The sequence below is a fragment of the Macaca mulatta genome, chromosome 4 (genome assembly GCF_049350105.2).
Source record: "Macaca mulatta isolate MMU2019108-1 chromosome 4, T2T-MMU8v2.0, whole genome shotgun sequence".
NCBI lineage: Eukaryota > Metazoa > Chordata > Mammalia > Primates > Cercopithecidae > Macaca > Macaca mulatta.
In genome coordinates, this window is record NC_133409.1 from 171309902 (window position 1) to 171454080 (window position 144179).

Consider the following 144179-nt stretch of genomic DNA (forward strand, 5'->3'; position numbering starts at 1 on the left):
CTTACTGCGGAACATTCATTATAGATATCATATGAGCTCATGTGCTGTCTTCTTATATTTCAAGTCATTTCTGGTAGATTTAAAACTTCTCGAGGACAGGGGGCCTATCGTATACTTTTTTAGTCATCTCTGTGGGGCCCAGCCCAAAGCAGAGTATGTAAATGGTGCTCAATGAGTAATCTGATTGATACAGTCACAAGCACAAGGAGTGAAAAGAATGTGTGAGACATGAATCACATTACATCAATTTCCTTTTAGGCAACTTCATAAAAAGCCATTACCAGTTTATAATTGAGCATTATATTATTATTTTTATTTGTAACCTAGATAACAAGCAATGCTCCAAGGTCCATGATGTGAACATCTTCCTGGCAACCTGAAGCTGGTCCCTTTGCTTGGGGTTTTTGACAACAGGGTGGAAATATCATCACCTTCTTGAACATAACGAAGGTACAACTACGCAAGAACTTCTATGTACCATTCTGTTATCATACCTTAAAATGATAACTGAGAGCTTTAGAGACCTGCCAGGAAGCATTTCAAAGAGTAAAGTGATTGGACGAATTATTTTGGGCCAATTAGTTGATATATTAAAATTCCCTACTTACACTACTGAAAGGCTGATAAGAGATTTAAAAATTATAAAATCATGAAGATAAAAATACAGTGACACAGAATTACCAAACAAGTACTATAATTCTACCACCTAAAGACACTCAGCGGCCAGGTACAGTTGCTCATGCCTGTATTCTCAGCACTTTGGGAGGCTGAGGCAGGTGGATCACCTGAGGTCGGAAGTTTGAGATCAGCCTGACCAACATGGAGAAGCCCCGTCTTTACTAAAAATACAAAAAAATTAACTGGGCATGGTGGTGCATGCCTGCAATCCCAGATACTCAGGAGGCTGAGGCAGGAGAATCGCTTGAACCCAGGAGGCAGAGGTTATGGTGAGCAGAGGTCACGCCATTGCACTCCAGCCTAGGCAACAAGAGTGAAACTCCATCTCAAAAAAAAAAAAAAAAAAAAAAGACACTCGGCAAACAACAGGCTTGGAGACCCCCTTATTAATTGATCAAATGACTAAAGGTATAAACAGATATTGAAAGGATTGGAATCAATTAATGGTGCATAGAGCCATAATATATTATTAAGGAAATCAGGAATATTTGGAGTGCTTGTATGAAGGGCGAATTACCATACTTCTCAGACACGTCATACTGAGGGAATAAGGGTATTGGACTTCTTTATTATTACATGTCTTCAATTCTTATCCTCAGTCTGAAATTATTTTCTCTTTTTTCTGAATTCTTACAGAATTTTATCTGTGCCAACAATATAATCTGTATATTTTCTTCATTTTATTACAAATACATGTCATGTATTCTACTAGATTTAGAGGTCTTTGATGACAGAAATAATGATAAGTGTGATGATGATAACAATAAGAATCAATATTTATTATGCTCTTACTGCGTGCCATACTTTTTGGAATTTATTGATTGAGACTCATTTAATCACATTGCATTGATCTTTGCATATCTTTTAGGTCTACTCGCACTTGGAATAAAATTATCTGTGAAATCAACAAATGGTAAGCAAGTTCGATGGCTTGTTTTACCATTGGGTAACCTGGAAACACGGGCAGATCTGATTGGAATGCAGATTCCTCACTGATTTTCCCTCCCTTTATAATTTTTCAGAAGCCTGTTTTACCAGGCAGGGAGGGGCAAATCTTCTGATGGCATATTTCCCTCCCAGTCCCTAATGCATTGGTATCTACCTAGTAGGTTCGCAGCAAATGCCCCTTGACTTATATACTCCACAGCACTAATTGTGAAAAGGACGTAGCATTGTCATTAGCATAAATGATAATGACTTGGGGACATAGTTGCAGGTTATATACAGTGAGATGCTACCATTGCAGATTTACAAGGAAATAAACATACAGTGTCCCATGAAGATAATGAGGTAGAGAATGCATATATAATTCACATGTTCCAAATAAGCTCTGTAATGAGTTTGAGAGGTCCCTGCGTATTTCTAATTTGTCTACATCTGTTGAAGGTGGGTGGGTTCTAAAATGTGGGCTTGAAATCTCTGAACACCATGAAAATAGTAAAAGAGAAACTGTGAGTGTTATTCCAAAGCTCTAAAAGGCTTAAAAATAAATCCTAAACATCCTCAAGAAACTCCCACTCTTAGGGAAATTATTAACTTGTGAGTAATGTGAAGACATTCTTAGCAGATTCCCAGTCACATATCCTGCCATCTACATTGTTTACTCTTTAGAGTGAGCCCTTCTTAAATTTCTCATGGACTCCCAAATACCTAGAATGGCCCAAATAAAAAGAACTGCTCTTCCTGCTCCTTTTTTTGTACCAGCCCTCATCCCTCGCAGCCCCAGCTTGGCATTTTCCTGGGAGTCTTCTGAGGGAACTTGCTTTGGGCCAATGGAGGCTGGGAGGAAAGAGACGAGAAGGATTGAGGTGAGAGAACCATGCCAACAGGTCTTTGAGCTCCTCATTACCCTGAGAAATTCTAAAATGGCCTGGCTTTGTAGCCGTCTACAGAATTTCCTCTAAAGAGAAAGCTGGACCTGGTAGAGTTTTATCCTTTTCTGATTAGGAGGAGACTCTTAGATCCTGGCTCTGAGAGTTTGCCTAAGTTTCTTTTCAGCGGTGGGCGGTAAGTCAAGATGGCTGAATTCCCGAGCTCTCTGGTTATATGTGAAAGTTCTCAGCCTCTACCCAAGCCTTTTTCTCTGCCAAGTGGTGCGATAAAACTTGTGAGAACAGGTTTTCCTTGTGAGGTAGCTGATGCATCTGCATCCATTTCTGGCAGAAAACCAAAGCAAAAAGGGATTTAGAGAAACATTACAGAACATCATGGGGGCTTCATATGCATTTGCCTCAGAAGTTTAATGATTATTCAAGGGAATGGCGTTTTTGTTTGACCTTTACCCTAGCCATTTCTCATAGCTCTCACACTGACTCTTAACTCCGCATAACCAGCCAAGACCCAGGGAAGCCACTTTTATTTGGATGAATTATAAGCTTTTTGCCAATTCAGCATGATCAGCGTGTGGCCCAGTTGGTCTTTTTCAACAATAAGCCTCCACAATAATAGGGCCTTCGGTCTCAAAGGCCTTTTCCTTGAGTTATCACTCTTAATTTTAGGAGAGAATCGCTCCATCTGTCTCTAAAATTCATTCATTCTAACATCTCAATTAAAGCAACTTTTTCTATATACCGTCCTTTGTCTTTAATAAGAAACAGAATTGAAAGAGAAATAGGTATCCTTGGCTTTTCTTCAGAAATGAAGAGGGAACACAGCTAGGTGTTGGATTCTCTGGGGGTCTCTCAACCAGCCCCTGATGGCAGCACCATAATCAGTTTAACTTTTGTTCACCCTTCCACTCCCCAAGATAGCAGCCAAGGGGACTGTCAGTCACAGAGAAGCTGGGTTCCCCCACCTTCCTCTTCTCAGTTCTGCTGGGAAAAGCCCATAGGATACCAGCTGCCCAATACATGCTTGTTGGATAATTCAAGCAAGCATTTATTTCCCCTTAGAAAGCTTCAAGATCACTAACCAATGTAGAGTTATAAAGTGCTTTACTGATTATCTCATTGAACTCTTAATACTGTGAGGCAAATGTCTTTACTTGTCATTTTGTAGAGAAAAAAAAATCAGAATTTTAGTGAGATTAAGTAACTTGCGCAAAGTCAAGTTACTTGGATTGAACCCATATCTTTTGGATCATTTACAATGGAGTACATTTACAACATCCTTGCTATTCAAAGTGTGCTCAATGGATCGTCAGCATTACCTGTGATCCTTGAGTGCTCCTCAGACCTACTGAATCTGCATTTTAATAAGATCCCAAGTGATTTGTGTACACACTAAAGTGTGAGAAATACTGCTCTACAGTGTAACTATCTCCAGCCAAATGGAAGTTCAGTTGAGGCCCCAAATGCAGAGTGACCTCATGTGATGGATGTGTCCCTGGTGGGAACATCAAGGCAAGCTCTAATTTTATATTATTCATCTGCAGTTAGTTTCAAGATTTAAATCCCCCAATTCTTCCAAGTTGAGTGAAACAAAATCTCAATCTCTATGGCAGACAGATATCTGGATATCTGTCCAGTATCTCTTGAGGGGGGAAAGGGGCATTGTTTTCATGTTAATCTTTTCGAAGCTCCCTAATAAACACAGGCTCATCATTTCTATTAACTCTGGAGTCCTGGCTGATGTGTCTTTTGAGAAAGCCCATTTAGCTTGAATACTCTTGGAGATATTCATAGATAAAACATATTGATTTTTTGCTTGAACAAAAGCTGCTTTTGATTTTCAAGATAATTGGTAGTTGCAGGGGATAGGGAAGGGCTGGAGAGGAGACAGCTGTAAAGGCCCCAAGGGGAACAGGAAAGAAAGCTGCCTCCGACTTCATTCTGCTGTTCTTTGCACATCCTCTACCAGTGAGGGCTGCATAGGCCATTCAGTGTCTGTCTTTAAGATGTCGTTATTTAGATAACAATATGTCTGGATTCTTTTCACCTTCTGTCGTTCCCAACTTTCCATAGCAGTTGTCAGGAAACCAAATGGCGCAATTTCAAACATTGGGAAAGTCCAGTTATCCAGAATGCACCCACACACTGCCACTCCATGCCAAGAATTCCATTAAGGTCATGTTTCTGCTAGAGGAATACTCACCGATACTCTGGCAACCTCAGGTGGTTGATTAAGAGCCACAGGTCCTATTGCACATAGGTGACACCTTTGTGAAAAAATTTTGGCCCCCCCCAAGCTTAAGCTGTTTAATTTGGGCATTGGAACTCTGAAATCCAGACGCTTCATGACAAAATGACTCTGGGGGGAACTGTCTCTACCTCCTATTGGGAGTGCCCTGGACCTAAGTGAAATGTGGCCCAGTGCACAGGTGTGATTCTTCTCTTCTGTGCTGGGTACCACATGTGGGGCTCACAAGCATGATTCAGTCCACTTGGATAACTCTATTAATAGAAGTATGTGATTGTTTTTCACATCATCTTTCTTACATGGTAGATGTTTAATTTGATCCGTTGTACACAAGTATGTATTATTTCACCTTTTTCTGTTCTTGAACAAAAATAGTACCTCTAACCACAGTCTTTCTAGAATCTAGTCCAACTTGACCTCTTTAAGAATCTAAATCTAATGAATCCTATTCCACTATTCATAACTCATTCTACCACTTGGATTCTCCATTCTAAATCCCTGGGTCTTCCATTGACACCTTCTAGTCCAAATCTATGTTGGAAAAAAGATGGGTTCTCTCCAAATGTCTACTATGTGCTTGCTACTCCTGGGCAATTTGGGATCATCAAGGCTGACCATTCAATCCAAGTAGAAAGCTTGTATTAGAGACTCCATTCAAGGAACCAAATCTCAAGATTGTCACAAATCTATGCAACATGTAAGCCGAAATCCGGAGACATTTAGCATTTCCCTCTATTGGAAGAAATGCTTACCATAAGATACAAATGTAAGTACATTTTTTTGTATTTTAAAAAATGAATATAATTTGTATTATGCCAAAAGACAAATAATATGATTGTCCCTTAATTCGGTAAAATTTCTAGGTTGTTACAGAATGCCCAGCTCTGTTTTTGCAAGAATTCATTGTAATAAGAGTTCTCCTCGGGTCGAATGGTCACGCTTGGTGGTCCCAATTCACCCAAGTGCAGCAAGCACATATTAGGCATTCAGCAATTATTTGTTGAATGAATAATGACATGATTGGAAAAGAAGTGATAGATAGATTAACTGGATTTCCCAAGGCCCCTTATCTGCCCCCACTCCCACCTTAAACACAAATACCTACCATTTGAGTTGTTTTCACTTACCCAAGAGACTATCAGCTGTTCCAGATTTTGGGGAGTTTCAGACCAAAAGCTCTGTAAATATTTCCTAAATCAAAACCACACAGGCAGAGTTCATTCAGTCTACTAATTGAGAACTATTGCTTTCCATAGTGAGACACGCAGCAGTTTTAAGAAAGAAATAGGCCTTGAGAGGAAAATATTTGTAAAGGGAACAAAAGCAAATGCTGTTGTGTTTGCCAATGACATCTTGGAGAACCAGTGGGTATTAAAAGAGGGAAAACAAAGAGGCCTGATATTATTATATGCCTTTCTTTTAAGTACACACATACACACACCAAAGTCAGCCCAGCCCTTTTTAGGGGGAATGTTTCTGGCAGAAATAATTACTCTATACTTATTGCTGCTGGAGTTGTGGCCCCATGGGGGGACAGGAGGTACAAGGGAATGAGGTGGAGCTGCTGGGGAAAATACATGGGCAGTGAGCAATTTACAAAGGGCTCGGTTTGGTCTACTTGGAGAGAGGAGTGTATATTTTAAAATATCACATGTAATTAACACTGGAAGAGGGGAATGAAATGGCTGACACCAGTGATTCCAGGGAGTTTTTGTATAAAACAGACAAAGGGGAAAAAACCTGATTAGGCACCGGCCTTAAGTACAGTTTCCTTGTATTTCCTTTTTCCTCTTTACCATATGATAACGTAGCTTAAAATTAGTTCTGACGGCTAATCAGAATGAGTGGTTCTTTCTTTTCCTGGAGTGGTTAAGAAGTACTGTGCATTGTGCCAACACCGCACACTGCTCAATGGATGTAAGAAGAAAAGAACGGATTAGTTACTTGGTGGCATGCAGCTCTGTATCTCTCTTCTGTTGAATCAGAGAGATCCTGTGGTACCAGGGTCTGTGATGTGTCTGAGGGCAGTGTGGGAATGTTGTCATCCAGCTCTGCTGCATGGGCGACTCCTCCTCCCTGCTGGCCCGAATGCTTACCTCCCAGCCGGCTCCAATGCCTCCCACTCACAGTTCCTTCGGCTTCTGATGGTGCACTGGAAATCTGTACTGTAAAGATGGAGCGTTGAACTAAATTTAGGCTGTTGAATGATAAAGCAGGAAGTAGCTCAAGACAGAAATACAAAATCAAATCAAACTCTCTCTTCAAGAGAAGAAGCTGGGACCCGGAAGGATGTGTCAGAACAGGACAAGTATTTGCATGTGATTGGCAGATGTGAGGCATGGTCATCCAGGTGAGCAGACAGGGGCTATCCTCCCCAAGGAGTCTCCTTTACTTGGTTGAAGGGTATTTGTTAGCCTTACTGAGTTGCTTTTGTAGTTTGTAATGCAAAAGGATGATCATTGCTAAACAAGGATGTGATAGGATGGAGTGGAGTTAAAGAACTCTAAGGTTTCCCAAATGAAAACCATACAAAGGCACACAATGATTGCCCCACCAACTAAAAATAATAGTAGCAGCAAAAGTGGCCCAAAGGTGGGGTGTGGGCCAAGCACAACCCACAGAATTCCAAAGTCTACCCTACAGTTGCATCATATTTAAAATCCCAAGTATCTCTGAGACTATGACTCCGGACATGTGCCCTCTGAGGAAAGGACCCAGGGGAAGGGTTCTGGGTTTAACAGGAAAACATGGCAAGCCGAGGCCTGAAGTGTGAGTGGGCAGAGCCTCCTAAACGGAGAGGAGCCATGTCCAAGCCAACAAGTTGGGTAGCCTGGTTATGCCCCAGTAGGCTCTTGGCTGGCCTCCTGGAAGTTCTCCCTTTTACGTCAGCTGTTGAGGGAGGAGTAGGCACTCCCATTCTCAAGGCCAGTTCCAGAGGCAAGTGAGCCCTTGAAATCGGAATGAGACTTCTTTAGTACAGACAGATGTTCTGGCATTTCAGAACTGTGTTTTATTGCATCCATGCAAGATGGTCAAAGAGGAAACCAAACCTTTAAAACTGCTTTAAAAAGGCACAGGCTATATTTTGGCTAGATGGACACTTGTTCTGCCTTTTATTTGTTGCAATAAAATACACACAACACAAAACATATTTTAATCATTCTAGGGTGTGCAGTTCAGTGGCAACAAGTAAACCCATAATATTGTATACGAATCGCCGTCATCCAATTCCAGGACACTTGCATTAACTTAAAAAAGAACTTGTTATCCATTAGCAGCCACTTTCCATTCCCACAGCCCCCTAGCCCCCGGTAACCACGAATCTACTTTCTGTCTCTATGGATTTGCCTGTTTTGGATATTTCATTTAAGTGGAATCATACAGTATGTAGCCCTTTGTGTCTGACTTCTTTCATTTAGCATGTTTCTAAGAGTCACAGAAAATGCAGCATGTATCAGTACTTCATTCCTTTAATGGTTGAATAATATTTCTTTTTATGTAGATAGCTCATTTGGTTTACCCGGTCATCAGTAAATGGACATTTGAGTTGTTTATGCCTTTTGGAAATTGTGAATAGTGTTGTTGTAAACATTCATGTGAAGATTTTTGTTTGATTGTCTGTTTTCAGTTATTTTAAGTATATACCTAGGAGTAGAATTGCTGGGTTGTATGATAATTTGGTGTTCAACTTATTAATGAACTCCCAAACTGTTTTCCATAGAGGCTGTACTATTGTACACACTCACCAGCAGTACATGAGGATTCCAATTTCCCCAGATCCTTGCCAACACTTGGTGTTTTCTGCATTCTTAATTATTATTGTCATCCCGGTGAATATGAAGTGGTGTCCATTGTGGGTTTGATTTGCATTTCTCTAATGACTAAGGATGCTGAGCATCTTTTCACGTGCTTGTTGGCCACTTGTATATCTTCTTTGGAGAAATGACTTTTCAAGTCCTTTGCCCATTCTTAAATTGGATTTGTTGTTGTAGTTGTTGTTGTCAGAGATTTTTTTGTTTGTTTGTTTGTTTTTTAGACGGAGTCTCGCTCTGTTGCCAGGCTGGAGTGCAATGGCACGATCTGGGCTCACTGCAACCTCCACCTCCTGGGTTCAGGCGATTCTTCTGCCTCAGCCTCCCAAGGAGATGGGACTACAGGCGTGCACCACCATGCCCAGTTAATTCTTGTATTTTTAGTAGAGATGGGGTTTCACCATTTTGGCCAGGATGGTCTTGATGTCTTGATCTCATGATCCGCCCACCTTGGACTCCCAAAGTGCTGGGATTACAGGCGTGAGCCACCTCACCTGGCTGAGTTCTTTTTGTATATTCTGGATACTGGAACCTTACCAGACATGAGATTTATAAATATTCTGTCTCATTCTGTAGGTTATGTATTTACTGTCTTGATTGTCCTGTTTTTAAAGAAAAGATACTGAACAAAGCACTTAGGTGCCATTAGGAAAAGAATACCAAATAGGGTAGTAACAGGCACAAAAGTTTTGAGTTAAGGGAAGTCTCCTCACTGTCATTTGTTTTCTCTCCTGGCTATCAATAGATGGCTCATATCCAAAGTTTCCTTGAACTGACCACAGTGTATTAGGTCATTCTTGCACTGCTATAAATAAATACCGGAGGCTGGGCAATTTATAAAGAAACAAAGTTTAATTGGCTTATGGTTCTGCAGGCTGTACAAGAATGGCGCTGATGTCACCTGGCTTCGGGGAGCCCTCTGGAAGCTTACAATCATGGTGGAAGGAGAAGAAGGAGCAAGAGCAAGAGCAGGAAGGTGCCACACATGTTTAAATGATCAGACCTCACAATAACTCAGTTACACTTGCAAGGCAGTACCAAGGGGATGGTGCTAAACCATTCTTGAGACATCCACCCCCATGATCCAGTCACCTCCCTGGCCAGGCCCCACAGCCAATATTGCGGATCACATTTCAACATGAGATTTAGGCAGGGACACACATCCAAACTACGTCATATGGCAGCAATACATTGTGTAAAGATTCTATGTGCCAGCCACGGCACATAGGTATGGGGATTTAGTAACACATGCCTTACATGTATTTCTCTCCTGTTCTTGTAGATACCTTGCAATATAAGGGTTATTATTTCTATTGCATAGATGAGGAAACTGAGAAGCAGATATGTTAATGAGTGGACAAAGACCTCACTGCTCACAAGTGGCAGAGTCAGGACCCAAAGTCAGGTCTGTCTGATTTGAAAGCTAGAACTTATCCTACTCACTCACCAGTTTGGTACATTTTGCTCTGGGGCACTTAGGGCCTCCATGAGTTCATTTGGGGCCTTTCTGGCCATAGAGAGGAGGACCAGCAGAGGTTTTGGGTCTCTGGGGCCAGCGTACACTTTAATCAGGGCAACTCTGCTTTGATCTCTTTTCTAATCTGTGACTTTTGTATATGATTGTGTTTGGGGAGGAAAAAAAAGAGATAGAGAGAGGTTTCTGGTGCCTTAAAACGTGTTTGAAATCCACTGCGAAATCATGTTACTTCATGGAAGAAAATCCCAAAGCTCTTGTAGCCTCTTGTAAAATAGAGGTTTCATTAAAGGAAGGCTTTTTCTAAACCTTACAGATAGAAATGCGGTATTGCATTTGTACACACCTGCAGTCACACATGTGCACGTGCACACACACACACACAACCTCCCTCCACTCCCCAATTCCTGCGCATTCCTATTCCCTACTCCAGACAGAGGATGCCAGCTCTAGGGGAAATTGCCTCTGAACGCCCACTCACAAAAAAAAAAAAAAAAGAAAGAAAAAAGGTGGCTCTTGCCAGCAATTGCACCCACACTTCCCAGCAGCCCTGGCTGTTGCCATTCATTGGTCAGGTATGATGCTGCCTGCTCACCTTTGACAGCCTTCCCATCTGCCAGCCAGCCCAGAGAGTCTCCAAACTGAGCCACCTTTCTTGCAAAGTGAGTTCCCACCCACCCAAGAAGGAGATCCTTAGCTCCTCCTCATCGCCAGTCATGATGATGATGATACTCAGGAAGAGATCCATTGTGTGGAAGCCCCACAAGGTGAGGCCACATCTAACTAGCTAACAGGTGAGTGTCCTTCCTCCCTGCCTGTACCACTGGCTTGGATGGAGAGGCGGCTGCGTGACCAGGTGAGGGGGCCACGGGGCTGCGCGCTCCCACATGACATGTCTGATTTTCCAGACAGCATGTCTCAGCAGGGTGCTGATCTGGGCCTGGAAATCCCCGTCCAGAGTGTTGATCTCTGTCTCGAGCTCTCTGCATTTCCCTTGTTAGGAGATTAGGGCTGTCCGACGAGTTTGTCGGAGGTTATCGCAGGCGTCTGAGGTGCCGGCGTGGGAGGGTGAACAGTTGCCGAGAGAGTGAGGGGCTTTGAAGTGGGTGGGCAGGAAGGTGAATTTGTGAAGTTTCTCAGAACTGCAACTTGGTTTTCTGAACATTTATCCTGTGCGCCAGTAAATTGTTGCCAGATGTCTGCTCCAATACAGTTCTAGCGTGAGATCACATGAAGATATTTAATGCCATTAACTGCTTTAGTCAGAAATGAGGAAGGGGTGCTGGGGAGGCTTCCTGCTCACTAGGTAAATTGGGATCCAAGGGCAGAAAGCCTTTTTATCTTCCATTCCTAGTTTTCTACAACTTAAACACATATAGGATATTTTATTTTCTTTTGCTCTCAAACATTACCCAACCCACCATGGCGATGTATTAACAAACTCCTAGTGTAGACAGTGCTTCCTGGATCCTTAGGCACTGACGATGACAAAAGGGGCTTGCAACCTGCAGGAAGAAACTGCTGAGCAGGCAGGTGCCAGCAAGTTGTGTTTTCCAAAGCACCGGCAGGTGCTTCTCACCTCTTAACCCCCTAGTGGCTTGCCTATGAACCACTCCTTCTCTAATTTCCTAAACTTTCCCAAGTTTCCAACCACTGAAGTCACTAGTAGATTCACCACCCAATATGGGGCTCCTGCTACCACAGGCCACTGGTAAGATACGGATAGCATTGCAGGCTCAGAGGCTGAGAGATCTCCCCTCTGAAGACCTAGATAATGCAAATCCAATGAGACACAGATGAGAGCAAGCCGGGCTTTGTCCTGCCCTGTGCTGGCTTGGTGCGCACACCCACGCCTGGCTACACCTGACTCACCTATCCAGATGAGCAGCGGCAGCCCCGGGCACAGGCCACTTGCAATGTTCCACAGTTGTGGAACACTGGATGCCATGAAGTTGAGGAAACGCCCCTTTCCCTCTCTCACCTATTTTCCTTTAGAAGCCTAGGGGTCCAATTGTAATTGAGTTTTTCTTTACAATCAGGAAAAGTTTTCCCTATCCCCTGATACAGAATAAAGCGAAGGAGCGAAGGGTTTTAGCTCAGCCCAGCCTGCATGGTTTCCCAGCATCTCAGATATTCATACATGTGGTGGCGTCTAGTCTTTTGGTGGCCTGATCCAGCAGGGAGTGGTGGAGGAGGGGAGAGGAGGACATCTCTCCCGCCCCCACATCCCCACACTATTGGCTGCTCCCCCTGCCACTCAGCAAAGCCTGACATCCCTCTGCTACCCTTGCCACAGCTCCTCTTCACTCACTAGGGATGAAATCAGCCCATAGGCGCCTGGTGTGAACCCATACGTATCTGAGACAGATCTCAATCAATTTAGAAAGTTTATTTTGCCAAGTTTAAGGATGCACCCGTGACACAGCCTCAGAAGGTCCTGACAACGTGTGCCCAAGGTAGTCAGGGCACCCACGCCTGGTTTTATACATTTTGGGGAGACATGAGACATCAATCAATATGTGTAAGTTGTACATTGGTTTGGTCCAGAATGGCAGGACAAGTTGAAGCAGGGGAGGGGGCTTCCAGGGCACAGGTAGCTAAAAGACAAACGGTTGCATTATTTTGAGTCTCTGATTAGCCTTTCACTGAATACACAATTTACCTGTGAGAGGAGAAGAGAGGAATAATCACTATGCCTTAGTCTGGAAACAACAGGACAAAGGAAGCCATCAGATATGCATTTGTCTCACGTGGGCAGAGGGATGACTTTGAGGTCTGTCTGTCCTTTGTCCACAAGGAATTTTCTTGTTAGCTAATCATGAAGCAGCTATCTCATTGTAGCAGCTTGACTTCCCTTTGGCTTAGTGATTGTGGGGTCCCGAGATTTATTTTCCTTTCACACTGACAAACACCGAAAACCATCCCCAGACACAAGAAAGGGGGAAAATGAGTTTTCCTGGGGGTACATGGAAGTCCCAGAAGGTAGAGACAGCAGGGCGAAGTGGCAGAGCGGTCCATGACAGTAGGTCAAAGCACTGAAAGTAAACCATCTATATCATGATTTTTGGGAATGTCCTAGCTGTTAGGCCTTCCTATTGAACCAAACTGACAAATCTCAGGGATGCTGGGCTAGAAATCCCATGGATTTGATTTAGAATGATCTCCAGAAAACGGTTCCCTGAGGACTAACAAGATTTCAACCGGCAGCAAATAATAGATTTACGCTTGAGGGTATGCCCTACAAGAAACCAAGAAGCTAGAACCGCCCTCCACTCACATCGTGCGAGTCTCCTTAAAGCTTTGCTGCAGCTCTGAACTTCTGTAACATGGGCCACAGGCAGCATTTCACAATGATCACAGCGCACAGTTGTATACCTTGTGTTAGACATGCAAAATATGGTTAGTGCAAACATGCTCACTAAATTAACTATGGCTTGCCAAATTAATTCCTGGAAGCAAAGAGAAAGAAATTCAATTTTCTAACCAATTATGCTTATTGATTTTTCAAGGTCAGGCCTCAAAGAAAAATGCAGAAAGAGTGAAAATCGCCATAGGACTTTATGAAGAAATTGTATTTGAAATATGGTTTTATATCTACTTCAGCAATAACTGTCACTCACTTTATCTATGAGTAGATCCAGAGTCTCACTTTTAGGTAGAAGGTGTGTTGTGTGTTCACACTGGGATACGGACAGATCTGGGTATGTTTAGGATCTGAGGAATAGGCTTACTGATTTGGGGTCTATTTGCTGGGGCTTAAGAGCTTTTTAGTAAATAAATTATCCAACCTCGCCCCGCAACCCAAATTAAGAAACTCATCTGTAGCAAGTAGCAAAACGTACACGTGGAAGTCTGTCATGTGATCCCTGCATTCTTTCGGTGCCACAGTAATATGTTTACCTTTTGATCGTAATTCACACTTGACCTAAATCTCATTGTGAACCAGGAACCAAGACGTGCAATTTAAAACATTCTCTTTTGAGGGGGCACAAATGGCACATTTGTTAATAAGACATGAATTTAGAAATAATTCTTTGGAGGCGTAAGATAGAAAAGGTGTAATTTATAAAGTGTCATTTAGTTTATTAACATATGTACATTCAAAACAAGCTTCCACTTTGAGAGAGAGAAAAGGAAAACCAATTCTGTTTGGCACCTTTGATAGAAACCGGACCTCATGTTTGCACACACCCACTCCCACACCCACACACCCTCCTTCCATTGCCCTATCCATACCAATTCTGTGACAAAGGTCAAGCTTTTGAGCATGGTCACCATGTGATAAAGTCTGGACTATTTCACCCAATGCAAGGTTTGCTTTGCCACCATTCTCACTCCTCCAATATTTCCTGGGGTATAAGCACAGCCTGACCCCGGACTGCCTGTGTGGGTAGCACTGGGGGACAGGGGGTCTTATTACAAATGGTGATTATTAATAGGTCCTCAGACCTATTAAATCAGAATCTCTTGGGGAGGGATCAGAAATCTCATTTTGTGTTTTTTGTTGTTGTTATTACTGTTGAGACAGAGTCTTGCTCTGTCACCCAGGCTGGAGTACAGTGGTGTCATCACAGCTCACTACAGTTTCAAGTTCCTGGGCTCAAGTGATCTTCTTACCTGAGCCTCCTGAGTAGCTGGGACTCCAGGTGTGTACCACCATGCTCGGCTAATTTTAAAAATTAATTTTTCTTTTTTTTTTTTTTTTTGCAAAGATGGGATCTCACTATATTGCTCAGGCTGGTCTTGAACTCCCGTCCTCAAGTGATCCTCCTGCCTAGGCCTCCAAAGTGCTGGGATTATAGTTGTGAGCCACTGCACCTGGCTAGGAATCTTGTTTTTTTTTGTTGTTGTTGTTGTTTTTGTTTTTTTGAGACAGAGTCTCACTCTGTTGCCCAGGCTGGAGTGCAGTGGCACGATCTCTGCTCACTGCAAGCTCTGCCACCTCCTGGGTTCATGCCATTCTCCTGCCTCAGCCTCCTGCGTAGCTGGGACTATAGGAGCCTGCCACCACGCCCAGCTAATTTTTTTGTATTTTTAGTATAGACGGGTTTTCACTGTGTTGGCCAGGATGGTCTAGATCTCCTGACCTCATGATCCGCCTGCCTCGGCCTCCCAAAGTGCTGGGATTACAGGCGTGAACCACCGCGCCCAGCCAGAATCCTGTTTTTTTAACAAGATCCCCAAGTAATTCTTCTGCACAATAATGTTTGGTAACTACTTCCAGAAGATTGCAAAAAAATTGGTTTGTAAAGGAACTGGACCCAAGGCCTTGACTTCAGGCTGGTATATGTCTCAGCAACTGGGCTGTAGTCTCTACCACCGTCCTCCAACAGCCCAATGACAAGAAAAGAAATGCACAAAAACGTGATTAAATGGGAAGCAACAGAATAGGCGAGAGAAAAATCCAATTAACAAATGCTAGACTGCTGAAAGTAGAATGGTTTTTAACTGTCCTCAGTGACTCAAAGACATCCAAGCCATCATTACTTGCAGAGCAATTGTGGTTCGGGTAGCCAGTAGTATTGACATACATATATAATCTAATGTGGATGCTGACTTAAATCAGATGAACCATGAGAACAGCAAAATGAAACAAAATAAAAAGTAACAGTGGGATTCTTCTTCAAATAAATATGCTATATTAATGTATGGATTCACAATAATTACCATTAAATATACATATATTGGGGACACACCTCAAAATTTGTTACTAATAAGGATGCATAGTCAAAAGTGTTCAGGACCTTGATAGTGGAGATCGATTTGAAAGATAAAAAAATTAATTACAATATGGTGCTAATATATGGTCATATATGACCAATCTTAGAAGATATCTGTGTGTTAATAGAAGATGAGGCTTAGTCCAAAGGACTCCCTCTTTGATGGTGAATTTTGGGCTCTCTGGTTGGCAGGTAGATGAGTTATGAGGCAGTGGAGCTTTTACCAGGATAATTACATTAAATAAGAAACTTCTAGTGGTTCTTAACCAGACCCTTGGCTGGGATCAGGAATTCAAGGCAGTCATGATTTTTCCATGGTCACCCAATCACCTTTCCCTCTCCAGTGGAATTCAAAATGCAGTCAAGTCAGTTACTGGCGGGTTCTGCGGGTAGTTTGAGGACAAGTTTATTATAGAATGCATTATTGTAGAATGAATCCAGTTCATTATAGAATGCAAATTTTCATGTACACTGTAAAACTATTACATTTAGGTTAACTTCCTTCGCCAAAAACTTTCAGACAGGTTTATTCCTCTTTATATTTTGTGTAACTTTATAAATTACATAAGGAATACAGCACATGACTTGTATTAATCTAAACATACATATACACACAGGATAAAGTGCAACCCAGCAGAACGTATCTGCGACATTCACTTTCTTAACCCCCCTGAGAAGAATTTTCTGAGTTAATGGAAATGATGTTGTTCTCTAACAAAGTCAGGTTATTTTTCCACACTGTTATGTGTGGTTTTTGGCATTCATATATATGAATATATATATTTTTATATACATATTTTATATGTATAAAATATATGTATATATATTTTGGAGACAGAGTTTCTCTCGTTGCCCAACCTGGAGTGCAGTGGTGTGATCTGAGCTCACTGCAGCCTCCACCTCCCAGGTTCAAGCAATTCTCCTGCCTCAGACTCCTGAGTAGCTGGGATTACAGGTGCCCACCACCACACCCAGCTAACTTTTTGTAGTCTTTTAGTAGAGATGGGGTTTCACCATGTCAGCCAGGCTTGTCTTGAACTCCTGGTCTCAAGTGATCCACCCACCTCGGCCTCCCAAAGTGTTGGGATTTCAGGCGTGAGGCACCGCGCCTGGCCCAGCTCAGCTTTTTACTGAGATTTTATATAGACTGCTTCACTTGTAAGGGTCAACCCTGTGGTCTCACCAATTCAATAATTTTCAGAAAACATTTATTTGTTCTTTGCTTGGGAAGGAAAGCTCAGTTGTTTACCTATCTCCTCATTTCTTTTTGAATCTGCACTGTAGCTGGTACATGTCTATTTCATACTTCCCAAAACGCCAAACGTATTTTGAAAAGGGATCCAGTTTAGGGTGATCAAATGTCTTAGTTTGCCCAGAACAGTTCTGGTTTTAGTACTAAAACTCTCACATTCCAAAGAAACCCTCTGTCCTGGGTAAACCAGGATGGCTGAGGTAGCCACTAGCCCCATGGGACTGTTTAAGTCTCCAAAATTTAAAATAGAATAAAATTAAAAATTTGGTTTCTCTGTTGCATTAGCCACATTTCAAGGGCTCTATGACTACCCATGAGAACCTCACGGGACAACGCAGAGATAGAAATTTCCATCATTGCAGACAGTTCTGTCGGATAGTGCTGAGCTAGAGGGTATTTCCCGCAATCGCCTAGAACCAACAGCCTTTAAAACAGTGCCCCAGTCAAGTGTTAAGCAATCTCATGTGACACGGCTGGCACCTCAGTGAATGCGCCGAGTGTACTGGGTCAGCAAAGCTGCAGTGAAAACTTTTGTTTTTTAGAGTTTGCATATCCTGATGCATCAGGCGTCTCGGACTATGCCCTTATCTTCTTAGAGCCCAGGAATTTATAAACAGTTGTTGGCATTTAGTGGAAATCGGGGACATGGCAGGAGAAACATTTAACATGACAGCAAGAAAAGATAATTTGGCTCTTTTAAATTGGGCATGAGGCATGAGGGTCACGCTAATTTTGTTCCCATTTATAGATTTTTTTCCTTGACATGCAGCACAGCAGAGAGGATAGCTGGGTCAAATTGAGTTAGAGCTAAAGGAGCTCAGGCACAAGGAAAACCGCCTTTGGAATGAAGAGCTTTTAAGTCCATTTCATCCCTAACCCAAGCAATGGGCTATAAAGTTGGATGGGAGCTACAAAGTGGTCAGAGTCATGGGGAGATGTTTGGCAACATCTGTCCTCCCCCAGGGCAAAGGCGAATTAGAAACAGAGACAGAGACAAACTGCTTGTCTGTTTAAAGATTCAGTGCTGAAGAATCTAGTTGTGAGCACAGGGGTTATCTGTTTCATAACATTTTATTGAAGACCTGCAGAAGTCTGTCCTTGCTCTTCAGTCATTCATAGTCTAGTGGGGACTCTAAAGTATTTCCTAATTTTAAAACTATAAGATTTAATGTAACAAAGGACGATTTATGAAGATGGCAATGATAGTGATGATGATGATAGTGATGGTGATGATGATAATGAGTAACATTTATTGGGAGCTTTCCAGGTGTCAAGCTCTATTCTAAGTGCTTTACATGAAGGAGTACAAGACAATACTCTGGGAATATAGTTGCTAGAAGGATCCTCAGGTAAAAATATAGCATTCTGTTTTTCAAGATTTCTCCGAAATGTAGTATATAAACAAAGCAAAATCCTTTTATAAGTCATTTAGAGAAATAGCGTAGTAGAGCCATTTCGGCAATACGTTTTATTTTTTTAAATGACCTTTTTATTTTGGAATAATTTTAGATTTACAGAACTGTTGCAAAGATAGTACAGAGAGTCGCCATATGATGATGGATTTTTGAGTCAGACAGCCATGGCCTAAAGTCCCAGTTCTGCTGTTTATGCACTGTGTGTCCTTGGACCAGTTATTTAAACACTCATATCCTCAGATGTGGCTTCCTTGATTGTAATATAGCACAATAACACTTGCTTTAGAGGGTTGTAGGAAACAAAAAATGAGAGAATGTGTGTGAAGTGTGTGCACGTGCTTAAGCCATTGACGTGCCTAATAAACATTAGCACTTATTTTTATTTATATAGAAAGTATATTCGTTATTAAAAAATAAAGAAAATATTATGTTACAATAATTTTAAATGGGCCGATGTCTACTAATTACATACAAACATTCCTTCTCTCTTCACCACCCTGCCTCAAAAAGAGAGGTAATGATAATTCACCAACTTGCCACTTCAGGTCAATTGCAGTTGCTCTTTTCAATTCCTAAGAAACTGCAGGGGCCAGTGGGAAATTCTGAGTTGTTACAGTCTTCATGGAAAGCCCCAGGTCAAAAGTGAAGACTCTTCTTCAGTTTAAAAGCTAATGTTGGCCTTAAGACAACTGTGAAATATGTTTGGAAATTGTTCCCACCAAATGTTTTCTGGAAAGAATTCCGGCTGCTAGCAACTGAAAGCCCAGTGATAGATTTAGCACCTCGGCCATGCTGAAGAAACACTGCAAAAGTTGTTCCGGCAAACACATTTTCTAGCAATGGGGTACTTGTTGTGGGCCACATGGTATTCTGGCCAGGTTTTGGCTGTCAGGACACATTCTCCAAGGGCTTCCAATCCTAAAAGCTAATGCTTACTGAGAGCTTATGACCTCAGAGGCTCTGTCCTTAGTACTCCACAAGCACTGTCTCCTCCAATCCACACAGCAATGCTGTAAGTTGGGTATTATTATCATCATCCCCATTTCATAGTTGAGGAAACTGAGACACAGAGAGTTTCATGAACATGCCCATGGCCACAGGGTTGGGAACAAATGAAGCCACGGTTTTTGTTTGTTCGTTTTTGTAGAGACGGAGTCTTGCTCTGTTGCCCAGGCTAGAGTGCAGTGGCATGATCTCGGCTCACCACAACCTCTGCCTCCCGGGTTCAAGCAATTCTCCTGCCTCAGCCTCCCAAACAGCTGGGACTACAGGTGCACACCGCCATGCCCAGCTAATTTATTTTGTATTTTGATAGAGAGGGGGTTTCACCGTGTTGCCCAGGCTGGTCTCGAACTCCTGAGCTCAGGCAATCCACCCACCTTGGCCTCCCAAAGTGCTAAGATTACAGGCATGAGCCACCACGCCCAGCCGAAGCCAGGATCTGAGGTAGGTAACTTAGCATTTAGGACTCACACTCTCAGCCACTATGTGAAAATCTTTTGCCTCGATTAGCTTTGGAATTCACACTTCTCCAGAAGCCAGCCTTTTACTGCAGGATAGCAGCCTCATGACAATAACAGAAAGCGATTTGAGAGCCCCTCAAGTCAACTGGTAGCTGTCAGACATTTCCTCAGGCATCCTCTCATTCGTGGCATCCTAAGGATGACTCTAGTGGTAGACAACAGATCCTTGAACAGCAACAGCCCAGGCTGCAGGTTAGACTTTCCTACTTGGCCACGTAGCCTGATGGCTTCTGGACTCTGTGTTCTCTTTTTGCTCCTGATCCAGTGCTCCTTTTGAAAGTTACAGCCAGATTGATGAAAACAGGGATTGTCACACTTGCCCCATTAAAGGGCTAAGGACTACATAAAAACATAAAAACTGTTCTATGTTACCACAGCGGTGGGTAGGGTATTGTCATGCAATGAATCCCTGAAATGAGGTTACTAGATGAAGTGCAGTAATTATTGCTTTCCAGAACAGAAAAAGAAAACAAAAAAAAAAACAAAAAAAAACTACCTCCCCAGCACTTCAAGCAAGTTCATTGAGAAAGCAGCCTCATGGTTTGAGGATAGCCTTGAAGATAAATGGCTGTACTCCATCTACGACCTATGTAGGCCTTTTCCAAATCATTTTGACATCACTCCCTCTGAATCTTAGAAGGCAAACACAGGAAGGGAAAGGGCAAAACATGGCGGAAAGAGATTTCGACATCGTTCAAGTGAAAGTATACAAGGGAACAGTTACTGGAGTCTACGGTCAGGAGACGGTTGCTCTACCCAGCCGATAATCAGCTGTACTTCTGTCCACGGAGCTCACGTCTATAAAACATTCTTATCCTCAGCAGACCAGGGTTCAAATAAATCTTTCTCTGAAAGTAAAAGGGAGAAGCTAATTTTATTTTACACTGGCATGTCATTTATTTTGGGCTCCCACAAAACAAATTGGACTCATGCTGAGTAGCCTAAAACACCATGAACATTCTAGAGGAGATTGGTGGAAAATGGTTAGTGTCCATGAGCCTCAACCAACTAGATAATGTGAAGCGATCCCAGATGATTTATTAATATGCAATAATGCAGGCTTGTTTGGCAAGGAGAAAATACCACGGAAGCCAATGGGTGTGACCTTCAACTTCAGCCGTTTTGTAAACAAGTGTTCTATGAGGTTTCATTTTATTTTCACACAGTTTGAGGATGGCTTTCTATCCACAGGGCAGTAAACGATTAACCAAAAGAGCTCCTTTTAACCAAATGAGTGTGAGGAACTCTGTGGTGAGCAATCTGGCAGCTTTTTTTTTTTTTTTTTTTCCCCAAGATAAGGAGATTTTAAAAAGCACAGCAACCTTTTTCTTGCTTTTATGAAACTCTGTCCTATGTTTCCAGGCAGAAAAGCAAAAACTTTCAAAAGGTCATGTGATGTCATTTCAGCAATGTAGAAAAAAAAAAAAAAATCAACTAACAACCAAAAAAAATAATGAACTTTGACAGCATGTTTTGTGTGTGTGTGTGTGTGTGTGTGTGTGTGTGTGTTTCTTTTTAGATAGAATGCTCGCTCTGTTGCCTAGGCTGGAGTGCAGTGGTGCAATCTTGGCTCACTGCCACCTCTGCTTCCCGAGTTCAAGTGATTCTTCTGCCTCAGCCTCCTGAGTAGCTAGGACTACAGGCGCTCGCCACCATGCCCAGCTAATTTTTGTATTTTTAGTAGAGATGGGGGTTTCACCATATTGGCCAGCCTGGTCTCCAACTCCTGACCTCATGACCCACCTTCCTCAGCCTCCCAAAGTGCTGGGATTACAGGCGTCAGCCACCGTGCCCAGCCTGACAGCATGTTTTAAAGCAGAATAGAAGTATGTACACATACATGTGTAATTCTGAAAGGATTTCACTTTGAAATTTGATCACTGTAATGCCTTGATAAAGGCCACTTGTTCATCAAGGGCTAGATTAGTCTTTGAGCTGTGTTATACAGGAAATCAAATCCTGGTCTATTATAGGAGCCATCATTGACATCTTCCATGAGTGCAAACATGGGCAGATATAGAAAGAAGCAAATAAAGCCTTTTCCTCTTGCCAGGGAAAGGAGTTGGTTCATAAAAACACTGGATAAGGTCCTAATGTGTTTCTATAAGGCTTTAGAAGAGTTTCTATCTGCCTCTCCTCACAGGATCATGCCATGCCCCACACTGGGGACACTGAGTTTTTCTGGTTTTGAGAGCAGTGGTCCTCCACTGGAGGTGATTTTCTCCCCAAGGCAACTTTTAGTAATGTCTAGAGACATTTTTGGTTGTCACACTGGAAGCCCCCATGGTACTAGATAAACCAAACAGATGAATCTAGCATCACAAAGGTCCAGAAAATTAAATTGTCATCAGAATCATAGTGTACAAAAGTCAGGCCAGGACCCATGTGCCAAACTGAAGCAGGGTGTCTGACTACTAAAATAAAATATTTAAATATGACTTAGAGTCTCCTAATAATCAAAATACAAAATGTCCAGGTTAAAAGCAGAATAAATAATGAAGTTGGCGATTACTCATTGCAGTGTTGCTCACACTCATTTGGTTAAAAGGAATTATTCTGGATACAACTGAAAAGTAATAGTTACACCAAGAATCAGGGATATCACAACTCTAATGAAAACAAGATAATCACTGACACGGAGGTGAATCAGATACTGGAATTATCTGATAAAGATTTTAAGGCAGTTATTATAAAAATGCTTTAATGAACAATTATGAATTATTGAAACAAAAATAGAAAATGTCAGCAAAGAAATTGGAGTTATTTAAAAAGAACCAATGGAAATTATAGAACTGAAAAATACAATAACAGAAATAAAAATTCACTGGATGAGCTCAATAATAGAATGGAGATGACAGAGGATAGAATCAAAGAACTTCAAAATAGATGAATAGAATTTACCCAATCTGAAAAACAGAGAGAAAATATCCTGAAAAAAAAAATGCACGGATCTTCAAGGAACTGTAGGACAGTAACAAAAGATCAAAACTTCATATCCTTAGCGTCCCAGAAGGAGAGCAGGAAATGAGTGGTATTGAAAGTGTATTTGAAAAAAAGAAAAAAAAAAAGTTGAAACCTCCCCAAATTTGGTAAAATACATAGACCTATAGATTTAAGAAGTGGAACAATCTTAAAATAGGAAAGCTGAAAGAAATCCATGCCTTGACACACCATAATTAAACTCCTGAAAACTAAAGATAAAATCTTGAAAGCAGCCAGAGCATAATGACACATTTACCACGGGGGAATCCAAATTCAAATCCTAGCACATTCCTCCTCTGAAACCACAGAGGCTACAATAAGTGGCACAGCATTTCTTAAGTGCTGAAAGAAGGACTGTCAACAGTGAATTCTATCTCTTACAAAACGATTCTTCAGGAATACAGGGGAAATAAAGACATTCTCTGATGAAGGTAAATTTAAAGGATTTGTTGCAAGCAGACCTACCTAAAGGAAGTGGAAAAGAAGCGACTCAAACTGAATGACAATGATCAAAGAAGGAAACCTGAAGCATTGGGAAAGACGAAAGAACAATGTAAAAGTCAGGAATACAGATAGGCAATAGACTAGCTCTTCTCAGGAATTTTAAAAATCATGTTTAATGATTAGAACAAAAAATTATAACAGCATCTGAGAGTCAAGACTATGATGTTTAACAGTGGGAAAAGATAAAGGGATTAAAACAGAAGTAAAGATTCCATACTTAATTTGAAGTGGTAAAATATCAATGCCAGTAGACTGTAATAAGTTACATTTGTATATTGTCACACCCAGAGCAACTGCTAAGAAAATTACACAAAAAGGTACATTCAAAAATACTATAAGTAAATCAAGATGGAATCCTAAAAAGTGTTCATGTAACACACAGGAAGAAGAAAGGACCAGAGGCATAAGAAACAGAGGAAACAAAGAGAAAACCAATAATTAAACGGAAGACTTGAGCCCTAATAACAACTACTTTAAATGTAAATGGTTTAAATACACCAATTATAAGGCAAATATTAGCACAGTGGATAAAAAACAAAACAAACCCAAACAAACCATAATTCAACTATATGCTATATACAAGTAACTCATTTTAATTTCAGTGAAATAAATAGGTTAATCAAAGGACTAAAAATACTGTGTAAGCATTAATTATTTTTTAAAAAAGAAGGAATAGCCATATTAATATCAGATAAAGTAGATTTTATCCAAGCAAAGAAACTTCTAGAAACAAAGAGCAATGTTACATAATAATAAAAGAATCAACCCACTCTAAGGGATCATTAGAAGGACAGCCGAGAAAGGAATGAGGCCCATAGACCCAAGTTCAGGCAAGCTGATTTGTTGTCAGTCCTGCCAGGCTATCTCCTGACAAAAGCAGAGGAGGCAGCTCTGCTTACAGAGTACCGCAGGGCTTTATAGGGCGAGGAACTGGGTCAGGGTGGGGGAGCTGAGCTGGGTGTGTAGGAGGGCTAAGTCAGGGTGGGGGAGCTGAGCTGGGTGTGCAGGAGGGCTGAGTCAGGGTGGGGGAGTTGAGCTGGGTGTGCAGGAGGGCTGAGTCAGGGTGAGGGGGCTGAGTCGGGGGTGCAGGTGTCTTGACCGCATCCTGGAGATGTTTTTTGACAGTTTTGCATAAAACTGAAGGTGAACAGACATGTTAACTGCATCCCGTAACTGCCTGGACAGTTACTGGAGGGGCCAGTGAAGTGGGGGATTGTCTTTAGCCCAGGGAGAGCTGTGCGGAGGTCACAAAGGACTACATTGTAAGACCCATGGGAAGGGAGGGGAAACAGTCTGGTCGGGGTGACCCTAACATTCCAGCCTTTTAATAGATGATAGGAAAGGGGGCGCTTCGGGCACCCTGGCTGCCTCAGGCTGAGAGGGGGCGGTAACTAGGGGAAAGGCTGAAAGGTGGTGTTGGTTTTGGTTTTGAAATTGTTGATACTCCTGGAGTAACATCATGTCGTATATGGTTCCATGGGTAAAGGCTTGGATATGATTCTGCAAAAACTGGGTGAAGAGGCGTATTAAGCAAGGCATGAAGATTAGGAGGAGAAAAAGGATTATAGTGGGTACAAGGAGAGGGAGTAGCCAGGGGGCCCAGGTGCTAAGAGACCAAGAGGGCCAAGAAGGCCGGGTAGAGGAGCTGCTTTCTCTGATCTTTTGGGCTCGATCTTTGAGTTTTTTTTTACTGCATCCTGAGCTAAGCCTGACTGGTTAAAATAAAAGCAGCATTCTTCGTCTAGGAAAATGCAGAGTCCTCCTTTGTCAGCGGTCAGTAGGTTGAGACCTCTGTGGTTTTGTAAGACGACTGCCGCTAGGGAGTCTAGCTGAGCTTGTAAGGTGGATATGGAAGTTGCAAGGTCATCTATACCATCTGAAAGGCCTTTTGATAAGGTTTTATGGTGATAAGAGGAGGTTGTGATTCCTGCTACTCCTGTGCCTGCAGCCACTGTGATGCCTAGGCCTACGAGTAGTGGGATAAGCTATATGACCCGGCACCTGTGGTGTCAGAGTTGAGTATTTAGGGTTTGGAGGGGCAGGTTTCCTTCTGGAGCTATTCCTGTTTTAGGGCTGAGGAAGACCAGTGTACAGGTGCCTGTCCAGTTGGTCGGGAGACAGAGGTAGGTGGAGGTGCTGCATAGAAAGAATACACCTTGGCTAGGGAGGCTGAATTGGAAATGTGTGGAAAAAAGGGAGTGTAAAAGGTTGTTCTCTGAGCGGCAGGTGTGGAGGGAGGAGGCTAGAGCCACTTGGTTAGGGGTTGAAGAGGGTGTGTTGAGGTGAGCTGGCTGGCTCCTACTGCTGAGTTTTCTAAGTGTAGAAAGAAGAGTTTTGTGTTAATAAGTAGTTCGTTTGAGGGTGTGTTAGGCAGTGGGATTTCCATGCATTCGGAAGTGGGGACGGGGTCTAGACAAGCGCTCCACCCTGCGATTTCTGAGCAGGGCCTGTGTCGGTTATTGCAGAATCCTGATGTTTTTCCCGTGACTTGGGTCTGAGGGGGGTTGGAAAGTTTGAGAACTTGTGTGGAGTTTGTTACTGTTGTTCGGATGCCTGTTGGAGGAGTGAGTGTTAGGCTACAGTTGCATAAGCTAGAGGAGAGGGTGCCTAGGGGGACTCCTGAGGAAAGTTCGCGTTTTATGCATAGGGATTCGTGTTGGCTGAGTTTTAGTAAGTGCTCCTAAGATAACCTTGTGTTTTGAAGTATGTGCGGGAAGATTGAGTTTGTGACCTTTGAGTGCATTTACTCCTCTGAAACTTTGGTAGCGGGGGTGGAGGGTTATACTGGTGAGAACCCAGTGTTTGAGGGGAACTGGGAAGGCATCCTTTGATGTGGTTTCTGAGGTGTGTACACAACCAGCAGGCCTTGGCCAGGGAGGGGTTAGTTTGATTGAGTATCGTATGTGCCTGTTGAATGGTGCGCTGAAGGTGGAGTGGTAGTGAGAAGGAGGAGGGGAGAAGGAGTAGATAGACAGAGAGCAAGTGTAAAGGTAAAGAGTTCGGCTTCATCTGGAGTAAATTCCTGTAAATCCCCTTGAAATAGAAGATCGGTGATCCAATCCAGGAATGCCGTGAGGGTGGGATGTTCTGCGTAGGACAATGAGATGTTTTCTGTGATGCAGTGAAGGAAGAGGGTGAAACGGCAGGACGGGCAAAGACAGGACATTAGGGAGGGGCAACTATTTGTTGGTGGCTGTTACACCTGCTCTAAGCAGGATTATGAGGCAAAAGGTTACGGATATTGAGATTTTTTGTTTGAAACTCCACCCAGGAGGCAAGACAGTATATAGTCCTATGGCAAAGAGTAGAGTAAGTAGGGTGATTCCTGCAAGGGCAGCGTAATGGATGATTTCCATTAATAAGGGTTTAGATACTTAATGGTAAGGGGTGACAACTTATCTGTTATGGTTCATGGGGGAAGAGTGGGGTCTTCTGGGATGGGTGTTAGACGGAGTCGAGTTGGTCTGAGAAGGGTGCTGGAGTATTTGCAAGGAACAGCTGGTTGGTTAGTTGGTGGCGGGTCAGCTCCAGGGACCCTTTTTAAGCTGGAAAGATGGTACCAAAAGTTGTGTCCTGAAAGTTTGGCTGCGATGGGGGTAGTGAGAAGGAAGGGCCTTCCCCTCTTCGGTTTGAGACTCGTTGGAGTAAGAGTTTTTAGAAAGACATATTCTCCTGGAAGGAGTGTTTGGTCGGTGGGGCCTTGGTGGGGTTTTGGGAAGGCCTGCTCAGCTTGTTCATGGAGAATATGACAAATGAAGGAGAGTGTTGGGAGGTACTCTCCTAATTGAGAGTTAGGAGGGGGTCTGTTTTGTAAGAGGAAAGGGCATCCATACATTAACTCAAATGGACTGTGGAAGGAGGGAACTTTTGGACTGGCTCTGATGTGAGCCAGTGCTATAGGTAAAAGGGAGGTCCAAGGTTTTTTGACTTCAGGTGTGAGTTTGGTTAACTGAGTTTTGAGAATTCCATTTGCCCCCTCGACTTTTCCAGATGACTGGGGCTGGTATGGGATATGGAGGCACCACTGAACACCAAGGGATTGGGAGACTTGTTGGGTAATTTGGGAGATGAAGCTAGGCCCATTGTCTGAATGTATGGAGCGAGGGAGACCAAATCTAGGGATGATTTCTGTTATGAGAATTTGGGAGACTTCTGCAGCTTTTTCTGAAGGGTAGGAAATGCTTCTACTCAACCTGAAAAAGTGTCTACGAGGGTAAGAGGGTATTTAGTTTTTTTGACAGGAGGCATGTGGGTGAAGTTGACTTGCCAGTGCTCCCCTGGGAGTGTTCCTCTGAGCTGGTGTGTAGGGATGAGGAGAGGGCAGATGGCCCCTTGGGAGGAATATATGACAGTTTGAGGTTATGTCCTTTAGTGAGATGAATAGATGGGGGGAGGAGAAATAAGGGCGAAGGGGTAGGCACAGAGGGTGTGCACCAATATGGAAGGACTGGTGAAGAGATGTTAGAATTTCCTTGCTTTGCTCTTGGGGAAGAACGAGCTTTTGATGTTTGGTTATCTAGTCCCCTTGAAGGGAGGTTCCTTGCTGTAGTATCGAAGCCTTTTCGGTGGGAGGGTATTTGGGTGGGACTGCTGGGGTGACAAGGAGGATGGGCGCAGGGAGAGGAGAAAGGGAGCCCTGTTTTGCTGCCTCATCAGCCTTCCTATTTCCTTTTGAGATTTCATCTGATCCTGCTTGATGTCCTCCACAGTGTATGACTCCTGCTTCCGTGGGGAGGTGTGCGGCCTGAAGGAGTTGGTAAATAAGGGGCCGTTAGTAGTGGGGGTTCTTTTGGCGATAAGGAATCCTGTCTCTTGCCAGATGGTGGCATGGGAATGAAGAATGTGATCGGCATACTTGGAGTCTGTGTATATGTTGACCTGTTTGTCTTTGGAGAGGGTTAGGGCTCTGGTGAGAGCTATGAGTTCTGCCTTCTGGGAGGAGGTTCCTTGGGAGTAGGAATTTAGCCTCAATTACATGGTTTAAGGTAACTACTGCATACCCAGCAATTTTGGGAGAGCCAGGGGCTCCGGAAGATGAACCGTCTGCGAATAGTTGGTCATCTGGGTTAGTGAGAGGCTCAGAGGAGACGTTAGGGAAGTGTGGCTGCAGGTGATCCAGAATGTCAGTGCAAGAATGAATAAGAGGGGAAGAGGATATTGGAACTAGCGATGCCGGCTTGAGGGGGGCTCTTTTGGCAAGGCTGAATTTGGGATTTTAGATAAAGAGGGCATGGAGTGACTGAATTCGGGAAGGAGAGAGGGAGCTCAACGCCCGGGAGGAGAGAAGATCCTGTAAGTTGTGAGAGCTGTGGACGGTGGTGCTTTGGCAGAATGTTAGTTTTTTACTTTCCAGAGCTAAAACAGCTGCTGCTGCTAATGCTCTAAGACATGTTGGCCACCCTCTGACAGTGTTGTCTAACTGTTTAGGGAGATATGCCACAGCGGCAAAGGAAGAAGGACTTCGCTTCTGTTGCCCTAAGACCCCGAGAGCTATTCCTTGGTTTTCAGCAGTATAGAGAATGAAGGGTTGGGAGACATCTGGTAAGGACAGGGCAGGTGCAGTGATGAGAGCAGTTTGGAGTCTACGAAAATTGGGAAATATGTTGTGTGTGGGGCTTAGGGGTTCATTGAGAGGGCCTCTGGCTGCTTCATAGAGGGGCCGAGCCAGGAGGGCAAAGTTGGGAATCCATATCCTAAAGAAACATGCCAGTCCTAAGAAAGAGAGAATTTCATTTTTTGAGGAAGGCAGAGGCAAGCTGTTTCTTAAGGTTGCTCGTGCTGGGGTCATGGCTCGGGCCCCGGGGGAGAGTTGGACTCCTACGTATGTTACTGTTGGGGTAGACAGTTTGGCTAACAACAAATCTCTATTAGCATTTAGAATTTACCTTCTACCATGAATAGTGCTGAGGGCACAGCGATGTATCAGACACCCCTGGAGGAGCTCGTAGTGATTGGCTGCATCAGTGAGGGTTCCAACAGGAAAAGGCAGTTCCCCCAGCTGAGAGTTTAATGATGGGACTATTACCCCAAGGATGCGCAAAGGTAAGACAGTTCTGTAAGAACTTGGACATACAGATCAGCTGTAAGGGTAACGAGCCATCTCAGACGGACTCTGCAGATTATGAGGGTAGGTGGAACAAATACAAGTCCCGCCAACTTACCTTGTCTTCAAGCTTAACATTTGAGAGCTATGTTGGTTAGCTGTTTGTTTAGCAACAGCAGCTGGAGAAGCCCTCTCTTGTGTCAAAATGAAACCACACATCAGCAGGCTTGTTCACCATCATCTCAAGAACTCTGTGCCCTGTGTCCCTATTTCCTGCTCATCACTGCTCGACCTGCAGACGTCACCTAGGAGTGTCGTCCGACCCCTCCCACTGCAGCTGGCGCCATGGTATGTGTGGGTGTGTGTGAATCTGTGTGGGGTTGGGGCATTTCTTCAGAGGCCAGCCCTGGTCAGTTGCTCCCTTAGTTCAGTTGGTGTCTCAGCTTTGGAAAGTGAGATAGTCACTGTTGCAGGTTCTCTGAACCCCATTTCATACTGAAGGAAATTAACACCCCAGTGATGGCTGGTCAGCTCCAGGTCCTGAAGCATGTACAAGCTTGGACTCAAGCCTACGTGCCCTGACTCTCTGTGTTTTGTACCTCATCCCTTGGTGACTGGATAAGAAATGGGTTATATCTCTACCAGGAAAAACTGTTATTTGTGCTGGTGGCCATGACTACTTTACTGTGGGACTCCCCTCATCCCTATCTTCTCCTACATGGTGTCTGGAGCTTCCCATGACTTACTCAATGCATTAATCGTTAGCTCAATCTTCCATATATTTAGAATGACAGAATAATGTGCAGGATAATTTAAGCTCCATTAGTACTTTATGCATACCTCTATTATAGTACTTATCACATCGTGCGCTAATTTTTTGTTTACATACCTGTCTCTGCCACTTGGCAGTGAGTTCCTCCGGGGCTCAGCCTGTCTTACTTATTTCTGTATTCCACCTCCTCCCCACAACCCAGCAGCTGAACACGCTGAACACAGTAGGTTTTTAATGAATGAGCCGGCTTTAGGGTAAGACTCGGTAGACTGGTACACCTGGTATTCCACATATTCATTTATTCAGCAAATATTTTCATAACTGTTACTATTTTTTAAATTGCCAAGTAAAAATTGTATACATTTGTGGTGCACAACATGATGTTTTGAAATCTGCATGCATTGTGGAATGGCTAACTCAGGCTAATTAACACATGCATGACCTCACATACTTATCCTCTTTTTGCAGTGATAATACTTTTTTTTTTTTTCCCCCACAAGATCTGGTTCTATTGTCCTGGCTGGAGTGCAGTGGTGTGATGCCGGCTCACTGCAACCTCCACCTCCCACACTCAAGCAATCCTCCCACATCAGCCTCCCAAGTAGCTGGGACTACAGGTGCACATCACCACACCCAGCTAATTTTTGTGTTTTTAGTAGAGATGGGGGTCTCGCTATGTTGCCCAGGCTGGTCTCAAGCTCCTGCGTTCAAGTGATCTGCCCACCTAGGCCTCTCAAAGTGCTGAGATTACAGGTGTGAGCCACCATGCCTGGCCGACAATACTTATTCTACTCTGTCAGCAATTTTCAAGCATACAATACATTGTTATTAATTATAGTCACCATGTTTTACAATACATCTCTTACACTTACTCTTCCTAACTGAAATTGTATATCCTTTGACCAACTTTCCCCAACCTCCACTCCCACCTCCGCCCCAGGCCCCTGGTGACCTCCATTCTACTCTCTGCTTCTTTAAATTGCACATATAAGTGAGGTTAAGTAGTATTTATCTTTCTGTGCCTGGCCTATTTCACTTAACCTAATATCCTCCAGGTCCATCTGTGTCGTCACAAATAGAAGCTTCCTCTCTCTGAAGACTAAGTATTATTCCACTGTATATCTGTACCATACTTTCTTCATTCATTTATCCATGGATGAACACTTAACAGTGAGTCCCTGTCATGACTGTTGTAAATAAGAGTGTTGCAATGACTGTGGTAGTGCAGGTGTTTCTTTGACATACTGATTCATTTTCCTTTGGATATATACCCAGTGGTGGGATTGCTGGATGATATTATATGTCTATTTTTAATTTTCTGAGGAAGTTTCATACCATTTTCCATAATATCTGTGCTAATTTATTTCCCACCATCAGTATATCAGTTTTCTTTTCTCCACATCTTTGCCAACACTCATTTTCTTCTTTCTTTCTCTTTCTTTCTTTCTCTTTCTTTCTTTCTTTCTTTCTTTCTTTCTTTCTTTCTTTCTTTCTTTCTTTCTTTCTCTTTCTTTTTTATAACAGCGATTCTGACAGGTGTAAGGCGATATACCTCATTGTGGTTTTAATTTGCATTTCCCTGATATTTAGTGATGTCGAACATCTTTTATATATCTATTGGCCATTTGTATGTCGTCTTTTGATGTCTATTTGGGTGTTTTGCCCATTTTTAAAACTGGGTTATTTGTTTTCTTATTCAGCAGATATTTATTAAGTACTTACTGTGTGTCCGGCATTATGCTAACCTCTAGGAATTCAAACACATTATATGTGAACCCTAGGAGATAATGACATATAAAACAGACTAATTCTTAGTCATTATGCAATATGCAGGGATGCATAGCAGGTTAAAGAAGATAGGAGGGGGCTGTTTAAGGTGGCCAGGTTGCGGTGGCTGTCAATGAAGGGTTCCTGGAGAAGGAAGCTGCTGAGCTCATATTAAATGAGGGTTATGACGTAACCAGTCAAAGATATGTTGAGAGGAGGCATCATGGAGAGGAGACAGTAGGAGTAAAGGCACTGGTATGTGACATAGCCAGGTGTGGGTGAGAAGCTCTGTCAATGCAGTGTTGTTGGAGTGACATCGAATGTGGGATGCAACACGAGGCTGGAGAGACAGCGGGGAGTGGGCAGGTTATTAAAAGCTATGAAACTTGGATGTGATGCTGTGGGTGATGCTGATGTAGTAAAGGGACATGAGCTGGTGGGGGATGTGGCATTTCAGAGAGAATCACTCACTGACCTTGTGAAAAACAGAGCTAGGGCATCAAACTAGATTCAGGAAAACCAGCTAGGAGACAGTTGCTTTGGTGGTGGCAAGAGATGGCGGCCACTTGAACGAGGGCAGTTGTAGAAGAAATGGAAAGAAAGAGACTGAGTTGACCCTGATGTGGGAAATGAACTAGGCAGGATTTGGTGGTTAATTGGATTTGAGGAGTAAAAAAGAGGGAGGACATGGCAAGCTCCCAGGTCGATGATGAGGCCACGGTCACAAGACAGAGACTAGAGAAGAAAAGCCTGGCTTGGCAGAAGGCAGTGAACTCGTTTTAGACACACGGAGTTGGAGGTGTGGCTGTCTCCTTCAGGAGATTCCGACAGGTAGTCAAAGATGTGTTTGAAGCTTGGTGGGGATAGGGAGAGGGCCTGGACTAGAGGTATAAAATATGTGGTCATAAACTAGAAGGCAGTGGTAGAAATTACGATCATGGATAAAATCACTAGGGTGAGTATGTGTTGGGAAACGAACGGTGAGCCGGACCAGCTCTCTGGGGAATGCCAACACAGAAGGCGCTGGTGGAGGAACAGGAGCTCATGAAACAGAATGAGAAGGATAGTAAGAGCATATTGGGAGAATAAGCCTTGCTCACATGTGGCTTCCTCAGGGCTAGCTTCCCTGACACCCTACCCACACCAGGTCTGACACCGCAATCACCTCTAATAAGTGCTCTGTGTTTGTTCTTCACAGGAGTTGCCCTAATTATAGATTAACACCTGTTTTTGTTGTTGCTTAATGTCCGTCTTTCCTGCTAGAATATAAGCTCCACGAGGGCAGGGATTGCATCTATCTTCTTCCTCAGGGAATCCTCAGGGCCTCGCAGGTGCCTGGCAAATAGTTGTTGCTTAATAAGTATTTGTGAAATTAAAGAATCATGTTGCAGACTCCCAGTGTGTAGAGAGTTTCAAAGAAAGTCACTCTTAGTAACAAGTGGCCTGTGTCATATCCAAATCAAATTATGAAATATGCATATTTTTAAATGTTTAAAATTTCCTTTGTAAAATAGTAAAATTTTTGAACAATTCCCTGCCACTTCTCCTGGATATGATGTGAAGCCTCCAGATACTTGGAGAGAGGAAAAGGCGGACAAACAGCACATTTGGTATGTATTAGTTTGTAATGTGTAGCTAAGAGATGGCATTCATTGCTCTCCAAAGCTCCAGCCCTGGTCTCATGGTGGGGGACGGATGGTCAGGCTGCTTCATGAAAATGGATCTGGTTATTGAACCAGGAACACAAATTATGATGTGAATATGGTTGCAATGTAAATTTTTCCTTGGCCACAATTTTGTGAGAAGTTTTATAAGAAAAGGCAGATGTTGAATTAAGAAATCTTCTGATGGGAGGAGAGAATAATAAAAGGGACTCCATCGGGAGGAGAAATATCAAAGTGGGAGTCTGACAGTGTACAGAGCAACATTGTTCCTTTGTAGGCAGGTACACTGGTTGTATTAGGGTTCTCTAGAGGGACAGAACTAAGATAATCCTCAATTCATAACATAATCCTTATATACATGTATTACATGTAATGATTAAATCCTTATATACATATATTACATGTTATTTATTAAAATAATACCATTTTATTAAATTATTAGTATGTATTAAAATGACATTACATGTTATTAAATCCTGATATACATGTATTACATGTTATTCTTTATTAAAATGCTGGCCGGGCGCGGTGGCTCACGCCTGTAATCCCAGCACTTTGGGAGGCCGAGGCGGGCGGATCACAAGGTCAGGAGGTCGAGACCACGGTGAAACCCCGTCTCTACTAAAAATACAAAAAATTAGCCGGGCGCGGTGGCGGGCGCCTGTAGTCCCAGCTACTTGGGAGGCTGAGGCAGGAGAATGGCGTGAACCCGGGAGGCGGAGCTTGCAGTGAGCCGAGATCGCGCCACTGCACTCCAGCCTGGGCGACAGAGCGAGACTCCGTCTCAAAAAAATAAAATAAAATAAAAATAAAAATAAAAAATGCTAACAATTCATTGGATCCCAATGTAAAACACTAAAACTCTTACAAATAAATTTAAACAATTGTATCAGTATTTATGAGAGGCCGCATCTGTGAGCATTGAGGCTGACGCAAAGGAAAAAACCATCTAGGCGGTGAAGGACCAGTGTCCAGGTTTGGGCACACACATTTCAGAGATTCGGGTCTTTGTCTTCCCCTCCTTTCCTACTTTCACCTCAATCCTTACCCATCTGCAGACTTAGGCTTGAGATTTTTTTTTTTGTATAAAGGAATAAGACCTCTAAACAATGGTGTCTAAAATGAAAACACTCTTGGAGACATTCATTCATTCATATGTGCACCATCAAGTTTCAAAACATATGGATCCTTTTCCGAGATAATTTTCTGATGGGAGGAGAGAATAATAAAAGGGACTCCATCGGGAGGAGAAATATCAAAGTGGGAGTCTGACAGTGTACAGAGCAACATTGTTCCTTTGTAGGCAGGTACACTGGTTGTATTAGGGTTCTCTAGAGGGACAAAACTAAAAGGATGTATGTATATAAGAAAGGGAATTTATTTAGGAGAATTGACACACAATCACAACAACAGGCCGTCTACAAGTTGAGGAGCAAGAAAGCCAGTGGTGGATCAGTCCGAGTCTCAAAACCTCAAAATTAGGGAAGCCAACAGTGCAGCCTTCAGTCCGTGACCAAAGGCCCAAAAGTCCCTGGCAAACCACTGGTATATGTCTAGGAGTCCAAAAGCTGAAGAACTTGGAGTCCGATGTTCGAGGGCGGGAAGCATCCTGAGAGCACAGTAGAAAGATGAAGTCCGGAAGACTCAGCAAGTCTAGTCCTTCCATGTTCGTTCCTCTGCCTGCTTTATCCTAGCCACGCTGGCAGCTGATTAGATGGTGCCCACCCAGATTGAGGGTGGGTTTGCTTCTCCTGATCCATTGACTCAAATGTTAATCTCCTTCGGCAACACCCTCATGGACACACCCAGGGGCAATACTTTGCATCCTTCAATCCAATCAAGTCGACACTCAATATGAACCATCATACTGAGTTCAGATGGCAGCTCTGCCTCTTACAAAGTGTTGAACACATCCTTTTAGCAGACCGGACTTCAATTTCCTCATCTGAAAATGTACTTAATACATAATAGTACTGACCTCATAGTGTTATTTAGAGTGTTAATCAGCTAATATGTGTAAAACAACTGGAACAATGCTTGGCAAACAGTAAGTACTATAAAAGTATTAGCTTTTGTTATAATTTGCAATTTAGCCCAGGCTATGGAGTTTTGTACAGAGTTTTATGTACCCATTTCCCAGATCACCCTGTCCCTTGAGAATGGTTTGCTATGGTCTATGTTTGTGTTCCCTGCAAATTCCTGTGTTGAAATCCTAACGCCCAGGGTGATGGCATTAGGAGAGGGGAGCTTTGGGAGGTGATTAGGTCATGAGGGCAAAGTCTTCATGAATGGGATTAGTGGTTTATAAAACAGGCCCCAGGGAGCTTGTTTGCCCCTTCTACCACATGAGGACTTAGACAGAAGGCACTATTTATGAACCAGGAAAACGACCCACATTAAACACCAGGCACTCTGTCAGCACCTTAATGTTGGACTTCCAGCCTTCAGAACTGAGAAATAAATTTCTGTGGTTTCCAGGCTTCCCAGTTTACAGTATGTTGTTATAGCAGCCCCAACAGATGAAAAAAACATGGTTACAATGCAGACCTCCATGGCGGGCTCGGGTTTGCTCTCCTCCCATCTCCCATTCCTGATGTTGGGAGTCTGTTGACTCTTAGGAGGTGGGTTTGTTTATGTTTTGTCCCCTTGTCCAGCCTACAGTTCTTTCTGCTAGTACTTTTAAGCCCTGGTTAAGTCATTAAAAAGCACCAATTACAGACTTACATAACTGGGTCAGGAGCATTTCTCTGAGGGATTTGCTCACCCCTCGGAGTCAGTTGCCCAGGGAAACAAGCTGGCGATGTCACAAGGCATCCACTTCCTAAGTTCCCTTCTGTGGAGCCTGAGTCAGAGCCCAGTCCTGCACGCTGACTCGCCCAGCCATGTCTCATCCTAATCATGGCAGAGCAGGAACTCTTACCCTCTCCCAGCAACGTCTAAAGTCAGGTATGTTGGTGTGGTAGCCACAGTACCGATCACCTTCTAAGCTGCTTCTTCCCTCCCAGGGCACAGAAATGCCTGTCCAAATGGAGTGTCTGGGACAGCCCTGGGTTACTCTTGGTTCTCCAGAGTATAGATACAAAACAGAAAGAGAAAGAAAGAGAAAGAAAGAGAGAAAGAGAGAAAGAGAGGAAGGAAGGAAGGAAGGAAGGAAGGAAGGAAGGAAGGAAGGAAGGAAGGAAGGAAGGAAGGAAGGAAGGAAGGAAGGAAGGAAGGAAGGGGAAGGGGAAGGGGAAGGAAGGAAAGAAGGAAGGGAAAGAAAGAAAAGAAAAGAAACCGTTGGAACTGCTCCCTGGGGGATCAAAGGTTGTTGCAGACTTTCTAGAATCTCAGAGACCTCAGGAGCAAAATTACAACACACTTTTCCTTTCTACTGTTCATGCCCTAAACACACCCATGATCTGTTTTATCAACCTGCTCCTCCTTTTCTCAAGAGATAAGGTTGCAACTTCCTTGTTATATGCAAATGAAAAGAAAAGAGAATACAGCCGTGGTGGTATTTTGTTAGATTTTCCTACTATTTCATGATTACTTCATTTAACCATGCCCCTGCCCCAGGGCCCTAGTCAAACGGTACAATGTGCAGCTCTTGCATTGATTGCTACCTGCCCTTCTCAAAGCCCACATGTTGTATTTTATGCAAATCTACAGATTATCTATCATTATCTAAATGCAGGCATCTGAAAAACAGCAGTAACCCTGTCTCTGAAGTTTTTCAGGAAAGAAGCTTAAAACAGAACCAAATTCAGCCGGTGTTGGAACTCTCAGTTCCAGAGGGGTGTGGTTTATAGCTCACAGGCCTGCTGTTGGACTTCAGCTCTGACCCACAGAAGGACGCCAGAAACTACTCAAGACATTCACCGTGCGCCGGTCAGCACTAGCCATGACGAAGACTTCTACATGCATATACCACTTCCTTGTTCTGAGCTGGTATACTTTCCTCAATTATTACATCTCACAGGAAGGAAAAGACAAGGTGAAACCCAAAATCTTTGCAAATGGTGCAAGGTGGAAATACCTGACGCTGCTTAATCTGGTAAGTCCATATGGCCGTACCAGGAACCGATCCACTTCTCTAGAATATCAGGGCTGCTACACATAACATCTTTGGATTTGATTAAATACACAATTTTGTTATCTGTCTTCCTTCTTCACCATTTGTGAGTTTTGGGTTTTTCGTTTACTTAACAATTGACTCTGATAAACCCAGTTTGGAAATGATCTATACTTACATTTCTGTGCTTTCTCATTGTTAAATGCTCTCTTGAAAAAAAAAAAAAATCTCATCTTGGAGCTCTTTTCAGATGTGCTCAAAATTGGGGACCATGCTAATGGTTTCACCGTGGGATTAACCACAAATGCAGGAGGCATTTTGAACTTTGCTTGGGGAAGTCTGTGAAGAGAAGGCAGAGTGGCGTATGTTGTGTAGGAAGTGTAATTTCCAATGAAGGAATAATGCCATTTTACAGCACACACAGACTAACAGATTTATCTAAGAAAAGCAAACACATTTTGCCATGTTCAGCTCCCACCTCAATTTTTTATAGGTTCAGGCTCCATCTTAAAGGACAAATCACCCAACCGAATGGCAAATACACATTTTCAACTATTTAAAAACCAAGCTTATGACTTAATCCTTTCTTGTCTTCCTAACCCGGCTGACTGCATTCTGATGAAGTGTGAATGAATGGGAGAAAAGCGGATTACGAAAAATATTTAAGGAATAGGAAAAAAAAAATACTTTTAAAGTTAAAAACTAAGAATGGGGAATCATTTGGGGATGTGAATTAATATTTGAGGTTTTTGACTAAAACTTGGGTGCCACATAAACATCTGTTTTCAGAATCATAATCCTCATTTGACAAGCAGAGAATGTATGTGATCAGAAACTGTGACACTCTGAAATGCTAAGGAGGTGGAAGTGGAGAGAGTTAAAATCAAAGAGGCCCGAAGGGGCTGCTTCCTCCTCACTGGTTGGTTAGTGGCCTCTCGATTTTGGCCTGAAAAATTGGAACCCTGAACACAGCTCTAGTGTGTTTGAAAATTTCAAGGTGACTGCCTGTTTCAATCATGGAATTTTATGAAAAAAAAAACAAAACGAAAAACAGAAACAAAACAAAAAATGTTTTTTGTAGAACTAGGAGTACCACAGTAAACAACAACAATAACAAAAAACACACACACACACCCTTAAGTTCTGTGTCTCTATTGGCTTTCTGTGAAAAACAGTCAACTAGAAGAGACACGTGTCTGTAGTCAGGACTGACTTTCTAATCAAATCCAATTCCAGTATGAATGTCCTGCCTCACACTACGTGCGGCTAAGAATAGATTTATCACCGCACTCATTAACCAGCTCCCTTACTTCTTTGTATGCACACACACACACACATACACAACTGATACTGGCTTTTTTTTTGGTTTTGTTTTTTTAAGATGGAGTCTTGCTCTGTCACCCAGGCTGGAGTGCAGTGATGCAATCTTGGCTCACTGCAAGCTCCGCCTCCCGGGTTCACGCCATTCTCCTGCCTTAGCCTCCCAAGTAGCTGAGACTACAGGCGCCTGCCACCATGCCTAGCTAATTTTTTTTTTTTAAAGTAGAGACGGGGTTTCACCGTGTTAGCCAGCATGGTCTTGATCTCCTGACCTCATGATCCACCCTGCCTCGGCCTCCCAAAGTGATGGGATTACAGGTGTGAACCACCACGCCCGGCCTGATCCTGACTTTTTAATTCTAGCTCACCTACATTTCCGAGAGCCCTCATTTTCCAAGAGTGAGAAAAGTCTCTTATCTTGTCAATGATACTGTCATTTCCTAGTGTTAATCCCAATGTTGCTTCCCTAATTGATCCGCTACCAAATCCTATTAGTTTCTCCTTTTACTCAGTTCATCCTTTCTTCTTCAACCTTACTGTCTCTCTCATTCCAGGCTCATATTAAGCCTACCTGGATGACCATATCATCTCTTTACTGTCCTTTCACGGTCCAATCCAGCCACTCAGATTCCAAATTAATCTTCTCAAAGCACTGGTTTTGGTTTGTTTTTTATACCATGACCTGGATCGAAGCGTGTGGTCTGCTGCTCAGGAAACCACAGTGGCTCCCTCCTGCCTCGTGGACCCAATGTCAAACTCCCATTCAAGGGCTCACCTGCCCAACCAGCCTTCAGGTTCCCTCTCCCTGGGAGGCTGGTCTCTTCTGCAGTAGGGACTGCATCTTACTAGTATTGGTCCCTGGGCTTCCTGCTGTCATTTCTCTGCCCAATGTTCTCTCTATCCTTAGAAGAGAGGCCTACTTACCCCTCTTCACCACATTGCTTCTTTCATAGAACATTGGGAATCACATATACTCCCCCCAAATCTTTGCTGACCAACTCCAGCCCAAATTTCCTTTTCCTTTCTCTGATTGTCACAGCATCTCTCAGTCTCTGCTGATTCCTGTACCGTATTGTTTTCTAATTCCCTCTCTCCCTGCCATGCGAGTCTTAACATTCCAATCCAACTTTGGCTCCAAAACAGAAGTTTTTTTCTCCTAGGTCCTTGCCAACCCTGTCTGTATTTCTACCTTGAATTCAGCACAGTGACTGGCACAGGATACCCACATATTATAAAGGTGCAACTTGGTACGTTGACGTGACCTCAGCCTTTCTGCATCATCGAGCAGTCCCTCTCTTCTGGTATTTTCTGGCCCTCATAAATAAGCGGAGAGGGGCTTACCTGTGGTCATTTTCTTTCTGAGCTCCGTTAGGAGTCATCTTGAAAGTGCGACCTAATGAAATGCTTCCCAACTGGTGAAGATGGGTTGAGTGTATTTCAGAGGATCCATTTAATGTAGATTTCAAATATGTTGCTTAAGGTGAAATATTGGACCTGAAAATGTCTGGCTCTCGAGATCTCAAGGGCTGATTAATGGTTGTGTTTCCTAAGGATTAATTAGTGTTCATTCGTGACTAATTAATTGGTGGTTGTGTTTATTAAGTCATAAAGGTCTCACAACTTGCTCTCACATTCTTCTATTTATTTTACCTCAGCTTGGGGAAGTTAGTATCCAATCCTGCTTACCGGGAAATTTACACACCTCCTGGTAAACAGCTTGAATTTCTAATTGGCTGAGTATCAGTTGTGTCCCCTTCATAAGAGCAAAGCCCCCTTTGGTGCCAGCTGGCATTTTGAGCATTGCCCCAGTTCCCCTTGAAGCTATCCCAGGGGACTGGAAGGGGAGGCAGACAGGAGTTGCACTGCGCTACTCCCCTGGGGTTGGTGGTAGTAGCTAAGGTGCCATTGGGAATTGGTCAGGGTGACCCGTCTCTGACTAAGGTAGGAGAGGACAGATAGGAGTCTCTGCCTAATAAGGGAGTAACCAAACTCTGAAGGGGCCACTGATTATCTGCTGGGAGGGAGAGGTGATATTTCACAATGGTTACAATTGTGATCTCTGGGTGGTACCTCAGTCCTGCTGCTTACTGGCCCTGAGACCCTGGGCTAGGCACTTCTTTGTGTCTTTCATTTCCGCATCTGTCAAACAGAAATAAAAATAGTACCTAACCATAGGGTAGCCATGGGGAAGAAATGATCTGACAGGTGGCACTCAGAATGGCATCAGCATGGTGTTAGGCGGTGGACAGAGGGGAGAGAACATGGGGAGGTGATGGTGAACTTCTCTGGGTAGAGAAAGTGATGTAGGGGGGTGACTTAGTAGAACATCAGTCTCCTCACTGAGCACCTAGGTTGGCAGGGAGTGGAGGCCAGCAGGAGTCATCCACCCCCTTCCCCTTCATAGCTCCTGTTTCTGCCTCCCCGAGCTGCATGCCCCATCTTCCCAGCTGGAGAAGGCCACTGTCAAGCCACTGCCCTCCCTGTTGTAGCTGCCCACAGGCACCAGGCAGTCCTGGTGGTAGAGTCTGCAGGCTCCAGCAGCCAGCAGCCAGCCATGCAGAATGGGGAACCCCAGAGGCTGAGCGTGAGACCAAGGCAGTGCCATGGCTGTCCTCAAGCTGCTCAAGTTGGCTCAGATCATCCAGTGCCTGAGTCCTCCACAAATGCTGTGTCCCTTGCTCTCTGTCCACTCCAGTTCCATCCAGGGACTGTCCCTAATCCCAAGGAATATGAACTAGGGGGTTTAGGGCAAGGCTCAGCAGCCACAACTTGGCTCATAGAATTCATTCACTTTAATAGGATTTCCTCTTTTTAAAGACAAACTTCCTTCTGAAACATTGTGAGAGGTGGGGCCACATAACTGGGATCTCCAGGGGAGATTCTGAGTGGGCCCCTCCCTCCCCACGCCCCCAACACCCCCTTCAACAACAGAAGCATGACCTTTCCCTCCCTTTTCATAAGTTGCCGAAGCCCCAGGCAGCTCCATCGTCATCACCCTCAACCTCTCATGATGACAACAGTGGCAATACCACATAGGTCCTTGGGGATGCTGGCCTAGGGCTGGGGGAACAGAGGACCTGGGAGGCCTCTATGGGTCTAAACTCCAAGGCAGCCTGTGAACAGTGAGAAGATGGGGTTGAATTTACAATATGGCACCCACTTCAACACTTGGGGGACCAACCTTAAGAAATCTATGGCACTATTTATTTATTTATTTATTTATTTATTTATTTTTGAGACAGATTCTTACTCTGTTCCCCCAGGCTGGAGTGCAGTGGCGCGATCTCGGCTCACTGCAACCTCTGCCTCCCAGATTCAAGCAATTCTCTTGCCTCAGCCTCCCAAGTAGCTGGGACTACAGGCATGCGCCACCACGCCTGGCTAATTTTTTTTTTTGTATTTTAGTAGAGATAGGGTTGCACCATGTTGGCCAGGCTGGTCTCGAACTCCTGACCTTGTGATCTGCCTGCCTTGGCCTCCCAAAGTGCTGGGATTACAGGTGTGAGTCACTGCGACCAGCCCCTATGGCACTCTTCAGCTCCATAGAGTCAAATACACTTAACTATTTCTGCCTCACAAAGATGCACTTCGATAGCTGAAAGGGTAAGGACTGATCAAACTATGTGATAGTCACCACCAGCACCCAAAATAAAGCAGCTATAAGTTATTGAGCAACTGTGACAGCATTTTGGTAGGTTCTTTGGACACAGTATAGAGATGAGTGATTGAAGGCCTGGCTTCTGAAGCCAGAACACTGGCTGGGCTCACATGCTGTGTGATTTTGAGTGAGTTGCCTAACTTCTCTGTGCCTCAGTTTTCTCATGTGTAGTGGATACTCTGATAAGGCACCCAGATCCTCATACCTCCCCGGCACTGAGATACTCAGTCCCCAGCTCTCGGAAGGAGTGTTCGCTGCCGATGGTGCAAAGCTGAGATCCCCTCCCAGAATTGCCCTCAGCAGAAAGGAGCTGCCTTGACCAAGTTTTAGGCCCCTCCCTGGGGTTGCTGCCTGCGATAACTGGCATCCAATATGGGATGCAAAGGCTGCACTCCAGGACAGCTCTGAAGGAGAAACTCAGCTCAGAGCTCCTCAAGGGATCAGCTGATTCCACGCAACTGCACAGCACTTAGCCTCCCCACTTCAATCCTGCTCCCTTTTTCCCTCTCGTAGATGTCCGAGAGCATTCCCCGGTGAACATCCTGCAGGCACATCTCAGAATCTCAGATTGTTTCCCACGGAACCTGACCTGCATCATGTAAAATACCAAACATACAGAAAAGGTTTCTCTCTCCTCTTCCTCCTCCTTCTCCTTCTCGATCATCTTCTTCCACTTCTTCTTTTCCTAATTCCAGAGAGAGACATTAACACAGAGCTTTCCCAGGCCTGTATTATGTTCTGGTACCTAACCGACAATTTCTGGTACCTAACTGACATTCCGTGAATGTCGGTTGAATGAGTGAAGGACCAGAACATGGTTCTAACAGGCATGAGCCCCTTTCTAGGGAAACCATCCCATCATGAAGGTATTTTATCCCACCGCCACCCGACTGCTGTACTACGCCCGTTGTCCTCAGCTATGAAACACTGGCCAAGCATTCTGGTACTTCTTTCCAACCTGTCCCTCGATGCTCTTGGTCTCATTTTTCTCTTCATGATTCCCAACTGTGTTCTGCACATTCTTTCTCCTCCTTTGTTCTTTATTTCATTCTTTAATCTCAGTTTCTTAAGTTAAATGTGCATGAATGATGATGGAAATCGTATATTCCATACGAATACAGATATACTTGGCAAAGTACCTGCTCCAAACACAACCACCGCCATTATATAAAGGGCTCATCGCAGCCCCCAATTGCTGTTTTCTTCTGGTGTAATCTCCCACTGCAAATTCTTGCGTCATTTCAAAGGAGAGAAATAAGAAAGTCCCGCCTGGCTGAGTCAGGCACAGTCCTGAGTTCAGTGTTGGATTACTTGACTCATCCAATAAGACTTGTAATGTCTTGCTCAGGAAACTTGTGGAATCTCCCTCCCTGGAATTACTTTTTAAATTGAAGAAATTCTCGTTTCCTAAGGTAGGTTAAAGAGAGGAGGCTCTGGCTTAAAGGCAAGAGAATAAGCTTGATGACTTAGAAAGGCTAAGCTTCCACAGTTTGAAGATTTTTGTGGGTTTGTGAAGACACATGAATGTAAAAACTAAATATCCTTTAACTGCAGTTTTTTGAATTGCATTAGTTATTGAAAAGTGTCAATTCAGCTTTGTCGCAGGTGTTAGTTTGTCAGCCAGCAACAGAAACAAAAGACAGCTAACGAACTCAGAGCAGCAGCATTTCAGGAAAAGGCACGGAACACGCAGTGGGAACAGAATTAGGGAAGAACCAGGAGAAAGGATAAATCAGGGAGCAGCAGCTCTGAAATAAACTTTGACTAAGTAGATGCCGTTACGTCGGGGCTTTTCTGGGTGCCAAAATAGTTGCGAAATGTAAATGATAGTAATTTTGTTGTAAGAGTCTTAAAAGAAGGCCGGTTGTGGCGGTCATACTTTAATGCTACTGTATAGTTTCCTAGGGCTGCCATAACAAAGTACCGCGGACTGGGCTTACACAACAGAAATTGATTTTCTGATAGTTCTGGAGGCTGGAATTTGGAGATGTGGGGAAGGTCGGTTTCTCCTGAGGCCTCTGTCCTTGGCTTGCAGATGGCCACCTTCTCCCTGTGTCCTCACGTGGTCTTCCCTCTGCGTGTGTCCGCAGTCCTCACCTCCTTTTCTGATAAGGACACCAGTCATAGTGAATTAGGGTGCGCCATTATGACCTCATTTTAACTTCATCACCGCTTTAATACAGTCTTACAATATACAATACAATATTCTGAGGTCCTAGAGGTCGGGATTTCGACATATGAATTTGGTGGTGGGTGGTGAGGGACGTAACTCAGCCGGTAACGGCTAACATTGCCTCCCCTGATCGCTCCGTCTGTCATCGTGAGTCAAGCTCATCCTGAGTTTTATAAACATTGCATCGTCCTTGGAGAATGAGCAGACCATTCTGGTGGGATGGGCTGAGGCACACCTGTCCCTGCTGCCCTCCTGGAAGCCTCCCCGTGGAGCTCCTGGCCTCTCACTCTCCGTGTGCCCCAGCTGCTCCTTGAGGCCCCTTCACACCCCAGCTCTTGCAGATTTCTTTTCCTTGGCAGCTCCCTAGCGCCTCCCTCTGAGCCCCTACACGGGGGTTCCACACGCTTCTCGTGAATTCAGACAAAGATGCCTCAATGTTGAGTAAGCTCGACGGCGACAGGGCAGCATGGCACACACCGTGGGCATCCAGAGATGCCCGTGTGCCATATGCCTTCGTGAGTTGGGGTGGAGAGGGGATTGGCAAGTTGGAGGTGTGAAGCAAGTTTTTATTGATGGAGAAGGCCCAGAGGAGCTGAGTAATGCGTCTTTCCCCCAATCCGATTTCCACATCCTGTGACTGGGAGAGGCAGGAGAAAGTGAGGAGGAGCTTGACTCATGATGACTCTAGGAAGCTCCAGCCTGAGGAAAGCGGGTCACATGGACTTCACACGCCGGGCGGAGGCGGCCTCTCCCCAGAGAGGGCAGACCTGGCCCAGGCTCAGGACAGGATTAATTGCCCTGCTGATAGAACAGCGCAGGCCTCTTCCCCTGGGCCCAAGCCCATGCCTGCTCTTCCTAACTACAGCAGCGGCCTGGCCTGCTGCGACCTGAGCAGCTGGAAGTGAAACCAGGGTGAGGTGAGGCTACTGGTGGGGGAGGGAGAGAGGAGGGAGCTTCTCCCAACTCCCTGTGCAAATGACTGCACATCCAAATTCTGCAGCCCTGAGGGTGTGAATGTGAAAATCACCAGCAATAATGAGAAGTATTAGGGTGGCAACCTCTTCATGCCATTTAAAGCTGTTGCCCCACCCCTCCCTGAGACACCCTCTTCAGGTTCGAAACCTCCTCCACCCCAGGGCCCATGATTTCCTATCTTCTTGCTCTTCTACCCCCTAGTTATTCTTTAGTACCTTCGTGTCCCCTTCTTCTCCTGTCCCTTAGACAAGGACCTTGCCCTGCTGTTTGCAGCCTACTTTTCTGTTCTCCCCTCTCTCCTCTCTCCCTTTCCTGCAATCTTGTTCCACAGAAGGGCTCAACAGCCTGCATCTCCCAACCCCGCCTCTCTTGAGACTGCAGGGTCTGAATTTCCAAACGGAAGTTCCTCCAGGCAGGTGGTTCTCAGCCTCAGCCACCCGTGATTAGAATCACCTGGGAGGATTTTAAAAATCCCAACGCCTAGGCCCTAGCCCCAGACTGATTAAATTAGAATCTCTGGGGGTGGGAATCAGGCCTCGGTGTTTTGTGAAGTTGTCTTTCATTCTCCCACCTGGAGATAATTGTCTCCTTCTGACCTCCCACAATGCTTTATCTGAACTATGCTCAGAAACCTGATAATTTTTTTTTATTTTTTAAAAGTCTAGCTCAAGAGCAGGACTGCTGGGTTTGGCATCTACCAGCCAGGAAGCTTTAGGCAGGTTTGTTTCCTCATTTGTAAAATGGTGGTGGGCGGGGGGTTCTAATGATAGGACTTGGCTCATAAGGTCGTTATGAGAATTAAACACATAGCTCAGTGCCTGGCACATACCAAGTAATGAATAAAAGGCCGCTTCATGGTTTTGAGTAGTAAGATTTTTGAGTGCTAAACTTGTGTCTCATTCAATGGTTCTAGAACTTTAGCCTACGTAAAGATTAAATAATCTTTTTCCGTATTTAAAACCTGTATTTTATATTCTGTAAAGTGTATGTTAATAAGGTTGGCCAAAAATTTCTTTTTTTTTAACTTTTATTTTACATTCAAGGGTACATTTGCAGGTTTGTCATATAAGTATAGATTATTCTGTGACCCAGCTAATAAGCTTAATACCCAATAGGTAGTTTTTCAATTTTTCCCCTCATCCCACCTGGATAAACAATCTTTAACAAGCTCTGGAGAAACTTATTAAAAAACAAACTCTTGGTCCCCATTTCCAGAGATCTTGACTCTGTAGTCTGGGATGGGATGGAGGTCCTGCATTTCTAACACGCTCCAGGGTGATGGGTGCAACTGGTCTGATCCACCTCCGTATCCTCTCCTACCCACCCCCTCAGCCCAGGAACAGCACGTGGCTGACTTTGCTAGGTCTTTCCGAGAGTCCAGAGCTCAGAGATTGTTCCCCAACAGCCACCTTGATCAATCACCAGCCCAGCATCCCAGACTCTAGAACCTTCCTGACTTATACCCTAAAAGCAGAGTCCAGACTACCCCTCTTGTACCAGTCCAGGGCTTTTAAGGATTTGGATGGATTCTGTCAAAAGCCTAACTTAAACCCCTGCAAACTCTATATCTTCATGACCTACCAGTCCTTAAATGACAAACCACAGAATTGTGCAAAGCGGTAAGAATGTACAAAATTTGCCTTCCATATCATATTACTTTCTTGAAAAATACCCTCCTTCTCTTTGTCCTGGCTTTGGGGACCACACAGCGCTTAGTAACCCACCAGAGCTCATGGCTTGGATGTAAATTGGATGTAAATTGCTTTGTAAACAGCCTTGGATGTAAATTGCTGCCGCGGCCAGATTGCCTTTGTGAGGCCTACAGGTGCCCTATTTAAGGAAGAAAGTGCACCGGCTCTTCTTCGGCTAAGCAAGGCACCATTTTGTGTGTCTTTTTTGGGAGAGCGCAGAGAGAGATTCATGGTGGTGCTCTTGACCTGTTTCCAGTTTCTCTAGTGAGATTTCAGCACCAGGCATTTTTCCTAATTTTCTTTCCCAGGAAGACTCCGACTCCGTCCACCCTGTATCTGCCTCTTTGCCTTTGAGCTGTTTATTTGGTTCTTCCAACCTCTGTGCCACCAAGATATCTATCTCCTTACGTTCCCCTTTTAGGCTGACTCTTTATTTTGTTTCCATGTTAGCTCAAGTCCATTACACTAAATACTGTACACATTATTATCCCCTAAACAAATTTACTCAATCAGTCTTAGCGAGCAGGGTCAGGACCCAATGAGCTGGAAGCCCAACCTTTGAATTGGCTCTCAACAACTCAACAGCCACCCCCTCTCAAAGCCACATTACTCCCAGAGGGATGGAGTTTTCCATCAGTGAAGAAGGTATTAATTAAAGCAAATGAAAATGCCCTCATTTGTTGTAATGGATTTAGCTCTTGCAGACCATTTTCTACGGGGTCACCTGCCTGGATGATGTGCTGAAAAGAATCAAAGGGAGAAAAGACATTAAGTTCCTAACTGCCTTCAGAGACCTGCTTTTCGCCATACTGGCTTTCCCTGTATCCACAGTAAGTTACAAAGATGTGTGCATAATCTAACAGACATGTACATATGGACAAAAGCTTCTCCTGGGCAGGCAAGCTGTTTGGGAGCTCATAATAGGAAACCACACCCACTGCATTTACAACAATGTCCTGTCTAAGGACTGCACCACATTGCCCAGTGTCTTTAGGAAATAGGGCACATTAGTGATCAGATTTATCACTAGCTTTTGTACCTCTGCAAAGGCTTGGCACAATGTCCTTATTGCTGTCTAATGGGGAAGTTTGAAAGACCTTTCTTAATCAAAATACAACTGAGACAACCTTGGTTCCATCAGGGTGATGGGAATGGAGAGCCCTAGGAGGGGAGATGACTAATTTTCCCCTTTTATACATCTTGTTTCACTTGCTACAATAAGCATATGTTACTTCTGCAAGTGGAAAACCATCAAGTAATTTTTTTTTTGAAAAAAGATATGAGACCTTCAAAGGTGGCACATGGAAAAGACAACCAAGGAGAGAAAGATAGCCTAGTATGGGGTACACAGTGGGTGCCTCATTGATGTTGCTGAGTGGATGGATGTCAGGAAGAAGTGAGACATATGCCAGGGACAGTAAGCTTGTTTGCTGATGCTGTCCACATTTCTATGACATTGTTCATGTTTTCCATTCATTAGCTAGAATGGAAACAAACAGAGATCAGGCATGCCAGCTGCCCAGCAGGGCCTATAATTAGAAATGACTACCTTCTTCTACCTGTCCTGCTTCCTATAGTACGGAGACTTCAAACTTAAATGCAAAATGCAACTCTCCAAGCACTAATGAGTTCTCTGATAACACAGCACGGATACCTATTACTTTGCAGGATACCTCTACCTCTGCCCATGTAAAATCTTCTAATGACCAAGCTTTTTGGTTTTGGGGGGTTTTGTTTTGTTTTGAGGCAGTCTCACTCTGTTGACCAGACTGGAGTGCAGTGGTGTGATCTCGATTCGCTGAAGCCTCAACCTCCCAGGCTCAACCGATCCTCCTGTCTCACCTTCCCAAGTAGCTGGTACTACAGGTGTGTGCTATCATACCTGGCTACGTTTTTGTATTTTTGGTAGAGACATGGTTTTGCCATGTCGCCCAGGCTGATCTCGAACTCCTGAGTTCAAGTGATCTGCCCGCCTTGACCTCCCAAAGTGCTGGGATTACAGGCGTGAACCACCAAGTCTGGCTATAGTCAAGTTTTTAAAATCAACAATGAAGTCTGTTTATTTTGTTAAGGCTTAGAAATGGAGCCTTTGAAATGTCAGAAGATAGGAAGATCAGAAGTTTAATATTTTTTAACTTCCTTATCTTTGCGTTGACTTTGTAGCATAGAGGATCGATGCTTTGACAAGAGAGTCAAGGAGTACAAGAGGAGATCAATTCAAAGTTCTGAGCACCAGGGAGATCTAGCCCTCAGTCAACTAGCTTGTGCACTTTCCTGGGAACTTGGCACTTATGATTCTCAGCCTTCCTGCTTCCCCTAGCCATGCCTATTTAGAGGGTGGACAAGGAACATGTATGACTCAAGCCACTCCATGTGCCTACTCTCAGCATTCCTGGTGAAAGTTTAGAAAAAGAAGTTATTGGTTAAAATAAATGACTAGTGGTCTGGGAATCCTGTTTATTCATATCTTCTCTGCCTGCCACGATGACAAACAATTGATCTCTAACTCTCTGGCACATTGAGGAATCCCCAGAAAGAGCAGATATAGCAATGAAATGAAGGGAAGAATGCTTATTGTAGAATTTCTATAATGTATATGTTCTACATTCCTATAAGGTATATGTAAGATATCTTTAAAATGGTTATCTGTTTTTATTTAGCTGCGTTTCCTTGATTATCTTAGAAAGCCAAGCCTAATGATGCTATTTTTTGTGTTTTATTTTCCAGTTTGTATTTTTGGCATTCTGGATCCTCTTTCTCTACAATCGAGATCTCATTTACCCCAAGGTCCTAGATACTGTCATCCCAGCATGGCTGAATCATGCAATGGTGAGTGAGGGGAAAATTCAGTGAACATAGAACACCAATAGCCTCTGTACTGAAAACTCCAAAGTGCCTTATTTATGTTTCCAAATGTCTCAATTCTCAGCATCCAATTCACCCTCTCTCTCCACCCCATCACTATTTATTTAAAGGGCATATTGAAGGTACAAAATGAACACAAGCCAGTGCTATAATTACAGTGAGTCTACTGAGAACACAGGAGATGTCCAGGCGAGAGTCTGCCATGTTGCTTAGGAAGTCATTGAAAAGACACACAGTTCTGAGAGGGCAGGCCTGAAAGAGAAGCGATTTCTGCAAATATGTCATAAACTTCCAATGTATGGATGAAATCAAGCAAGCTTTAAAAAAAAGCCCACCCCAACATCCAAAGAATATCTCATAGCTGAGCAGCAGTTACTTAAGTAACACGCTTTGTCATGGTTCTGCATCACAAATGGGATTGGCATTTACATATTTCTAGGAATACATTTCCATTTGGTTTTTTATTCAGGCTTGTGTTTTAGAGAGGCTGAATAGTAAACAGAGCCTGTTCTCAGATTTTTAGGTCACTAGAACCTGAATATCAGTAACAGGGACCCAGACGAGCAGGGTTGGCATGAGGTTGTCCAGGTCTCGGTTGGAGGAGGATAACTGAGTCATTGGACAATGTGAACAAAGTAATTGTTCAAAGACCTAACTCAGCTTCTCAATACTTACAAATGTGTTTCCACATCAATCAGGAGATTATAAAAAGGTCTCAGATTCTGTAAAGCTAATGACATTTAAAAACCCAGGGGATAGCCGGGCGTGGTGGCGGGCGCCTGTAATCCCAGCTACTCAAGAGGCTGAGGCAGGAGAATTGCTTGAACCCGCGAGGCGAAGGTTGCAGTGAGCCAAGATCACACTATTGCACTTCAGCCTGGGCGACAAGAGCGAAACTCCACCCCCCCGCCCCCCCCCCAAAAAAAACAGAAACAAACAAAAAAACAGGGGAAAGGCACAAGGAAGTGGCATGTCAAGACTCCTCAAAGGTTCACTCACAGACTTTCTTCTACCCTCACTCTTGCCCACCTTTCCATGGTCTTAAAACTCACAAGATGACCAACTCAGAAAAACAATTCAGTCCACTAACACTGCCCCTGCCACGAGTCCTGGTCTCCAGAAAAAATCTAATTTCAGCCTAAATTTTGTGCTCAGTGAGTTATTGATGATTGACTGACTAATAGACTACAGCTCTGAACTCTTTCAGAATTTAGGACCAGAACTGCGTTAACTAAGTCTGACCTCTCAGGAACCCTCCTCCTCTCAACTTTTTCTTGTCAAACTCTTCACCTTCCCAGTTTCCCATGAATGTTAATCTGAACACTGATGTCGTGAATATTCCTGCCTTTTTTTTTTTTTTTTTTATAAGAAATGGTACTTTATATTGTACAAAGCATGTTTCTCAGCTATGGGCTCATTTAATTCACACAGCCTTCTTTAGAGAACTACTATAATCCTGATTTTTACAAATAAAAAAATAAAATAAAAGCTCGGAGAGGATAAGTGATGTGCCTGAGGCCACTGAATTCATAGGAAGCACAGCTAGGATGGAAATCTGAGGCTAATGCACCCTTTGTTGCCTTTTGCTACACTAAGTCCAGAACTTGTGATTCGATTTGGTTTTGTTTCATAATTCACCAGGCAGTCAAAAGGACCTCGCTTTGCTTGATCAATATAGCAAAGTGTGAATTCTTACTTAAAAAAAAAAAAAATCCCGAATCCTCATCTGTATGCTGCTAAGCCAAAATTCTAAGAAAATGAAGGGATTTGAAACTACTGGCTGAGCTAGCTGTTACTAAAATAATAAAAAGGCAGAATCTTGTAAGTATCTTTTCTGTGGGGCCAAATGCACCTGTCAAACACCTTCTCAAGGTTTGTGTGCTTATCTTGTAGTTTTTTTTTTCATAATGACTACCATCTCCCCCGCAACACTTTAGGGTTGATAGAAAGTTGGATTTCTTTCAAATAGTTATGATGATGGTGCCCAATATTTGTGACCTTGCTAAGTAAACAGCCATATGGATTTGTGATAATTTTGGAAGCAGAGGGCTGGATAACATACATCACATCCATGAGCTAATTAGCAAGGCAAATACTGTGCAACAGAGATCCTTAAATATTTTTGTGCCTCACAAGCTGAGGGGTGCCGTGGACCTTATCCTTTTGCCCTTTGGTCATTCAAGTAACCTGAATCCCTCAGAGAAAAGGAGCAAGGGTCAAAGGAAGTGGAACAATGGTGACAAGGAGAGAAGAGGAGGAGGAAGCTACCCTAGGTCATGTACAGACGTTTCTGTGTTTCTCTTAATTTGATTGAAGAAACTCTCAACAGATCCATCTCTAGGAAAAATGTTGGTATCAGCAAAACTGGCCTTGGGTGTCCCTAACGCAGTCATCCTCAAACTTCTTGCCTTCTTTTGACGTCTGCTCCAAATTAAGTGTCCTAATAACTATATCTCATCTCTGTCTTCTAGACTGTGTTCCTTGTTCTGGACATTTTCTGTCCTCACTATTAAATCTTCTTGGCCTATTGCCTCAAGGAATGTTCTCTGCCAAGTTCTTAAATACTAGTGTGAACTCATGGTAGAAATGGCTGCTACTATGTCAGTTTGTTAACACTTCCCACATTTTGCCAGTGCCTGTCCATGATGGTCCAAAGGAAGGAATACAATTCTGGGAAATCGCCACTATGGCAGCCAGAGTAATGATGGGCAGTCCGGCTGGACATTTGGTACTAAGTGCTTCTGCGTGGGGCTGGCCCTGTTCCCTGTATGGCTCCTTTTTCCTTTCCACAGTAGAACAATTGCCTTCCATCACCAGCGCCATGCGGTCCTGAAAGCTTCTTTCATTTCTCAACACTCCCTATGTTTGCTATTTTAGCCTTAGCTTTGGAATATTTTCCCCATTGCCGTTTATGATGCTGCCCCAGTTGTTATGAGTAGTATCTGTCAAAGTAAGAAATACCACTCTCCCCTTGGACACCGTGTGGTTGTAGGACCTTCATAAGTAATCAAGTCTTTGGACCGCTCCCAGCTCAACCCTTGTAGCTCATTGGAAACTTGTCATTGCAGCAGGACTATTCTAAGCGGATTGTGTCTCTAACAGACATTTTCCTGCCCTTGTTGTGTATTCAGACTAAATAGAAACATCAGTGAGATATTTGCATCCACCGTGGACAGGGCACCTTAATTAAAGTAGATCAATCTGACTGTTTTAGTGCTAAACAGTTCTCCAATCTTCATAAAACAAGGGAAAGAACAGCAAAGTATTCCTTCAGGTTTTGCCAGGAAAACATTAACTCCTCAGGTCTTATCTAAATGCTTACTAAAGATAGAATCAGAGCAGACAGATTTAAATAGCAGTAAGCGGACTCCCAGTAACTGAGAAAATTATCAGATCCTAACCGGAGGGGAGCTGGGGGACTTATTTCTCTGGAAATCAACCTAAATTGTTCGGGTTGCCCCAAAGGAGAGGTGAAATAGATCAGAGAACTCCTCAGAGCCCCTTCTATCTTTGAAAATAGTACATGATTATTGAGAATGTGTGTGCAAACTTTAACAACTGTCAAGGACTGCATGAATATAAGGTATTCTCATGTAAAACTTAAGAACTCCCAGCCAAGATCCACTGGCTTATTCTCAATCCATGATCACAGAGTCCTAGAACTAAAAAAGTTTCATTGATGTTAATGGGGGTTTCAAAACAATCTGCTATTGAGAGACAGGACTTTCCCTGGCTCTTAAAATTGGAGAAAGTCCCAAATACAGCCACCTAGTTATTTAATATGTTGTCATTTATTCACTTGAAAAAGAGTAGTTAAGCACCGCTACCTGTGTGACACTGTGATTGATATTGAATGAGGGTTTTGACATCTGGCAGTCTTAAATCTGGTTAAGTCTAATGTACACACACAAAGTTGAAATACTGACTTAATGCTAATACAAGGCGGTGGCATAGGTGGTGTTATGCGGAAGGACATGGTTATTGCTGAAGGGAGAACATGGACAGGAGGGCTTCTGTGCCCCACGTGTCCTGGCCTGGCTGTAACTCACGAGCAAGGCATGGCTAGTTGGCCTGGATGGCCTTTGAGCCCTCTCCCAGGGATGTGCTGGGAAGTCAAAATGCCCAGGGAGTAAAACTTAAAATCTTCTACTTTCTTCCTCAGTCATAGCATGCAAGATGTTGTTATTAGCATTCAGACCCAAACACAGATTTTTCTCTGCCACCCATAAGCTTGGTGTGAAATTGTTGGGCTGCTAAGTAGGGGTGAGTAAGGTCAGCCACCCTTCATCCCAAGCATTGCAAACTCCTCCCACCCTTCCTGATTCCTCACCCTCAATTCAGCCCCAGCCCTGGGCATAGGTCACCCAGTCTGCATATCTTGGTCCAACTCAGTGGTTTTCAACCTTTACGGAAGAGGCTCCTCTGTGAACCTGAAGAGATCTATAGACTGTTTTTCCAGGAAAACACAAATACCCGTAAAATTTTGTGTACGATTTTAGGAGGCTCATGAGCCCTCCAAATTCCATTTATGGGCCTCTTACCTAGAACACCTGACATAACTGAACGTACACTTGAAAAGAAGGCCCCCAGATGGTTTCCACTGCTGAGTTCAAATCAAAAAGACAAAATGAAGAATCATGCATTTGAAGAAAATCACTCGTACGTGCTTTGTGTTGTTGTGTCCTTATGTGGGTGACAAGAAAAACATCAAATATGGTCCCTAATCTTAAGAAATTTAAAAGAGATATTACATACCTAATCTAATATGCAATATAGCTAAGATGTATAATAATAAGCAAGACATTTGATTTTAACATAAGAAAGTGCTAAAAAGTATTTATCAGATGCCTGCTATGTACAAGGCCCTCTTCTAAGAGCTGAAGACGCAGCAATGAACAAGACCGTCGAAAAGATCTGTCCTTGTGGACTATACACACATCCCAATGGGGAAGATAAGCAGTAAACACACAATAAATAAACAGGGTGAGAGAACAGAGCAGTGTGTGAGTGGGTGTGTGTGTGGAAAAAAAGCAGGTTTAACAGGGTACAGGGAAATCATGGTGGCCAAGGGATGCCTCTATGATGAGCTGATATTTTAATAAAAATTTGGATAGAGTGAAGGAAACAGCCACAGGACATTCTGGCAGAAGAAAGGCTCAGGCAGGCAGAACAGCAAGTTTAAAAAGCCTCCAAGGAAATACTAGCATCTCTAAAAAACAAGAAGGCCAGCGTGGCTGGTTCAGAATGAGGAGGGAGGAGATGAGAGGGTGTAGCCAGGGTTCAGATTATGCCTCATGTGACTTGCAAGGAGTTGGCATTTTATTCTGAGTATGATAGAAAAAGTCACCTCTTCAGGGACGCCGCCTTTGTACCTCCCTAACATACATATATATACTTAATAATCCATATGGCAAAAAGAAAGATAGAAGATGTTTAGCCTAAGCCGCAGGGAAGGAAAGTGGATACAGAGGCTAGGGAGGTGCAAGGATTATGAACAAGGAAATCAATTGTTCCATTTAGACATGTGAGTTTGAGACACCTATTAGATAATGATGTCAAGATGTGGAACAGGCAGCTGGACATACTGCTCTAGCTTGGACATGTGTAGGGTAGCTTTCTGGGATGGTGACATACATCTGATTATCTTCCTTATGCAGATTGTTTTTAAAGTTAAATTTAATAAAATCACCTGGGGAGTAGTTATGGTTAGATAAGATATTCCAGGAGACTAAGTCTTGGAATACTCCAGCCTTCAGTGGTTGGGAGGAAAGGGAGACGGACTCAGCGAAGAACACCGAGAAGGAGGTGCTAGGGAGCTAGGATGAAAAACCCAATGCCGTGTAGTCTCCGGGAACTCAGTGTAAAAATATTTCAAGAAAGAGGAAGTATTTTATGTCCAAAGCTGCTGAGAGGTGAATATGATGACCTTGTAAGAGGACTCGAGTCAGACCTTTCCACCGGACTTGGCAATTTGGTACTTGCTGTGACCTGTTCAAGGGCAGTTTTGAGAGTGTGTGGGGAGAAGATAGAGCCTTGGTTATGCTCTGTCCTTATGGACTATATACACATCCCAGTGGGGAAGATAAGCAGTAAACACACAATAAATAAACAGGGTGAGAGAGCAGAGTGGTGTGCTTGTTGCTATTACAAATTAATGCAAATTTCATAGCTGAACACAGTACAAATGTGTTATCTTAACGTTTGGAGGTCAGAAGTTCAAAATGGGTTGTATGGGAGAAAATTCAGGTACTAGCAGAGTCGCATTCGTTCTAGAGTCTCTGGAGGAGACTCCGTTTCCTTACTTCTTCCAGGCAGACCACTTACCTTCCTTGGCTCATAGCTCTTTCCTCCTCCTCCAGAGCACATCACTCCAGCCTCTGCTTCCACCATCTTCACATCACCTTTTTTTCTACCTTTGCTGTTCCCACTTCCTTCTTATGAGGATCCCTGTGATTACAATGGGCCCATCCAGATAACTCAAGTTAGCCTCTTAATCTTAAAATCCTTAATTTAATTACATCGTCAATGTCTCTTTTGCCATGCAAGGTAACATATTAACATATTCACAGGTCCAGGGATTAGGACGTAGACATCTTTGGGGACCATTATTCAGCCTCCTGTGCTATAAGATAACACCATTGAATACAAACCTAGGTCTCTGAATTATAACCCTTTCCACCCCAATTTCGAAAAGGCTCTCTTATACTAGGTATAGCAAAAGATTCCATTTGTTCTGTTGCGTAAAAGTGGCAATAAATTATTTAAGCTCATGTAATAGTGACCTCTATTCTAAGTATTTTCTTTTTTTAAAAAAAAATGTTGTGCAGTTACCTATCAATAGAAAAAGTAAGGCACTACATATATAATTTGATAGAGATTGTATGATACAGACACAAAGTGTAGTAACAGTAGAAAAGGTAAAGCTCAGAATGGCTGGTCAGAGAAGGAGATCAGATCTCAAAGGATATTAATAAGTAGTGATCAGTAGGATATTGATAAAGGTGACAGCACATTGCCAAATATTGACAATGTCAAATCAGGTTTTTCCAAAAGGTTCTTCTCTTCCTCTTTCCTTCCACTTCCCCTCTCTGCCCCTGTTCCCTCAAAGAGAATTGCTGGCTAAATGTCAGTCTTCCAAGGGGCCCAACAAAGAGACTCTGCTTGGCATCTTGCTAGTGAACAGTAGGCCTCCCTTTGCAAATGTCAATGATATGAGTCACTACACCAGCCCCATCTCACTCCCTGCTGGGTGAGCAGGATTGCCCTTCCTCCATACTGCCTAAAGAAATATTGGCCTCAATTACATTCTCTGCAACACTGGCCTAGAACATAAGCAGGGCAAGTGGATCAGAAGAAGAGAAGCAAGAGAGTAAAGGCTTTATTTACCTCAAGATGTGGGAGAACATGCTTTCTGAACTATCACAGAGCAGACTAATGGATCATGACCAGATGTTCCTTTTTGCAGCCAGAATCAATGCCCCACCTTGCCCCACCTTTTCAATGTACCAGCACCACCCGGAAGTGCTTCATGTAGGTATTAAAAAGCCACTTTCTTTAGAGACCATGGAGAAAACCTGGAGACTGTGTGTTTCATGTAGCTACACATATGGGATTCTCGTTTTAAAGAGTGATGCTGTATCACTGCCAAAGCATTAACACAACAGCCAATATTCATTAAAATCTCATCATGTGCTGAGCACAGAATGGGCACTATTTGGGCTAGCAGGGGATAAAAGACAATATTCTCATCATGAAAATAGTAAAAAGTCAAAGAACAAGCCACAAGGTGCTGTCAAAGAGTGCAGGATAAGGTCCAATGAATGCCATGAGCATACTTCTAAAGGGAAAGTCACTTCCCACTGTACAGGTTAGAACAGGTGATGAATGAGTTGGAGATTTGAGCTGGGGTGCAAAGGTTGGGTAGAAAAGACAGCAAGTGATGTCCAAGTATGAGGAATAATGAGCCAAAGGAGAGAAATGTCTGAGCCCAAGGCAGGCTCAGGGCACCATGAGTAAGTAGATCAGCGTATTTGTTTCCTAGGCTGCCATAACAAAGTGCCACAAATTGGGTGATTTAAATTAACAGAAATGTATTCTCACACAATTCTGGAGGCTAGATGTCCGAAACCAAGGTGCTGGCAGAGCCGTACTCTCTCAGAAGGCTCCAGAGGAGAATCTGCTGCATGCCTTCCTCAGTTTCTGGTGTTGCCAGCAGTCCTTGGCTTGTAGACACATCACTGCAGTCTCTGCCTTGTCATCACATGACGTTTTCCCTGTTTGTGTGTCTGTCTTTACCTCTCCCTCCTTGCAGATATGTGCCTCTTCTCCTCTTTTACAAGGATATCAGCCAGGTTGGTTTAAGGCCCCCTACTCCAGTATGACTTCATCTTAATTAATTACATTTGCATTTGTTTCCAAATAAGGTAACATTCTGAGATTCCAGGAATGACATGAATTTTGAGGACACTATTTAACTTAGTATAGTTAGTTTGGCAAGAACAAAGGTATCAAAGAGGGGAAAAGCAGGAGATTCGTGTGGAAAGAGACATGGGGTCAGATGTTGAAGGGCATGAATGCTAAGGATTTTGTTTCTGTTCTGTAGGCAAAAGAAATTGATTGAAGGTTTTGAACTTGGAATAGTCTCTACCTTCAAGTGCTCATAATTAGATTAGAGAGTAAAAGATTGGGGGAATTTAAGAGATGTTGCCGTCATACAGGGTGGGTTAGCGTTGGAATCATTTCCATGATTTACTGAAAAAATCAAAAGCTCTCCCTGAATTTCAGACTCTATATTTCTTTTGTAGGGAAACACTGGAATTATACTGTATATTAGTTTTCCTTTATTCTTTTTTCCAGGTGAAAGAAGAAGAGAGTAAAAATATATTTCTAATACATTCTTAAAATGCCCATTTTGGTTCTGTTGTTTAATACAACATTCACTGTCTTTGTAAATTGCTTGTAATCTGTGTCAGTAGTGATCTGAGTCAGTGTTAGTTGCTATCAAATAGTGAGCCCTAATTCATCTTCCTTTGTGTTGTTTCCTGGAGACATAAATGTCAACCCAGAATCATAGAGCTGAAATGTCTCAATCTCTACAAACTGCTCACCTTACAGAAGAGGAAACTGAGGTTTGAGTAGTTTATTCAACTTTCCCAAGACCACAGAACTGATTAGTGATAGAAATGGGTCTAGAATATGATCCAAAGTCATAAACCTGTGTTTTCTCTAATACTCATGTATTTAATACATCCATTACTCAAGGCAAGTCCAGTCCCCTAGAGAAAAAAATAAATTTCTTCCACTGTAATCTTTGTATAAACACATATCCAGCATCTACTATCTGCATAGTTTTCCTTTACTCTATTCCTTAACTCACTGTTAATTAAACTTTTTTTTTGAGATAATTGTAGATTTACATGTAAGTGTAAGAAATCATAGTGGTCCTGTGTACTCTTTGCCCAGTTTCCCCCAGTGGTAACCTCTCAATGCATTTTTTAAATGACACTTTTCCTAGGTAGGGCCTATGAAATGTCTTTAAAATCACAATCTCAAAAGCAACTGTTTCACATCAAGTCACCCAACTGTGATTTTCCATCCCTTGTACCATTAAATTATTATTATTTATTATTATTATTTGAGACGGAGTCTCGCTTTGTCACCTAGGCTGGAGTGCAGTGGCATAATCACTCACTGCAGCCTTAGCCTCCCAAGTAACTGGACTTACAGGCACATGGCCACGCCATGCCTGGCTAATTTTTTGTGTTTTATTAGAGATGGGGTTTCACCGTGTTGAACTCCTGAGCTCAAGTGATCCACCTGCCTCAGCCTCTCAAAGTGTTGGGATTACAGACGTGAGCCACTGTGTCCAGCCCCCTTGTACCATTAAATTCTAAAATGTGCTCTGGCCATATTCTAGACCAGGTCTACATGAGAAAGAGAAAACATGACTGGCAACAATGACCAGGAAATAGTATGGGGAAATAACTTCTCATGTGAGTCTAGGGAGAGTAGAGACACATAAATTAAGCCAATGTATGAATGTCTCCATGGCATCCTGAGAGAAAGGCCCTTGTTCAGAGCATTGCTGAACATGTACCAAAGCTCCCAAGCAGAAATAAAGTGGAATCATTAACCACACCCGTATGTTTACTTGAATATCAATTCAGGTTTTAGCACTACAGTGTTATTGACGGGTGGTTCCTTGTTTTGAAACAACTTTCTAGCCACCCTTTTTTAAAAAAATCATTCCATTAACTTCCTAACCTAGAGTAGGTTAGAATCTTTTCTGTCATTCACCTGGGAAACACTGAGACGTTGAATGCCTTAAATGCCACGGTGAAATCAGAAGCTAAACTGGGATTAGGAAGCAGAGGTAACTGCATAACCACCATAAAGCCATTTTGCCTCTCAAGAAATCTTAAGCTAAACAGAGGAAAGTCTAATAGTGAACACTTCCAGAGGACAACCAGTCCATTGGTGGTTTTCCATAGCTAGAACTGGGCACTCACTGTGTCTGCTTTCTTCATCTCTGGAGAGCAGGGACCAGGATGAAGAAAGCGCGATTTTTTTCCCTCCTTTTAATCCCAATTCAGAGAACTTCCAATGTATGCTCAAGAGTAGCATATTTTAAAAATTCCATTATTCGGTGATTTCCTATTATCAACATATATCAACAGGCTGCTTTTTAAACACTAAAAAAAAAAAAAAAAAAAAAACTAATTTCTCATTCAAGGTCAAAGGTTTTTAGTGACCAAAAAAGTATAGATGTCTTCTGAGAAGTTACTAGGAATTTTAGTAATTAAAATTATTCAGTGCCCTTGAGGGCTTGCTGGTGAGTCCCTCTCCTGTGTGAATCAACCAGTGCTCACTTCCATGGCAACCATGTGTAACACCCCAACGGGAAGAATGACTTGATGCTGGAGAATAACCAGGCTGGAGAAACTCATAACAGAAGATCCTAACTCTCTCTGAAATACTAAGAGCAAAAACTAAAAATCTAAGTGGAAGGAAAGAGCCAGACTCCCATGATCTCAAGACAGACATGAAACATCCCCAAGAGCAGCCTGCCGGGCGGATGAGAGCGCCTTCTCTGCCAGGTTAGAACCGACACTCCTCTTCCTGATTAAATAGCCAGCACGGAAAAGGCCCTGTCATGCTTCTAGTTGCTTAATAACCCCAGAGGCAGACACACTGTAGGCTGTGGAGTTCCGTCCTTGCCTTGAATAGGGAGCTGCTGACAGGTTCTCAACCAGCCCCCACACCTTGTTCCTAGTCTCATCATCTTCTCTGCCTACTAAGAAGCCGCTTGTGCCTAATTGGAAATTTGAATTTGTCCAGTTCCTCTGTCTTCCTCCCACCTCCAGGTCCTTAGATTACCAGTCAGTGGAATAATTCTGCAGGGCATTTCCTGGTAGTCTTCTTGATGTGATAATTACACTTGCCCATGTATTACACGTCTGTCACATGGATCCTTAGCTCTTAGATATTTCTCATCTTGAGTTTCTGAATTTTCAACTCTGCCCTTTATCTTTCTCTCCCGATCCAAGATCCAAGTCCATTTATATAGAAGGTCCTTGTTTTGCCATCTCCCTCCTCAACCTCATCAACTCTCACAACCTATCATCGGCCTGCTTACCCTGGCTTCATCCCCTTTCTGTCACTCTCATGCATTTGATGGATCTATCATTTCCTCTAAAACTTTACACTGGAGTAAAGCTAAAGAGGGGTGCAGGAATGAGGACAAGAAAGAGCTCTGTCTCTAGGAAGCTCATGCATGTTAAGCCATGTGAGAGACGGGGGTACCCGGCAGTATCTATCGAAGTGTGAGTAAAATGTCTGCTCAAATTTGGGATTCTGTTGATTCTCATTCAGATCACTGATCTCAGGAATTCTACGCTGAGTGCAGAGTGTGTACTTGCAAACTTTTAACAGTGGCTGACACCTAAAATGGCCCCAGATGCCATTTCAGAGCACCTTGATTAACTAAAAATCTCTAGGTGTGTTGGTGCATCCTGCCTCTACCTGCTCAGAGAACCAGCAATGGAATTATGATGGCATTGAAACAGAATTCAACCCTGATGATAACAGGCCTACTGATCAGGGGCAGTAGGATGTGGCCGTTGCTTGCAAATGCTGGTTTTGCTATCATCTTAAGATATATGACTCGAAGAGACAATCATAAGATGAGATTTCCTTTTTTACCCATTTCATGCTTGACAATGAGTATTATTTTTTAGCAGTGATTGGCAGAAATAGTAAAATACTTAACCTATCTAATAGTATTTAATAAAGGTCTTTTGTCTCCAATTGGCACAGAGAGTTTAATTTAAGGCTTATATATGGGAACATTTTAATTAATATGCATACTCTTACTGACATATTTTAAAATAATACTTCACTAACCTAATGTCAGAGTCAGAAGCTTTAAAATATCATCAGGATCACAGAAATTGTAAGTCTGGCAAAAAAAAAAAGGCACTTCAGAAATATTTGTTGAATATTTGACAACTGGAAGATTGAGTTGCATGTCCAATGAGAATGACCCTTAGATTTAGTGGCTTCTTTTTTTTTAGATGGCAACTTTTAGAGCACAATGCATATAATCTAATGATCTTCAGCTACAGGTCATCAGGAAATGGACCATCTCATAACTCAAATCCTATTCACAAATGCCCCTTCACATTTTAAAAATGTCTACTTGGGCTAAAAAGTTGAAAGGTATAGGCTACTAGAAATGAAAATGTTGGAGCTTGATCCCTAAAAGTCAGACTGGTATGAGGAGAAGCAAAATTTCTTAGCTGTATGTCCAAGTTGTAAAAATAATTGACAAGTTTGTTTTTTACTTCATGAAAAGAATTAAGTACCAGAAAACCTCAACTCTGATTCCATTTCTGCCATTGCCTTGCTGTGTGGTTTCAGAAAAATTAATAAACCTCTCTTGATGTTGGGTTCCTTTAAACAGGCAAGGCATGTTTACCATCCTTAATTCTCGGCATTGTTAGAAGAAACAAATACGTTACATGTGCAATATAAAATGCTATCAGTGACACATTAATGACCCATGCAAACTGTTACTGACTTGGACTCACCATCGCCTCTTCTCCATTCTCCACTGCATTGCAGGGGATAAACCCGGAGCCACCCACTGTTGCTAGAACCCCTTTCTCCATATGGTTCCAGGCAACAGTCAGCCAATGAGAGGCATTCTCATGAGATGTGGAGGAAGAGAAGCCATTATTCCCTAGTGGCAGTTTCAAATAGATATGTGGGAAGATTGCAGACATGAGGCTAGTAATGGCTTCTGGAAAAGCACCTAGGAATCACACATTTCATCCTGCAAGTAGCTGAGATCAATGGTAGCAGTTCATGAAGACTTTTGACGTTTGTAGCGGCTTCCTGGTGAGCTCCCATGAATCACCCCCATCTGGTTGAAATTTCCTTTATTTTTCACTGCCCTTCCCTTTTCAACAGCTTCCTAAGCCTTGAAACCCTTCCTATTTGGAATCCCTGGATGGGCTTCTGTTTTCCCAAGTGAACCCTGTTGATCCATGACCTTAAAATTCATGGATCAATAGCTTCCTTCTGAATCATGCCTATGATCTTTAACATGAGGAGAAAGTTATTCATTCAAAGGAAAAAAAGTCCTGAGTGATTTCGTTTCTGGCCATATAGTGAAACAGTAACTTGAAAAAAAAAATTTCATAAGACACCCAAAACATTGAATAAAAATATTTCTTAAAAACCTTTTTAAAATGCTTGGCTTAGCAACAAGAAAGTTACGGAAATTCCCAAAAGCTAAAATAAAGCAGAATAAAAGGTACCAAGAAGAGTGAGGTAGAGGCAATATTTGAAGAGATAAACATTGATTATTTCCCAGAACGTATGCAAAAGTAATCCTCAGATTCAAGAGGTGCAACATAAATTCCATACGGGACTGAGGCTGGACTGAAACCACTCTCATCTACCTACTGTGTGACACTACAGAAACTTTAGACAAAAAAGAAGATCCAAAAATTAACCAGAGTAATAGGATGGATTTCCTAAAAAGAAACTATGGTTAAACTGATAGCTGATTTCTTAATAGCAATAGCAAAGCCAGGGATGGAATAATAGCTCCAAAGTGCTGAAGGAAAAAACTGTCAACTTTATTTACTCACTGAAAGTGCCTTTCACAATAGAGGGAAAATAAAGACATTTTCGGACACACTAGAGCAGATTTCCCCGCCCACAAATCTTCTCTGAAGGAGATGCTAAAGGGAATACTCTAGAAAGAAGAAATAGGATCTCAGAATGGAGGTTTGGATACTAAAAGCAATGGAAAAGAATTTGTCCAATGTGTAGTGATTAAAAATACAAAAATCCTCCAAAATGAGCTAAAATGCTGAGCAAAAATAGAATGTAAATTGAGAGGGGGTGATTGGAATAGAGGTATTCTAAGGTCCCGTTGGACTGTTGGAGGGTGAGGGGCTAGAGACAGTGACCTATGTCAGCCATGACCAGGTTAAATATGCACGTTATAATTTCTAAAATAACCATTCTTATAATACGTACGCATGAAGGGTATGACCTCCATGTCAGCAGAAGAGGAAATATTGACTAGAAAAAATATTAATGGGAATTTGAATCCATGATGAGAAAGTATCCTGACATATAGAAATACATTGGAAGTGGTATGGGGTAGATTAGAACCAATTCATGTGGGAGATGGGAGACGACATAGTGAAAAGGCCTTTTGTGCAAGCTTATGTTCCTTCCTGCTGGAAGCATCTCTACTGTTCTTGAAGGCACGGATTTCTACACTATGCAACTAATCGCTAATTCCAGCTAATAATGTAGTCAGAACCAGGATCAGTGGTTCATGCCTATAATCCCAACACTTTGGGAGGCTGAGCCGGGTGGATTGCTTGAGCCCAGAAGTTCGAGACCAGCGTGGGCAACATGGCGAAACCCCATCTCCACAAAAAATACAAAAATTAGCCAGGTGTGGTGATGCATGCCCGTAGTCTCAGCTACTTGAGAGCTTGAGGCAGGAGAATTACTTAAGCCTGAGAGGCAGAGGTTGTAATGAGCCAAGATCGTGCCGTTGCACTCCAGCCTGGGCGATTAAGCAAGGTTCTTATCTCAAAGTAAATAAATAAATTAAATAACACAGTCAGATTGGGGAGGATCATGTGCAGGAGGTCAGAGTACATTTCAGAGGAAAATGCAAAGTTTCTAGAACGCTCATTTTAAAGGGACAGGCATCAGCAAAGAAAGAGAACTAGTGATTAAAGAATTAATTTTGTTCATCCCTTTATTAGGGACAGGCTGCTATGTAATAATGCTAAATTGTGATTATAGATGAATTTGCTGGAGTGTGTTCCTTTCTGATCCTCTCCTGGAGGAGAGACCCATAGGGTTTCTGGCAATTAAGAAAAGGCTCTTGATCATAACGTGATTGCTTGAGGTGTTCAAATTGCCTGCCTTTTAGGCTAGGCAATGTGACAATCAAGGATGAGTTTGTATTTGTTTCCTGGTGCATGCTGTTTATTTAGTTTGCATATTATTAAAGTCTCAGGGTTGGGTTTTAATGCACCCAGGATTGCCTGATCTACTTGGCTGTTAGTGTCAGCATGGAAGTTAGGCACACAAGCCTGCAGGACTACCTGGGCCTCGCCAGGAGGGGAGAGGTGAAATGCAAATCCTATTTGTTAACTGGGATTTTCTGCCATCAGGGATTTAACCAGAAACCAAACTCTCAGGTCTGCCCCAGGCCTGCACTGGCTGCCTAATGCACCGAGGTGTAAATTCTTCCAACATAGCGGCTGTTTTTAAATTTTCCCCCAATTTTCCAACCCCTTTTATTCTTGTGAATCATACTGGGGCCTTTTGTCCCTTTGGCCTTACTGGAAGCAGAATGGCACCTGCTGCTTGAGCAATTTTCTGAGTCCTGTTCTCTGGCCTTCAGTCTTTGGAACTGACTGCTCCATAAGATGTAAGTAAAGATGTGGCAAGTGGAAAGAACCCTTCTCTTACCACCCGAAGCAGAGGCAAACCTCAAGTCATAGCTTCATTTTCCTGAGCCCTGCACTGTTTCTTACAAAGATTTTCAGAGGTAGGAGGAGAGTTGGCTAATTGGGAGTTCCTTTGGGGCAGACACTGTCACTCGAGCACACAAGTGCGCTTCTTGGAATGGAACGTAGCCCAAGAGTATTGCCTTCAGACCTGAACTTAGGATCTATTCTTATTCTGCTCATTCGTCATATTCTAGTCACCAATTATCTCCATGTCACCAAATTCCGGGGACCTGTTTTTGCCCCCATCTTCCTCACCTCTCAGCAGCACTGGGCACCTCTCTCTCCTTGAAACTCTGCTTCCTTAACCCTTTGATGCCACACTCCCTTGTTCTTCTCCTACCTCGGTTTCTGCTTGCATCCCCTGCTTGCCCTCTAAAGGATGGTGTTCTCCCAGGCTTCCCATGGGACCTCTGCTTTGCTAATGCCCTTTCCCCAGTAACTGGCATCCATTCATTCCCATGGCTTTTGTTCTCTCCATGTGCTGAGTGTCCAGCTCAGATCTCCCTTGAGTTCCAGATTTGCATAGCCAGCTGCTACCTGACCTTGCTACTGTATACATCAGTAGGCATCTCACAGGTATCTCTGAATCAACATGTACAGAGCTGAATATATTATATTCTCACTGAATATATTATATTATATTATATTATATTATATTATATTATATTATAAAATCTCACTGAGTATATTATATTCTCATCTGTTCTGAGCATCTCCATCTCAGGAAATGAAACTATCATCCTCCCAATTGCCCAAGACAAAAACCAGCATTGACCCTGCCACCTCCCTCCACTCTATCCATTCCATTAGCTACTCTTATCCATTCTACCTCCAAAATAGGTAGCAAATCTGTTCACTTTCTACCTCCACCGCCAACACCCTCGTGGCCACATTTATTTCTCACCTAAATACAACATCACCAAACTGGTCCTCTTGCTTTCATTTTCAGGCCTCTACAGACCACAGCAAAATCAATTGGAAAATGTTATTTCCCTTTTTGATACTCAGCAGTGGCTTCCTGCTTCACTTAGAATAAACCCGAACTCCTTCCTATGACCAACAAAACCTGGTAATCCTGGGCCCTGCTTAATGCTGCAGATACAGATTGAGCTTCTCTCCCCCTGGCACTCCATGTTCCAGCCATTGCAGGCTTTACTGTGCCCTGCAGCCCTTGAAGTTCTGTCTCGCACCTTAGCACGTACTGCCCCCTTGCCCAAGACACTCCCGGTCTGCTCTCCCATGGCTCACCTTTAGGTCTCATCTTAGACATGGTCTTCTCAGAATGGCCTTCCCTGACTGCCTTCCATGAAGTTTGTTCCTCCACTTGTGTTCTGGTACGTAGATTCCTGTTTGTTTTCCTTCACAGCACATATTGCGGTTGGTATCTTTCCTTACTTGCTCATAGGAAATGTTGCCCATTGACTGTAAGGTCTGCAAGGCCAGGGACCACCTCTGTCCACCTCCCGATCCTTAGCACCCCACACAATGCCTGGCATGTAGTAGGCACTTAATGATTATGGCATGAGAGAATGAATGAAGACTTCGTCTCTTGCTTTAGTAGTTTCTCTGTGACCTTGACTGACCCCAGAGTTCTTCTTCCTTTGGGGTAGAGTGGGGTGTGCTGGGATCAAGGAGCATTAGAGGGAGAGGGAAAGCCTTTAGCGACCCACAGTGTCAGTGTCTATAGCTGACACTGTATATTTGGAAACTTTGGAGTGTTCTTTTATACGGAAAGTTGTAAATGAGGACACTGCCAGGAAGCTTACTGATGCCTTGAAATATCTATAGGGCTTTTGGTTGTTATATCTGAGACATGTGGTCTAATCATGACTGACTTATGTTCAAAGAGATGCATAGAGTCATAATTACATATATTTTGCTTGAGGAGAAACAATGTCTGTTCTGATTGGTGCTATAGCTCGAAGCATATACTATCTGGCAGAAAGTTTTCTAGGCTGATCCTTTCCTCTCTACATCCACCGTGATCAGATGTTAATTAGGTAACTGTGTATTCATGTCTCCAAAGAATTAGTGAATCAAAGAGAAAAGGTGGCAGAGTCTGAAATTAAGCAGAGGAATAAGGACACGATCATGGCGGTAACCAGATGAAAGAGAGGCCATCAGGGGAAGAGGAGAAACAGTTGAAAAAAGGAACAGCCCCTTTCTATCTCTATGAAAGCCTGTGATAGGTCAGTTTCCCTCCTCATCACTATTGCTGGGCTGCTGCTGGCCCTGGGAGACATACTTGATACTACCAAACCAGGGGTTCCTGTTGATGGGCAAAGAAGCTAGGAATGAGGTTCATTCGTTGTGCATGTGAAAAGTAAATCCATGCCTGTGGAACTCCACAAATAGAAACAGAACAAGTTCTTTCGTGGCTGCTATGGAACTTGAAGTTTTAACAGTCCAATAGTAATCAAGTTTCTTCTTATGTTGAGGGCAGAGTAAAAAGAGAAGCCTCGTAAAGGCAGAGAAGATTTCAGCGTTTCTCTTCCTTTTATTAGAAACTAATTAACCCGTGAAAATTCAGCTTGAAAGCTAAAGTGCACTACACAAACAAACAAAACAAACCCTTGTGCTTTTTGTGTCTTCTGAATTTGGAAACCAAAAAGTGTACAATCATTTCAGAGGGATATTCTGGAGAGCTCGCCTGGTACAAATTGGTTACGAATAAAAGCGTGTGTGTGTTTTCAGCATCTCTCTCTAAACACAAGTAGGAACTCCTAAAAGCCACATTGTATTATTCTGTGGTGAGAAGGAATTTTGTGACCTTTGGAGAAATTTTGTTTCAGTTTTTCCTAAGAAGACCATGATAAGGAAGTGAGCCACATTTCTTGGCCATGGGAAGTTTGTCCCAATGCCCCAGGCTTGTGTTCTCAGGAGTGTAGAGGGTTCTGAGCAAGTGGGCTTGTCGCCAACTGGTCCTACGTGGCAGATGCCTAAATTTTACACTTACAAACTTGTTAAGATTCCCAGCCATCCTCAGGTTGTGGAATTGATGGCAGTGGCCTCTGGGGAACATCTCTATGCTGACCTTCCCTCAGTGTTCAGGCTCCTAGCTCCACATCCAAGAATCCGCTTAGCAGGAGGTTGAACCCTCAAAGTCCCAGACACTCAACAAGAAATGGAGGACTTAGCCTGGAAGGAAGGACAGGCTCATTGGAAACACAAGGGGCAAGCTCCTGACCTGCATGCTTACCAACAGCCTTCTTGTCTGGAAACCCAGTAGATTTGGTGCTCATGCCTGACTACCTCTCCAAAACATTGGACACATCTCTCCTGAAATAGTTCTTTCCCTCTTTTCCTTACCTCCGGAATTTCTGACCACTCCTGTCAATCAACCTTGCAAAATGTTTTTGTTTTGCCTATCTTTCGAATCAAGGATTCTCAACCAGGATGGATTGTGCCCTGCAGGGGACATTTGGCAATGTCTAGAGACAACTTTAATTGTCACAACTTTGGGGGATGGGGAAGGCATGCTACTAGGTAGAAGCCAAGGATGCTGCTTAACATCCTGCAATGCACAAGCCGGCCTACCCCCCACTACAAAGACTTATGGATTCTAAAACATCCACAGTACAGAGGTTTAGAAACTCTGACTCAACTGGTGTGTCTCCACGGTGCTTTCTCCTATATGCTTTATTCTTCCTCCAACTCATACACTCTTTGGGTTATCTCAACTACTACCACTTAATACAGTGATGTCGATACTCTGATGGCTCCCAAACTTCGGTCTCCAGCTGGATTTCTCCTCTGAGTGTCAAATTCATAAATCTACTAAGCTACTGGACATCTTTAGCTTGACCTTCTATAAATGGCCTTCTGCTTTTGTTTTGTTTTGCTCTTGGATTCTCAGAAAGAAAAAAAAGTTCATGGACGGGCAGGGTGACTCATGCCTATAATCCCAGCACTTTGGGAGGCCAAGGCAGGCAGATCACTTAAAGTCAGGAGTTCAAGACCAGCCTGGCCAACATGGTAAAACCCCATCTCTACTAAAAATACAAAAATTAGCCAGGTGTGATGGCGCACACCTGTAATCCCAGCTACCCGGGAGGTTGAGGCAGGAGAATCGCTTGAACCCAGGCAGCAGAGGTTGCAGTGAGCCGAGATCATGTCACTGCGCTCCAGCCTGGGTGACAGAGTGAGACTCTGTCTCAAAAAAAAAAAAAAGGAAAGAAAGAAAAAAAGTTCATAATTGAAAAAATAACCTTTCACATGTAGTTATATGTTTTTAATAATAGGGAATTAAAATTAACTTTTATTTTGAAATAACAAAACACAATATAGTGGCACATTCTGAGATCCTTAGATACAGCTTGGGAATGTCACAAAAGCTGTTGAAGGGAAATCCTTGAGTCTTTTAGAATAGGAAGATTTTGCCATAACTCTTTCTTTGATTTAAACAAGAACTTATTGTCTTTCATTGTGGACACCAAAGGCTTGATGTGGTGCTGCCTACTGTTGTCTAACACTTTCAGAGCCTCCTTTACATAATGCCTTAGGACTAGCCTAGTCCTAGATTGACCCTGTAGGGTTCCAATAGATTAATAAGTTGAAATTCATTAATTTTTTTTTAGTTCAAAGACCATATCTTATATACCCTTCAGTTACCTAGAATGCTGAAGCAGACCTGCTTCTCAAGAGATATTTGACAGGTATTGAATGAAGGCATTTCCTGGGAAAACAACTTCTTATCTTTTACCTTTAGGCCCTACTTGTTAGCCATTTCCTTCTCCGCTGGCAAGAGGTACACACACACACACAGAGACAGAGAGAGAGAGAGAGAGAGAGAGAGAGAGAGAGAGAGAGAGAGATTGATTGATTGACTAACCCTAAATCAACTGATTATGTGCATTTAGGAAAATCACCAATGAGTAGATGCCATTCTCACAAAACAGCCTGCACATCCCTTTAGAAAACCCTGATAGGTCAGCAAGGGAGGGAAGGCCAGAGGCAGGAAGGAGAAAGTGTGGAAACATCTGTCATGGGATCAGTCATGCGGAAGGTTTGGAACTGTGCCCCAGAGTTTGTGCTTACAGGGTGCTTTCCAGAACCACTATTATCTCCCAGGGAAACCAGCTGCTTACACGCTCTGAGCCCTTACTTGACATTGTGATGAGATATCGGAAAGGAAGGGATGGTGCCCTGAGACACAGTTTCCCAAAAGTGAGAGTAGATCCCCATGCTTCCTAAACTTCCTCTTTCTTTAAAAGAACAATCTCCTTCCTCCAACTTGGAGCAGCTTTCCATAGAGCTGCCCATCTGTTTCTGTCTTTAAAACAAGTCTCCATGTGCACCATGTGAAGCCAGGCAAAGAAGCATGGAGGAGGGTGAATTACAGATTGATGAAGAGGAGGGGCATGGAGGAGATACCAAGCAAAACCCGGAGGCCTTTCTACCTGGCCCCGTCTCAGAACATAGAGCCACAGACCAGTGAGTCTCAAGATGAACAAAGGACAGTCTCTGCTGGCTCCATATCTTCTGACTTCCTGCAGGGCTGCCAGCTCCTATTCAGTGGTGCCTTTTCATTGAGTCTACCATTTAGTGACTATAGAGTGGGCACCCATTGATTGTTTCTAAGAGTCATACTTGTTCACAGGCTTTTCTGTAGCCCCCGTGTTAGTCCATTTTGCATTGCTGTAAAGAAATACTTGAGAGTGGGTAATTTACAAAGAAAAGAGGTTTATTTGGCTGACAGTTCTGCAGACTGTACCGGAAGCATGCTTGGCTTCTGGTGAGCTTTTACTCATGGCAGAAGGCAAGGGAGATGTCATGTCACATGGCAAGAGAGGAAGAGAGGCAAGAGAGAGGGGAGGAGGTGCCAGGCTCTTTTTAAGGACCAGATCTCATGGGAACTAAGAGTGAGAACTTGCTCATTACTCAAACACACCAAGCTGTTCATAGGGGATCCACCCCCATGACCCAAGCACCTCCCACTGGGCCCCATCTTCAATACTGAGGATGAAATTTCAACATGAGATTTGGAGAGGACAAATATCCAAAGCATATTGATCCCCAACACCCATTTCCAAGCTTTGGGGTGCCATTTACAGCTGTGAGAAAGCCTTAAGGTCACCAGCTGGAAGTGGGGTTGATTCTGCAACCCTCCCATCCTGGACGCAGCCTGCTATGTGGGTGCTGGAGTCCAGTGAAGCAAGTCTGGGTTGGCTTCCCAGGCTGTGCAGAAGGCCTCTCTTCCTCTTCTGCCCCACTTTGTTTCATTGACTCGTTCATTAATGTCACTGACGTTAAGTAGCCAGAATAGGTTAAACACTGTAGGCACTAGAGAGAAAATGGTGACCCCAAGCCTTGAGTTGCTTCCATCTCTGGAAGACTTTGGTCAGTATTAGGTGAATGTATGAGTGTTATATCATGATGGGAATGAGCACAGGAGCCTTCAGTTCTGCCAAGAAAGGGTGCCTGCTGGAGTTTCAGGGTTCAGCTGAGGGTCACTGAGCCCTGTAAGGTGATGTGAAGGCCAAGGGGGTTGAGTGAAGGAGACACAGGTGAGTGCCGTATCCACAGTGAGAGGGGAAACCTGGTCTTCACATGGGAGTGCAGAGTAATTGGAGGGTGGGCATGGGAAGAAAGACAGATCCCTGGGACCTCTGCAGACCTCATTAAGGACTCGATCCTACAGTGGACAGGTGCACAAGAGAAACAGTCAAAATACATGTTAAGGAGAGGCAGGAGGGGAGTCCTGAAAAAATAAATGAGAGCTTTGCCCTCAAAGAGTTTGTCTTCTCTTTGAGAAAAGGAAGGGGAAAAAACACATGACATTGACAGTGTAAAAAACAAATTGGAATGTTGTTAAGCAGTGAAGCATTGAGTGCAGACCAACGGAGCTGCAGAACAAACAGAAGACTGAGCATCCCATGAGAAGGCAGGATGGGCCACAGCCTCACAAATACGGAAAGGCTGGGGATGGTTTCCTTGGTGAGGCTTCTTATTTGCAGTAAAAGCGTTCACCATTAGCATTGACTCCTTTAATTTCTCCAAGTGTTTAGATCTCTGTGTTATCAACAGTGGTAATGCCTGCACTACAGGCTTTAAACAAAGAATAAAATCCTGGCTGGTGTCCGATTCACAACTGCAACAAAAACAAACAAAACACCCGTGGGGAAAATGGTACTTCTCGAGTTCCTCTACTGCTCAGATCACATAAGGCTACGGAAATATAAAATATTACCTCCTCAGTGGCAGCATCTCCTTCACTTGATTGAGCTTCGTTATTTTGCCTTCAGATGTTGTCAGTTTATGGAATCTAGACCTGTAAACTGTTTGTTATGAGGACACTGTTGAGGTCACTATGAGGCTTAGTCCCGCTAAAATGAAAATACAATGGTAGTAATTTCTTACAGGCCTAATGCCTAGGGGAAAACTTTAATTTCTCCAAAAAACAAAAAATAGGAAGTGTGTACATTTCATCTTGCTCTTTTTACTTTATCTGTCTGGAAGCATATTACTAAACTTGAATCTCAACAATAGAAGCCCAGTAAGCTTTCTGGTTGGTGTATTTGTGTTTCAGTGTTCTTCTGAGTTCTAATTTTCATTTCTGTCTTCTCATGTTAATAAATGGGCTTTTTGGGTAAGGTATCTCAAAGATGTATGGGGCTAGTTGGGAGAGAAAAAATTAAAGAGTTAAAAACTGAAAAAAAAAGGAAGAATAGTAGAGAAGAAAAATGGGTTGAAACAAAAGGATAATAAGGAGACTGAGGAGAAGAGAGTGAGCCTGCTGAGATGCTCTGAGAAATAAGAGATGAGATGAGGGAAGGGGTATAGATAGTGGACAGAAGCAATAGAGAGCCACCGAAGGTTTTTGAGCTGGGGAGTAGCAACATTAAAACTTGTTTTTTAGGTTTGCCTGATTGCAATGTACCAGACTATGCACCTGATTATATGTACCAAAATAGGGAAAAGCTAAGTGATTGTATGTACCCAAATAGGGAAAAGCTAAGTGATTGTATGTACCAAAATAGGGAAAAGCTAAGTGATTGTATGTACCAAAATAGGGAAAAGCTAAGGAAGTGATGCCTGGGAAGACAAAAGAATAAGCAGTTATGGAAAGCGTTTGGTAGAAAAGTGAATGAAGTTTGAATGTGAGGAGTAAAGGAGTCAGTCAGCACTGACAGCAGGTGTGCAGGGTGTTATTATTGCCAGAGAGAGCTCAGTAGGAAGAAGGGATTTGGATACTTTAGAGGGTTGGAGAGAGAGGGGATGGGGGCAGGAAGAGGCGGATATATTCCTGATTCCTGATTGTAGGGTCCTAAGATCCCATATCTTTTTTAAAAAACAAAAAAAAACAAACAAAAAAAACTTATCCTTAACTGGATAGAATCCAAATTGCCACTTCTTCACCAGGCTGGATTCCTTCAAAGCTAACTAGTTTTGTAATAGAATGATGCTTTGAAATACTGGTCAAACTACAGATTAACCCAAAGGACAGCAGTGTGGTAAGTAAAAGATCCCTTAAAAATTCTCTTCAGAAGATTCATGAAGTTGTCATTTAACCATCTGTTCAAGTCACATAAGGGTTCATAAACAACAGTGTGCTTTTCTTCCTTGGCCCAATGGGGCATTCATTTCTCTTTCCGGATCAGTAAAGACTATTCGTGTTTCCCCCAACGTTTTATTATGACAAATTTCAAACATAAAGCAAGGTTGAAAGAATTTTACAGTGAATAGCTGGGTCACCCACCACTTAGATTCCACTGTTAATAGTTTGCTGTTTTTGCTTTCTCATAGATCTCTCCACCTGTGCATCCATTGATTCATCTTGTTTTTGGTGCATTTCAGAGTAAATTGCAGACATGACTACTCTTTGCCATATAACTTGCGTTTGCAGGCTGGGGAACGTGTGTTAGCCCACGTAGGTTGACAGTGGAGATCAAAGAGAAGTCAGTGGCTCTTTCTGTGGATGGTTTATCTCCCCAATCCCTTCCTCCTGACAAATTTTAATGTTGACTCTTTAATGACAGTGGTGTCTGGCCTGTGCACTTGAGTTCCTAGAAAGTAGAAAAGAGAATTTTTACAAACCCAATTCTCTTTAAAAACTTCAGCCTTTGAGACTGAAAAGACTTCTACAGGTAGCATAGTTGGAAGTTGTTTTTTTAAGTCCCATAGAGATATAAGCTCTATAGCCTATGTGCACATTTCCAGATATCAGATTTACTTAAAGCAAAACTGTACCTTTAATGATGTAAGGAACATAGAGAATACAAATGGTCTCTGCTTTCAGATACAAAATATTCCTAAAAAAATGTCACGGACCATCACCATTGTCTCTACCTGTAGGGAGTTAGAGGCAGAAATTGTAGCACAGGAAGTTAGTGAGGAGGGAGGTAAAAGTTTTTAGCCTGCAAATGGATGGTATTATCAAAACCAGAGATTGCCTTGCTGGAATTTACAAAACAACTATTACTGCATGCCTTTATTGCATGCAATTTTCAAGCTTAAGAAATGTGATACAGCAGTGTAATAATAAGCCTGGATGTGATGGCATTTGATTAAGGTTTGTTTTGCCTCCATTTCTATGTCTATTGTATTTACGTTTATGTTTTAATTGATATTTTGGTCATGTGTTTTCCCCAAAGAGATTTTGTGAAGGCTTCCATTTTTTAAAATTAAAAAACGATATATTTGATATATTGTAAACAAAAGAAATCCTCCTTAATGTACTCAGAAATGAGATCTTGTTAGCACTAAAACTTCACTTAAAAGTATTTATCCATTAGTACCATAAGCAAACCAAAGGTGTCATTGTAGAGACTTGGAGGAAAGGACCTCACTTTGGGAAGAGCCAATATCAGGAACTAATTCTCAGATCAGAATGTGGCTTGAATAGAGGAGAGTAAGAGAGTATTAAGGCACATATGCAGCAGGTGATATAGAAACAGCATCTGCAGGAGAAAGCTCTTGATGACCCATCTGAGAGGGTAGAAGTCAGTTTATTTATCTTGGTCAACTCAAACTCAACACAAGAGATAGTCCAGAAGGGAAATGAAATAGAGGAAAGAAGTGGAGATTAGATTTTTTTTATGTTATCATCTGATTTTATAATATGTAGGCTCTCTGAATTTTTTTCACTGGAGAAAATTAAGTGCTCTTGGGCCCTGTAAGAACCTTAGGATAAGAGTGTGATCAACCTAGCCTTAAAGATTCAGTCTCTGGGCCGGGCGCGGTGGCTCAAGCCTGTAATCCCAGCACTTTGGGAGGCCGAGGCGGGTGGATCACGAGGTCAGGAGATCGAGACTATCCTGGCTAACATGGTGAAACCCCGTCTCTACTAAAAATACCAAAAAAAAAAAAAAAAACTAGCCGGGCGCGGTGGCGGGCGCCTGTAGTCTCAGCTACTTGGGAGGCTGAGGCGGGAGAATGGCGTGAACCCGGGAGGCGGAGCTTGCAGTGAGCCGAGATCACGCCACTGCACTCCAGCCTGGGAGACACAGCGAGACTCCGTCTCAAAAAAAAAAAAAAAAAAAAAAAAAAAAAAAGATTCAGTCTCTGGAGCCTCTATGACAGTGATGAAGACCTGTTGGCTCCATGTGTTATCTCAGTGATTAAGGCTTGCTTCTTTCTCAAAGGTCAGGCAAACTTCATCCTACTGTAAGTTTAGCCTCATATGCAGGGAAATTGTTTAATAGAGCCACTTATCTACCTGTATGGGGTGAGTACAAACAAGTGCTCAAATCATTATCATTATTTTCCATGTTGTCACTCATGCAACCTTGCAAAAATTTTCTGTGGGCTGGTAAATCTTAGTACTTATCTGCAAGGCTACTTTGTAAGCAGCAAATCTAGTGTGATTATTACACTAATACTTAAATCGATACTTCATGCTTGTAGTTCTCACTCCAAGATATTCAGGTGAAAGTTGGCATTATATGGAGAATGGTGGGGAAGGTATAATTGAATAGAAAAGGATGGGAGAAGAACAACACTGTCCTTATAACCATTGCATTTGGAAAGAGACATTTAAAGGAAAATCTACCAAAACGATGACTTTAATGACAAGGAAAGATAGCTCCACTAGATCCCCTCTGTTTACACATGCTATTGTTTCAGCCCATGATGTTTTGTTTACTTTAGAAGGAAATATTTTACCCCCTCTGAGATAATTAATTTTTGTCAGCTTCACTGTTTATAAGGGAAACTGAGAAACTGTTAATTGAAATACAGAATGAGTCAGTGTTTCCAGTAATTTTTGGCAGCATTCTAATTTGTGTCAATCCCAGCCTAATTATTAGATTTTTTGGAAGCAAAAAGCATATTTGATTTTTCTCTTACTGAATTTGTTCTTCCTTTTTTTATTGAAATATGTGCTGTCTGACAAAGGTCATATGATTTATGTCAAAGTGAGGTGAACTACCCATACGTTTGAAACACCGGAAGGCTTATTGCATCATGTTTGGCTCTTCACTGCAGTTCAATATTTAGAAGGCTCTTTTCCTCATTGCTACTCCCAGCCCCAACCGGAAAATGTGATTCTTGCAAAGACCTTTTAGCTAGGATGAAGTCGAGGTATATGGCCCATCACTAATGACATCACTGAAGTAAATTTCCCAGAAGCCATCAGGGAGAATTCATTTGGAAATCCAATTGAATGTCACTTGCAAAGGGCAGCCTCCTGAAAGAGGTGACCAGTCATGCATTCCTGAGTTGTTTGTTGTAAAAGCATTAATCACCGCGAACCCATTTACTCCTAACGCGAACACAGTACATTATTCCACAGGAATTCTGTTCCAAATGATTGTTAATGTAGAGGACGGGAGCTGCTGATTGTGGGCAGGGTTAATAAAATTCGTCAGATCAATGGCCAGTATAATGGGCTTGTTAATGGTTTTTAATAGAGGTTGGATCTTCCTGGCTGCAGCAGAGTGAAGGCTGGGAGAGAGAGGCAAGTGGCTGTGCAGGGAGACAGCTCCATCTCCTGCCTGCTGAGGTGGCCTCTGGATGAAGAGAGCAGCCCTGTTGGTCACTGAGCATCAGCAGGGCTCTGAGGTGGCCTTGGCTGGGAACGTAGGCACCAGCTGTGGGCTGGGGAGGGAGCCCCGGGGACAACCATACTCCAGTAGCTGGCACGCCATAGCCTCTTGCAGACCCAGGCCAGAGTCCATCTAAACACCTGAAGCCATGGATATCCCGGACCCTTGCTTGCACCCCACCCTGGGCCCACCAATGAGATGAAGGACAGCAGTCACACTGATAATAGTGACAACTCTAGCAAATGCTCACGGAAGCTCTCCAAGGCCAGAGACCAAGCATATTCCACACACTCACCTCAATCCCCATAGCAGCCTCCCCAGAGATATGTACTATTTATTGAACCCATTTTATAACTGGGGAATGTGAAGTTCAGAGCGATTTGGTCACTAGCCCAGGGTTAGATTAGAAACCGTGTGCCTTTAGACGCCGTGCTCTTTTATTAGAGGGAGGGACACAGAAGCTGCAGCCTAAAATCAGACTGAAGGAAGACGCAAGGTGTGATGAGGGCCTGGGAGCCTTTCCATTTGTTTCTCCAACCAGTCAGTGTGTTCAGGAGCAGCCCTGAGCAAATTATGTAAAAGCTATGGCTTGTCTGCAGTGCTGTTTCTCTAGGCGTTGTCACTAAAATTCAGGGTGCCCAGGGCCCTTGAGATGCCCAGGTGCTCTGGGCCACCCCACTGTGGCCTTGACCAGGACACCCTGAGAGGTCCTCTTCACCCCATGCTGCCCTGTACTTACAGCTTAGTCCTTCTCACCCTCTCCTGCCTCACCAAAACTTGACCCATTTCTGGTCATCTGTGGGTCATCGTGATCTCCAACTGCCGTAGCCAGCTCAGCTCAGATGGGAGGAAGCTACTGCCTCCTGGGGATGCCTCCTGAGCACAAGACTTTTGTGAATGACAGCACAAGGACTGCCCAGAGCCAGCACCCAGAGTTCCAACTGCACTACTGGGCATGAAAACACAGTGACATTCCCAAGCTCCAGAGACTACCCTAACTAAGGGGCCAACATAGCTGCCCTGGGGCTCAGGAACAAGATGGGGCTGGAGCTTGCAGGTGGAGACTGTGGGTGAAAGAGGCAGCCACGAGCTGAGGAAATTGGCGAGCAGGAGTGAAGGAGGAATGACAGCTGGAACTACAAAAAACACAAAATACTAGCACTACTAGATGTTCTCAATAAGCTCAGAGGATGGCAGAAGGACTTCATAAACGTTATCAATAAATGAAAAGACATGGCACACATACTCCAGTGACCTTTCCCAGGTCAGCTTCTATAATCAAGATGGGAGTAGGCTGCAGCAGTCCTTGCATGTGAAAACACCACCATTCCTAAAGTTATTTCCTTGATTATGTCATTTAAAAAAATCTACTGTTAAGGGTTTGGAGGATGTAAGAAAACAGATGGTTATAGGGAGGGGGTGACGCAGGGAAGGAGGGGGAGGACATAGGGGTTTCAGAGGGAGGCTCACGCATACCCCACACACCACCCTCAGCAGGACTGAACTCGGTTACACCATGCTAAATGCAATAGGAAACGCAAAGATGGGTGGAACGTGTTCTCCAGCCCCCCAGAGCTTACGAATATACACCATAAGTGCTAGACTACATGGCACAGGATATAAATGCAGTCGAGTTGAGTGAGAGAAATTACCAAGAGGAAAATTCAGAGACAGTATCATGGAAGATTGCACTGGCTGCAAGAACATAGAGGATTTGAATCCCAGGGAGAGAAGGCACAGTCCACACAGGGAGAGGAAGCAGGCACAGGAGGCTGGAAGTGCGAGTGAGCATGCTGAGCACAACGAAGGGTGAAAGAGACACAACGGAGGGTGAAGGAGACGGCCTCAGTCTAACGGAGGAGGGGCGTGTGTGCACGTGGGTGTGTGTATGTGTGCACAAATGTATGAATGTGTGTGAGAGTATGCAAGAGTATGGATGTGTGCATGTGCATGTGTGTGCACAAATGTGTGAGAATATGCCTAAGTATATGCGTGAGTGTGCGTGTTTGTGCACGAATGTGTGAATATCTGTGAGAATATGCATGAACCTGTGTGTGCATGTGCATGGATGTGCATGAATGTATGTATACAGGAGTGTGAGTGCGCATGTTTGTGCATGAATGTGTGAATGTGTGTGAGAGTATGCATGAGTGTGTGCATGCGTGTGTGTGTTTTAGGAGAGGGCCAGGCACAGTGGCTTATGCCTGTAAACCCAGCGCCTTGGGAGGCCAAGGCAGGCAGATCACTTGAGGTCAGGAATTGGCTGGGCTTGGTGGCACATGACTAATCCCAGCTACTCAGGAGGCTGAGGCAGGAGAATCACTTGAACCTAGGAGGCAGAGGCTGCAGTGAGCCGAGATCATGCCACTGCACTCCAGCCTGGGTGAGTGACAGAGCAAGACTGCATCTCTGCCCCACCCTGCAAAAAAAAAAAGTGGGGATGGGGGGCAGTGGGCAATAAGCAGGACCAGAGAGAGGGTGAGACACATTGCAAAGACCTTGGTAGCCAGACAGAGGAATTTGGACTAATGTGGTAGGCAAGAGGGAGCCACTGTCGGTCCTTGGGCATCTAGGGAGCATGACCTGGAAAGATTCATCTAGCAGTGTGGAAGAGGTAGACTGGAAGGGAACAGAGAATTATGGGCACTATGGGCACCCCGGACACCCTGCCATTCTGATTTGCCATTTTCTCTCCTCCAGCACACTTTCATATTCCCCATCACATTGGTTGAAGTCGTCCTCAGGCCTCACTCCTATCCATCAAAGAAGACAGGGCTCACCTTGCTGGCTGCCGCCAACATTACTTACATCATCCGGTAAGAATCACATGGAGAAAGTCAACGCAGGCTTATCATTCAAGGCCCCGAGGGAAGTTCCAGAAATGTGTACTCTTCTGTCAGAATCCCTTTATCTTGGTTTAATAAGGATTTAATCATGTTTACATTTCCAGGTAAGAAGGATTCTTATTGTTTGATTTTAATGCTCATGGAAACCTCCCATGCACAGAAACATGCAGGTGTGCACACACACACACAGCAAGTCACAACTTCCCCTCTCTCTCTCTCATGAAGGGTTAATCATTGCAAAGCCATGCACCTTGCTTTCCCAAGGAAATGTTGCTCCTTGGTTCTGTCTTCAGTGAACATGTTCGAATGGCTGAGGGATCTGAGGCGTCTAACTATATTCTACCTAAAAAGGAATTTAGCGGGCAGAGCGGGCTAGGTTTGTCCACTCCTGTTGCCTGTTTCATTATGGGCTTGTTTGCATCAGCAGCTGGCATCAGAGCTCCTACAACACATTTGGGCAATGCATGGGAGACGATTTCAGTAGCTGGCCTAGATTTCATCATTCAACCACCTGGCAACACTCATTTTCAGAAATGCTGTCCAATAGTCTATAATCAAGGGAACGTGCTTGGCCTTTCACCCAGTGACTGAGAAACTTTTCTTCCATTCTATAACCTTCTCATCTGGTACCATGCTTTTGTTCCTACTGAAAGAAAGAGGCTTGCTGAACACAAGACCTGCAGATTGGAAGCTAATCAGTGTTCCTTCTCTAGACTCACACAAGCTATTCATGTGTGACAATCTGGACAACCCTCCGATCCCTATATGCGAGGAAGTTTAGTTCAGTTCAGTGCTCTGTCAGGGACGGAAGCCGAGAGAGAGTGCATTTCAAAGAACCTGGGCTCTAGCAGTGCCTGTTTTATGGACTCGACCAGCCTCTTTCTTAGAGCAAACAAACTTGGTGTCCAGACCTCATCTGCTGTTTTCTCCCTAACCCTTCCTTCCCTTTTGTGGTGTCTACCCCTCCCACCCTTCTGTGCCCCTCTTTCCCCGAGTACCCAAATCTTTCTTCTCCCATCTTGAAGAAAGCACTTGCTCAATAAATCTACCCCAAGACTCCGGTGCTCTATGTTGTTCTTCAGCCTCTGAAGCCTTTACATTTTAACAAAGGAACTTTCAGAGAACGAAGCTTAAGCTTGGGACCTACTGATAGTTGATGTCTGGAGCACTCTGTTGAGAAGGATTCTGAGGCACTACCAAGAAAAATTTGCTTGATTATTAGGCAATGACTTTCAATAGCATGACAATGGACAGTGGTAAGATATATGCTATGTGTTTGCCATATCTGGCTTCACACAAAGGAATATATCCCTAAAGACAGAGTATCTGGGACCTGGATTGGGGTAAGAGTATAGACACATAAAGATTTTTTTGTTGTTGTTCTTGCGTGTGTTGAAGAGAAGCAAAGGAGAAGCTAGCTGATTATACACATGAATTCGTATGCTGTATCTTTTTTGGTGGTGTTTAACTTACTCTTTATTGCAAAGTGTAAATTTTGTAGTTCATATATATAAGTTATTACCTTTTACTTACTAATGTCTTCTACCTAAGGACTTGTAAGTTGATTATCAGTTCACATATCTGACCCCTGTTGTTCTTTTCCTTTTTGGGGACCAAGAAGATAAAAAGCACCTAAGGCCACTGCTGTTATTGGGGAAAATTGCAGTGGCTATAATGAGAAGTAGTAGCCAGGAGGTTGGTTTGTCAGTACCTGGGCAGGTGTCACCATGATGCAGTTAATTAGGAGGTTGAAGAAAGAAACGTGACAAGATGGGAACCAGGTACAAGTGCATCCTTTATCCATTCAGTCGTTCACCAGCTCCAGGCACTATGCTAAAATACGGAGGATACAGTGATGTTCAGGAAACCTGCTACCTTTAGAGGCTGCCGGGGAAAGAGGAGCGTATCAGACAGTGGGAGACAGGTGATAGGACTGTAATAGGCATAAGCCCAGGATGCTACGGGCACACAGAGAGATGTGCAGGACTGGCTTCTTAAAGGGAAGCACGGCCTAAGCTGAGGCCCAAGGTATGAGTAAGAATAGGTCAAAAGAGATGTGGAAAAGACCTTCAGGCAGAAGAAACAGCATCTGCAAAGGGCTGGAGGAGCTGAGGGTGTGGCTGAATTGGGGGACAGGGTAAAGCCAGGTTGTAAATCCACATCAGTGAGTTTGGACTTTTAAACCAAGTGCTTTTCTGTAGAAAAGTATTATAATCAGAGGAATGAAATGATGTGGTTTACGTAAGAAAGCTGATTAGAAAGACGATTCTGGCTGAAGTGTGGCCATCAGACTGAAGAGGAACAAGACAGGTAGACCAGTTGGTGGCATTGCTGGTAACCCAGGGGAGTTGATGTTAGCCAACTGATGCAAACATCAGTCAATCCACAAATAAAGTCAGAGAGTGTGAGCAATGGGAGGCAACTTAAAGATGACTTAGCACTGGAAAACTAAATCTCCAGTAGAGTAGATGACACGCCCATGGTCATATGGCAGAGGTGCAGTGGAGATGCAAAGCTGGTACTTGAGCCAACTAAAACTGAGGTCTTCTGTTTCCAAATCCAGTTGTCTTTCCACTATGTTTATATGGCCAGGTATTTGTTCAGTTCCCAGTGTGTGCAAAACCATTCAGCTAAATGCTGGGTGGACGGGCATGCGCAAAACTTGACCTAGCTCTGCACTCTGAAATCTTTCTTTTTCTTTTCCTTTCTTTTTTTTTTTTTTTTTTTTTTTTTTTTTTTGAGATGGAGTTTCGCTCTTGTTGCCCAGGCTGGAGTGCAATGGCACAATCTCGGCTCACCGCAACCTCTGCCTCCTGGGTTCAAGCAATTCTCCTGTCTCGACCTCCGGAGTAGCTGGGATTATGGACATACGCCACCACGCACAGCTCGTTTTGTATTTTTAGTGGAGATGGAGTTTCTCCTTGTTGGTCAGGCTGGTCTTGAACTCCCAACCTTAGGTGATCCACCCACCTCAGCCTCCCAAAGTGCTGGGATTACAGGCGTGAACCACCACGCCCAGCCTCTGAAATCTTTCACGTGTTGTTCCCAGCTCTATTCTTGGATTAGACAGTAAAGTACTGGTAATGAAGGGAGTGGAGGGAAGGAATGGAGACCCGTCACCAGAAGGAATGTGACTGGGTAGGCTCCAGTGCCCAGTGGGGAGCTGAGGTGGTTTGGGATTTCATCCTTCATGAGAAATACTAAGTTGGTGTTTGGTCCATTAAGCCCCATTTTTGCTAGAACAAATCAAATATAGACACTTAAAGGAAGGTTTTTGATGTTGTCCTGTTGATGGAAGCATCTCTATTTCTGTCCACGCCCCGGTTAGAGGAGCTGAGACTCTTTGGTGCCTGCCATCCCCACCCTTACGCAGGTTCCAGGGCCCCTGGCTCCTCACAGCCACAGATGGCCATGAAGTTCTACAAACTGCGGATACCCATGGAGATGTTTTAGGGAAGTGGCTATGGGCCCGCTGTCAGATGTGCCAGTTTAGATGGTCAAATGGGGAAATAGCATAGCACGAATGAGGTAAATAGCATGGGTTCGGGCCAGAGGGAGCGTGAGAAATGAACATGAGTCAGGAAAACGGCACTGAAGCTGAGCTGGAGAAGCATTTCACTGCCGAAACCATGTTACAATGACCTAAAAATAGTCCCTGAGACCGAGGGGACCGCCTTACATGTGGTGGTTGCTTTTAGTTCTTTTTCAGATTGCAAAATTGAAGAGCCGTCCCTTAAGTGGGAAAATAAGGCTTTGCAAAATAGTAATGACTGCAAATCTTTCGTTTCCTTTGGAAAGCATTAGTCACCTTTAAATATGGTAGCTTGCTTATTCCTCCCTTCTGTCTTACCCCAAAACACCTCACCTAGTTCTCCCTGAGGCAGTGGTGAGGAGCAAAAAAAAAAAAGAGAAATGTTTCTTCTGCTGGTTTTTATCATTCTTTTATTGAATAAATATTTTCCCTAACACATGGTTGGTCCTGCTCAGAAAAGCAGTGTTATATAAGACCAAGCTTCAGCCTGCAGGGGGTTTATCCTTAGTAAGTGGAGGTAACCCATGCATACAAATTATAAGTACAGAAGACGGAAAGTGGTAAAACATCATTAAAAAAAAAAAGAAAGAAAGGAAAACAAGGAGTGACAAAAAAGGAAGAGTTTGCATCCAGCTGAGCAGTGTGGGAAGGGCGCTGTGGAAGGCATGCATTGGATCTGAGCCCTGAAGGACCGGCAGGATTAGAGCTAGAAAAAGTGAGAGCAAGTAAACAACAGGAGCACAGTCCCAAGGCCAGGAGAGTGCAGAAAGTGTGAGAGCAGGGGTCAGTAATTCTCTTTGCTGGACCTGTTTGTGAAAGAGACTAATGAGAAATATCCCTGGAACTATCCACTCGTGGAGGCTTGCAGATGGCAGACTACAGGAGGTTGGACGTAGTATAGACAATGGGAGCATTTGTTGTTGCTGTTGTTTGTTTGTTTGTTTGGAGTGAAAGCAAGGGTGAGCAGTATTAGTAACTTGGCCAGCAAATTATGCTTTAACATGTCATTCTTGACAATAGCGCTTCAAATAATTTGGAGTGACAAGAGATGGGAAACAAAATAAAATATAAACCAATATAAAAATAAAAACTAGCCAGCATATTATGTAGTTTGATCACAATGTCTTATTTTTTATGAATGGTTATTTCATAGTTCCAGTGATACCCCCAAACACCCTTCTGCTTTGGAGGTCTTGGTCCAATTTTCCAAGACCTCCATCCCTAAGGAGTTCCAGTAATCTGCTGAGTGCTCACACATGCCCCTGTTGTGCACTGCACCACCCATGCTGTACACTGTTCTGAGCATTGTTCTTACACACAGATGGCAAAACCATAATCCCCACCAGGCCCAACATCCCCACCTGGCACAGTGTTAAGGGTTAACACACCGTACCCACTGCGGGTGCCAACATTGTCATTACCCATCAATCCCCTGTGTTGGTAGAATTAACAATGTTACTCGCCACAGCAACCAACCCAGCTGGCCTAGAGTGCATCATCACACTGCTCTTGGTAGACCAAAAACCTACTGATGCTGCAGGTGTCTCTGCTAGTGTATAAGGTATTACATGCCCAGTACCAGCACTGCACAGATATGCAGCCATCACCCAACCTTGGGGCAGATGTTTGGAAAGTCGCTTCCCCAAAGTAGTTCCTATGAGGCAAGAGAGAGAATTACTTTCTTTTATACTATGCTCGCCAGGGTAAGATCCCTGAGCAAAGCTTCCTGGGTTCCCAGAAGTAACAGTTCTTTAAATTCATGCCTCATTTACAAATACACGTACACATCTTACCCTGAGAATACATTCAAAGCTGCCAAGGGGTGGACTAAGCTGAATTCCGGTACTAGCCACCTTGCCATTTCCAGAATCAGCAGTTCTCTCTTTCTCTTTCCAGTGTGTTAGGGTGAACTCCCTCCCAGAGCCACTGTTACCCTTTCCTAAAATATGATCTTCAACTGGGACCGTCCAGGTCAACCATAGCTTTATAGCCTCAACTGTCAGCAGGGATTGGAATCTCAGCACCATTTTCCACAGAAGAAATCCTTACCCTGCCTGTAAATTATTATATGAAAATTAATTTTAAAAAAAGATGCCACACAACACACCCTTATTGTCAACATGTGGGGTCCAGCCCAGCCAGGATCCAAACTGAAGAGGGATGGAGGTGGAGGGCTAGGAGAGGAAAGGGTATCTCATCTCCTGTTCTTATCTTTCCTGTTCAAACCTTAGTTCTTGTTCAACCAAAATGCCTGTAACAGAAATCAGAAATAATGACAGCATGAAAAGAGTAAAACTGTGGAATAAGAAATGAGAGACATGCCTGAGACACATTGTTGAAATAACAGAATAGGTTTTATGGATTGATTGACATGTACCACACAAATGAAGAGGAAAAAATTAGGATAATTCTAAAAATTTTAAGTTAGTAGACTAGAAAAATGGTGATTCCATTAGTAGATGAAAATGAATTGTGAAAGAAATAGTTTTGGGTATAAGTAAAACAGTGAGTTTAATATCCCGTAGCGGGTCTCATTTCAAAAATATTCTGATTTAATTGGTTCTGGATGTGCCCTCAGCATTGGAACTTTTAAGTCCCCCAAGTCAATTCTAATTTTCAGCCAAGATTGAGAATCACCTGCCTGGAGGAATTTGCATTCAGAAATTCAGACCTTGTAGTCTCAAGAAAGGTAGGGCTGAGGAGATGCAGCTAGTTGAACCCTCATGGAGTGACAAGGTTGCTGGAAAGAGAGAGAAGAGAGGGAAGATAAGTAAGAGGCAAACACCAGGGAAAGGCCCTCCTCTCAGGGACAGGAGGGAGAAGGAGCAGCAAAGGTAGCAAGGAATGACCAGGTGGTGGAAGGGCAGGAAGATAGAAAACCATGGGCCCTGAGGGTGGAGAGACTTCAAACTGGAAGGGGGTGCCTCAGGGAGGGGTCAAGCCACAGCTTTAAATGCCACGATGAGGTTGCCACCCCAATAACTCTCATCATTGCCGACATATCATCATCTAGGTAAACTATTTGACTAACACTCTAGCTCTACAGTTTCTCCTGACTCTTTCTATTTGATTTATTCTTCCTGGGCTGGAAAGATGTGACATGAGGGTTAACACCAAAAGAAAGAATTATATGCCCAAAGCCCACAAAACTCTGTTATCTGCTTATCTGCCACCCTCAGATGTCTGCATTTCCCTACTGATAAGATGCAGAAGTTATGAATTTCTTGATAGCCATTTTAATCCTCTAAGATTTAGGATAAGGAGACCCTAAAAAATTAATTTTTGGTTGCCATTTGGTGCCCACCTGGTCCAACTCACAAAGGTTCACATAGCAGATGGCTCAGGAAGGATGTGAAATTGCTCTTTGAACTGAGGGGCAATGTCATTGGCCTCTTCAAAGTATTAGTAAAAGTGAGATTAACCAAAACTTGAAAGGCCACTGGTATATTTCCAAATTTTCAGAGCCTGTGGTGGTCTTGGTGAGTCAGGCAACTGAGAGCTGTCCATAGCAGTGTCCTACAGAGCCACCCAACACAGCAATTCATTTCAAAATACAAAGAACCTGTTGCATTTTTGGGCACTTGGCAAATAAATGTGCATGACAGACACAGTCCCTACCCCTGCAGAGCGTTCAAGCTAGTGAGAAAAACAATCAAATGAGTAACAAAGATAAGTTCCAGGGTGGAGGAAGCAACTGGCCTAAGCATTTAACTGAATCAGGGTTGGGGGAGAAAGCTTCAGGAAATCTTTTCTCGAGAAATAGACTTTTAAGCTGAGATTTGAAGCATGAGTAAGATTCAGCCAGACACAGGGCAAAGAGAAGCAGGTTCCAGGAAACAAAAAGGTCAGCAAAGACAACAGCAGGTGTGAAAGCCAAGAAACTGCAGAGCTCAGTTCATTCAAGAAACAAAGGGGTTCAATATGGAGGGACCGCAGATCTACGGATGGAGGGTGGGCACGGCCAGGCCAGGTCGGCTGGGGTAAGCAGCTAGGATCCTGGGATTCACTGCAGACAGGCAAGGGCTGTGGACAGAGACTGCTTTTAGAAAGATTACTGGGTTATTGGTGGCTTGCAGTAGGGGAAGTGGGTTGAAAGGAGCAAGAAAGCCTAGTTGGTAGACAGTGACAGAAACCCAGATGGAATGAAGGAGGCTGAAGGAAGATTGTGAAATGGGGGGACTGAGGAAACATTTATAAGGAAGTTTAGTATAGATATGATTTCATGGGCTCAAATGTGGGGGCAAGATTGAAGGGAGGGCTGACATTGACTGAAATAGAAGACGTGTTGAAAGCAAAGTTTCCTCCCTCCCTCCCTCCCTCCTCCCTCCTTCTCTCCTTCCCTCCCTCCCTCCCTTCCTTCCTGCCTTCCTTTCTTTCTTCTTCGTTCCCCTCTCTCTTCCCACCTTCCCCTCATATTCAGGCAAGCCATAAAGAAGTGATGTCAACTAACAGTGTGACTCTGTCCTCACTCATGCCTCTCTGCTGAGTACCCTTGGTAAATTACTGTCATCTTGCCTCATACTCTGTATCTCTGTTACTTTCCCACTATCAGGTACCACACCTATAACTTTCCTTGCACTTTCTCTAGGAAATTACACAATTCATTAGCTTACGTCGGGAACTTTCCTTTACAAGCCTTATGCTGAAGGAAACAAACATGAAGTAAACAGGAATTTTCCAAGCCTCTGGAGGGATGTCCTTATTTATAGACTATCTTACATAAATGTGCATGGGAATTTAGAAGCTCTAACTTCAAGTATATAAAGTAAACAAAGTGAACTAAGTGATGCAACTTGTTTGGAGTATATTCAGAACTCCTTACTGACTCCAAACTCCTAGCCCTATCTACTTGAAACTATTTATTTTCTTTTTTTTTTTTTTTTTTTTTTCCTGGAGACGGAGTCTCGCTCTGTCGCCCAGGCTGGAGTGCAGTGGCCGGATCTCGGCTCACTGCAAGCTCCATCTCCCGGGTTCACGCCATTCTCCTGCCTCAGCCTTCCTGAGTAGCTGGGACTACAGGCGCCCGCCACCTGGCCCGGCTAGTTTTTTGTATTTTTTAGTAGAGACGGGGTTTCACTGTGTTAGCCAGGATGGTCTCGATTTCCTGACCTCGTGATTCGCCCGTCTCGGCCTCCCAAAGTGCTGGGATTACAGGCTTGAGCCACCACGCCTGGCCGAAACTATTTATTTTCTATGCCATATACCTTCTTTGTCCTGCCATGAGAAGTCGCCATGCAGGTAAGAATCACTGTGGGTATCCTGTAATGCATCCATGGAATGCATATCTTAAAGAATTCTAGGCCAGGCGCAGTGGCTCACACTTGTAATCCCAGCACTTTGGGAGGCCGAGGCGGGCGGATCACAAGATCAGGAGTTTGAGACTATCCTGACCAACATGGTGAAAGCCTGTCTCTACTAAAAATACAAAAATTAGCTGGGCATGGTGGCACATGCCTGTAATCCCAGCTACTCAGGAGGGCAAGGCAGGAGAATCACTTGAACCCAGGAAGTGGTGGGCAAGGCAGGAGAATACTTGAACCCAGGAAGCGGCGGTTGCAGTGAGCGAGATTGCACCACTGCACTCCAGCCTGAGGGACAGAGCGAGACTCCGTCTAAAAAAAAAAAAAGAATTCTAATATTAGTAATAATGATGATAATTATTGTTTATTCTAGTCACCTCATTCTCAATCTGGGAGAAACATCCAGACAAGTTTGGGAAAGCAGAGTGATACCAGCAGGGCCCAAGCGAGGAACTCAATGCCAACCCTACATTTATATGACCCTAAAATTGACACCTCCCTAGATACATTTAAATCGTGGTAAAAGGTACACAACATTTACAATTTTAACCATTTTAAGTGATTTACCATTTTGATCATTTTTAAGCTCTGTAGCATGTTGTACATTTACCTTGTTGTGCCTCCATCACCACCATCCATCTCCAGAACTTTTACATCTTCCCAAACTGAAAGTCTACCCGTTAAACAATAACTCCCTGGCTTAGTCCATTTTGTGTTCCTGTAAAAGAATTTCAGATATTGGGTAAATTATAAAGAAAAGAAGTTTATTTAGCTCATATTCTGAGAAGTTCAAGGGCATGGCTCTGGCTCCTGGTAAGGGCATCACTGCTGCCTCACAATGTGGCGGAGACAGTCAAAGGGGAAATGGACATGTGTGAAAAGGGCAAAACCCGAGGGGCATCCTAGATTTATAACAAGCCATTCTCATGGAAAAAATCCATTTCTAGAGCTTACTGTCACAAGAACAGCATCAAACCATTCTCAGGAGATCCATCCTCATGACCCAAACACCTCCCACTAGGCTCCCACTCCCGACACCAACACACACAGGACCAAATTTCAACATGAGTTGCGGTAGGAACAAACAAACCATATTGAAACCATTGCATACCCCACTGCCTCCTCCCCCAACCACATGGCAAGCACCATTCTACTTTCTCCCTCTATGAATTTGACCTTCTAGGTTTCTCATGTAAATGGAATTATGCAGTATTTGTCTTTTTACAACTGGTTTATTTCACTTAGCATAAAATGTCTTCAAAGTTGATCCGTGTGGTAGAATGCATCAGAATTTTCTTCATTCTTAATGCCTATGTATAGGCCACATTTTATGTATCCATTCATCAATCAGTGGGTAGCTTCCACTTTTAGGCTATTGTGAATAATGCTGCTATAAACATGGGTGTACAAATGTCTCTTCAGATCCTTGTTTTCAATTCTTTTTTTTCTTTTTTGAGACGGAGTCTCGCTCTGTTGCCCAGGCCGGAGTGGCTTGAGTGCAGTGGCGTGATCTCCGCTCACTGCAAGCTCTGCCTCCAGGTTCACACCATTCTCCTGCCTCAGCCTCCCAAGTAGCTGGGACTACAGGTTGCCCACCACCATGCCTGGCTAATTTTTTGTATATTTAGTAGAGACGGGGTTTCACCGTGTTAGCCATGTTTTCAGTTCTTTTGGGTGTGTACCCAGAAGTGGAACTGCTGGATCAGATGGTAATTCTATTTTAATTTTGGGGGAACCACCATATAGTTTTCCAAGGCAGATGTACCATCTTCCATTCCTACCAACAATGAACAAGAGTTCCAATTTCTCTCTGTCCTTACTAACACTTGTTATCTTGTCTTTTTTTTAAAAAAAAAATATAGTATCCATCCCAATGAGTGTAAGACAATATCTCACTGTCATTTTGATTTGCATTTCTTCTAGTTATTAGTGATGTTGAACATTCTTTCATGCATTTGTTGGCCTTTCATGTATCTTCTCTGTAAAATGTCTATTCAAGTCCTTTGTCCATTTTTAATTGGGTTATTTGGGTTTGTTGTTATTGTTGAGTTACAGGAATATTTTACATATTTTGGATATTAACCCCTTATTAGAAATATTGTTTCCCATTCCATGGATTGCCTTTTCACACTGTTTATTGCGTCCTTTGATGCACAGAGATAATCCCTTAAATTTTACACCCTAGGGCCTCTCTTGCTTCACCCTACTCCTGGCCCGGAATATAGCCCTTGTCTCTTCCACAAAACATTTCACAAACTTCAAGTATTTGAAATGACAGAGATCACCCTTGGGTTTCTGAAAGTTTAAGCACAGAATTTCATTCTTTCACCTGAATTCCTTTGATAACACGGGAGATTCAAATTTAAAAGTTGTTTTTGAAGCATAACCCGGCCTATCCTAATTGTTACAAAGATCAGCAGCTTCAAAGAAGGTTTTCTGAGAGCACTCCCATTGTGCCATCCCTCAGTGGAGATGGAAGCTTTTGAACTCTTGTCAAATATTACAATATGCCAAGCACTGTTCTGTATCCTTTACATGTGTTAACTCCTGCAATCCTTACAACAGCCTTAGAAGGTGTATGCTATTTGGATCTTCACTTTACACGTTGAGGGGATGGGGACAGAAAGGTTGACGAAATTGCTGGAGGTAACATAGCTACTAGGTGGCAGAGCTAGGATTTGAATCACAGAAGCCCGGTTCCAGATTCTGTGCTCCTAACCAATGAGGAACTGTAGCTGATGCATCAGCTTCCCCACATTTAATTTTTAAAAGTTATTTCAGACTTTGGCACCTTCCAGTGCAGTTGGTTTCCAGCAAACTGCATTTTTAGGCTTCACTTAGACATCATGGCTCTTCTCCTAGCATTTCTTTTTCTTCTCTTGGCTTCCAGAAATGACTTACAGCCTATCCTCACATAAGCAAGATCTGAGTCTCCCTGCAAATCCATGCATTCCTGCTTAACACTCTATTTATGACTATATGCATGAGTGAAAATCAGGGCCAACAGTTAAATCCTAGGCATGTTGTATTAGGGCAATAACGCTCCATCTCTGCTCCCTCATCCCAGCAGACTTGGAGAGCTAATGGAAAGCTGCACCTGATTCTTAGATCCAAAAAAGCAAACCCCACTTCTCTGGCTCAGAGCCAGCAAAATGAATTCCTTAATAGCAGGTTTGATGTCTCAGAAGGCCATACCTCTCAAGGAAAGGGATCATTCATGTTCCCACATACTCCCTTTAGCTAACAATGTGTTCTATGTTCTCCCTCTCTTTTTTTTCTTTCTTTTGAGACGAAGTTTCACTCTTGTCCCCCAGGCTGAAGTGCAGTGGCATGATCTTGGCTCACTGCAACCTCTTCCTCCCAGGTTCAAGTGATTCTCCTGCCTCAGCCTCCCAAGCAGCTGGGACTACAGGCCCGAGCCACCATGCCCAGTTAATTTTTTGTATTTTTAGTAGAGACAGGGTTTCGTCATGTTGGCCAGGCTTGTCTTGAACTCCTGACTTCAGGTGATCCACTTGTCTCAGCCTCCCCAAGTGCTCGGATTACAGGTGGGAGCCACGGTGCCCAACCCTATGTTCTCTTCTATTTTTTCAGCAATGTTGACTGTTAATGGGTTAGGTAAAACAACCCAGCCCAGCCCATCAAACAGCATGTGTTATGGAATCAAGTTGATTTACCCAGAAAAGCCTCACTTACTTAGGTTTGTGGGAATACTACAGCTGTTGACAAATGTCCCTGATATGGATTCTTTTCCCCTGCCTAGGTTCCAGTACCTCGTTGATCCTGATGAGAAAATGGCTTGTTTTTCTCCTCCTGCTCTAATCACCATGATTTCTTATTTCCTGCAGGATCCTGTGGCTCTACTTTGAGACAGGTACCTGGGTGTATCCTGTGTTTGCCAAACTCAGCCTCGTGGGTCTAGCAGCTTTCTTCTCTCTCGGCCACATCTTCATCGCCAGCATCTACCTACTTGGAGAGAAGCTCAACCACTGGAAATGGGGTCAGTGTATTTCTTTCTTAGCTACAGATGCGCTTCTTCCGTGCCCGCATCTCCACTTCGCCTGGAAACAGAAAGAAAAACTAACCCCAAACAGAAGCAATGATGCTTACTATCTTTGTCCAAAGGACTCAGACAGGTTGTGCCAAGGCAGGCAAGAGGACAGCGTTGGGGGTGGGGTACTCTTTTAAAGGACCTCATCAAAGGATCTCCTCTTGTCCCCCAAACAATGCATCATTTAACTTTAAAGCTGAAAATAATCTTCTTTAGAAAGCCCGGGACCTAGAGAACAAGGTATTACCATCCCTAGCATGAATAAATAAAATCAGGGGTCTCCCCCTAATCCAAGTGAGGGTTCCAGGGACACAAGCTTTGAAAATATCAAGATTTCATTCTGAAGGAAGTAAGTCCAGATAGTCCTCTCAGCTCCTCCCACCTCCTCCCACCTCAGCAGTGCCTCATTAGGCTGCTCCTCAGCCTTCCATAAGACATTTACCAGATGAAATCACATCCTAGACTTGAGACTGAAATCCTCATTCAGACAGAGTCTTCAGCAATGAGAATATGTCAGTAAGTTAAACTTTCTCATTATAGGTGGGTAGAATCCTGTTGCTTCTTCCTAAGAAAAAAAAAATCATCTTAGTTACTTTTAAAATGGAAGATTTCATTCTCCTTCCTGCTTCCTCTCTCCCCACCCCACCCCAGAATATTTTTTTATTGTTGGAAAAGTAACTACCAGAAAGTCAGGCTGCAAAACACCCATGACTTATTTCCCTACCCCAGGAGAAGCGCAGGAACTCTACCCTGATTCTGTATATAAGGAAGGCAAAGAGTCACACCCAATCCCCCACATCACTCGCCCACATGCCATTCTGTTCTATCAAAATAGAGATGGCAGAAGTGCCATCTTCCGCCCAATCTATGAACTGGTGTGAAAACATAAGCCCGTGTATGCAAAAAAACCTGACAGTTTCAGAAGGTTCAGTACCAGAGTGTGTGTTTCTGAGAGGAAGCTGAGACCCTGGAGAAATAAGCATGCAACTTGGATGTATCACGTGTTTTCTACTCTTGGAGAATTTGACTAGTTTAAGAAACTCTCAAGGGCAAAATTCTCTTTGAAAGCAAACACTTAAAAAAATGGAATACTAAAAATTACTTCCCAATCAGGATTCCAAATCACAGAAAATTATCGCCAAAAAAAAAAAAATGTGTTGACATTTCAGATGTGTTGACATATAATTCTAACTAGTTTTGGCTCCTTGAAGTTCTGGGTAAAGATTTCTGATGCCTTCCCCAAATCTCTCTCTCTCTATATATATATATATATTTAAAGAAGCTTTAAGATATTAGAAGTACAGAGAAAAACTTGATTACTTAGAGCTTAGAGAACAACAACTTTTAAAATCAATTGTTCAATAATGTATTGAGTTCAATAATGTATTGAGTTAATTTTTAAATTGTTACTCTATGGTGAATTTTAAACATCCATTGAACTAAAAAACAAAATTATCATATTTGTTATTATTGAAATTACTATTCTCAACACAAAGTGCTTAACAAGCCTCATTGTTTAAGGACTGCATCCAATTTTTAACTATAATTAAGTCCCAATAAATAGATAAGCCGGCATCAACATATAGTCCCTCAATTACCTCCTGTGCATGCAAGTTTTCACGTAAGTGAAAGAGACAATTGTAAATGACTGTGCTCATCTCTCGAGCTCTTTCTAGATTTTTAACTTTTTAAAGAAGAGAATGAGTAAAAGGTCCTATTTAACATCAGAATAAGATCATAAATGTATTAAATCTTGAACAGATCTTTATTAATTATGAATGATTTAATAAGACTTAAAAGAAAAATTAGATTTGTTAAAGTTGCAATGCAGTGAACACTTTTACATTGCTGAAAGCTAAACAACCTATGTGAACACATTTCCCCATGTCCTATTCTACTGGAAACACTTTAAGGCTTTCCTCAATTTACTGAAGAAAATCCACATCCTTGGAATGACACACAAGGGCCTCTGTGACCCAGTCCCTGCTTTGGCTTTTGCTCTTCTATATTTGTGCCCCAGTGGCACCAAACTGCTGGTTTTCCCTCCACATTGATGTTGTTTCTTATGTCCATGGGATTCTGTGTCTCCTATCCTTCAGTCTTTGCCTGGCTCATAGTCATTCATTTCAACACTCACCTCTTCCAGGAAGCCTTCCCTGGTCAGCCCAGGTTGGACTTCGTGTCCTTCCCAGTGCATCCCCCTTTATCTCCCAATCACTAGACTTACCACTTTATCATGACTGCTTTAGGGATTTGTTTTTCCACTAGACCTCAGGTGTCTTACAGATTAGGGATACATCTTGTTCATCTTAAAATTCCTCATTTCCATTAGCTTTCTCATTGCATCAGTCCGTGCAGACAACAGGATATCCAAGGACTTTTTTCCCTAGGTGTAAAGTAGAACTTTTTGCAAAGGTGTTCTGGAGATGGCAGATAAGGAGTGACTCTAATGACTGTAGAGTATTGGGCGGGGAGTTTAAGGAGTATAGGAGGGTGACGACAAGGTGTACCAGTTAGAGAGTTGTTGAAGACATGCATGTTAGGGCAGAAAGTATTAAACAAGGGAAAGAGCACTGGAGTAGGAATCAAGAAAGCCAGGGTATGTCCCTCACCTGGCCGCAAACCAACCATGTATCCTATGGCGATGCACTTCAATTCCTCCGTGATCAGGCAGCCTCTAAGTAGAGTGGCCACCAAGCCCAGGAGGCCTGAGATGGTCCCTGTCTGTGCCTGCTGGGCCAGTGTTCATAAGGTTTGATGTCATCTTGGCTTGGGCACTCCGCTGTCTGGTTCCCCTACCTGGGAGCCTTTCTCCAGATCTTCAGTTCTGGAAACTTACAGATAGCCACATATTCTGTCCAAAGCTAGAGCTAAGCTATGTTTTCTCTCCTTCCACAGCCTGAGCCCCCTTCAGTGAGAGCAGAAATTCAAATGAATGCTTCAGGGAGGCAGTTGGGGGCTGTGGTTAGAAGAAAAGTTCTGGTGCCAAACTGCCTCAGTTTCTATCTTGGCCCTGCCACTTGTACCTGTGAGACTGAGTAAGTCACTAAAGGTCTCTGTGCCCCAGCTTTCTCTTGTCCTAGTGGAAATAATGCTGGTGACCTCCTCCTGGGCTCACGGAGAACCTCAGATGACTTGCCGAGGATCTAGCGCCTACAGCAGGACCTGGCATACAGCGTTAGTCACTGCTGCTGGTCATCTTATTCTCCCTCATTCTCCCCTTCGAGTTGATGTATAAATTACCAGTTTCCCAGCTGAAAGTGAATAAAGCTAACAGCTACCTGACAGCAGATGGACAGAGATGAAGCACGTCCTCAGGTACTTACAGCGAATAGGAGGTCAGGCTATTGGAGGCTAGAATCTGTTGGAATCTCTGCTTCTGAAATCCTGAGACAGAATTGGAATCTCTGCTTCCAGTGGCCCAATTGAAAGTCACCAGCCAAGCACCACGTGGTCAAGAATATCAGGCGAAGTATCAGTCAAGAGTCATTCAATGTGACAGGATCTCTCTAGCAGTAGTTCTCTACCTTGGCTTTTTACATCACAGAAACACTAGGGGAGTTTGAAAAATAATAATTCTCAGGCCCACCTTAGACCAATTAGATCCATATCTCTAGAGATGGTGACTTGACATGGGTATTTTTTAAAGCTTCCCAGTTATTTTAACTTGCAATCAGGATCCAGAGCCGCTGTTACAGAGCATTGCTTCTCAAACCTGGGCCGCTGATTCTCATCAAAATGAGGATCTTGGGGAACCCGGAGATCTTGTTAAAGTGTGGATTCTGGTTTAGTGGATCTGGGGTGCAGTTTGAGATTCTGCCCTTCTAACGCATACTCCAGACATACCGATGCTGCTGGTGTGAGGACAAGACTCTATTACATCTCAGGACCCCGGTCTCCTTCCAGTGCGGATAATTCTGTCTACGGCATCCTTGTGCAGTGTGGTGCTGTCCTGAGTGGGCTGCTGGACTGAGAAGGGTGTTGGTGGTGATAGTCACAATAGCTGAATATCTACTCACTTTCTCCCTCCTCCTGTACCACATCAGTGGGTGAATATGGACAGGAGAGCAAGAAGGACAGCAATAGGAAACAATACTGAGAATCACATCTTAACTTGGAAAGTGTATGATGAGGTCCTCCCAGGGCGCGCAGTTACAGGGAACTGGCTTTGAGCATCAGGGAGGCAGGTGTTGTGGCCCACAGGAAGGTCCTTCAAGAACGCACTGAGGGTCAAAAAGCTCACAAGAGGTTCCACAGGGCTCCCTGGCCTGACCTGTCACCATCTCCCTGCCCTGTGCTAGCCTTTCTGTGTCATGAGGCAGAGGGTTGGGCAAGCACAGAGTCAGTTACTGGGACCAGTCATCCCCCCAGAAAGATTCAATTTCTACTTTTTGGGAGGAGTTAGATGGAATGTTAACTTCAAACCATGATAGAAGCAGGCAGGAGAAGCTGTCTCTGGCAGGACATTGTGAGCTTGGCTCACCATGGCTATGACTGAACACCCAGGCATGCCCGGGGCAGGTTCTCTTCCATAGTGACTGGGGGCAAGAGGCAATCAGGACATCCTATCAAAGGCTCCCTTCTCTGCCCCTTACATGCTTAATTTTCTTTTTCTTTTTTTTTTTTTTTTTCCTGGATGATTGCTAGCACTCAAGGATGCTGACACCAGGACACAAGCCCCTTGGGAAGAGAAAATCATCTTGGGGCACAGAAAGGGGCTAAGCACCTTAGGCCCAAATGGCAGGGCCTCTGCTATGTGGGGGTGGTTGGAGAGACAGTCAGCTTACCCAGGGCCTGCGACCCCTCTCCCTATGCCCCTGATGGACACATGCCACGGGTCAGGCTGTCCTTTGTCAGGGCCCCTAAGACCATAGGTCCTTCTCATCCTAAGGACAGATTGTAAGCTGAAAATTCCAGCCTGGCTAAGTGGCGCTGGTATTGTGTCTCGGAAAGAATGATATTGAAGCTTGCTTTTAATATTATTTGCCATAAACCAGGTTTTTTAAAAGGGAGATTTTCTTGATAAAAGCTGCCTAGAGGCCATCTAGCCCACCTCCTTGTTTTATTCACGAAGGAATTGGATGAGGTTTGTCTTATTAACTCTGCTTATTCCACAACAGAAGAATTTTATCATGCAATGACTCCACAGGTACTTTAAAGCATGGTCCCGCTGGGGCAGCATTTGGACAATGACAGAAAGTTATCTCCCTTTTGCCTTTCTTGTCCTAACTTCATTTCCCTAAACTCAAAAAGAGCCCGCTCTGGATTACCATTCCTCCCTCTTCCTCAGCCTGTTTCCCACAGGGGTTTCTCCAGCCAGCCCTCAGCTCCCTCTCCTCCCTGGACTTCTGCAGTGTGAACGTAGGATTATGAGTGCTCAGACCTCATTTCTCTAACACCTGCTAATCAAACTTCTTGCCCTTTTCTGAGTCAGGCCACTGAAACCAGGCCAATGTTCTTCAAATTTTCAATTCCTGGCATTCATTTCTGTGGTTGTAGATACATAGGTGTGAATCTTTGGGAATAGTATGTTTTTATTTATCCTGAGTTCTAACTATTGGAATAATAAGGTATATAATTATATACGGTACCGACGGTGATGTTGATTGAAACAATAGTTTCTTGGCCATGACTGCAGGAAATGTTCAGATCTTGCAAAGATGGAAGCTAGAATCTGTTGGAATCTCTGCTTCTGAAATACTGAGACACAGCTGGAATCTCTGCTTCCAGTGGCCTGATTGGAAGTCACCAGCCAAGCACCAAGTGGTCAAGAATATCAGGCGAAATATCAGGGTTATAAAAATATTTCTAGCCCTTGGTATTATCTGATAGAGGATAAAGGAATAAAACAAGTCAGGGTGAATCTAACTTACTGTCTGCCAACTAGGATACTTTTGACTGGGAAAAATGCTTCTCAATCAAGAAAATATTTATAATAAACATAATTTTCCAATTACAACTTAAAATCCATTTTGCGAATTTGGTTTGGGTAAGATATATGATCTATTATTAAGTCAACAGTTTCCTTATTTCCAGCTATGTATTATAGAAGCATGGTCAGAGGGCCAGGCGCAGTGGCTCACACCTGTAATCCCAGCACTTTGGGAGGCCGAGGCGGGTGGATCACTTGAGCTCAGGAGTTCAAGAGCAGCCTCGATAACATGGTGAAACTCCGTCTCTACTAAAAATACAAAAAAAAAAAAAAAAAAAAAAAAAAACTAGGTGTGGTGGCACACATCTGTAGTCCTGGCTACTCGGGAGGCTAAGAGGTGGCAGAAATGCTTGAATCTGGGAAGCGGAGGTTGAAGTGAGCCGAGGTCACACCACCGCATTCCAGCCTGGTGACAGCAAGACCTTGTCTCAAAAAAAAAAAAAAGCACCATCAGAGATAAATTCCAAAGACTTAAAGAAGCCTAGAAACTGCTTAGCTCTGTGAGAATTCAAGACTAAGGCCCCACTCGCCATTCCCAGCTGCTAGAAGCGAAAAGAAACATGATTTTTGCAATGTTCACGCCGTGTGAGTCCCTACAGAATAAAATGACTTTGGGAGCACCACGGAGACCCATTTGGGGACAGTCCGTTCTCTCTAGCATGTGGATGGGTATGTGGGCACTTCTTAGTGTTCCTCCTAGCTACTTGGTTTTGGACAGAGGACTCTAATCCAATGGAAGGAGCCACCTGCTCTCCTCCCCCAGCAGAGCTTCACACCACCATGTCCGCTCCTGGGTGGCCTTTCTCCAAACGTTCGGGTTCTGTTGCATTTCTTAAATGGAGAAGGGAGACTTCAGTCCTTGACACCTGGCGTGGAAGGACTGAGGTTATGATTACAGTTAGGCTTGAGGGCCTGAGGAATGGTAAACAACACGGATAAAAAAAAGTTTTAGGAACCCTCGGAGTGACTCCAGGGGGTAGAAATTTGAGAAGTTTATATTGACCAAGTTTATATTGTCCCTGTTGTATGTAAGCTGGTTATTTAATTGAAAAAGAATTCATTAAAGGCCCAGAGTATACTCTACAGAAAGAGGTGGTACTGTGCTTGTACTTATAGACCTAATGTAGAGAAGAGAAGGCCTAATTAGGGAGGAGAGAATTCACATCAAAAATGGAAAATAAGGCCGAGTGTGGTGGCTCTTGCCTGTAATCCTAGCACTCTGGGAGGCTGAGATGGGAGGATCTGTCGTGGTGAGGCCAGGAGTTCAAGATCATCCTGAGCAACATAGCGAAACCTTGTATCTAATAAAAAAGCAAAACAAAAAACAAACAAACAAAAAAAGCTGGGCATGGTGATGTGTACCTATAGTCCCAACTAGTCAGGAGACTGAGGTTGGAGGACTCCAGCCCAGGAGTTCAAGGCCGCAGTGAGCTGAGATTATGCCACTGTATTCCAGCCTGGGCAAAGACTTTGTCTCAAAAAAAAAAAAAAGAAAAAGAAAAAGAAAGAAAAACAGAAGAGAAAAAAGTAGACCCACCAATGAAAACAATGTGAAACCCATAAAGCTTGATAAACAATAAGACTTGGCTGATGACTGGGGTAGTCTAGATTGATGAGAAGCAGATGAAGAAGAGAGAGTTTTGATCTTGAAAATCTTGCATGAGATGAATACAAGGATAGCCATGAGGACTGCGTGATCAAGAGGTGGCCATCCTAGGAAATCAGTGTGATTAAGGGGCCACAAACAGGACTTCAAAAGTCACCAGTCACGATAGCCTTTAAGAAGTGGAGTTCCAGCAGAATGGAATTAGTATAAGGTATCTAGTGTTTACTGTTAAGGATAGAATTGATGAAGGTGGCAAGGTCTGAAGGGTGAACTGTGGAATTAGGAGCATGGATTTGCTACAGGAATATCAAGCCAGAACTACCAGGGCTCTAAGTTCTGGAATGGAGAAGTTTTTAAAGTAGGATTGATAGTATTTGGCAACAAGCGCAAAGGATAATGAGCTAATGAAATTTCATAAATTGCAGAGCTTACACAAAGATTTATGATCATTAAATATGGAGTACCAACTTGTTGGCTGAATAGAAGTCATTCTACAAATCTAATGCTATAATTTCAGTAGAATAATGCCCCTCTAATGAGCTTACTCAGACCTAATCCATATGCCAGTACTTTTCCACCAGGCTGATGAATTCATTTGCTAAGAGGTCACAGAATGACCCCAATTAGGTGAACATCCACCCTTCTATTTCCTCTCTAATTTGATGTGGTCTCTTCATCTCCATCTGCAAAGTCTCAAAGTTTGCTGATGGATTGTTTGTAGCCTGCAAACACTCACGCAGAACCACAGCAATATGCTTCCTCTTAGCTATGCAGAGCACCTGAAGGCAAGCGGCATCATGGGTGCCTGGCTAACTGTGAACCCGGCACGGAGGGAGGATGGCAGAGTTGTTCTCTGCCCCTGTCGTCATGGCAGCTATTTTTCATAACTCCCTAAACTGTATCTGGTCGCCTTGGGAAAAGTGTGTTCGACTTTCCACTGCCCCAAATCAGAGTGAATCTTTACCCACAGCAAAAATACCCATTAGGGAAAGCCTGAAGCCTGAGGTCTGTCTCTGTTCTTGTTTGTACAGGTGACATGAGGCAGCCACGGAAGAAGAGGAAGTGATTGCACACCGTTTTCCAAGAACCAAGAAGGAAGAAAACACAAGAGATTTTTCTCATCTTTTTTTTTTTTTTTCTGATGGAGGGAGGTGGTGGAGCAACATAGGAAATCAGGAGGGACAGAGAGTGATACTTAAATTTAAAAAGAGGTTCGTGAAGGGAGCTTAACTTGAGAACTCTTGGTTTTTTGAAAGGTTGACTGTACATGCCAAAAACAACTCCTGCCATCTGAGAATTGATGACCTTTGACCTTCACGGAGGATGGTCTCTGGTTAAAACCTGGCCAAAGAAACTCACATAAACTTGGTGTTAGAGAACATCTAGAGAGAGAGAGAGAGGAATTTAGAGTCATTTAAACTCTTCAGTTTACAGAGGAGGATGCTGAGGACCTAGATAAGAAGTTACCTGCACAAGGCAAAAGGGTTACTTAGTGTCAGAACCAGAGCAATGGCTTCTGTCTCCCGGATCTCCTAGCTACCAGTCCTGGGCCTTTTTTTTTTTTTTTTTTTTTTTTTTTTTTTTTTAATAATACCAATTTTCCTTTAAAAACCAAGCATTTCAGTAAGCTAGTTATTTTCGTGGATTGCTCATCCATTTTTTTTCAATGATCTAAAAATGTAGGGTGATAGCTACTACTGAAGTTGTCTGTCTACTTGGGATAATAGCAAATTAATTGGAGACAATGGGAAAGTAAGTTATAAAAAATACTGGGAAATCTGTTTCTCTTCTAAGCAAGCGTTCAGGGCAGGTATTAGTGACGTTGTCAAAACCTCTTCCATTTGATCATTGATTAATTCATCAAATAAATGGTGTATTAATACTTTTACTTGCACAAGAATCTGGATGGGAAGTGATAGAATTATGAGAGCTGTTGAGATTGCTTTGCTACAAAGCACTTTTCTGAATGAGTGTGTGTTTTAACAAAGCTGATTTTCAGATGCTTAACAAGGATTCATGATCCCTCCTGTGATTTTCCTAGTTTTATTTTCCTGGCACAAATGGCAAATGTCTATTGGTGGGTAAACATATTTGAGTCTACTAGTATGTCACTAGGCTCATATGGGTTGGGGTGTGGATACTGAAGAAAATTGCACTTGGACTTCCCAACCTAACATTATATAGGAAAAATTTGGTAAAAAATGAGCAAGAGTGGTCTTGAAGGGTTACAGAAGAGGACAGAACATCTCAGGGAGGAAGGCAGCCCAAGGGAAGACCAGGACAGGCACCAAGAAACCTGCTTAATCCCCACTTCTTTTTCTACTGTTCTGTTAATATGGGCCCCGAGTCTTTTCCAGATGGAGCTGGGAATACCACCTCTTTCCCCACATCTACTGCAGCCTCTTCACTGCTCCAGGCACCTGGTCTCAGCAGGAGCTCAGAAGCAGTTGCCACAGTGGAAATTCCCCAAACATGAGGCCCTCGGGGGATCACCCAACTTTTCCACACCCCAGAGGTGACTCGGGCTGCGTAAACGTGCAGTCACAGTAAGCTCTTGGTGGGGACGAGCCTGCAAGTTTCTATTTGTGGATTTACCGGACCTAGGACCAAATTAAACCTTGATCGCAGCACGCCTGGCCATTGTGCAGTGTCTCTTCCAACGCTCGAAATGTCTCGAAACCATTTCCCATTGAGCACATACCTAAGCACACAAGAGCATGGTGGGTGCTGCAGTGGCTTAAGAAAGGATCAACAACAAAACAATAACACACTGATTAAACGTTTACTGTAAGGCACATGGTGTTTGCAAATTACATAGTACTATGTTAGGCCCTTAATAGAAGATGACAACTATAGCAACCACATGATGATTCTAGCAATATTTGTATAGTGTCAAGTAATTTATCACCACTCTCACTTATTTTAGCCCACGGAAACTTTGTAAGTAGGAGATGAGTTACGTTCTCATTTTACAAATGAGCAAACTGAGTTTCTGATGGTGGTGTGCTGGGAAATGTTTAACAACCAGCTCTCTGGGGAAAAGATGTCAGGCTTTGATTGATAACGTGTGCTCATTTCCGTGGTGTAAACACTCTCACCATGGCCTTTTTCAAGCTGGCAGCATGCTGCTGAATGTAGAGTTGGGAAGAGATGTGCACAACCACTCAGTCCTCGAGAGCCTGTGCAGACTGGCTCCAGCACACCTCTCGTTCGGAGCAGGGAAATGACAACTCCAAGGTCACACAGAGAGTTGACTCCTGAGCCCAGTTTCCTTCCTCTTTCTTACAGAGCAAAGCAGTACCGGGTCATCCAAAAACCTTTATTTAAAAAACAAAACAAAAACGTGTCCACATCTTGCAGAGCTGGACAAAAGAAAGGTGGTCAAGAGATCCCAAATTGGTGGAAACTGTCCCCATTACAGGAGGAGGAAGGACACTGCCACCGCTACCCCAGGGACTGGCCTATACTCATGCTTCTGTTCCAGTGTTGCTGTCTCACATTTGAAACCAATTCTGAATTTGGGTAGAAGACTTGTCTTGTTGCCTAAACAATGCCTTAACCCCATTCTCTCCCCAGAAGGGTCCTACATTTCTTAAGCTATTTTCAGTTCCTCCGCACCTACTCACTTGCAATGCTTGTCATAACAGGAAGCCAGTTTCATAGACTGTAATCCCCAAACACATTGCACCCACACGTGGAGAGCGTGAGGGGCTGAGCAAGGAGCGAGGAGGCCAGGCCTTCCAAAACCTGGAGGGGCTGAGCACTGAGCCGGTCCCAAAGTGGGGCGTTCCCCCTCCCAAGCCCAGGATTCAGAAGCCAGACTCCACCTCCAGACATTCTTGTTTTCCTTTCTCATGCAGTTGCTGGTGACTTTTTTTTTTTTTTTAATAAAGCATTTGAGTAGGCAGCAAAGCCAGTCAGAACTGTTTATTTATAGCTGTGGATTTTCAATGCTGTATAAATTAGAAATCGTTGCTGAATGAGGCCCGCGCCCACTCACACACGCAGGGCCGCTGTCTGTGAGTCCTTTCACAGGGTTTGACTGTACGCAGTCTAAAATGGGAGAAAATGACATGCTCCGAGTCAAATGACGGAGTCACAGCTCAACGGCAAAGCAGAAAACCAGCAATTATTTTTCCTCAGCACAATATGGGGAGTGCGACAGGTGCAATTATCCAATATTATTGAACAGTACCGGTTTGTGGTGTAGGGAGAAAATAAAGGTTTCCGTGTCTTGGAGAGGAAAACAAGAGAAAGAACATGCCTTGCAGCTCCTGTTTCTATGGATTAAGCTGGGTTATGTACGTGGAAACTGGCCAGGATTCCAGAAGGGGATGGGAGAAGCGCCTGGCTCCCTGGCCCTTCCTCCCAGGAGGCCCACGAGGAGCAGCACCACAGGCGCTTCTGAGCAAAGTGCCTCCAGCCTTGGGCTACTGTGCCCTGAACACCCTCTTCCCCAGGCAATAGCTCCAGGTAAGACTGCGGGGAAGGCTGGGTTTGCTGAGCCCCTGTCCGCTTGGAGAGAAACTTCCCTCCAGCTTTTGACTCTCTTTCCTTCCATTGAACTACAATGAGGTCAAAGAGCGTGTGATGAGAAGGTGGTCCACAAGGAATAACTTTTAGTCCCTTAACCAGCTCCCCTTTCCCACTTCCAGCACTTTTTTTTTTTTTTTTTTTTTTTTTTGAGATGGAGTCTTGCTGTGGCCCAGGCTGGAGTGCAGTGGCGGGATCTAGGCTCACTGCAAGCTCCGCCTCTCGGGTTCATGCCATTCTCCCGCCTCAGCCTCCCAAGTAGCTGGGACTACAGGCACCCGCCACCTCGCCCGGCTAATTTTTTGTATTTTTACTAGAGACGGGGTTTCACCGTGTTAGCCAGGATGGTCTCGATCTCCTGACCTCGTGATCTGCCCGCCTCAGCCTCCCAAAGTGCCGGGATTACAGGCGTGAGCCACCGCGCCCGGCCCAGCACATTTTTATTCCTGCCCCTAAGCCTTTGCTTAAACTGGTCACACTCCCTGGAAAGACCCGTCTTCTTCTAGCTACTGTGGGATAAATAAGTCATCCTTCATGGCTTCAGACCTCACTGGAGTGCCACTTCCCAGCTCTCTGAAAAGCTTTGCCTCGCCCCTCCAGGGCATTTGGCCGGCTGCCTTCTCTTAACTCCGCTAGTTAACAGCTAAGCAGCTCCACACACTACGCCATCGCTCTCTCCTTCACATATCCCCCTGGCTGCTGTTTCTGGAATGGTATGGAATGCCATGCCGACTAAAGAAAACAGTCAAGCTTTTAAAGAATCAAAGTTAGTTGTATTCAGAAGTCTTACTGTGGACTACAGACCAAGGCCTACAGCCTGGGAACAGCCTTTCAGAGAGATCCTATGAGACTGCTCCAGCCCAGGATTTCCGTCCACTGCTTACAGACAGGAAGTGGAGTTTCAGGACCTGCACAGTCACATCAAATTTGCTCAGAAGTTACATCGTAGCAGAATCCCATCACGGCTTGGGTATAAGAGTGCATCTGGTTGTAGATTACAGAGGCATAGGCACTAACCCTGTTAAAGGTTTCGTCTTCAAAGCATCTTTCCAAAGAGCTGCACATCTTCACAGTACGGGGCTTTTGGGAAATTCTGCTGGCAAGCAGAAGTGAGCAAAAGGCGCTTCTCACATTTGCTCCTTTGTCTCAAAGCTGGAAAGAACAGAGCCTTCAGAACCAGACCAGATCTGAGTTCAAATTCTGACTCCCATGGCTGGCTATCTATACTGAACCTAGAGAAAATCAGTTACTTTTTAGAAAAATATATTATTCGCTTATTGTTTAAAAATGTATAACAATTTCAGCATGTGAATAAGAGGACACAGTCTATCCAGAAGGAGCTTAAGTATGCTATGTAAGTGGCCAAAGGAATGCAAAGGAAGTAAGCATCCCCTGTTCCTTAAAGACCTTAGGCATGCCCAACTTTATTCCAACTTGCTACTGTCCTAAGAGGGGCACTAGTCAGCCCCTTGGAGAGGGACTCACCTTGGATAAAAATAGTTTACTCCTCTGAGCCTTGGTTCCTTGTCTGCAAAATTAGATGATGACACCACCACAATTAAATAAGGTAATTTAAAGTGGTGGATGCAAGTGCCTGGCACCCAAGATCTCCGTCTGATATAGTTAGGGTGTTGTCTCCTCGACACCTCATGTTGAATCATGATCCCCAGTGTTGGAGGTGGGGCCTGGTGGGAGGTGTTTGGATCATGGGAGTGGATTTCTCATGAATGATTTAATGCCATCTTCTTAGGGCTGGCCTCGTCATAGTGAGTTCTGGCAAGATCTGGTTGTCTAAAAGTGTGTGGCACCTCCTTCCCCCATCTCTCTTGCTCCTGTTCGCACTATATAACGTGCCTGCTCCCACTTCACCTTCTGCCGTGATTGTAAGCTTCCTGAGGCCTCCCCAGAAGCCTAGGAGATGCCAGCACCATTCTTCCTGTAAAGCCTGCAGAACTGTGAACCAATCAAACCTCTTTTCTTTATAAATTACCTAGCTTTGGGTATTTGTTTTATAGCAATGCAAGAATGGCCTAATTCACCATCCCACCTGCTTGATTGCAAACTCCTGGGACTAGGGGCCATGTCTTCCTCTTTATATCTCCACAAAGCCTAACTCTGCACCATTAGAAAGTACACAAATATACAGACGGACTTGGGGATTCCTTATAGCTTCTTAACCTTACAGGCATCATCACCAGTTATTTTCCACCCTAGGCTTCCCTGGAAGCTGATAGTCTCAACATTAGAGTCATTGTTTCATTTCAGATACTCTCTCCATCTTACATACCGCAAATCTATTTACAGTGACGAGCAAATTACAGTTTTATGTGACCTGGTAGTGAACGAACATTGATAGAATAGGACGCATAGCAGATACATTTGATGAAAAGGAGAAAGAGATGAGGAATGGCCTGGAGGATAAATGGCTTGCATGCAGGGAAGCTCTAGAATGGACGATTAGATGGCCTTGATGACTCGAGCCTACAGGCTACTAGGGTCCCAGTCAGAAGACTGATCCTTAAACAGGAGGTGGGGGGATGTTGAAGACAAACCTTGTTTACATCAGAATTCATTTTACCTTAGGTGACTTCTCACCCCTTCCTGACAGATGGCAAGTGCTTATCATTAAGGCCTGGTCTAGTCTGACTAGCACATCATCATCACCATAATGTCGTCAGCCTCTTACATGGTGTAGTTATTTCCGGGCCATGGAAAGGGCCTCTGTTCTCACTGCCACCCTAAATATCTTGCTAATATACAAAAAAAAAATAAATATTTTCACCAATAAAGCCGCCCATTTCATATGGAGAGCCAGATTTAACATATAATACTTCTGAGAGAAGTATTTCTTGACTGATACGCTCAGAAATACATTTTACATCATAATCCAGTAGAAACACACACATACAACACACACACTTCTGTGAAAAGTTTCATAAACTCATACTCGATTTTGATATGGGTGACATGCCACTTTATTTTCTATGATGTTGTTTCCTATTCCATTAAAATATGTCGTGACCACGAAATTGATTTCTTAATGCAATAATAGTGTTATTAAAAATAATGAATTTCTTTTTTTTTTTTTTTTCTTTTTTGAGATGGACGGAGTCTTGCTCTGTCGCCCAGGCTGGAGTACAGTGGCGCGATCTCGGCTCACTGCAAGCTCTGCCTCCCGAGTCACGCCATTCTCCTGCCTCAGCCTCCCGAGTAGCTGGGACAACAGGCGCCCGCCACCACACCCGGTTAGTTTTTTGTATTTTTAGTAGAGACGGGGTTTCACCGTGTTAGTCAGGATGGTCTCGATCTCCTGAGCTCGTGATCCGCTGGCCTAAGCCTCCCAAAGTGCTGGGATTACAGGCATGAGCCACCACGCCTGGCCAAAAATAATGAATTTCTTAAGCCAATAATAATAATAATAGGGTTCAACTTAGTTCAGTAAGTTGGACAACACTACACTCCACCACACTGTAGGACTCGTTCATTCATTATACAAATCATTATGAAGTGCCTACTATGTGTATGTCCCTGGCGATATGCATGCCATGGCCTGAGGATAGGGACATGGTGGTCATCGCCTGGCATTTGCAGGCCTGTGTCGGAGGCTCGCATGCTTTCATCTTGCCTCTCCTTTGAGAAGCCAAGCCAGGCTTTCCCAGCTTCCTCTGTTAGCAGCTGCTCTGCTAGACTCAGCTCCTCTGAGATGCTAACAGGAAGAAGAAAAGGATCCCTTCCACCATAAGAGCTTACAAAACCTTCCGCTGAGGCTTAAGTCTGGCCTGAGCAAATATATTTGGTTACACTTTAGGGATTTGTTTTCACTCAACACTAAATTTTATTAAGATTCTAATAATGCAGTTAGATGACGTAGAGTTAGGAAAATATGTACTGTATGACTTTTACAATACCTTGCCAGGAATCTGGTGCATGATTCTGAAGACTCCAAATCTAGACATGTTTTATTCCTTATGAAAATTTTTCTAACTACATTCTAAAATGCACTTATGTTGCCATTTTATATATATGCATTAACTCAACTTTGCCAATTTTTTTTTTTTTTTTTTTTTTTTTGAGATGGAGTTTTGTTCTTCTTTCCCAGGCTAGAGTACAATGGCATGATCTCGGCTCACTGCAACCTCTGCCTCCTGGGTTCAAGTGATTCTCCTGCCTCAGCCTCCCGAGTAGCTGGGATTAGAGGCGTGTGCCACCATGCCTGGCTAATTTTGTATTTTTAGTACAGATGGTGTTTCACTGTGTTGGTCAGGCTGGTCTCAAACTCCTGACTTCAGATGATCCACCCACCTTGGCCTCCCAATGTGCTGGGGTTACAGGCATGAGGCACCGCACCCAGCAAGTTTGCCAATTTTTAAAATCATGTGGTTAAATAAAATTCTCTTTCTTGTTAAATAGATTGCATTATCACTGCCAGTATTTTTCCTCTTCCAGACTCATCCTGCCATCATGACCTTTTGTTACGCTCACATATCACCAAATTAAGAGGAAGAGGCCAAAAGAACCGCTGGACACCAATTCAGTTTTCCCACTCAGCAATGTGGATTTCTATGCAATCCTCAAATCAAGGGAAAGGAAAGAACCATTCCAAAATGTCCTTCCAATTCACAGGTGAACACCTCTAAGTCCACTTGGGAACCATTTTAGACCCTAAGCGTGGAAGACAGGGATTATTGGCATGACTATATACACAATGACAAAGGTAAACTTACCCATTCATTCTAGAGCTTAATGAAAATGCCACAGCTGCATGAATCGTGGTTCTGCAGTTGCTTATTGGGGATGGGATTGAAAGCATAACTTTAAGGGGGATCCCCAAGATGAGATCCAAGAAGATGCTAAGCTATTTGAGCATGAGGTGCTTGTGAGATAGAGATCAAAGGATAGCCAGGCGCTCCTCCCTGGTTGGTGAGTGGAGGTGCCCGAGAGGGCACTCTTTGGTGTTGACTTATTGCGTCTCACCTTCTCCCTTCCTAAACTCAACCCTTGCCATTTCACTGTATCCCTCACACCATCACACTTGAAAGACCCTCCAAGCGCCAGTGGCCTTTGTTCCTAGCACAGAAATCATCACCTTAGACTGCTTACCTAGCATCTAAATAATTCCAATTCATATTTAACTAAAATTTCACTTCTACTAAATTCAGTTATATTTGCAATATAAATTTATTTTAGTTACAATAACCTAGAAGTAGTATAGTTATGATTATTATCTGTTTTAGTTTCCTGGAGCTACTACAGCCAAGTATCACAAACTAGGTGGCTTAAAAATAATAGAAATGTGGCCGGGCGTGGTGACTCACGCCTGTAATCCCAGCACTTTCGGAGGCCAAGGCGGGTGGATCACGAGGTCAGGAGTTCGAGATCAGCCTGGACAACACAGTGAAACCCCTTGAAACGTCTCTACTAAAACTACAAAAATTAGCTGAGCATGGTGGCGGGCACCTGTAATCTCAGCTACTCGGGAGGCTGAGGCAGCAGAATCGCTTGAACCCGGGAGGCAGAGGTTGCAGTGAGCTGAGATCATGCAACTGCACTCCAGCCTGGGTGACAGAACTAGACTCTGTCTAAAAATAAATAAATAAATAAATAGATAGATAAATAAATAAATAAATAATAGAAATGTATCCTCTCACCGTTCTGCTAGCCAGCAGTCTGAAATCAAGGTGTCAGTAGTACTGTGCTTCCTCTGAAGCCTCTGAGGAAGTATCTTTCTTCCTGGTGGCTCCCACTAATCTTTGGTTTGTGGCCACATCACTCCAACATCTGCCTGTTTCCACATAGCATTCTTCCCTGTGTGTCTCTGCACCTCTTACCTTACAGAGAATCTGGAATCTGTGTTCAAATCTCCCTGTCCTTTCTCTTATAAGGATGCTAGTCACCGATTTAGAGTCTACTGTAAGTCTAGGATCATTTATTTCAGAATCCTAAACTAATCATATCTGCAAATACCCTATTTCCAAATAAGGTCACATTCTGAGGTTTTAGGTGGACACGCGTATTGGGGGTGCAAGGGGTGAGACCATATTCAACCCAATACATTATCCCTATTTGACAAATGAGGGGATTGAGATGCTAAATTCCAGCTTTTAACTATTCTCACGTGTCTTTCCTGGTTCATGGAGTCACCAGTAATTTATACCATCTGTTGAGTGCCCACTGCAGGACAGGCGTTTGCAGTTCATTATCTCTAGGCCTCACCATGCTCAGGGATTCAGGCATCATTCTCTCAATATTAAGGATAAAGAAACTGAAGCTCAGCAAGGTTGACAGATTTTTCTGTCAACAAAGAATTACCCAGTGACAGCACAGAGCTCATTCTGGCTGGCTCTGACACCTACCCCCTTTCCATTAAACCACACAACTTCTACCAAATCCTGCTTCTGTTCCCTTCACAATGTCTGGAACACCAGACCTTCCTTCTGTCTCCTCAAGGTCAAAACATTAAACATTTTCATTTGAAATCTTCCGAGGCACTGTGGGAAGGGTACAGGCTTGGGGACGAGTGTTATTGTGGAAACACCCTCTTTCCTGAGCCTGAGCCTTAACAGGCATACGAGTGGGTAAACGGACAGAAGGAGACCTCGAAGGGAAAGGGGAAATACGAATTGCTACTAAGAGTATATGGCAGAGCCATTCAGCCTCGCCTGCAGTTTCGGAGCCACCTGGTGACCTTCTAAAAGTACTTATGCCCAGATGTCTCCTCCAGAGATTCTGAATTGGTCTGGGCTGCAGATTGGGCACTGGGAATCTTAAAAGCACCTCCAGGTCATTCCCATGTGCAGCCAAGGTTGGAGGCCGCCTGGATTCCTGACGTATGGGAATTCTTGTCCATTTTCCTTGCCTATGGCAGCAGCTGAGGTCTTCAGGTTGTTTTGAACATCATCTGAGAGAGCCACTGCCTTTGCTCCTAGCTTCCTTGCAAAGCCACTGCCCAGCCATGCAAGTGCCCAGCACATTTTGTGGCTTGACCAACTGCCTGGTCCCTTTGGGTGCAACAGACTTTGAGGTGGAGGGTGGAGCCAGACTCTGGGAATGGCTCAGATGCCTCTGCAAAGCTTTCTGGTGGGGCTGTCTCCTGTCTCCCTGGGGCCTCAGTGCACTTCCCTAGCAACAGCCCAGACTGCTGGAACCGGGAAGGCACCTTGTGGGAACTGTGCCAACAAATGACCTTTAGACTTGAACTGTGGCCTGGGCTCTCCCCTCGGTCTCCAGCTTGCTGGCCTGCCCTGATAATTTGGGACTTGCCAGCCTCCATCATCACGTGAACCAAGCCCTTAAAATAAATCTCTTTCTAGGTATGTACACATCCCATTGATCCAGCTTCTCTGGAGATCGCTGACTGCTACACTCCTCTTCCTTGGCTCCCCTGGCCTCACCTCCTTTCTCTGGATCCGCCCACTCTCCGCTCTCTGCGTCGTTTGCCTGCAGTGTCTGTGACTCATAGGCCTATAATAATCCTTCCGCTTCGGCTTGCCAAACTCTCCTCTCTTCATTCAAGAGTCTCCCCAAATCCCACATCATCCCATCAAGGAAACAACAGTCTCTCCTCCCTAGGATGAAGCCATTCAGTGGAGCAGATTCCAGAAAGAAAACTCTGTCTGTGTGAGTGTTCCTTTGAAAATTCATATTGGAGACTGTTCCATGCGTGACAGTGAGGGGACTTGGTGTTCCACAGGCTCCAGGGCTCCCTCTGCTCTGCACAGGTCTGCGTTTGGCACGTGGTCTTATGTGGCTAGTGATGCCTGCAAGATGGTGGTCTGGGGCGTGGCCTCCTGAACAAGCTACTGAAGGCCACTGTCCTGCATGGCTGCAGATTTCACAACCAACCCTATGCCACCACCCTGTTCTTATGACATTGCTTAAGGCAAGGAGCAGTCAGGGAAAATCTCTGAGTGTGTGTTCTCTCAGCTGTGGGCCACCATGTCTTCCTCCTGTGAAGGATGAAGGATTGAGGCGGCACTATCTTTCCCCTCCTACCACACATATAGAGGGGCCCCTGTCGTGTTGCTGCAACCACCATTAAGAGACATTCTCAGTGGACATTGCAGAGCCATGGGACATTCTGCCTCAAAACTCCACCTACAAGCTATGGCCCCAGAGACCCCTGAATGCCATCGACAGGGGGTGGTATCCCAGGGACAAAGAAAGCCCAAAGTATATGTTCACATCACGGTGGTACTACAGCATCAGAATGAAAGAACACAAAGTTTACAGATACTCTAAATTCGGTTAGTCCCATTTCCACAGCATTTACCATCTTGGGTGACTCATTCAACCTTTCAGAGCTTGGTTTCCTCATATATAGAGGAGGAACCCAATACCTGCTTTGTGTTAGTGCTACTGAGAAGGAGGATGATGATGTTGATAATAATAATAGGCTGAGGACATTCAACCCAGTGTCAGCATCCAATAAACACCCATTTCTTTCTCTGTTCTCTTAACTAAAAGCCTCTACTAATCCAATGGAGGCTACTTATGGGTTATAATTTGAACGCCTGGGAGATGTTGTGTGAAATTATAGTATAGAGGAGCTGATGGCAGGACTAGGATGCAGACGGCGTTCATGGAAGGGAAGCTCACTTACTGTCCGCGTGGCTTCACAGCATCAACAAGAGGGTTCCAAATCCCATGTTCCAGCACCCATTCCCCAACTTGAAGTTCAAACACAATAAAAATAAAGGAAGGCAATGAAATATTGTAAATGCAATGGAGTCTAGAAATCCTAGATTTTAGAACCCTCTAAGTCTATGCAAAGCATTAACATTTCAACACATAACCCAATTTCAGGAGACTTGCGCAAAGGGAAAGCAGTCCATTGTAGCGCCCTCCTTCTTCCTACGGGTGTATAGGAATGCCTCCCAAGCAGTCATGGTCTTATAGAGCCCTAGAGACAAATTCATTTTGCTTTTTTGTTTTATTATTATTATTATTTGAGATGGAGTATTGCTCTGTCACCCTGGGTGCGATCTCAGCTCGCTGCAACCTCTACCTCCTGGGTTCAAGCAATTCTTATGCCTCAGCCTCCCGAGTAGCTGGGATTACAGGCACTTGCCACCACATCTGGCTAATTTTTGTATTTTTAGTAGAAACGGGATTTCGTCATGTTAGTCAGGCTGGTTTCAAATTCCTGACCTCAAGCGATCCACCCTCCTAGGTCTCCCAAATTGTTGGGATTGTAGGCGTGAGCCACTGCGCCCGGCCTCATTTAGCAATTAACAAAAGACAAGGAGGCCCTCCTTGATATTTGGAGGTAGAGTATTTGAAGCACTTTTGATGAATGTCTATCTTCTTATGTTGTAATAAGAAGGCTTGGCAGGATGTTTTTACAATTGTAGTATACATTTCATGGGGAGGAAAGGAAATACCTATATATGTGTGTGTATTTTATATATATACAAAATATAAAATGAAAAAATGCAGTTGAACATATATATATATATTCTCTTCTGGTTTTCAACTGCATTTTTACATTAGCTCATGTTTGGGTCTAGGCCTGCTATTTAATGGGAAGATGAGAGCCCTCTGGTGGCTAAATGGGCTCTTCTTTTTTTTTTAAGAGATAGTAAAACTAATTATCTTGTGTTTTGAAAATCCTATGCCTTGTTCCAGTTAGCAATTTGCTGCATAAACTTCATCTTTTCTCCACTTATGCCCCCTCACCCTTGAGTAAAGAGATAATGAGATATAACATTTTCAACCTCTTTGATGCTCACATTTTGCATTTAAGCAAATATTTAATCCACGTTCTGAAAAGATAAAACAGTGTTTTAGAAATTTGATTTTCAGACACTCATCTAACAAATATTTATTGGGCACCTATAACAAGACACCATTCTAAGTACTGTAGGAGCTATAAGAAAATTTATAATATAATATCTAGTTGCAAGAAGCTGATAGTAGAGTACAAAAAAGAATAGTCTGGACTTTTTAAAAATGTGGTTTTTTTCTATAAACTTTAGTCATTTTATCAAATACATAAGTTTTCTTATCAGAGGCATTCTCCTGGGCTCCCTATCTTCCATCTTCCCGGGTGCCTGTAGCAGAAATGGGATCATCAAGTTGACCACTTCCTTCACCCACTCTCCAATCCCATGATTCACCATGTCCTGCCGACTCTACTTCTCTTTATTTCTATTGAGGCCAACTTAGATTAGGGCACCTAAATTTCAGGACATTACTATATCCTTTTATTTATTTTATTTATTATTTATTATTTATTTATTTATTTATTTTGAGACAAGGTCTCTCTCTATCACTGATTGTGGAGTGCAGTGGGACAATCACAGCTCACTGCAGCCTCAACCTCCTGGGCTCAAACAATCCTCTAGCCTCAGCCTCCTCAGTAGCTGGGACTACAGGCATGTGCCCCCACACCGGGCTAATTTTTAAATTTTTTGTAGAGACAGGGTACTCCCTGTGTTGCCCAGGCTTACAGTATGCTTTTTAAAAATGTATTTTTAAGTTATTTTTGAGTGGTTAATACATGTGCATAGTATAGAATTCAACATACACAATTACAAATGCATAACAGGTAAGTCTCTCTCACACTCCTACACCCTAACCACCTGGTTCCCTTCTACAAAAACTGCTACACGTCTCAACCCTTTGGATATACTAGTAGAGATATTCGGTTCACATACAAGCATGTACGTATTTTTCCCACAAATGATGACATGCAGTTCCGTGCCTTGCTTTTACATCTTTCAGTACATATTGGAGAAAATTCTAAATCAGTGTAAAGAGAGCTGCTTCATTCTTTTTCAAGAGATGCATAGAATTCTATTATATGTATATTATCATAATTTATTTAATCAATTCTCTATTGATAGAAATTCAGATGGTTTCCAATCTTGAGCTATTACAAGTCAGTGCTGCAATAAATATCTTCATGCAGACATCATTTTTGCACATGTGCCAGAATATACTTAGAATAAATTCCTAGAAGTGAAATTATTGGATCAAAGGATATGTATATTTTTACTTTTGAGAGTTATTGCCAAGTTATTCTTCATAGAGGTTTTACCAAAGTCTACGCTCGCTGACAAAATATGAGGTTCTGTTTCCCCAAATTCTCAACTATACAGTGAGTTAGAACTTTGTGTTTTATCTTTACCAATCTTATGGGTAGAAATGGTGTCCCAATACAGTTTTAAGTTACATTATTCTTAATTTGAGTGAGGCCAAGCACCTTTTTATGTTTAAGATATATTTTAACATAAAGATATACCTTTGTCTTTATCTTTACTATACATGTATTTATTTATATGTGTCTCCGTATATCTCCTGTTCATTTTTCCGCTTGGGGTTTGTTTTTGGTTTGTTTTATTGAACTGTAGGAGTTTGTGGCAGGCAGCTTCCAAGATGGCCCCAGATTAACCCCACCTCCTGGTACTCACACGCTGACATACCTCCCCCTCCCACATTGTACCACGGTTGCTCTGTGTGACCAATAAAATATGGCAGAAGAGATGGTATGTCATTCCCAAGATTAGTTCATAAAAAACAATCAGCTTCTGTCTTGGTGGCTCTCTCAAGTTCACTTGCTCTGGGGTACACTAGTAGCCAGGTCTTGAGCAGCCCTGGATAAAGAAGACCACGTGGTGAGAAGCAGAGGCTCTTTTGAGAGTCTCACGAATGACCTTTGCCGGGGTCCTTCAGCCTTGGGCAAGCCTTAGAAGGACCCAGCCCTGACTGATGTTTCCACTGCAACATCCTGAGAGACCTTGAGCTGGAATCACTGAGTTAATCTGCTCCCAGATTCCTGACCCGCAGGAACTTTGAGATTATAAATATTTGTTGCCCTAGGGTACTAAGTTTTGAGGCAATATTTGACACTTGATAAAATACTGTAAATTGATAATATAGAGTAGATAATGATATAGTTTGATAATAATATAGAGTTTTTGATATATTAAGAAAACTAAGTCAAGTGTAGTGATGTGTGCCTATGGTCCTATCTACTTGGGAGGCTGAGGCAGGAGGATCACTTGAGCCCAGGAGATCGAGTCTGGCCTGGGCAACATAGTGAGACTTCATCTCTAAGAATGAATGAATTAAATAAATAAAATGGTAAAGTTTTTAAAAAGAAAGAAAATCGGTCTCTTTCTCTTGAGTTTGAGTTTCTTGATTAGAATTTTAAATGCTTTTTCTTGCTTGTTGAGTATCCATTAGTCCTCTTTGTGATTTCTTTTCTTTCTTTTTTTTTTCTTTGTTTTCTTTTTTGTCAAGCAGATTTTTTTTTTTTTTTTTTTTTTTTTTTTTTTTTGAGACGGAGTCTCGCTCTGTCGCCCAGGCTGGAGTGCAGTGGCGCGATCTCGGCTCACTGCAAGCTCCGCCTCCCGGGTTCACGCCATTCTCCTGCCTCAGCCTCCCGAGTAGCTGGGACTACAGGCGCCCACAACCGCGCCCGGCTAATTTTTTGTATTTTTAGTAGAGACGGGGTTTCACCGTGGTCTCGATCTCCTGACCTTGTGATCCGCCCGCCTCGGCCTCCCAAAGTGCTGGGATTACAGGCGTGAGCCACCGCGCCCGGCCGTCAAGCAGATTTTTAAAAAAATTTACATAGTGAAATTTATCAACTTGAGGGATTACTTTTATACTTAGAAATGATGAAAGAGAGACTATAAAAAATTCCAAATTTTATTTTCCTCCATTTCTAATAATAAAGAGCTAGGCCGCCTTGGTCAACCCTCCTTCCAAAATCAACTAAAAATAATGAATACAATAATTTTACAGTATCCTTTAAAGCATCGAGAAACTGACAAGATAATAAAGAATTGTCAGACAAGATCTAAGAGATTCCAGTTACCTAGAAGAGAAACTGTATTAGTCCATTTTCACACTGTTGATAAAAACATACCCAAGACTGGGAAGAAAAAAAGGTTTAATAGACTCAGAGTTCCACATGGCTGGGGATGCCTCAAAATCATGGTGTAAGGTGAAAGATATGTCTCACATGGCGGCAGACAAGAGAAGAGAGCTTATGCAGAGAAAGACATGATTTCTGGTAATTCCTGTGACTTGGGTGAAGATATCCTTCACCCTTATATCCTTATATAATCATCAGATCTTGTGAGACTTATTCAGTACCACGCAAACAGCACAGGAAAGATCTGCCCCCATGATTCAATTACCTGCCACAACACGTGAGAATTCAAGAAGAGATTTGGGTGGGGACACAGCCAAACCACATCTTATGAGATTTTGGTGGGGACACAGGCAAACAAAGCCTCTTGTCCTAAGAATATATGGAGAACTCACAAAGTAAGAGTGACAGAAGTCAAAAGCCTAGAGCCCACCCAAATTGGAATGTTAATATTAGACCCCCACTTACATTAACCTAGAATCCCAAAGGTAAAACCTTCGGTAAGTAAAAAGTACCGGTTCCTCTTGTTTAAAAAAGTCCCAAGATAGCAGTGTCTTAACGCTAAATAAAGGAGAAAAACAACAACACCACATAACCTGTCCCTGAGTAGTCTGTCTAGAGATTAACTTCTGAGAATTGTTAGCCTAAATCTGAAACCCAAGGGTGGACCAGAAAACTTCAAGCCATAACTTTAATATAAATTAGTTACAGAGAGTAGTGCTCCTAAATGTCTTGCAGAAGCAAAGGCAAAACTATTTGGAAAAGGATATCTTCACCCAAGTCACAGGAATTACCAGAAATCATGTCTTCTAGACAATGAGCAGTGCAGTTCGTGGTAACCAAGTCACAAGAAAGGAAGTTATGATGAGAAAGAAACAGCAGCAATAATGGACTACATAAACAAACCCTGAAAGACTTCAGGTATAGGAACAATTAGATGCAAGCTACAAAATAGCTGTGTTTAAAGAAATAAAGATTGAAAATATTTGCAGCAAATAGGAAATTGTAAAAAAAAAAAAAAAAAAAAAAGGGACCCAGCAGATATGAAAAATAACCAAGTAAAATTTCTAGAAATACAAATACAAATACAGGCCTGGAGCAGTGGCTCACGCCTGTAATCCCAACACTTCAGGAGGCCAAGGCGGGTGGATCACCTGAAGTCAGGACTTTTGAGACCAGCCTGACCAACGTGGCGAAACCCCATCTCTACTAAAAATACAAAAATTAGGCAAGCGTGGTGGTGCGTGCTTATAATCCCAGCTACTTGGGATGCTAAAGCAGAAGATTCATTTGAACCCTGGAGGCAGAGGTGAGCCAAAATTGTGCCATTGTACTCCAGCCTGGGCAACAAGCGTGAAACTGTGTCTCAAAATAAATAAATAAAATAAATACAAATATAGAAATAAAAAACCTAACAGATGTGTTTGAGAGAAGAAAGGACAAAAATAGAGAGAACTAAAATATTAAAAGAAATTATTTTAAGTGTAGCACAGAGAGACAAAAGATGGGAAACATAAGGGAATAGCTAAGAGACATGAAAGATTGAAGGAGGTCTATCATGCAGAATCCAAAAAAAGTTATATTTTTAAAAATTGCTAGAAATAATTAGTGAATTTATCAGTGTCTGAAAGTGCAAGGTTCATATACAAAAATCAGTTGTATTGCTTCATATTAATAGCAAAGATTTGGAAAATAAAATGTCCAAAAATACAATTTACAATAGTATAAAAACAAAAAATATTCAGAAATTTTTAAATTAAGGTAGGATTTGCATACAGTGAAATACACAGATCTCATGTGCTCAGTCTGATGAGTTTTGACAAATGCATACACCTTGTATCCTATGCCATGTCCCTTTCTCCTTGTCAAGATATGAAACACTTTCATCACTCCAGAAAGCTCCCATGCCACTTCCTGGTAAATCCCTGTTTCACCTCCAACTCCAGGCAACTTCTGTTCTGATTCCTTTCACCATAGATTAATGTCATTATAGAATTTCATATAAGTTGTGTAGGATAAACATAGTCTGACTTCTTTACCTTGGTAAAGGCATGATGTTTTAAAGACTCATTCATATCTTGGCATTCATGTTTCATCATTTTTATTGCTTTAGTATGTATGGATACATCACAATCTGTAAATCCATTTCCTTCTTTTTAGACATTTGGGTCAATTTCAGTTCAATTCATTATTAATAAAGCTTTTATGAATATTCCTTTACAAGGCCTTTACTGGATATATGTTTTCTCTTCTCTTGAGGAAATACCTAGAAGTGAAACACCTGCACTGAAATGCACTCACCACAGTGTGTTGGTGTTATCCATATAAATGGCTGCTCCATTGGAATGAAAGCCCTTTGAAAACAGGGACCAGGTTTGGTTTATTGGCTTATCTTCAATGTCTTGCACAATAAAGGACACACAAGAGGCATTAACTATACATTTCTTGAATCAATATATTGAGGAGAAAATATTCTTTAAGAAAAAGACATAAGTAAACAATACATCTTCCATCCAGTTTGTCCTTGGTTACACTAGGATACTGTTTCAAGGATATGAGCACCTTATTAAAAAGTTCTTTTGATGGTTTTGTAAAGTAAGTCCCATGGAAAGTTCCCAAGAAAATCGGAAACTCTCATAATAGTAATATTAAAATGGCTAATATTTATTGAGCCCCAACAACACCAAACAATTTAAGACAATCATTGCATTCATTCTTTGTACTCTTGAGTAGTCAATACAAGGAAAACAAGGCTTAAATAAGTTAAATAACTTGCTTAGTGTCACACAGCTGAAAGTTGGTATACTTCCAATGGATATAAAGAAAGAATTTTGACTTACTATTTTAATATGTGCTATTTTTTAAGGCAATTTTCAGTCCAAGTTTTTCCACACAAAGAATGAAAATCATAATAGCAACGCCAACATCACCAACATACTATAAGGATCAAATGCAATTATTGATTTAAATTCCTTCTGTAAACAGAAAAGCACAATGCCAGGTAAGTTCTCATGATGATTGTTAATATCATCATCATTATCATTCGACCACTTACTAGCAGTATGGCCTTAGGTAGGTAACTGTTAACTGGTAAAATGGTGATGGTAATACTCACTGTCTTGTTGTGAAGGTAAGCCCAGCACAGTAGTTAACATTGAATAAATGCTCAATACAGAGCTGCCACTGCTATTGACCTTGGTCTGTTACATCATGGTTCTTGTTCATATTTTCACTCCGGGACACGTTGTCACTCCCTGGTAGGTAGGAGAGCTCCTAACTAGGCTTCATCATCCCCATTCTCTCAGTCACATCAAAACTTTGGCCAAAGCAACCAATTAGAATGCCCATTGACAATGTCTTGATCACACTGGGTTCCAGCAGTAAGTCAAAGAAATTCCAAATATCGGCGTTCCTTATTCTCTCATATAACTTTAAGCCTTTTAGTTTAAAAGTTGCAGCTCTGATTTTCCAGTAATGTAAATAAAGTAAACAATGTGTATAAATTGGTGATCAATTTTTCTAAACATCAAGTGCCTCACTCATAGCCATATTCATTTTTATATGAACAAGGAGATATAATTTAAACTTTGTTTAGCTCTGCTTTATTATTTTTGAGCCTTGAAATTCTGAAATTATACTATCCTTCACTGGAGGCACCATGTCTACAGGGAATTTAGCAGTTACAAGGTCTCACTAAGTCACAGCCCATGTTCATAAATGCAGACTGAAGGGACACAGGCACAGATTTTCTGGCCTTGTATCAACCAAAAGCGGCTGATTACCAGGTGGATTCTGCTGCATCAAGTGGTACACAATCCTTATTTCCAGCCAAGCCTGTGCTTCTGAAATGAAAGTCTCAAATGCCTTTTCACACTGCTCTAAAGAACTACTTGAGACTGGGTAATTTATAAAGAGAAGTGGTTTAATTGACTCACAGTTCCACAGGCTTAACAGGAAGCATGGGTAGGAGGCTTCAGGAAATGTACGATCATGGTGGAAGGCAAAGCGGAAGCAAGCATGTCTTACACTGCAGCAGGAGAGACAGAGAGAGAGAAGGGGAAAGTGCCAGACACTTATCAAACAACTAGATCTCATGAGACCTCGATCAAGGAAACAGCAGGAAGGAAGTCCACCTGCATGACTCAATCACCTCCCACAAGGCCACTCCCCCAACACGTGTGAATTACATTCGACATGAGATTTGGGTGGGGACAAAGAGCCAAACCATATCAGACCGCATAGATGACATAGTACTCTAAGACTACCAAGTCCCTTGGCCACACTCAGCCCTCCGTGTTGAAGGATATACCATTAAAGTTAAATCAACTTAAGGAACATCAGCGCAACAGGTTCCTCCAAGACATAGGCAGGCCAGGGACAGCTCCCAGGGGAGTCCTCTCCAGTTTGGCTCTGATACCCATGAGGTCAGTTGGCCTTGCTCTGCCTCTCCTTGCAGCAGCAGCTTTGACTACCAATGCACTCTGACCCTCCCACCGCCACATGGCAGCTGACTTTCTGGTGCATTCATTGTTTCTGTTCCAAGTGCTACAAGTAAACTGCTTGTATTTATTAGCTGTATTCATTAGCTTTTGTAACTTTCTCTACTGAGGTTGTGTTGACAGCATTTTTCTGTGTTTAGGAACTTAAATGAAGTCCTCATATCATTGCCCTGGGGAAGCTATTTAGCAAAGCACCATACGCCATTGTAATTCCTCTTTTTCCTACCTCCTTCCCTGTGCTTCAGAAAATGCGTGTTCTCTGACGGAACCTCAGCCTTCTGCTTCACTGGAGCTCTCCTCCCGGGCATCAGAGGCAAAAAACATATTTCCCCTTGCTGAAGACTAGATGCAAATGGAGTGACTGGAGGAAGTCATCGTTATAGTCTTTTGCCTTACAGAGCCACAGTGGCCATATGTAAATTTACCCAATGGCTCTGGGTTTAGATAATCAAAACAAATAGATCTGCTAGCAGGTACTGTCAAAGTTTTTAGAGGCTCAAAACCTCAACATGCAAATCTAAGAGCACAGCTGCAAGGATTGAGTGTAGTTACTTGCCAAAGCTTCGTTCCTTCTTTCCCCCACCCCGTGCAAGGCTCCTGAGATGGCTCTGATGAACACAGCGGTTTTTGTTTTGTCTTGCTTTTAACTGTGCTTTGCAATTAAGTTTCAAAGATGAAACTTTTCATTGCATTTATTCACTGTTCTGCACCTTTCATAAAAGGAATTTATAAGAGGTCTGGAAAGATACATACAGACCTCTGTTCCGGTTCCTGGCAAGTGAAGATGTGAATCTAAACCCGTCAGAATACATACTCCTGAGACTCCAGTTCATTCTAAAGAATGGTCAAGGAGACCTCTTCCCCGGAGACACTCACGGTAGCAGACATTTGTTTTCTCAGTGGTTTAAGACAGAAACAGAGGTTGCTTTGTTTGACCTTTGAGTTCAGCTGAAAGCAAGTTTGTTAAACCTAAACGAGCCCTTCAGGAAGTGGTCTCTACTTTGAGTCCTTAAATGTTCTCACTTATCTGATCTGTCAATAAGCTTTTCATTTTTACATAAATTCACGTTATTTTCGTGTATTTATTGGAATAAAGGTACACTTATTTATGGGAATATCAGCATGCAGGATAACACCAACAATTATAACAGCTCAGAGAGGGCTTAAGGTCACACATATGAGCATAAAGGAAAACAAGAGCAGAGAAAAAATTAAAATAGTGCATTACATTTATAGTATAGTATGTCACAGTTTACAAGGCACTCTTACATATATGGTCCATAATAATCCAAGTTCTTAGAGTCAAACAAGAGAAGCCAAGTCTGATTAATTGCAGCAGAAATAAATGTATTGGGAAAATGATGAATAGTTCACAGAATTTATGTAAGCCCAAGAGCGTAGAGAACACTCAGGAACTAAGGGAACCTGGTCCTGTGCGGCACAAAGTCGTGCCATAGTCACATCCGACCTGAAAGCTATCCCAACCTCCAGCACCACTAGCATCTGCCACTGCTGCCACTGCCACTGGTCTCTGGGTCTGGATGTTCCTCCTTCCAGATTCATAGTTCTAGTTGGGCGTATCTCATTGAACAAGTCTGTCCTCTAGTTGCTGGGAGGTGAGAAGAAAGAATATACACTTTCTTTACCCCTCACCTCTTGGCATGCAGTACTGGATAACTATATAAGATTTCTATTTGTTTATTTTTAGGCTATTGTGCATATTTTAAGTTGTATTTATTTATTTATCTGAGATGAGGTCTTGCTATGTCTCCCTGGCTAGCCTCCAACTCCTGGGCTCAACTGATCCACCTGCCTCAGCCTCCTAAGTAGCTGAGACTAGAGGCACCCACCACTGCACTCAGTGTATTAGTTTTATATTGCTGCATAATAAATTGCCACAAACTTAGCAGCTTACAACAACACAAATTTATTATCTCACAATTCTTGTGAGTCAGAATTCCAGCACAACCTCAGCAGGGCTATTTTCTCATCTGGAGGCTTGACTGGGGAAGAGTCTGTTTCCAAGCTCCATAAAGGGGTCGTAGAATTTATTCATGCTCAGCTACCTGTCTGAGGTCCCCACTTTCTTGCCAGCTCTCAGCTGGAGGCTACTCTCAGCTCCACACTCAGACCCGTCCCTCATTCACAGGTGCACCCCTCGGTAGGTAATTCACAAGAAGGCAGTTTCCTTCTTCAGAGATACAGGAGTATCTCCCTGGTTTCACGTCTTTTGTCAAGTAAGGTCCAGTTCCTTTTTAAGTGTTCCTTTCATTAGGTCAGGCCTTCCTGGGATTTTCTCCCTTGTGCTCATAGTCAGCTGATTGATTACCCACCAAATCATAGGAGTGAGATTCCATCATATTCACTTAAAGTCTCACCCAAATTCAAAGGGAAAAGATTACACAGGGCACATACCAGGGGTTGGGAATCTCGGGGCTCATCTTTGAATTTTGCCTACCACACTTACCAAAAAATAACAAGCACCTCCCCCTTTATCTCATCAGAGTAGCAGATCCAGCATAAATTTTTCAGTTTTACAGAGGAAAAAGGTAAGGCTCTGAGAAGTTGGGTGATTTGGTTGTAGCCATACAGTGAAGTGACTGAGTGGAACTTGAAATTAAGATTTTTGATGGTGCTCTTTTCAAAGGTAAATATATAAAGATTTGTTAAAGTAAATGACTTGACAATCATGGTACAGGTTCTGATAGAAAACAAGAAAGGAAGAGTAAAGATAGGAAATGATGACTAATGAGCCTATGCCGGCTACTGAAGGCTGTTCTTGAGTTATGGGAATCAATATCAACAAAACACAGGAGCTGTGTGAGGTCAGAGAGAACCACCTGCATCTACAACACAATTGCTGTTTATATTTATTTGTTTTTTTAACTTTTATTTTAAGTTCAGGGGTACATGTACAGGTTTGTTGTATAGGTAAACATGCATTATGGGGGTTTGTTGTACACACTTTTTCATTACCCATGTATTAAGCTTAGTACCCATTAGTTACTTTTCCTGATCTTTTCCCTTCTCTCACCTTTCACCCTCCAGTAGGCCTTGGTGTCTGCTGTTACCCTCTTTGTGTCCATGTGTTCTCATCATTTAGCTCCCACTTACAAGTGAAAACATGTGGTATTTGGTCTTCTGTTCCTGAGTTAGTTTGCTTAGGATAATGGCTTCCAGCTCCATCCATGTCCCTGCAAAGGACATGATCTTGTTCTTTTTTATGGCTGCATAGTATTCCATTGTGTATATGTACCTCATTTTCTTTCCAGTCTATCATTGATGAGCATTTAGGCAGATTCCATGTCTTTGCTATTGCGAATAGTGCTGCAGTGAACATACGTGTGTGTGTGTCTTTATAATAGAATGGTTTCTATTTCTTTGGGTATATACCCAGTAATGGGATTGCTAGGTCCAATGGTATTTCTGTTTTTCAGGTCTTTGAGGAATCACCGCGCTGTCTTCCACAATAGTTGAAGCAATTTATACTCTCACCAGCGGTGTATAAGCGTTCTCTTCTCCACAACCTCACCAGCATCTATTATTTTTTGACTTTTTAATAATGACCATTCTGATTGGTGTAAGATGGTATCTCATTGTGGTTTTTGATTTGCATTGGTCTAATGATCAGTGATGTTGAGCTTTTTTTCATATGATTGTTGGCTGTCTGTACGTCTTGTTTTGAAAAGAGACTGCCCTTTTTAAAGAAGCAATCCAGAGAAAGTTTCGAAGGTGAATACGCGAAGTAGCAAAGGTCTCCAAAAGAGACCAAGCAGGAACTTAGAGATCAGCGCCCAGGTCCACAGTTTTCTCTTGTTACCTCTACCTCTGTCTGTGTATCCTTTGCTTTCTGTTCTTCTCTTCGTAGTTCAGAGACCATTCTGTCTCCGAGGAACCTTTCCTTAGACAGGCTTATCAAAGAGAACTTAAGCATGTGTCAAGCTAACCTCATTACTTCCTTTATCATTATCCTGAAAAGTTCTCATAGAAGCTTTTGAAAGGCAGAATATAGAAAGATAAAAGGAGTGACGTTATCAAAGATATAGTTTGATATTCAACAAATAAATGTTTTTACCTAAGAATGTATGCGTTAAAACTCAATAGGTCTTTGAACTCGTGTCTGTACATAAAAAAAGTAGAAAGAGCAGTTTTTTAAAAAAGTCATATTCAAATATAGCTGGATGTATTTACATATTACATTATGCATGCATATTGTATTTACCCTCTTCTATTCATATGTATATCACATGTAAGAAGCAGCAATAAAGTTACTGGCAAACCTTTGTTTTCCAATGCTGGCCCAGCTTTCCTCCAGCTGTGTTACCTCAGAGACATAATTCAGCCTATCCTGCCTCAGCTTTCTCATGTTTAAAAATAAGAAGTCAGAAGATGTGATCTCTAAAGCCCTTCCAGCTTTAAAATTCAGTCATTCTTTGATAGGCGAGATAATGAGCAATTGTGAATATTAAGACAACGCAATCCTCCTCTCTCACTCTCTCATCCTCAAGTGGGAGGGGGTTAGTTCACATTAATCACAGGCCACCATGAACTTGGTTGCATTTTGAGTCGCATTCAACTAAGAACATTGTCTGGCCCTTTTGGCTGTTTTGGGATATTTGCCTACTGTAGAACTATTTACCACAGCCATGTATCTAGCTGCCTACAGACACACACACACACACACACACAGAGAGAGAGAGAGAGAGAGAGAGAGAGAGAGAGAGAGAGAGAGAGAAAGAGAGAGAGAGAAGAAACACAGAGACAGCAGAGTAACCAGGTTAACAGGAGTAGCCGAGTTAGCAGAGATCGTAGGAGGAGAGAATAGAAGAAATACGACACCCTCACAGCTTTCACAAATTGGCACAATTCATATGCATTGCTGCTAATTACAATAATCATCTCCTTCTACAGTGAGAGCACTACTTGACCCTGTACCCATGTTTTACTTATTTATTTTCTAAAGCATTTCTCTTCTCCTTTATCTTCTCCCTTAGGCTATTAATTAACTGCAGGGAAGGATAAGAGAGGCCCCCATCACAGGGTCCATTCGGCCTGTCCATGATCCCTACTATCTTAAAACACTCCTCACACTTTGAAAACCAACAGTGCATTCCAGCATGACCCAGAAGATAGCCAGTTCTCTTCCGTCCTGTCAACCCTTCGCTTTCAAATTTTGTTGCAGAAGAATTATAAGCACGTATGAAGCTAACCATATTATTTCCTTTATCATCATCCTGAAAAGTTCCCAAAGAAGCATTGGAAAGGCAAAATTCTATTCTAAGCTACACCCTCAGCTAGATGCAAATAGATTTAAGTGAGGCAGAACTATGACTGCCAAGCAAGGAGATGGATTCCGTACACGATGTGGGAAAATTAATCTCACCTTATATAATCAGTGCCTAAAGCAAGGGACTCAAACTTCCTTCCCTCTCCCCAAATCCCTGGGAGATTGTGAAAATGGATTAAGGAGCAGGGATGAGGTGTTTTTATATTTTTAAATTATGTTCCCCTTTCTTTTTCTTTCTTTCATCTTTTTTCTCTCTTTAACACAGACCTCTGTTGATAAAGAATGGACTGTGGTAAAAGAAAATTGACTAAGACTCTAGTCAACTTCAAACGAATTGGCTACTGGCACAGCTGAAAACACAACTTAGCTTAAATGAGGTTTCTTTCCCATTCTACAGAATCCCCCAGCAGCAAACACCATACGCCTAGAAGGTGCATCCTGACTTGTGTTCTATAAATCCATGAGCTAATAAATAATGTTCACAGTGTAAATGAGTGACTCCACGGAGACTACTTTAAAAAGAAACATTTTCACAGGGAAACCAATAATATTTTCTTTTCCAGGGAAAATACATGTCCTCTCCTATATCCTTAATTACGGCCCGGACTCTAACCATGTCTTACAAGTGTACTAAATGAAAAAGTGGCTAAAACTTCATCCAGTGCACTTTATTAGTGAGCCAGTTATGAAGCTATTCTCTCGGTTTCAAACTCAAACTCATGCTTCTGTACTTGGCTTTGTGATTCTGGGGCTGACTTTGCAAATCCCATTTCTGCTTTACCAGCTCCCTCCAAGTGTGCCTTCCTTTCCCCTTTTTTTTTTTTTTTTTTTTTTTGAGACAGAGTCTCACTGCACCCAGGCTGGAGTGCAGTGCAGTGGTGCAATCTCAGCTCACTGCAACCTCTGCCTCCCAGGTCCAAGCGATTCTCCTGTTCTCCCACCTCAGCCTCCTGAGTCGCTGGGATTACAGGCACCCACCACCAAACCTGGATAATTTTTGTATTTTTACTACAGATGGAGTTTCACCATGATGGCCAGGCTGGTCTCAAACTCCTGACCTCAAGTGATCCACCCACCTCAGCCTCCCAAAGTGCTGGGATTACAGACGCGACCCACTGTGCCTGGCCCCAGGTGTGCCTCTTCTAATAGTGGTGGGTGGAGGAAGACCAGAAGGCTGGAGCAGAAGAAGGCATTCACTCTTCTTGTTTGCGTACCATTGCTGTCATTATCACCCAGCCTCACTCCTTCACCTTGTCAGGGACAGTTAGGGAAGTAGCAGAAGATTCCAGTTTGTAGTTTTCCAATATTCATGCCCCCTCAGAAACACTATCAGGTGGCTATCCTTTCCTTGGGGATCTAGAACCCAAATCAGTAGGACCGTTCCTCCAAGCCCAAAGACAACAGCACTAGCTAAAAAAAAAAAAAAATGCTCCTTCATAGAGGTCTGAATTTTACAGCTGTGGGTACCCTACTCCAAGGTTCTATGCTTGAGTAATTGCCACCTCCACTTTTGTTCCCCCAACCCTAGGAGAGGTAACCGTTTCCTGCAGTTGCTACTTCTGGGATTCCATAGTGTTCTCCAGTCAATAATTATTTACATTGAATTATCTCTATTCAAAGGGAATGTATTTTTATACCAGAAATTTATACCACTTATGGTCCTAGGAAGCAGAACATCAACGATGGAATTCAGGGTTTGCTTTGGTTGTGTCCCTCATCTTGAATGCAGTGCTGAACTTCCTGCTAATGGCAAATGGAATTCCAGTAACCAATGGCATGCAGTGACATCACAGTTAACAAAACTATACCTATGGTTGCTTTTCAAGTGCTTACTAAAGCAAGAGCCTTGGGAGAACCAAATGTCCTCTGCATTTGACTATTGCGGCAGCAACGATGACTACACGAATGGACGGTAGTATGGAATGGCTCCCTCTGAATGCCCTAAAGCACTTGCATAAGGAAAAAAGAAAAGAAACAAGGAAAGAAAAAAAAAAGCCTGCTTCTTTAAGTTCTGAGCTTGAGTCACAGTTAGATAATTAAGAAGTTTCCAGGCCAGTCCTAAAAGAATATCATTTCTTTTTCTTATTTGCTGAAAATAAGACATAAAAGTTAATTGTGCAGATTTCAGAGCTGAAAGTTGAATTTATAGATTCTCAAGTTTCTCAAGTGAAGGTTGGGTATCAACTAGAAAAGATAACGCCCCTTAGACTCGAAAGAAGGACATCAGGATGGATTCACAGCACGCTCATAATTCTGAACCCCTGAGTCACCTGACCTCCTTTGCCAGCAGAAGATGCCTATCCTCACATATCTGGAGAGATCAGCCTTCTCTTTCCTGAATAAACTTTAATAATGGGAGAGTTGCCTTGCATGAAATACCTCTTCTCATCAAAACCCATTCTGACCATTCCTTTTGTCACTATGCCCATAATGAGGACCCGATCTCAGCATGTTTTCTAATGGCAAGTACAAAGTCTGACCCAGGAGGAAATAACTTACATGCTAAAATAGTTGTAAGGTTATGCTAATTTTAATGGCAGAATCCTGAAAAAATACATGTGGGAGTGGATTCCTAGAGTATTAGACCAAGGAGAATGAAATATAACAAGTGGACTGGATTTTATCGAACTTATTGATGTGAGTGCACTTACCGGAAACCCCAGATTTAATATTGTATCTCGTGAAGCTAGATGTGGCTCAAACAGTTTGCCTGGTTTATATATTGACTCACCATGGGCTTATGTTTAATGAGATTGACATGTCTGAATTTCCTTGGCAAAATGTGAAGGAACCTGGAGTCTTATAAATACAACAATATTGAAGCACATTTATAGTGTGCTGCCTGAACACCCTGCCTCTACTCTCCACATCCCAAGGTGGCCCAAAGATACTTCCTTCACAATTGAGAAATTTGCTGGTGAAGAGAGCACCAGCATTCTTGAATGTTAGTTATATGGTGGCTGTCATCTGTAGGCCTCAAATGACCTCAATGTGAGGAATCCACATTGATATTTTGGTGGGAATATGAGCTCCCAGAGTGACACAGGTCATTTGGTAGTTTTTACTACCAAAGAAAGATGAAATGCATTTACAGAAAAGTATAGCAGAGACAAAGTGATAATTAGAAAGTTTTTGACTTACAGTGATCATTGCTGACCACCGTGTCCTTGGAAATGAAATAGATGGGCTACCCATGAAAATGTTACTTAATCTATGTCAGGATTTACCAAACTCTCCCTGGAAAGGTACAGATAGTAAATATTTTACACTTTTCACTTCAAGAGGCAAAATTAATGAGGTACTATATTACAGAAGATAATACAAATTTTTACAAAATTTTTGTTGATGAAATTTAAAATATAATACTACTAAATGAGTACAATTTTTTTTTGTAATACAGGTCTACGAATAAGGAAAAGGAATTTTTTGGGGGGATAACATTTCACTTAATTCAGGTTCAAAATTAGTGTTTTCTATCATTAAAGTGTTTGCTAATATCATCTGTCATGTTGATCTTTAATGAACTTTTATATATTTAATCTAATACTTGAAACTACATTTTTATACAGATAGGTATTGCCAAATATTAACATGAAATTCAGGAGCATGGATTTTTATTTGAGTATACTTATTGCTTAGAAGGTGTTTATGGAATTTTACTAGACTCTTCTCTTATATTTGCCTGTTAGCAGGTCATTACATTGCAAGAAGTTCCTCAGTTGTACAACTAAATCAATTTTGAAATACGGAAATTTCCTTTGCACTTCCATTGAGGTCAGAAAAACATTGCTGTAACCATTGTCTGAGCTTGAGAATGTATCTACTGCAAATTTATGTGGGAATGGAGATCTCATTCTTGTTTTAACCATTGACAGATTAGAAAGTGTATAAAGCAGCTTGACATTAATTGCAGTTCAAACATTGGTTGTCAAAGTAATTTTACTATAGTTAAGCTTCACATGTATAAGTGACATTTGCCTTATGATTTTAGGTTGAATTCATTAATAAACATTATTTAGTCTGTAGCAAAGGCTAATTTCCAAAGCTATTCAGTGTTTGATAATAATGGTTTAAACTAGTTCTTCTCTTTCAGAAAAAATTCAATGTCATCCCTCAGCTCAAAATTTTTATTGCAATAAAACTTTATCACTGTTAAACCATAAAATTGCCATGTTTAATGTTTAGCTTCTATCTCTGACAAAAATTCATGGAACCAACAATAAAATCTGCAGTTGTGAATGAAGTTCACCGCTGGTACTACTGGTTTAATAATACATAACAGATTCATGTACTTTTCACAAGATACCTATAACAGATACTACAACAAATAAACATAGACTTAAAAATTTTTACATCTTTATAAGCATTGCAAATTTGTCTGAGTCTTTTTCTGCTCCAGTTATATTTTTACTGCCCTCAATTATAACACATCATAGCAGATTCTACTTCATGTTATGCTAGATTCGTGTTTTCTTAACATCTGTGAACATATGCTTACCTGCATTCGTTCCACACAGACTATTCATACTGGCTTATTCTTTAGTCACTTCAAACTAGTCAAGTACTGATGCCTTGAATTAAACAATTGAACAGTATCGTAAACATCTGTCAATTCATAAAGAGCCAAAGAATACCACTTGAAATCATCTCTTTTGTTTTTTATTTGACCATTGGTGTTACTTTCAATGTTCTGAACTCTTCGAGCAACTGTTCTTGCTGAAATGCTAATAGTCTTGAACAAGTTTATTTTCTCTGGACTCATTTCTTTGGCTGCTATGATCAAACATAATTTAATGAATCCACCATTACTAAACGGCGTTCCTTGCTTGTTTGAACAAATGAACCATTGGAAACTATTGTGTCATTGCATAATAAACATAGTGCTTTGCCATTTAATTTGATAACAAAATAATCCACCCTTCACTGTACCTTAAAAGCACGCATGCAAAGTTCACTATTATTTTTTTGTCATGACATGATTATATGAACTGGTTAAAAATATTTCACCATGGAGGGATACATATGGCACTCAAAATGTCATCACATTATAATCGCATCGCCTTAACTTATAGTGTGCTGAGTGTCACCTTATAAACAATGAAGACACATCTCGTCTCTGATGCATCTGCTCAACTCTGCCATAGTAGTGTAAAATCATTCATAGACCACAAGTAACCAAATGAAGGTGGCTGGGTTCCAATACAATTTTATTTATGGACATTGCTCATAAAACTTTCATTTGTCACCAAGCCTATTTTCCTTTTGATATTTTCCAACCATTTAAATATGTAAAAGCCATTCTTATGTCATGGGTTTTACAACACAGAAGGCAGGCCAGATCTGGCCAGGGACTACCCTTTCCTTTGTCCAACCCCTGAACAATATAATGTAACTCCAGGTCTGAGAGCTAAAAACTTGACTTGAGTCATGTACAATAGATGACCATGACCTCTCACCTGGTTTCTAGATCCAAACCAGTTCACAGATCCAGATCCCTTTGGCTGAAGGGAGGACCATGTCCCCTTAAAGAAGGAACCTGCAGCATAGGACATACTATACACCTTCCTGCAAACCTTTTCTAAAGGGATCTGCGGTCATTGATTGGAGTGAATTTGCCCTGGGGAACAGATAATAGTTAGATCTTTTATGGATTCACTGAAAGCATCATGCAGAGAAGTAAGCCCCCAGTTTGTGAAAATATTAGGCAGCTTTTATATGTTTTTATACTGCATAATTGTAAAGAACCCCACTCTTCTTCCCCAAATGGCAAAGAACCCATCCTGGGGGCTGGCATTTTCACGCTTGCTTCCCTGCTCCCTCTGCCTGCTAACAGTGCTCATGGCAGACTCCCTGCCTGCCTTCCCATCATGTCATCCATAGGCTTGTCTCTGCCCTCTTTCTCTCCCTTTCCCAGCATCTGTGTGATCACGGCACTGTCCATTTATAGGACAATTGCTAAAATAGCAATGAGGTGAGATAGAAAACTAGCAGCCAAGAAATAACTTATTTGTGCTCATGTGCTTAAAAATAACCAATCTGGAATGACATTATAGGAAAAATCCAGATAAAACTGCACCTGCCCTGGTATGAAGTCACAAGTGGCTTTACTGCTGGATGCACTTTTCCCCTTCTGTACCACAAATATTTAAAAGCAAAACTAATCTCTGGCATTTCTTAATCTTTATTACCTCCAAAACATACCAAGGATAAATTCTTTCATTTAGTGTCCAGCCTTACCTTTTCCATTTTAAAGAAGAATAAATGGAGGTGTCGGCAGTTTAAGTGATATCTCATTTTCAGCTCACCTAAGAACTTAAAGAGTCATTTATCTGTGGAAGAGATTATGCAGCTTTTATGGGGGGAAAAGAATGAAAAAGAAAATAAAAGGCAAAGATGCAACAGCTACCACTACTACTGCCCTCCACCCCCACCTCTGCTGCCTGAGTTGTTTATCATGACCTTACTCCGTCCATCCCCCTCCTCTGCTCACTCCCCCTCCCATCCCCACAACCCTCCTCTGTTCTGGGAGCAGATAGGGAGCTGGATGAACAATCTTGAGAATGCAGATAGGTGACCTGGTTGTTGCCTGGACTTGTCTGCAAAATCTATCCTAGGAGTCTTATCAATCTGGGTGATGCCAGTGACTTGAATGATACCATCGATCCTGGGTTGAGCAAGTTTATAATTATAAATGACATGGTGGTGAAAGGCTAGCTAAAACTTTCCATGGGCAAATCAGAATCCATAAAGATCTCAACAAGCAGACCTAGGAGATTAATTAGATCACTTAGGTCCAAACTAATGAGTAAGAGGAGAGAAGGTTGGCATATGTTACAAAGATTTGGCAGTTTTGTTGACTGTAGGTTCAGTTAAGTCATTCATATGATGTAGTTATCTATATCATCACATGCAATTGTATGTTAGGGAAACTTTCTAAATGTTCTCATAGCATCATTTGCTGAATCCTGTTACAAATGTTCATCACACGGTATTGCAGTTGTTTCTCTTACCTCCTACACTGTAAGCTTTTGAAGGCAGAAACTGTCCTTTTTTAAATCCACATGTATAGCATAATATATGACCCGTGTGGGAACTTAATGTCAATTATCAAAGTGATGTGGAATATAGCTTTTAACTATAAAATGCAATACCGTTTACAGAAAATCAAGGTAAAGTTATTTGAAAATGGTAATATTCTTTATGTTGTATTAAGATGAAGTTATATGAGATAGCATAGTGATGAAGGATGAGTGCTCTGAAATTAGTTTCTAGGTTCAAATTTTGTCTCTGCCATTTACCAGGTGAACACTCTCGATCAATTTCCTTTCTCTACCTTAGTCGGTATAAATGGGAATATAAGTGCTTGCTTCATAGAGCTCTTGTGAGAATTAAATAAAGCAACACATGTAAGATACTTAAAACAGGCCCGGCACATTGTAAATATTCAATATATTTTAATAATACTGTTATCATTAGTAGTATTAAAATGATGATAATCATGATGGTGACAACTCCATGACTGAAGTTATATGACAGTGATATACTGTGAGACAGTCTTTACAGCATATAAAACAAAGGATTAGCATATAGAATAGATTAAAAAGTCAAAATTTTAATTTCTAAAAAACACCAAAAAATGAGGAAAAGATATGAGGTAATTAACCGCAGTAGAAACTTAAATAGCTAGCAAACATATAAGCTAAAAACTCATTAATAATTTGGAAAATATAGCCGGGCACGGTGGCTCAAGCCTGTAATCACAGGACTTTGGGAGGCCGAGACGGGCGGATCACGAGGTCAGGAGATCGAGACCATCCTGGCTAACACGGTGAAACCCCGTCTCTACTAAAAAAAATACAAAAAAACTAGCTGGGTGAGGTGGCGGGCGCCTGTAGTCCCAGCTACTCCTGAGGCTGAGGCAGGAGAATGGCGGGAACCTGGGAGGCGGAGCTTGCAGTGAGCTGAGATCCGGCCACTGCACTCCAGCCTGGGCGACAGAGCGAGACTTCGTCTCAATAATAATAATAATAATAATAATAATAATTTGGAACATATAAAGTAAAACCTATGAAATAACATTTCTTACCTACTAAATTGACAGAAATTTCAAAGTCTGATGACATCAAAAGTTGGCAAAGATCTAGCATGATGGGAACCCTCATGGGCGGTGGAAGTGTAAATTTGCACAACCACTTTGGAGAGCTATAGTTAATATTTAATAAAACTGAACACATGCATATCTAAGAGTCTGGTAGCCTCACACCTGCACTATCCAAGGGGTTCCTGAGCATAAAGAATTTTATGGACTGGCCTAAGAGCCTGCCGATGTTCAGAAAAGCCCTCTCTACACCCAGCCATATCTTGCTTTAGGGCATTGCTCCTGAGTTCAAAACCCTTTGGGTAACTGAAAAAGAAGCTGCTTCCTTTAATGATTACTTAGGGCCCAAAAAGCCTGTGGGCTTCTAGTCGTCTTTCCTATATCACACACATTTCTGTTAAGAGTGAAGCTTTGTGATCAAATGAGATACTCAGATACATGGTAGAGAGAGATGGAGGTGATGACAATCTACTGTCAGAAATTGTAATAGTGGTGGCGGCAAGAGAGCCTAGGAAAGCAAATCAGGGGTGAAATGTTTTGAATACTTTATGGCTGTTTTTCCTATCTTTAAGTGTAGGCAATTCTGCTTCACTTTTCTCAACGTTTATGCCTAAAAAGTATTGTCAGCTGGAAAGAAAAGCACCTTGGGCTAGCCAAAGAAGTATGTTGATGACTCTGATTCTTCTAAACACATCTAAAATGTTTTCTGGAATTATCAAATTTCCCAGAGTAAATTAGATAAAATCCACAAATAAAATACTTTCATAATTTATCTCAGATTTGGTGTGTGCGCTTTGATAAAGCGGTTAAAATCCACATTATTAAAGCACATCTTTAAACATGTATTCTAATTGAAGTTTATCATCATCTAATTTTACTTATAAAATTATTAACGCTTTCTATACCTATAAACAAAAAAATAAATAAAATTACATGCTTTCTTCCAGACTGATGAGTTTTAGCATTAGGTAGTTTTCGCCTCTTTTAAATACTAGGGAAAGCATTATCCTGAGGTCTACAAATGAATGGTGTTATGTGTTATATTTAAATTTGATTCTAATTTAATTATTCACCAAAGCAGAACTCCAACAATAAGTATATACACACACATCTACCAAAGAAATACATATACCTCGCTTCAAACATAACTTACAATTTTAGCTTAAAAGTATATTATTATAAATTACATACCCAGAAACAGCATCATGATTTTCTAACTTACTAAAAAGTGAATAAATTAATGGGGCCGGGCGCGGTGGCTCAAGCCTGTAATCCCAGCACTTTGGGAGGCCGAGACGGGCGGATCACAAGGTCAGGAGATCAAGACCATCCTGGCTAACACGGTGAAACCCCGTCTCTACTAAATAATGCAAAAAACTAGCCGGGCGAGGTGGCGGGCGCCTGTAGTCCCAGCTACTCGGGAGTCTGAGGCAGGAGAATGGCGTAAACCCGGGAGGCGGAGCTTGCAGTGAGCTGAGATCCGGCCACTGCACTCCAGCCTGGGCGACAAAGCGAGACTCCGTCTCAAAAAAAAAATAAAAATAAAAATAAATAAATTAATTAATGGTACTATATTTACATTATTTTAATCTCTTTACAGTATGCATTCTGAAATTTATTTATCAGTAGTTTTAGCACTATTTATTTATTTATTTATTTATTTGAGACAGAGTCTCTCTGTTGCCTCCGGGGTGTGATGGTGGTGTGAACATGGCTCACTACAGCCCCCGCTTCCTGAGGCGATCCTCCCACCTCAACCCTCCAAGTAGCTTGGACTACAGGCCCATACCACCACGCTGGGCTAATTTTTGTATTTTTTGTAGAGACGGGGGTTTCACCATGCTGCCTGGGCTGGTCTTGAACTCCTGAGCTCAAGCAATCCTCCTGCCTCGGCCTCCCAAAGTTCTGGGATTACAGGCATGAGCCACCATGCCCGACCAGCAATATTTAACATTTACTCAATATTAAATGCAAATTAAATTCGAGAATTACTTGATAGCATTTTAAAATCTTATATTAACATATTTATTTGAATTAAGAATGAAATTAGACTATTTCTGTCAGAAAAAAAGTCTTATTTTGCTGATAGGTTTAACAAAAGGTATAGGCTTTGCCAACATAGGGAGGATATTTTTGATAAATTAAGTGAGATAAATCTTCTGTTTCAAGGTTTAGATGAAAATATATTTTACAGCATTTGATAAGATAAATATCTTTGCCAGTAATAAAATTAGTGTTTTTCTATATTTCCAGCTGTTAGAGGCACTATTGCTGTTCTGTTGCCTATTCCAGCAGCCACCTGTGAGCTCATTGTACCTTCTAGAGTCTTAAACACCCAAGTCTTTCTGCTTCTTGGCATAAGGAGGACTCGCGCTCTCTCTAGTCTTCCGCCTTGTACAGGGCGACCGGAAGGGCCAGGGAAAGTAATGAAAGATGGAAGTCCATGGATGAATTCTCCGCTTCTCTATTCTTTATTGGGACAGTTCTGAAGTGCATTCTGCAGGATACGCAGAAGGTGGGGCTGGGCTCTGTTGCCTACAGTAGCAACCCACTCACTAACTCACTTTTATCTTGTTTTTTCCCTCTCTGGCTCACTCTCCTCACTGACTCAGCTGTACTTTCTGGAATCACCTATCAGGTAAACTTCTTCAACTCAAGACTTCATCTTAGGGTCTGCTTTTTTGTGGGAGCCCAAACTAAGACACCAATCCATTCTACGCAGGGGGCCTTTAAATAAAAGAGCAACAGGTATATTTAAGAGTTATTTGATTAGGGTTGGTAAACTCTTTTTGTGTACCTCTCAGAATTCAAGAATGTGAATAACTCTTACAATTGGGCAGTAGATTGTCTGCACGTTAGGTGGTTTTTGACACTTTCATGAATTTAAATAATAGAATTTTTAGCAAGAGCACTAAAAATATTTTGTCAGTAAATTACTAGGTGGTGTTGGGTATTTGACTTGAATGGAACATATAGAATTGCAGGAAACTGCTTTAAACGAATGCCATTTGCTCCCATTTATTTATTATCATGAATATATTTTCTCAGCACTTACTTCTACAAAAGTGAGGGAGGGACAAAAATGAGTACAGAAATCTGTATTGTTCCAGCATTAAGCCATTCATCAATGGATACATGAACTAACTGGGGAGAGAAGCACCATTTCTATAATTAAGAGAAGAATTTTCTATGGAACTTTATTTTTTCTGTTTAATAAACTACAAATTAATTATAGTTTTATGGTTTTGGTGTCTTGATCAACTGGGTAACAATTACAATAACTCAAGCCAGAAGAAAGTGTTTAACACTTACTGCCTTATGGCCCCAGGAAATAAGACATTTTAAAAATTCAATTTCTATCCATAATTTTGTCAAAGAGAAGTAAGATAGGGTGGTCAAAAAAGAGACTTTCTGGCACAAAAATATATTACAATAAGATAAAATTCTGTGGGAGAATTGGAATGAAAAGGAGAAAAAGAAAAGTTATAAGATTTCCACAAGAGATTATGCATGCATGTTTATAATGGATTATGAGAATTGAATTAAATTGTTATGGTATCTAGATTCCTTTGAATACATTTTAGAAAGTGATATAACCATTTTATTTTAAAGCATCAATAATTACAAAAAGTCAGAAGTTTTATCCTTTGAAACTCTTTAAATCTATGATCTAAATTGTTCAATGTCAATATTAAAATATGTAAGGAGTAGACAGTTTTTACAAATTCCTTTAAAGGTTATACAAGAAATAAATTTGAAGGCTGGGCTAGAGTGCATCCTCCCAAAATTCATATGTTGAAGTCCTAATATTCACTACCTCAGAATGTGACCTTATTTGGAGATAGGGTCTTTACAGAGGTTATTCAGTCCACTTAAAACAAGGTCACTAGAGTGGGCTTTAATCCAATAGGACTGGCGTCCTTTTAAATAAGGGAATTTGGACACAGAGATACACAGAAAGGGAAAATGATGTAAAGAGACACGTGAAGAAGATGGCCATCTACAGGCCAAGTAGACAGGCTTGGGCCAGATCTTACTACCACAATCCTCAGAAGGAACCAACCCTGCCAACACCTTGATCTTGGACTTCTGGCTTCCAGAACTGTAAAACAATACATTTTTGTTGTTCTAAGCCACCCAGTTTGTGATAATTTGTTGTGGCGCCCTAGCAAACTAATACAAAGAGAATTCTCCTGGAGAAACTCTCATACTTGCAGATAAGAAACATGTAAAGGACATTCATTGAAGAGTTCTTTGCATTAGGGGAATGGATAAACAAAATGTGTATTCCAGAAATTCCTATTTAGTTAGTGCTGAGGATAGGTTCTTGGAAATGGAAATACAATTCTGGGTCTTTCTGACATAGTCCCTTTAGAGACAGGCTGCTGTTGGTCCAAACTGGCAAATGCTCTTCCATTCCCTTCCAGTCCCCTGAGGTCATACGTGCTTGGCCCATAGTTTCCTCTAGCTTTCTTTTGTACAATTGTTTGGCAATTTTCAGAGTGGCAGTGATATTTTAGACATACTTCATAATATCAAATAACTTCTACCAGTTCCTAAATTGCAGACTAATTTTTGCCCTTCACTATTTTCTTAGATGTGCCTCTCTCTGCACATCTATAAAACGTGAACTCTAAAATTCACCATGATTCTCCTTCTTTGTTTCTTTCCAGTAAATCCAGTTCTATTTTTCTCTTCTGCTGCAGAGAAAAATAGATAGAACCCAAAATAAATGACAGAACTCAAGCAATAAGATGGATCAGTGGGATGGATGGCAAAATGAGTAGATGGACAGGGATGTGACAAAGTGAGGGTAGTAAAAGATGGATGGTAGCATCTAAGTGGCAGCATGTATAAAACATTATTATAAAAACCTAAAAGTTCACTTTGTAGTATTTTTTAAAATTCTCACAACAAAATGTTGGGAAAAAATGAAAAAAAAAAAAAGTCATACAGAATGGCAGCAGTGCAGAGCAAACAATATACATTACCGAACAGATCTAACTCGAGTGTCCAAGGTCAATGTCGACAGTAATATGTCATGTTGATAGCTCATGTTGATAGCGTGCACCCTGGAGATGATAGGATGAGTGGCACTATCCTGTGATTTTCATTTCAAAAACCCATAACCCCTGTCTAATCATGAGAAAAACATCAGACAAATTCCAACTGAGGCACTCTCTGCAAAACACCTGACCAGGAAACCTTAAAACTGTCAACAGTCATCGAAATTAAGGAAAATCAGAAACTATCACAGCTAAGAGGAACCTACGGAGATGTGACGATTAAATGTGTTATGGCATCCTATATGGGATTGTGGAAAAGAAAGAGTAATCAGGTAAAAACTAAGGAAATTTCAATAAAGTATGGATATTAGTTGATAATAACATGTCTATACTGGTTTATTAGTTGGACCAATTATACCATTCTAATATAAAATGTTAACAATAGGAGAAACTGGGTGTGGAGGGAATGGGAGCTCTCTGTTCTATCTTCACAATTTTCCTGTAATTCTAAAGTTGTTCTAGAATAAAAAGGCTACATTTAAAAACAGCAAATAATTACCTAAAGTAATGTTGTTTTGTAATATTACAGGTGTTGTTAGATATACAGTCATATGCCACCTAACAGTGTTTCAGTCAATGATGGTCCCCATAAGATTATAATACCATAGTTTTACTCTACCTTTTCTATGTTTAAAGACACAGATATTTACAAATATGTCACAATTGCCTACAGTATTCAGTACAGCAACATGCAGTACAGGTTTGCAGCCTAAGAGCAATAGGCTGTACCACATAGCCTAGGTGTGTCATAGGCTGTACCATCTAGGTTTATGGAAGTACACTGATGTTCACACAATGACAAAATTGCCTACTGACACATTTCTGAGAATGCATCCCCCTTGTTAAGTGACATGTGACTGTATAATCTTCTAAATGCAGTTGTAAGGCCTTTATTTGTGTCTCTATAAAATAAATGCTTTTCTTTTCAATGTTGGTCATTATAGTACAAACTAAAGGTGAGACCAAGAGACAGAAGTTATGTGTGGATTTAAAGTATCTAGTTAGCTTAATTGGAATAATCAAACTTTGTGGTTTTCATTTTGTTTTTTGAGGATGAGAAGATGTGGTAGGATAATGTCAAATAAACAATTAAATTAGAATGAAAGCAACAGCATTTCCCCAGATTTGAATTAGTAATTCATGTTACACAGATGCACACAGATAAACAAAAAATACTTCCTGACAACTGTGAGAGAATTCTTGTTTAACTTATTTGTAATAGACCTGCACAAGATATATAAATGTATTGACTGTAATTCTTTTGCTAAGGTACTAATCATTATATTTTAAAGGTATGGAAATATCTATATAAAGAATGTCCTTAAGGGAGCTACTTAACCATTCTTTCCCTCTTTTTGATCTACAACTGGTTACATCACAACCTGGTATCCAGACCTTTTTCTGTCTCCTGGACTCTCCTCCTGGGCCTTCTCCGTCAGTTGCTTAACTCTTGCTTATCCCATTAAGGCTTTAGTTCAAAAGAGTTCAGCTGCAAAGTTTTATGGGTCTTAAAAATAACATTTTGCATTTATACTTAAAATTGCAAAGTATTTCTACATATATGATCTTATTTGATTCTCATGGAAATCTTATGAAATACTTCTTTCTTAGCTAAGGAAACTGAGGCATTGAGGGTAAGCTTAAGGGCATCACCGACTCCTTATGTTGGTTATTCTTCTTGGCTACCTGACCTCTGTTTACTCTTGAAGCATTTGGAGCATCTTCCATCTTACCCGGCAAGCACGCACCTTCCCGGACTCTAATTCAGATAAGACATAGGCACATAGCCCTGCTATGAAACACCCCCTGCCTCAGCCCCAGAATCAGAAGTTAGAGGAATAGAAAAGCAAGATGCCTTCTGGAGATGAGATAGAGCAGCTGCATCTAGTTTCAGGAGGTAGCAGGAACTACAATTCTAGTCTCTGTGTTGAAAATCAGATGCCCAAATATGTATGGGTCTGGTTTTTCTATTCTCTTTCAATGGCCTATTTGTCGATCTTTATGCCAATTGTTATCATACCAGCTTTAAAGTAAGTAAAGACCTTTCATCTTTACATATAGAGACATGGAGTACTATAAATTTCCTTTTAA

General features: G+C 42.5%; 1 protein-coding gene and 1 non-coding gene across 6 annotated transcripts; one reads left to right on the forward strand and one right to left on the reverse strand.

The window, feature by feature from the left end:
* Window positions 1–26400: 26400 nt before the first annotated feature.
* On the forward strand, window positions 26401–109031 carry ADTRP (androgen dependent TFPI regulating protein). Of its 5 annotated transcripts, NM_001193850.2 has the most exon segments (8): window positions 37529–37719; window positions 46529–46582; window positions 48250–48384; window positions 50282–50383; window positions 81159–81274; window positions 93985–94136; window positions 102757–102936; window positions 105014–105196. In NM_001193850.2, coding segments are annotated over 7 exon segments (747 nt in total). In that variant the 5' UTR covers window positions 37529–37566; the 3' UTR covers window positions 102792–102936; window positions 105014–105196.
* On the reverse strand, window positions 107609–107750 carry LOC114677870 (small nucleolar RNA SNORA67). Its single transcript, XR_003729297.1, has one exon. It is a non-coding gene; the product is annotated as a small nucleolar RNA SNORA67 (small nucleolar RNA).
* Window positions 109032–144179: the final 35148 nt, after the last annotated feature.

Coding starts and splice junctions, on each gene's coding strand:
- ADTRP (XM_077998463.1), top strand. CDS start 37,567: ATGACGAAGACTTCTACATGCATATACCACTTCCTTGTTCTGAGCTGG. Junction 37,720..48,249: donor ACCTGACGCTGCTTAATCTG/GTAAGTCCATAT, acceptor TAATGGATTTAG/CTCTTGCAGACCATTTTCTA. Junction 81,275..93,984: donor AACATTACTTACATCATCCG/GTAAGAATCACA, acceptor TATTTCCTGCAG/GATCCTGTGGCTCTACTTTG.